General features: G+C 39.7%; 1 protein-coding gene across 2 annotated transcripts; it reads right to left on the reverse strand.

Moving 5' to 3' along the window:
* Positions 1-24,201: 24,201 nt before the first annotated feature.
* On the reverse strand, positions 24,202-98,723 carry KCNN2 (potassium calcium-activated channel subfamily N member 2). 2 transcript variants are annotated; one of them, XM_068423093.1, is made up of 10 exons: positions 98,702-98,723; positions 97,249-98,414; positions 96,873-96,968; positions 76,578-76,996; positions 59,402-59,440; positions 48,943-49,084; positions 33,331-33,441; positions 31,238-31,365; positions 26,881-26,950; positions 24,202-24,980 (listed from the first exon to the last, which is right to left on the reverse strand). In XM_068423093.1, the coding sequence occupies exons 1-10, from the start codon at positions 98,721-98,723 to the stop codon at positions 24,693-24,695; spliced, it is 2,481 nt and encodes an 826-aa protein (XP_068279194.1). In that variant the 3' UTR covers positions 24,202-24,692. The 2 variants fall into 2 exon arrangements, with proteins under 2 accessions (XP_068279194.1, XP_068279193.1); XM_068423092.1 differs by lacking the exon at positions 59,402-59,440.
* Positions 98,724-144,179: the final 45,456 nt, after the last annotated feature.

Below are 144,179 nucleotides of genomic sequence, written 5' to 3' on the forward strand. Positions count from 1 at the left end.
TTAGTGTTTTGGGTGCAAAGAGACAGATTTTTATTTAAAAAAAATCTTTGCAACTCTTCAATGTTATCTGTCCTAGAGCAGCAGTCATGCTGTTTTGTTCTATTTTCTTGAGTGCTTCCACATTCACAAAGGAGAGTGAAGTGGCCATTGTCAATGGTTTAACGGTAGTCACAAAACTGTTGATACTCTAGAAATCTTCCTCTAACTATCCAGCAAGTGGTCCTTAATTCTGGTTCTGTAGCTTTTGAGAGAAATGATGCTGAGTGCTGTAGCTGAAACAAAACTTCTGGGTTTTGGCTAGGATTCACACCATGACCAGAGGTAAAGGATCAAGATTTATGACTCACTCATGAGCTCCATTGTTTAGATGCTTTCCTTGTTGTTCATGAGGACACTACAGCTTACATCAGTGCAAGGTGGCTTACCCGTGTGGACACCGTGTTTGTTGAGTAACACCAGGACCAGCAGCCATGGTGCTCGGCAGGGGTAGCCGCTGAAGTCCCGCATCTGTGGAGAAATGCCATGCCTTCCTATGAAGGTGCAGTTCGGGACAGAGACACTGCTATCATCCAGACTAACCAAATCTAGTTGTATGCTTCATTTGTCCCTACCGCACTTCCAGTTTTGTTGGGCAGGCACGGCTGTACGTGGCACACACATTATTCCTGCAGAGTCTTGAACCTTGTCTTTTTTTGTGGCTGCAATAAGCCTAAACCAAAGCCCTTAGTTGCATCAGACTCTGATCAGCACTGTCAAGCAGCAAGGTAAGACTGCATAAGGCTGGCACCCTCTTTCTTTATTACTTCTTTGTGCTAAGGACAAACAGACCCTGTGTGTGTTTCCTACTCTAGTTGCACGCTGTGAAGGTATGTAAGGCTTACCTCTGCACAGGAACCCTCCACTGTTTAGCGGTCCTGGAAAAAAAAAGTCTAGTTTATACTAGAAGACAGTCCACAAAGGAACTTACTGCTGTCGTAGCCAGAAATGAATTATTACTCCAGTGTAATCATGGCCAGAAATATCATTGCCTAGACAAGTTTAGACTTAGGTAGTTATTTGTTTAGAAAGATAGAACAGCATTCAGTAATAATTGTATCTTTTAAAACTGCGATTTTAGCACCTTCTTAAGAAATGGAGTATCTCTGAGCTACGCTTCTCGAGGTGCAATTTCAGAAGTGCAGTGCTAAGATAAACCTGCTTTGGTTTTGCCCTCTTCCCTCCCTCCCCCTCACAAAGGTTGCACACCTGAAAGCACTCTATTACCTTTTCATTCATCATCGCACATAAGAAGCACAAAGGAAAAGGAAGACCTGTGCAAAGCTTTTGTTCCATGTCTCTTCTGGAGTAGACTGTTTAGGAACTCAAAATACACTGCTTTTCATCTTAAATGGGATCTCCCTAAAAGTAAAAGAAGTTTTTGGTTGAATTAATAAAATTTTGAAATAAATCTGTCTGGGATACCGTATTCTGTACTGGTGTCAGACGCTAAAGAGTGCAGTCTGAGTTTCTTTGGATGTATGCGATCCTGGTTGAGGCTGCCTTTGACATTAATGTATTAGGTGACAAAAGGCCACATGAGAAACAAGTGCAGTTGTTCCCTGTTGTGTTTGCCATCATTGGATCTTCATGTTAATTCTTGGTTGTAGCCAGCGTTGTATCTTGCTCTCCAGCTGCCAAGGTAATGCTTCACATTAGAAGAAGTAGAGGGCTGCTGCCTACAAGCGAGAGTGCAGTTAAGATTTATTTTGCAGTATGATACTTAAACATATTTTGAAATATGATGCTTAACATTCTTAATATGTACTTAATATGAACTTCGTATTTGCCTTCTAGCATTAACTTCTTTCAAGAAAAGCAGTTCTGCAGCAACTCAAGTACATTCGATTATACCATCTTGGCTTTCAAACACATGTTTGAGAGAGACTCTATTTCTCTGTCAGAGAATACAGTAATTAAGGCAGAACTATTTATTTTCATGTCCAATTTAATCTTGTTGGTAAGGCCTTGTTTTTTCTTTTAATTTTCTGTTACTCTCCTGTCAGCCATTTACCTCCAGGAATCATTGAAGAGACTGGAAGGACAGCTGATCTTTGTTCTTTCTGCAACTAATTTTGTTAGCAGACAACAGAAACCTTCCGTTTCAAGATATCTTGCAGGAGGACATCTGTCTTCTTTATGTGCTCTAGTGCTAAGCAACCCTTCCTCTTGCATTGCTGGTTGTCCTGGATTTGCTTTGGAGAAGAAAAAAATGCACTATCCTCCCTAGCCCTTCCTGTTTTCTTTACTAAATCTCTAATGAAATTTGAAAGACTCAGAAGAACTCATCAAGATGGATACAGGATATCAATTAAAATTCAACCTGTTTAAGAGAATGGGGACTTAGTGTCTGCAATGACAGCAGCAGATGATTCAAATACAGTTCAAATTCAGTTGTTTGGAGGGTGCAGCCAAAGAGGTGGTAGATGGCTGATCAAATTAGACTGCTTTTTTTGTTTACATTACAGGCAGCAGTTTCACTTATTCACAGAACAAATAACTGGTTTAAACAGACAGGATTTTCAAAATTTAGGAGGGTATGCTGTTGTTTAGGGATGCAAACTACCATCCAAGTGTTACAATATGTGAAGCATCAGGAAATTCGATAGAAGCTAATGCATTCTCCAAGCTCTAAAATTAAGCTGGTTATTTATGTACTGGCATATGGATTTACACACTATATGTGGACACTTTTAAGGCTGACTTGAAGAAATCAATATTTCTCCACAAACTTGCTCACCCAGAAATGTGTGACCATGTAACTGCGTACAAAGTCTAATACTAAGTTCTGCTAACAGCATCAAAACTTCGAAGTTTATTTACAGTGTTTGGAAAAATCAAGGTGTACCTTGTACTGCACCAACCATTTGGTTTATTTATTGACATCTGTTTTCTCTACAATTATTTTTCACATAGCATCATCCTGTCAATTTAATTTTTTTTCCATATGTGGCAAATAGAAGCTAGACAGATGTTCAGATTTAATGAACTGGGCTCCTTAGTGAAAACTCTTGAGGATAAAATGTCCTAAAAAGGAAACTTCATAACTGATGTGCCAAAGTAATATTTGCAAGATTTTTATTCCCACTAAAGAGCTAATGCTAACTGTTTTTTGGGAGAAGAATTTTGGTCTGGTTTAGTTCTTGCGTGCATGAATGCAATGTACATCCCATGCATCAGAGTAACACATGATTAGTGTCTTCAGAACTGTAGACCTACACTGTAAAGGAGTTGGTCTTGGACATGACTGCCAAGATGTCACAAAAAGTTGAGAATTGGTAGGAATACCTGTAAATTTTTGCAAATTTTGCATGTGTAGTGGAATTCATCCCAGAGATGAAGACACGTTTATTCGATGTAAGCATTTAGGAGGGCACTACTGTGGTGGTAGGCTTTCTTGCCCCATGAAAGCACAAGTTTGGGGTATTTGGTAAAGTGGAGATGAGGGAGGAGGGAATGAATATCAGCTTTGTTGTCAGGCTGAAGACAACTGCACAACTTATTTCCCTTTCACTGCCTAGCCTTCATGTCTTAAGATCTTTAGTGGGGGGGTGGGTTGAGGTGTCCTACCATGACAGTGAACATACAAACATTGTAAAATAGAATTGATAGCTAATATAACATTATATTGAGGAGAAATAAAAACATTAGTGGTAAATGTGGGCTGAGAGCAGAAGGTAGAATGCTTTATGTGTTCATTGACAAGTGTAGGTGTGCTTTAATATTTACATGCCTTGGTTGCTCTGGCCTGAAAAGTTGTGTTATGAGGTATTGCTGATGCTGTGGACACCAAATCCTAAGGAACTGACAATGTTTTCTGAGTAGTCCTGTAGTTCCTGCATGAACCATATGATAAGAATCTGTAGGCAAAAATTTCTTCTTTTCTTCTACACCTCCACCCCCTAGCTGTTTCTGAAAGGTGGCATGTGCATCATCACCACAGGTCAGCCAGGAGATTTAATTAACAACTACCTGTGTATAAAAGGAGCCTTGTGGAGACGCCCATTTTAGGATTCTCTGAAATTGTAGGTGAACCATATTTTGTGACTTGGACGGTGATTCCCAGTGTCACGGTTTAAAGCTGGGCTGGCTATTAAACCTGTGGCAGATGCTCTCTGTTACCCCCCCCCTCCCCAGAGGGAAAGGGAAAGGGAAAAGGGAGAGAGACTTACGGGTTGGAAAATTAAAACAGTTTTAATAAACTATAATAATGAAAAAGAGTATAATAATAATAATAGAAATAATCAAATATATACAAATACATATATAAAACCAAGATTGAGCTCCCCTGAAGTCAGCCACGTCACCACCGGCACTGCAGGGCAGGCTCCGGGAAGGCCCAGCCTGGGCCTAGCGATGGTCAAGAGCTGGATTCAGGGATGCACGGATCGGGATCGGGGGCAGCAGGAAAACAGACGGAGTCCTCCCTGGACACCGGCCATAGCAGAAAGAGAGCGAGACCCTCGTGATCCCCCTGCTTTATACTGAGAATGACGTGTATGGGATGGAATACCATACCCTCGTTGGTCAATTTTGGGTCACCTGCCCTGTCCGCTTCCCCCTGCAGCTGCGACCCCCCTTCGGCTCTTCACTCGTAAGCAGTGAGGAATTCAGCAGTGACCTTGGTTTCTCTCAAGAAAAAGTACAGCAAGAGCCTTTCTGCACAACATCCCTACCGGTGCCTCAGTGATAACTACAAACTTCGAGCGTTATCAGTCCTGGAAGCAGACACTGTCTGCAAACATGCAGTTAGTTTCAGAAAGTGCAGTTACTTAGAGGAGAGTTAGCTGAAAGTAAAAATCACTGAAAGGAAAATCGGCCTGGTTTAGGCCAAACCAGGACATTCCACCCCTTATTCCATACCATTCACGTCATACTCAGATCACCACTAACTTTTCATTTTAAAATATATACAGATAACATTAGTTTATGATTCATTTCTATACAGAAAAAAAAAGTTCATCAAGTTCATTTAGTTCAGGATTGTGGGTTTCCATCTGGCTAGGAGTCTCCCAGGGTAGGAGAGATGGTATGAGCTTTGTCACAGTTCGTGCCCACGGGTTGCAGGTTAAAGATGTCAGTCTCGAGCAGGTTACTGGACGCCACTTGCAGCTAGCTCCGGTCTCATCACCACTGCTTCAACCTGAAAGACACTTATGAACACTGTTAGTATTACGCAGCAATTAACAGCATGCAGTTCAGAATTAAGTATTCTCACCCAAGATCAGATCACCTTCAGGGACACATCGGACTCCACCATCCTGCAGCATCACCCACCAAGTGCACCCAGGTCCTTGAGCAAAAGCAATCCCATGAATGGGTTTACCTTTGCCCGTAGCAGGAAGAACCCAGACAGTTTTTCCCAACAGATTCCTTTCATGCACCACAGGGACTTTATCCCCTTCTACTGTATGTAAAAGGTCTGACTGAGCAGGGCCAGCTCGGTTGATAGATCCTCTGGTGTTAACTAGCCAGGTAGCTTGTGCCAAATGCTTATCCCAGTTTTTAAAGGTTCCACCCCCCATTGCTTTTAGGGTAGTTTTTAACAGCCCATTATACCGTTCAACTTTCCCAGATGCTGGTGCATGATAGGGGATGTGATATACCCATTCGATGCCATGCTCTTTGGCCCAGTTATCTATGAGACTGTTTTTGAAATGAGTACCATTGTCCGACTCAGTTCTCTCTGGTGTGCCATGTCGCCACAAGATTTGCTTTTCAAGGCCCAGAATAGTGTTCCGGGCAGTGGCATGGGGCACAGAGTATGTTTCCAGCCATCCGGTGGTCGCCTCCACCATGGTAAGCACATAACGTTTACCCTGGCGGGTTTGAGGGAGTGTGATGTAGTCAATTTGCCAGGCCTCCCCATATTTACCAATAACGGTGCTATAGCTAGCTACCTAGCTAGTTTTGGCAGAGATTAGTACCTCTGTGGACGTATACAAAGTGCTTTGACCTGGCTTCCTAAAGCAGTGAGGCATGCAGGATATGCAATCAATCAGTCCCTTCTTGCTTCTTGGAAGAGTTGGCTAATTTCAGAAAAATTTAATAATGGAGTAGCAGAGTAAAACCAAACATTTTTACAAAACTTTTAGGACCTTAGCAGGCTGTGGGAAGAGAGGATCTATTACTGTACTGCTGGTGGAAGGGCTGTGGCATGTCAGCATCCATGCAAGAGCTGGATCCTCAGACAGTGTCTGTTGGGCAACCAGTTTTGCGGTCCCTCCACTCATGGGCCTGCTTATCTATGAGTTTTTGTGGCTCACGGACAGGGTGTTGAGTGATGTGTTTAGAGAAAGGTGAAGAGGTTTTTTGTTGGTCCTGGTTTGTTTTTTTTTAAAGCAAATGATGATATGAGCCTGACTGGTCTGGCTACACCATCTTTCTTGCAACAGCAGACACATTTCGGTCATCTCTTCTAGACCAGCTAAAACCACCTCTCTGAAGTTTGGTAACAAGGTAATAGCTGTGCAGATTTAGCTACACAGGAGCAGAAAGGGTGCTGAGGTTCACAAGCATCCATGACAGCACTGGTTTGATTAAGCTGACATTCAGCAGTCCACTGTCTTCTGTCATATGATTGCAGCTGGTCATCTGAAAGACTCAAATATACTCAGGGACCACTTTCCCCCTCTTTCTGCTCTAACAGCTGTATTAAAATTTGCAAGTATTTGTAATGAAAGTTCAGAGATCATGAAAGGGTTTCCCAATATTATTCTTGTCCAGCTATCAACGCTGCTTTTAATTAGCATGGACTCCCTTGTTTCACTCTCCAGCTTCATTTGTTGCGAGAAGAATTTTTGGTTTCGTCTCTGTAGAAGGGAAGCTTGAAGCTTGTTTGGTCTCTGACGTCTCAGGGCGAAGCAACTGTGCAAGACTGTAAGGCCTGAAGTTCTTGGACAAGAGTTTCAAAGCAAAGAGAGAAATTGCACAAATTGACAGGAATTAAGGAACAGAAAGAAAATACCAAAGATTAAATATGCAGGTAAATTCATTTTAGAAAGACATTTTTAAATCTTTATTCTTTCAAATGGGTTGTCTACAATCTTAGCTTTTTATTTAGCTTGCTTTATTTTAGATAGACAGCAGTCTTCAAATGCTTATGGTATTTGGTACCCTTCCAAGCTAGTTGACATGGCCAAGGAAGTCGCAGTGGATTTCTAGGCAGACCTCAAACCCTGAAAACAACATAAAACTAAAAGTGAAAGGGAAACTCCATAAACAGCAGCACAAAAAACCAAAGTCTTAGTTAAAGGGTTTAGATTTTTTGCACTATCACTTGCTAGGGTCAAAAAGGTTCCCTTGGATGAAAGATATCTTGGGCCAAAGGTGCTATCTCAGTACAGGGTAAAGGTGGTACTAATAAAATTGATACACTGACATATTGGCCCTTTTTTTAAAAAAAAAAGGAAGAACAAAAATAAAAAAAAAAAAGTAAAAAAAAAGCAGGATCTGGCATAATGAAAGCTTTGGTCATGTGAGAGTTGCACATTTCCGTCTTTATCCTGTGTGACCCTGACTGCCAAAGTTAGGTGTCAAGGATTTGCAGGCAATGTATCTGAAAGGTTATGTCTTTTTGAAATATGATATGCAAATTCCACGCGCTTAGCAGGGAGCTGCCAAAAGCTTGCTGGTAGAAATATCCTCCTGTGCCGCAGCTAGCCTATGAGCTTAGGGGTTCAGTCTTGACTGAGATCTGCAAATTCTGTTGTTGTTTCATGTGGTGAAATTGGTGGATGAGTTTCCCCTATGCTTTTAGACATGTATAGACTTAGATGCCTTTGGGAGAGGGCAGGGATAGTCTCACTGTGTGCAGTAACACCCAAAGCACAAGACAACCCCAACCTTTGCTAACCAGAATAAACTTATTTTGCCCTATTGTCAATTTGGATCATCCAAAATACTAGTAATAAAGAAAATAAAACAGAGAAGGTAGAGCATACTTTCAGTGATGTGAGGATGGATTGTGTCTGATGATCACACCTATTCATTTTGGGAGCCTGTTGCTTTGGTATGCTGCTTTCTGTTCAGTGCTCTGGTAGATGTCCAATAGCTTGAAGCAGAGTGAATAAGGAAACCGTGAAGATGAACAGATTTGTGTAAACAAATAAGATTTTCTGCACCTCAAATAAAAGCCAGGGAAGTATTCTACTGTTACTGAAGTGAAGGAAAACAAATGAATAACGTACAAGCACATCCATTTAGTGAAAAAAACTGTACCTTAAGGGAAAAAAATACTCTAAGCTGTACTGAACTGTAAAAAGATGTATTATACAATTGAAAGGCTCTGGGCTTTTAAATAACAACAGAACTAACAGAGTAAAGTGATAACTTCTCTAAGGTGTGAGGAAAATAATGATGAGCATCTTTGTGCCTTGTGAGCTATGTTCCCATCTCCTCACTAACAAATTCTGCTGGTGTGAGTAGCACTGCCATTTACTTCCCTTCTCAGAAAAGGAGTTTAATGGGTGTCACAACTGATCTATAGCTAAGAGCAAATGAATTATAATGGCAAGTTTGTGCTATGGGTCTGACTTTATCTACAGATGCTAAGAGTCTATAAATCCTTGCCTTTCTAACTTAGTCTACCTAGAAGTAAATACTGCTCCATGCTGTGTCTGTTGACTAAACTGTGGCGTGGGAAGGGGCACACCCACTGCACAGGGAAGTTGGCCAAATGTGTTTTCAGGGAAATTATTTTTTTTCTTTGAGGGCAGATCTTTTAATGAAGAAGTGTTGTTCTCTTTCATGACTTACTTAGAAAAAGTGAGGGAGACCTGCTGAATTGCAAATGAGTATGGGGCTGAAATGTATCCAATGCAGATATAAGCTACCATTATTTGATTTGGGGGAAAATGTTAGTCTTATGTGTACTGCAAAGCAGGGATTAAGACAGCATCTCCAGGAACACCCCACTACTGTGCCCTTACCAGGTAGAACCACTTTGTTTACCATGAATACATTTGAAAGGCTTAATTTATTTTCTGTTTCATCTTTGTTCCCATACAGAACAAAAACAAGTGTTAAAAGCTGATGTAGTGCTGAAGTATTTACCCCTGTCCTCAAGACCTCTGTGGTTAGATGGCTTTGCAGTTCCTGGGGACTGGAGCAGCAAGGTGGCAGGGCCTCTGTGCTGTGCCCCAGTGCTGGGGAGCCACACAACAGCCACTGCTCTGGTTTGCTTTTCTTTGATGGCTGTTATTTGCTAGAAGCTGCAATAGCAGTGGACTTCCATTCTGTCCTCCTGCGGAACAAACATGCAGCAAAATACCTTCTCTCCTTTGGAAGATGTAACAGGTCATGAAGATCTAGTGTGCAAGTACGTAAAATTTTTACAGGTTTAAGAGAGTGCTAATGCTAGCTGAGAAGATGAGTTTACATAGTAATGGAGGTGTCTTAATCTTACAACAACAACAGGTGCTTTAGAAAGTTAAACATTAGATTAAAATTATTTATTCCTTTAAGTACTAATTCTTGACTGATTTATGTATCTGTGTGTGTATATATATGTGTGTATGTGTGTCTATAAATACATATATATAAAAATTGAAGTTTGGGTGCACCATTTTCCATTAATTTTTACTTATTTTCTCTCAATGGCTGCATTCTCTTTACTTATAATACGATAAAGCCCACAATTAACCACACTTACACAGGGTGCCAGCTATTTGATGTTCTAACATTCTCCTCCTGGCATTATCTGACTTTCTCAGAAGTTAGTAACAACTGGTTGAAAATCCACCAGGAGGATTTCTAGTTAGCAAGCGGGCAGTTGTTGCTAAAGTTAACCCTTTACAACTTGTGGAAACAAGAGAGTCCCTTTGAGAGAGGAGTGAAGGAGGAGTTCAGCTATAGAGCGCTGACAGTAGTTGTGTTGACTAAACTTCCAGCAGAGCTGAGAGTGGATGCTCTTGTTCATTAAGAACTGAACAGATTATTTCACAGAAACCAGTAAATATATTCAGAGTTGAAAGGCTGTAGCTGCTACAGGTAAAACAGCACTGGGTCTCAGCATCTGACCAAAAGGTGAGATGTAGTATTTACTCTTTCTGATCCTGTTAAACGACTAAGAGCTTTGCCTAAAGCCTGTTAAAATCTGTTTTAAAGGCGATCATTAATCTAGACTGACTTTGCTTCCAAAATACTTCTGTGGGGCTTTTTGTGGTTTTGATTTTCAATAATAACCTTTTTAATCTTTCAATAATTCTATGCCTTATCCATCCCCTGTTATTGGCATACTGGATATTTTTCCTCTGATTGATTGTCTTTGTTACAGAACTGATAGGAACTGGCTGAAGTTAGATGAATGTAAATTCATAGTCCAATGAATTTTGAACTTTCTTGGCTAGGAGGAAGAGTGAGGTGTTGAGTAACAAAAACATGACTCCAGATCAGTTGATGTGCCACTGGTACCCATGATAGACTTCTCTGTGTTTGTCACTACTTAAAGAAAATAGAAATGACAAGTGTGTGGAAGTCCAAAAGAAAGCAGGTCATCAACAGTGAAGCAGGAGCCATTTTTTGCATAAGGTTTGAAAGAAGCATCCATATTTTAAAATAAATCTTAAAACTCTGCATAGACTTTTCTCTTCAAATTACAGCACTCATCTCTTACCAGTAATTCAAGGAAGATTGAAATAATGCAAATCTGAAAGAAGGGAGAAGCATAACAGGACAACTTATCCCATGTACTTCTTTTAGAGTCTACTATAGTTGAAAATAGTGATGTTGCAGCAAATCCCCATGTGATTATCTTTAAGTGACCAGTTAACACCCAAACAGTTGTAATGCCTAATCAGCATGGGTTTAGGAAAGGCAGATCCTGCCTGACCAACCTGATCTCTTTTTATCCAGGTGACCCACCTAGTGGATGAGGGAAAGGCTGTGGATGTAGTATACTTGGACTTCAGCAAAGCCTTTGATATTATCTCCCACAGTATTCGCCTGGATAAATTGGCAGCCCACGGCTTGGACAGGTGCACTCTTCGCCGGGTTAAGAACTGGCTGGATGGCCGGGCCCAGGGAGTGGTGGTGAATGGTACTGCATCCAGTTTCCATCCGGTCACTAGTGGTGTCCCCCAGGGCTCAGTACTAGGCCCAGTCCTGTTTAATATCTTTATTGATGACCTGGATGAGGGTATCGAGGGCACCCTCAGTAAATTCGCAGATGACACTAAGTTGGGTGGGAGTGTTGATCTGCCTGAGGGTAGGAAGGCTCTGCAGAGGGATCTGGACAGGTTAGGTAGATGGGCCAAGACCAACAGTATGAAGTTCAACAAGGCCAGGTGCCGGGTCCTACACTTTGGACACAACAACCCCATACAGCACTACAGGATGAGGGAAGAGTGGTTGGAAAGCGGCCCGGTGGAAAAGGACCTGGGGGTATCAGTGGACAGGCAGCTGAACATGAGCCAGCAGTGTGCCCAGGTGGCCAAGAAGGCCAACAGCATGCTGGTTTGTCTCAGGAATAGTGTGGCCAGCAGGACTAGGGAATTAATTGTTCCCCTGTACTCGGCACTGGTGAGGCCACACCTCAAGTACTGTGTCTAGTTCTTCTTTCCCCTCACTTCAAGAAAGATGTTGAGGAGCTGGAGCGAGTCCAGAGGAGGGCAACAAAGCTGGTGAAGGGTCTGGAGGGTATGACCTATGAGGAGCGGCTGAGGGAGCTGGGGCTGTTCAGCCTGGAGAAAAGGAAGCTCAGAGGTGACCTTATTGCTCTCTACAACTACCTGAAAGGAGGTTGTAGTGGGGTGGGGGTCGGCCTCTTCTCCCGGGCAACTAGCAACAGGACTAGAGGACATAGCCGCAAGCTGCGCCAGGGGAGGTTCGGGTTAGACATTAGGAAAAATTTCTTCACAGAAAGGGTTATTAGGCATTGGAATGGGCTACCCAGAGAGGTGGTGGAGTCACCATCCCTGGAGGTGTTTAAGAAAAGACTGGATGTGGCACTTAGTGCCATGGTCTAGTTGACACAGTGGTGTTAGGTCAAAGGTTGGACTCAATGATCCTAGAGGTCTCTTCCAACCTAGTTGATTCTGTGATTCTGTATGTTACAAATTACCTCTGAAATTATTGAACCTCTTCTAAAAGAAATCACTTACAGCATTTTACATAACACTAAATTCTTGCAGTTTTAAGTGAAAAGTAAATGGCAATAACACTGCTGGTTTAGCTGTCCCCCTTCATTTTAATGTATAACCAAGTGCTCTTCTAGCAGTTTTGTTTGTCTGTCTACTACAAAAAATCCTATATTATGCCCCTATGTTATGCTCTGGGATTTTAGAGAGACTCCATTTAACTGAGGGCAAATGAGATTTTAAAAATAATTTTAATGATATTTTAGAACCAGGGCTCTCAAAAGAGTTTTGGTGCCACTCAACTAGTATTTTTCATACCTCCTCCCAAGACAATCAAACCATCTAGTGGAATACTCAGACCTGGATTTGGCATCCAAAGCATCTTGGAAAATAACAAGGAGAACTAACTCATCATAAAAAGATGACATAGTGGGCCAGCTAGGAAGGATGGTTAGAAGAAAAATGTCCAGATAGATACACAAAGATGAGTAGGTAAATTGGGGTTGGGGGAAAGGATTTAGGCATTTAACAAGAAGTACTTCTCCCTAATTGGGTGCGTCACTCCTCTTGGAGTTAAGCTTTTTCTTCTTACATTCGACTGCCTTTTAAATCACAGCTGAAGAGGAAACTATCTCCTAGTTCATCACTAACAGGACTACAGCTACTCAAATCCTTCTATGAGAAATCAGCACTAAAATGGTAGTTAATGCCCTTAACCTCTGAGTTAGCAACTCAGTTGTTGTAACTGTTCTATACATTTTCATGTTTAAACTATTTTAACCTTGATCAGACTAAGCTTTCCTATACCATCACTCAAATAGCATATGGTCTAACTTTAACCAGCTTGCTAGGTTTGGCCCATGTTGCATCAATATGTCACGGTTTAAAGCTGGGCCGGCTATTAAACCTGTGGCAGACGTTCTCTGTTAACCCTCCCCCCCCGCCCCGAAGGGAAAGGGAAAGGGAAAAGGGAGAGAGACTTATGGGTTGGAAAGTTAAAACAGTTTTAATAAACTATAATAATGAAAAAGAGTATAATAATAATATTGGAATAATCAAATATATACAAATATATACAAAACCGAGATCGAGCTCCCCCGATGTCGGCCACGTCACCACGGGCACTGCAGGGCAGGCTCCGGGAAGGCCCAGGCTGGGCCCAGTGATGGTCGAGAGCTGGATTCAGGGATGCTCGGTTCGGGATTGGGGGCAGCAGGAAAACGGACAGAGTCCTCCTTGGACACTGGCCAAAGGCTCAAGCCGCAGAAGCAGCCCGAAGCAGCAGCAGCACCCAAACACAGCAGAAGCAGCAAGGGAAAGGGAAGGCAGGAAGGCGAAAAGGGGCGAGACCCTCGTGATCCCCCCGCTTTATACTGAGAATGACGTGTATGGGATGGAATACCTTTGTTGGTCAATTTTGGGTCACCTGCCCTGTCTGCTCCTCCCTGCAGGTGCGACCCCCCTTCGGCTCTTCACTTGTAAGCAGTGAGGAATTTACCAGTGACCTTGGTTTCTTTAAGACTAAGTACAGCAAGAGCCTTTCTGCATAACATCCCTGCCAATGCCTCAGTGATAACTACAAACTTCGAGTGTTATCAGTCCTAGAAGCAGACACTGTCTGCAAAACATGCAGTTACTTTCAGAAAGTGCAGTTACTTAGAAGAGACTTAGCTGAAAGTAAAAATTACTGAAAGGAAAATTGGCCTGGTTTAGGCCAAACCAGGACACAATAGTATAGTAAAAAAAAACTTTAACATTGTCTTCCTGTTTGCTTATTGCAATATATGGAGCATAACATTCAATTATAAACACATCCTTTATTATTGAAGTCCGCACTCTTTATTAGAATTTTAAGCAGTCATCTCTGTGACCTTTTAAGCCAATCTGTTTTCCTAAAGCAACAAAATATACAGTATGGCACATTCTCTTCGCTGATTCATGTAAATAGCTGTATTTCTTTACTGTGGGAGTGTTTCATATAAAAGTTTCTAATTACAGTACTGAAATCCGGAGTTCAGGCATCAGCTTGTGTTAACATAATCTTCACTCAGTATCTAAGACTATAATGGAAAAGTGGCCAAAATAATCTGATGGGCCTGATTCTAAGACGGGACATGCCTGGTGCCTCTCAGGGCTGCAATAAAGCACAAACCAGCAGGCCAGCAGGCTGGCCAGGTACTGCCAGCTACAGTCAGGGAGCAGCATCGCGTGTCCAGGCACCATACAAACACCTGCCAGGCACAAGTTTCTGCTCCAATGATCTGCTGGCTGATGGGATATAAATGGGTAGTGTTCATTTGTAAGATATTACTGTGCTCAAATATAGTGCTTGGACAGGTAAACAGCAATCTAACTGGGTGTTGGCACAGATCAGTGTTTATTTTCCTCATAAAGCCAAAAGTATTGGTAACCTGTTGTGCTGGAGACGCTGTGTTTCTGAATGCCAACAAGGCAATGCAGCTGTCGGAAAGCAAAAGCACTGAACTTAGTAGGGCAACCTGTGAAACTGCCCATCTTCACTGCTGGCTCCCTATGGGATTAGTCTCCAAAGTGCAGAATCATTCCATTATTTCTGGAAAAAAAATATATTATTCGTTCATTCTTTCTGTTATAGAACTTTTAATGCAATTATCTTTTTGCCTCCTCTTTTAAACAGGCCTTTTCTTTTTTTTTTTTCCTTTCTTTCCCACAAAACCAGGGGGGTAACAGAAAAAGCCTAGGACTAACTTCACAAGAGGCATTTAACAGTGACATTAGTTCTCAAAGCGTTTCTGGCATTTGCATCACTGAGCTGCTCTCTGTCTGGTTTGCTTCCAAATCCAACCAGAAACAGCTTCATCTTTTTTAATATTACACTTGCACGTTGTTGCCTGATCTAGCAGTTCAAAACTGTCTCTGACTCCAAAGAGGAAGGAGCAAAGCACAAAGTTGCCAGGGCTTCCTCCCAGCTGATAAAACAAGAAAAAGGCTGTAGGGTAATATGTACTTAGTGCTTTCTATGGGGATGCGAGCCCTGCCTTCATGCTTTCTAGGGGAGCTCATCCTGTCACAGGGAGAATGAAGCTGATGGATGGGTAGTTGTTACAGCATGCACCTGGAGAGAAGCAGGAGAAGAAATCTGTGTGCCAGTTCTTGCTCTAATAAGTTCTTTATATTTGAGTCATCGAGTACCTACAGAAAATTAGACAGCTGAACCAAACCACCTTGCAGAAATGAAAAATCTTTTTTTCCTACAAGTGTCATTGCTACCCTGATTTGGGGTTAATTTAAATGTTTTTCCTCAAAAAAAAAGGAAAGGAAATGTCTTTTTTGGCAGAAGCACTGACCTAAATTAACAAAGTATACTTGCAGGTGTGTGTGATGTACGTCCATCCCTGAGGGGTTAGAAATCAAATCTCAAGGAAAGGAGTGGTATTTCCTATAGATGACTTTGTCCTCAGTGACTTCCCTTCCTTGGGAGGGTTATCTAGCAGAAATGCCAGGGCCTACAATAGAAATGAATTTATTTGCTATCAAGATTTTCTGACAGTCATCTTGCAAATTACTCTGAGCAATAATACACATGCAGCTTCAGGGAAGCTTCTGGCTGTTTAAGTGAATTAAAGAGAGCAGTGGGATAGGGCCACTTCATTCACAAGACCGAAATCACCACATGCTTTGCTGGGCTCCTTTGTGCAGTTGCCTTATACCTAGCCTTGGTGCTCAGCCTGTTTATCATGCACTCAGCTGAACTGAGCCAGAACTGCTCAAACAACTGTGAAACAACTTGTGAAGCAGTGTGAGGTGTGCTGTTCTGTAGCTCCTTGCAGGGCAAATAGTGTGAGTCAAGGCAGGTGGAACTTCATATCCTGAATCATGCATTCAAATGCCACCAGCTAGTATCTGGCCGTTTCATACACACGTAAGAGGTGTTCTCTCCACCAACTTAGAAGGTTACAAAAGGCATCTGACAATGTCTTTTTTACATCCACTAAGCACAGGTCAAAGTGGGGGGAGGGTGAAGACAGCTTTTAAAAAAAGGGAGAGACTTTGCCAATCTGCTTGTCATTTAGAAAAAGCTTAATGTATAAATGTCATGGAAACAAGCTGTTCCTACTGAATAAAACCAACACTGTTCGTCATATTTCTTCCTTCTTAATCTTTTTAATGCAGAGGAAAAAGAAGGAAAATGTTAAACAGTTAAAAGCAAATATTTTCTATGGCAGCAATCTAGTGTCTGTGGTGGTTTTTTTTTTTCTAGTCCTCTTTGAATGTTGTACGCCACAGCGAGCTGGCTGGGGAAGTAGATGTTCATGCAGGCGAAGTGTGGGCTACAGACAGATGCCCTCATGCTGCCAGCAGACACCAGACCATGTCTACATTGTCTGTAGAGACGGCCCATGTCTTCTCCATGGCAGATGTGGGCATGGCCTCCAAAGGACAGTTCAGACCTAATCCATTGACCGCTAATAGAGAGGCCGCAGGCTGTGCCAGCTGAGGATCAAACCGTCTCTCTGTCCTATTTCTACCTCTCTGAAATTTGTTACAAAACTTATTTGGAAAGCCTACCCGCTACTTGCCCATCTTTTCTGTTTCCCTTCTGATGAAAAGAATATCTGCAATTCTGGTAATGCACATATTTCATGCTGCTGTATTACAGCAATTGCTTTAAATTGAAAATAAATACAGCTGAATCACTAAATATGTTTTATAGGCTGGAGAAAACAGGATAGCAAGGCAACAAATATAACACTAAATATGGGAGTTCTGGAAAAGCAGTCCATTTCTTATGTACAATTTTAATGTTTCTTTTCATGCACTTGATAAATGAAATAAGTATGGCCTAATTTCCTACCACTGCACTTTCGATACCTGATTAGCTTCCTCTGTGTGTAGATTATAACTAAAACATCTGAAACAACAGAAACCCTTCCAGCTATTCCTGCATTATCTTCCAAAGTAGCATGGGAAATCATGGGAAAGCTGCTTCTCTGCAGACCTGATCAGGGATGATGTGCTGAGCAGCCAGTAAAAGGTGTTACAGCACCTGCTGATCAGGTGAATTCAATGGGCATAGACATTTTCTGGCATGTGTATAGAAATGGCCTGGCAGTGGTGCCACCTGAGCTGCATGAAGTCAATACGCTCCTCAGAGGGTCCTGAGCCCAGCAGCAGGAGGTGCTTTCAAAGCATGTTGAAGCCACAGATAACGCAACGCATTTGATTCTCCGTTATGAGCCAAACTGACTGAAAGTTCTGTTTCAAAAGAAGCTAGTGAAGCTAGGTGGCTTGCTAGCACATTTCAGACTTGGGACTGTCTTCTGAACTTGCATGCTCAGGAGTGAATCTGCAAGTCTTCTGTCTCACTGTCATGCACCTCAAGTGAGACTGAACTCTAGCCAATACAGGTATCAAAAAGGGCTGATGCCTCTCCTTGCACCATTTCCACCCCCTTCTCACTTTTTTGGAAGTAGACTTTAATGTTTAACCACTTAGAAGCTAAGCTCCTAAATCTCATTGCCCAACCAGAACACCTTCCTAAGGTTTATTCCCCTTGAATCTCGGTAACTGGCACTGGTGGAGTGCTGTCGGTTTTGATCTTGAAAGCAGGCAGCTGTCTGAAAGGGTCCTGCTGAGTGGCACAGCATTGCGCTGTGCTCGCAGTGGAGCAGCAGACCCCGTGCTTTCCTCACTGCAGTCGCACAGCCTGTCAAAACAAGTGAGGTCTTATGCTTGAGATGTGATAGGAAAAGCATTTTTCAGTTCTTGAGACCATTTGAGAAATACAAGAATGTAGTGATAGAATCATGTGGGAGGAAGAATGGATGGACTCATTGTGAGCCCCAGTTTGCACACTGCTGCCCTGCCAAGGGGGCCATGACCACCTTCAGGCTGGGTCTTGCTATCTCCTCTCTCCAGTTACATGCACTGGGCCAGTGGCCTCTCAAGTGCCCCAGGGCCACCTCACCTTTCAGATCAGTACTGGCGTCTCTGAACCAGGGACACTGAGAGAGGCAGACACGGGCCCCAGTGCTCAGCAGCTGCTGGAGGAAAACGCATAGAGCAAAGGGTTGAGGGTGGGCAGGAGCGATGGAGGGAGTGTGGGTGGCATGCACTGTTGAGAGACCTTTTAACCAAAGCACATATGCATGTGTGTGTGTGTGTGCTAAGTGATGTTTGCAAAAATAAAGTCTTGGGGCTCTGATCGTTACTGCAATGTTACCCAGTGCGCCACAAGTATTTGAAACTGGAGGTTAAGTTTAGGAGTGATTCTTAAGACAGATTTTTTTGTTCTCCTACACGCATGTCAGGTTCATGTGCTGCCCATTGGACACTTCTAACTTCTCCAGCAGTAATCTGGACTCAGTCACTTTGGAGAGGCAGAGCAGTGCCACACTTCATTTTGCACAGAGTTGTGCTACTCAGCACATTGTACAGGTTTATTTTTTTTAAAGGGCAATTCTGAGTGTGCAAAACTGCTCCTGAGGGTTATTTTTTTGTTTGATTTTTGCTTGAGACCACTTGAAGCCTCAGATCTTGCAATTTTTCTGGAGGCAAGGTGCCTGTCTTTTGAGACAATAGCTTAGCACAAGCTCTTTCAGGTTTTCTCCTCATTTCTATTACAGAGTTTGGAGCTCTTTGTTAAAAAAAATCTTGCTTTATTTCTGTGTGATGAACAGCCCTCATACTTCTGCAATAGTTTGACAACTTCTCCACATAAGGTGATGGATAGTATTAAACACAAACAGTGTGTCTCTATTGTTGATTGTCAGGAAATCTAATTGCACAGTCTCTTCCATTTCATTGATACCCATGACTTTCAGACCTGGAGTAAGGCTTCACTTAAACCTCTTCTTAGCTGGTCAGTTCACCTACTTGAATGTTTTAACTTCATTATTATTCCTGGTGCCACATGATGTTTGATCGTTTATCTGGACTGGAGATGCTCTTTCGCTCAGAGGCCTGCTTTGCTGAAACCACATAGCAGAACATGCAGCTCCTCTTTAGATGAAGATATTCGGAAATGTAGGTTTGGAAGGCAACAAAAGGTCAGAAAAGGCATAACTTTAAAGTAGAACCTCTAACTATAAGCTTGTTGCTTGCTTCATGTGTAACTGAAAACGTACTAGATTCTCCTAAATATTTAAAGATACTAATGGGTTTAAATGAATCTGAATGCAAGGGAAGTCAGCATAAAGCATTTTACTCTTCATTTCTCCATCTGATTTGGTTACTTGCCATGCTATATTGCAACAGGCTCATGTTTTGTGGCTTATGGTTTTTCTTGCACTGCAGCTGTGTTGCATATCTTCTATTATGCAGAAACACTTGCAGTCCTCTGCAGGAGACTCTTCTTCATATAAAAGCCTGAAAATTATTGACCTAATGGAGCTTCAACTGTATCACTGTAATAAAGTCTAATATAAAGCAGTATGGTCATGCTAATTCCAGCAACTGCCTCCATTTTAGCTTTCTCAGAGCAAGTCTACACACCCTAGCCCAGACTATGCTGCACCTGCTTCATCCATGTGCTGCTCTGCCCAGCTGCAAGCAATTCTTGGCAGTCAAGTGTCCGCATTAGGCTTGGTGCTATGCTACGCCACAAATCTTGACTAAGAATTGCATAAATTAACACAACTCTCCTCTCCTGTTCATTGCGATCATCTTGCGCACCAGGCTGTTCTTGAGAGACGGGGCTTACTTGCTCAGTGCTGTGCTAACTCCCTCTATAGCGAGTGAAACCTGTGGCTTCTGGAGTGAGCGAAACCCTGTGGTTTCTGGACCAGAGTTGATAGGTAGATGGTGAGGCACTCAGGCGGATCAGAGCCACACCTGTGCACACCTGACTGCAAAGTGTCTCCTAAGCATCTCTTTTTCTTTATTCTCTCACTCATGGAGAGGGCAAAGATCCTTACAGATACCCCTTACAAGGTCTGGAGGAAAAAGGCTAACAGAAACAGACATGACCACTCAGTCTTCTCTGCACTTGTGCTAACAGGTATAGGATCAGATTCATAAGCCCTGATTGACAGATGTAGGTTAATTTTATTATTATGCATACATAAAGTTCTGCATACATAAAGTTCTACATACATAGATGGTTGGCTCTGAATGTGTGTAAGCTCCACCTCAGGACTGTACTGATATGGCAGTGCTCTTTTTAGGCTACAGCTGGCTTGTATCTTGGTAGCCAGGAGTGCTGGTGGAGGAAATTTGTGACTGTTTCTACCTGAGGATGTAGATATTCTGATGTGGGGGTAGGTTTCTGAAGGTGAGACACATCAGTGTTAGCTCTTTCCCCCCTTCCCTTCTTTATTTGGCTGCTTCTCACCACTTAATTATTATTTTGAGAGGGATGGACTAAAAAGGCAAAAGGACTTTCCTTTAAAAAAAGAAACAATATGAGCAACAAAAAAATTTGGCAGATGGAGAGAACAGACTTACTGATCAGAAAATCTTTCTTTTGTAGATAAAACTTACTAAGAATTTTTCATAACTTTTAGTTAGGGGAAAAGATCTTTCAGACAATTTCCATTTGTGGTACTGTTATGGATAATACGTTTTATTCTGAATATTAGACATTCATATTTAAACCATTTATTCTTTTATGCTTAGATAAACTTCTAGTGTGCAGTGTATCAATTTGAATGTCCACGTAGGATCTGACATGGAAAGAGTCCTACAAACTGAGCAGCAGTAAAACAATATGCCTATCACCTATCTTTGACTTCTAATGACGACAGGGATTCAGACTCAGTCTGGGGAGCCACGATTTTTAAAAAGCTCACAAGGAAAGGTATGGTCTTCCAGAATGCATTCAGAGCTCCTAAGCTGGATGCTTAACTTTTACATAGTGAAGCTCTTTCCATATCAGCTCCACCTTCATGGAGCAGCAGGAGGTAAAGACAGGCTGTCGCACGCACAAGTCTGTCTGGGAAGATCTGCAGGCTTACAATAGATAATGACTTGCATAATTAAGAACTGCAGAGCATTTGCAAGTATATTATCTATGAATGTATTATTCTGATCCTGTAAAAACTTAAACATAACAAAAAATACTATTTAAATCAATGTACTTAGTTTTAAGCATGGTGAATAAGCCCATTTGTGTTCTTACATTTCAGTCCTTACAGGCAAGATATCTTTGCTAAGTATCATTAAAAATGCAGGTTATTAGCAACAAAATGCCAAAGTAACTGATAAATGCAATCAGTGTGTGGAATGCAGTGAAAAGGAGACATTCATCAGCAACTGAAAGCTGAATTTTCCTATCAATGAGACTAAAGCAAGAGGTGCATGAGGCTTTTCAACTGTAACACGGTAAATACGCCATATGCTCTGAGAAAGATTCCTTGTTGTTTGTAAATAATCTTTCAAAGAAAAATCTACATTCAACTACACAAGCAGTTTCAGAGATCTGTCATAATGATACTTTTTCCTTTTAGTGAGCTCATACACTGAAGATGGTGAAGGAGCTTAAGATTTGGAAATAAAAAATCAGTAATGGAATTTGTGGTACTACAAAACTCAAGCAAGGAAAGATTAAAAGGAGTTTTGTATCAGGAGTAAGAAAAACAAACCCATACTGCTTTGTGCTCTCCTGCTGCAAAAAGTTAGTAGGTTCAGGCTCCTGAGTCCTACTGTGTAAAATAAATTGAGAGGACAAAGATGACAGTTGCTGTTTCACATCAGAATAAACTAGCTCAATACTCATAGCCAGATCTTAATTCAAACTTAACTCTGATAGATTGGCAAGAATTTTCAATGTGGAGCTACACTTCTTTAAAAACCCAGCTATACAATCCAGAGGAGAAAAAAAAACATGTCTTACAAATATAAAAAAAGTTGTAAACAAGGAAAGGGCTAGTTCAAGCTGACAGGACAAAAAGGAATGTATTCAAGCCGCAGCAAGTTTATTTCACATTCAATGACAGGAAAAATATTCTAAACTAAACACAAAAAATGGGAGAATGGACAAACAAAAATCTTCAAGAAAGAATTCTGAAACTTGACTACTAAATTCCAATATTATTAATCACTACTTCTAATCCTGCCGACAGTGTAAAGTGAGTGGCCTCATGACCACTCAAAATCTCATCTATTTTAGGACTGGACTAGCATAGTATTAGCGCTATATAATATCCATAATTTCCTTTAGAAATGAACTTTATAAAAACAAAAGCAGAAATGCAAATAATGTGCATACTGCTTATTATTTCCAGTCACAAAATACCACAGTCTGTAAAGAAGGCACTCCAAAGGCATGCAATTGTCCTGCTCATCTAGAAGGAAAAAATACTTTCATCATCTTTTTCAAGGACATAAAAAGTGTTGCAGAAATTCTTGACCTTTTCATAAACAAGCAATGCCTCTGGATGTAATTTACATTCATCAGTTATATATTTTGTATCCCCAAAAAAGGCAGACCCTTTATTTCAAATAGGCCTGAAGTGTCTGCTGTTTTTCAGATTGTGCATCTAGTTTGTGCACTTCTGGGTGTTGAAGAGAACAGCTCTTCTTTCCCCTCACCTCAAGAAGACGTTGAGGTGCTGGAGCGAGTCCAGAGGAGGGCAACAAAGCTGGTGAAGGGTCTAGAGGGTATGTCCTATGAGGAGCGGCTGGGGGAACTGGGGTTGTTCAGCCTGGAGAAAAGGAGGCTCAGGGGAGACCTTATTGCTCTCTACAACTACCTGAAAGGAGGTTGTAGTGGGGTGGGGGTCAGCCTCTTCTCCCAGGCAGCTAGCAACAGGACTAGAGGACATAGCCGCAAGCTGCGCCAGGGGAGGTTCAGCTTAGACATTAGGAAAAATTTCTTCACAGAAAGGGTTATTAGGCATTGGAATGGGCTACCCAGAGAGGTGGTGGAGTCACCATCCCTGGAGGTGTTTAAGAAAAGACTGGATGTGGCACTTAGTGCCATGGTCTAGTTGACACAGTGGTGTTAGGTCAAAGTTTGGACTCGATGATCCTAGAGGTCTCTTCCAACCTAGTTGATTCTGTGATTCTGTCTTGTCCAGCACGCTTCTGCCCTGACTTTCTGCATTAATGTATTCCCTGCCTGTTGCTACTGACCAAAACTCACAACATCGCATGGAGCAATCAGCATTTCCTTCAACATGCATGTTGGTTACTTCTATGCAGATGCAATAATCCTCAGAAACAGACAGCCATACCTACTTGTTATACTTAGCTATAGTGTTGCTATTGTCTGTAAATTAGAAGGAGTGGATGGGACTAGTATATTTCATAAATAACAAGTACTATAAAATATTTCATAAAATCAAATAAGTTCCTGTTTATCATTAGGAATTGTGAATGCAAGTTGCACGTGCTGAGCACTTAAGCTTACCTAGGTTTGCTGATCTGGAATACAAACCAGGAGAAAAGTCAGACAGAACTTTTTCATAAATGTGTACACTATGCTGTGCGGGTTTTTTTTAAGAAAGCAGGAGACATTATTTGTGCATGAAAGTAAAGTACCACAGATACCCCACTGCTGCAACTCCAGTCTACAGCAGGTTATTTTAACAAGTTTTTGGAAATATTGCTAAAATTTTCTTGCTAAGCTTGACTGCAGAGCAGAAATCATGGGGATTACCCAAACATAATGTACACAGAACATTGTGTTGCCTTCACACAATTCTGGATACAACTCTGTGTCAGTCAGTCACTCCAGAAACTTGGAACACAAAAAAAGGGAGCAGAGAAAGTAGCAACCTAACACTTTCAAAACTCAAATAGCATTAATGGGAGACTTTCAGCTTGAAAGTGACGCTTCTGTCTGGACATACCTACCTGGCATATGAGACTCTGAATAAATGAACAGTGCTTTTTGCATGCCAGTAGCTTTACAAATAGTCAGTTTAAAAGATCTTTGCCATGGGCGTTGCATAAATAATTTTATATACATAAGTATATATGTATATATATTATCTATGTGTGTGTGTACAAATGCAAGTTAAACAAAAGCCCTAAGAAGATTTTAGAAACCCATAGCGTACTTCATAACTTATTTTCTAGGATAAACTACATTTTTAATTAATCACTTCAGAAATCAAACCTGTCAGTGACCTTTTAAAATGACTATACATATACAGCACACTGTTAGATGAAAATTGATTTTTTTTTCCCCCTCCACTGCAAGCAAAGTTTAGATAATTAGTTTTTATATTGAGAGATAATGATTAAGTTTCAATTTTGTTTCTTAAAAGTTTGTAATTAGGCCATTTGATTGTGAACTTTTTCTTAGTTGTTAAGTCCAAGTAACCAAGTAACTATGTGCAGAAATTAACCTTTTTATTATATTATATACTGCAGTAGTAAAGTTTTTTTGAAGTGCATGAATAAAAAGTTAGTGAATTTACAGGAGGAACGATCTAATATAGCAATAATAGGTGCATTCACTGTGCATCTGAGAGGAGGAGGGGGGAAAAAAGAAGAGTTTTCACTCATTTTGGCCTAAAACGTGTTCAGGTTTCCAGGATTCTGATATCAGAACCCAGATAACACTGGTTAGAACCATAGGGCTTTACAATAAAAGCTAAAATATTGACCATATGATGGCAAAAAGTCTTTATTTTGTGGTTAACTTATTCTCGTCTAGCTACTCTCTGATGAAGTTGGTGGTGCTGTGGAGGATGATCTCCTTCTCCTTGACAAAGATCGTGATCGTTCAGCACTATAGGCAACATGCTTATCATAATTTTGTATCTGAGCCTCGAGGAAATCCCTCTGTTGCTGGCTGATTGTCTGGCTAATCAGTCCAGGGAGAGCTTGAATGCTACCAATTAAAGTTTCCAGTTTAGTTTCCAGAGCAACAAGTCTCTTCTCAAAATCTTCGCTTCTTTCATTTAAGTCAGAAATCATGTCATACATGATGTTTTGAGTCTGAAAGTAGAAGGACGTTAACAAAGGTTTAGAGAGATCTTACAAATATTGTAACAAGCAGCACAACTCTACTAGGGTTTGTAAACCCTTTTGCACTTCACGAAAAAAAGGATATCAATATTATAACAATAGCTAGTCTTGTGAAATAGCTAGAAAAATCTTCCTTGTAGTTTCAGAATAAAATTTCTACTAAATTTGTTGAGCAGAAATGTAATACATTTTGAGTAGCACTTTAGATGACAAGGTCTAAATGAATTAGACAAAAAAACAGACCTTTTTTTGAAAGTGCAGGTGCTTAGAAATGCACCATGCTAAGCTCTGTGAACAGTCAGTTTTGTAAGCCACCAGGAGAACGAAAGCTCCAAAGCCATGCTCCATCCTTGACTCTTCCATATTTCCTCTGGTTTTAAATACCTTCATTCTTCTAAGTAGAACACAGATGATGTTCATTTGCTCCCTCCTTAAACTGACTAGGTTATCTTGAACCGGCTGTAGTAAGAGTAGTTGGGTGGATTGTTTTTGAAATGTAGGGCAAGGAGTAAAAACTCAGTTGTATACTTCTCTACTTCTGCGTTCCTCAATCTATCTGCCCTCTACAAAACAGTGTTTGGTAACAGCAAGTACATAGGGTATACTTTAAAATGCTATAGCAGTCAGTAAAAATGTAATCTGAAATGTGTTATTTCATAGATACCTGTAATTGGTTAAAAATAATGACTGAATTTCTTCTCCCTCTGATAGACTGAGACTTCAGATCAGACTTAAACTAGAGTCAAAACTGAATGTAACTCAGCAGACAAACTGGTTGAAGTTTATAAACCGTCCAAAGGGAATTAAAATTAATTGAATGACTGACTGCCTGAAGTGAAAAGCACTTCAGTATCAGATGACTGTCCATAACCCATTTCTCTGCCCCCTGTTTCAAGATGCAAGCATAACCCTTGAAAGCAAATTAGTCTACATTAAATAGTACCTGAAAAGTCCTTATCAGTTGCCAGAAGCATTAGACTGAAATATATTTTCAGCAACTGAAGTTGTCAAGGGGTTTTCTAAAGCAAAAGGGGAATCAACACTGAAGAGTTTAATCTTTGCTTTGATGCACTCTAAATTGAGGAGGGTTTTGAGGTACATTAAGAGGTGTACAAGAAACCCTTAAGAAATGGGTATTAATGCCTCTAATGTAGCCTCAAATTAAGATCAAACTATTAAATACTGAGGTCTAATGTGAAACCTGGAATGCTATCAGCCCTCTAACTCTCTAGTTATTATTTTATATTAATGAAAAATCCTGGCAACAACAGAAAAGCAGTTTGAACTGAATAGCCTCTTTCACCTCACCTCAAATGGGTTTAAAAAGATTAATAAATTCTTATGATCTATTGGCAAAGTAGGCAGCTATTATTAATTATAAAAACTTAAACAAATGCAGACCTAAATTTACTTGTCCAAAGTCACTGCTGCATAAAACAATAGGAATAGAAAACCAGAACCTCTAATCCCAGTCTGGGAGAGAGCCTGTGTACTGTGGTCCCTCATGGCACAGTCACTATCACCGGATGGGAAATCTCTTTACTACGCAGCACTACACTACTACAGCCCACTCACAGTTCAGCATTTACCATGATCACTGCAGTCACTTCAGGAGCTCCCAGAATCAGCCTCTGAATTGTGAAATCTTTCTCAAATGTACAAAAAAAAAGTAGTGCATTCAAACTTTGGACAGAGCCATAAAAAAGATGTTTCATTGAGTAGGTATTACCACAAAACAGACACAAATTTTCATTTTCTACAAATAACAAACTTGCTAGCAATATCTGCATGTATAATGCATAACATTTGCACTTACAAAATCTTCATTTCAAAAAGATGAATGTTAAAACAACAGTAATTGCCTACTAACCTTTGCCAGGTCCACCAAAGTGTTGGCTTGATCATTCAGTTTCCTTTGTTCCATTTTTACACTTCTTAATCTAAAAAGCGGAATTTTAAGTCAGATTTTTTTGTGTCTGTGGTCATATTAGGATTTCTAAAAAGCATGCACAAAACTTACAAGAGGAAATAACTGCATGGACAATGCCTTGAGTACTTTGTGTAAAGTCAGAATTGGTCATGTGCCTGCTACAATGAGAAGCATGCTTCTTCAACACCGCAAAAAACGAAAGAGCAAGGAAATGTGATGTCCTTGAGAATACCGTTTGCCATGGTCAAAGTTGAATTTAAAAAGGGAGATAACAGTTTATCCAGACTACATGAAAGAAAGCCAAAACATTCCTCAAAGCCTCAGTATCGTAACAAGTAGATATAGGAAGAAACATAGAACAACTGGTTTTTGTCATTACTGTTGTAGCAATCAAGAATCTTCCCATGCCTACATGACTAGATACAGGTATTAGCCCTGTTCTGTCGGAAATGGATTGGGTTAGCAGGTGTTTGAACCTGATGGAAATACAGTGATAAGTGAGTTTCTCATTACTTTAAACAGAACTTCCATCTGACCAGCAGCTAAATAACTAACATACTTGCCAATACATTTAATTTTCTTACATAATTTGTGAATCTAAATATGATTACATTTTAAACTTACATTAGACATTCCTTTTCAATTGCTATTTAAACCACAGCATTGAAAAACTGTGAAAGAAGCAGCAAGAGTATATTTTTCTCTTTGATGCCTACCTATCTGCATTATTATTAGTTATGCACATTCTTTGAAAGATATATACACGACCTTTCTGATGTGCTCCCTGAAACAAGGTCCATGTTTTTCAGATTTACTACTAGAGGAGTGGTTTGTAGATGCGATTTTCACAAACAAGCAATTTCTCCTTTAAGTATGAGTCATTGTTCAACACCTCCCAAAAGAGAATTATTTGGACTTTCAATGACTTTTCTGATGGCTGATCTAAGCAGGAAATAGCATTTTTCAAAAACAAAATATCAATTTCTAAACAATGTGTGATAAGACACCATGAAGTCTACTAGTATGTCAAGGGCCAGCCAAGCTAACCATTTGGTTAGCTGTTGAATGAAAATAAGTTTGGCAGCATTTTGTGACATGTGGGTTGCTAATGCATGCTCTGGCTGCTTCTCAGTGATAGTGTTACTTAGAAAGCTAGTTTAAAGAAGTCGTCTTGGAGATATTCCAAAATCAGGAAGTTTCTGTTCATACCTTTTTCCTTTCATATATAGGCTAACCGCCATGAGAAAATAGGTTGGGAAGAGTGAAATATCTTTTAAAACACATGGAAATAACTCTGTTAAAGTAGAAATCAATTGTTCACATAAAATTGATATTCCAGTGGCTCGTTACTGGAATATCACATGCTCTTCTTCCCCTGGAGGCTTCCTTCAGAGCACAACATAAATGCAGACTGTAGGAATGGTGCTTTCAGAGTCTATAAGCTAGAGCTATTCTCAAGCAAAAAATATGGAGGAGTCTCCAAGGCACAGAGTCATATCATTACAGTCTCAGAACAGAATAATTAATCAGAGGTAAGCATGTAATGATTTGACTGGAGACCCTAGTGTTTTGGTGAGCATCTCTCAAATGATTTGCAGAATATGTGTTTTCTGCTTTTCTTAAGACTCATTGATTCATCTGTTTGCCAGTTAGTATTTTAATTTTAAAATTCCAAGAAATCCATTGTTGTTGTTGCAATATAAGTACCAGCTGACACCAACATGATAGTTCTTCATGGCAACCAACCCAATATCTGTCACAGACTACAAAAATGTATCTCGAGGTAATGGCAAGTCTTTAGCTGCAGCAGCCGGATTTGAAGAAAACTGTCAGACTTTCGTTCTTAAATGCATTAGAAGAAAATAGGAAAGATCTTGATTTTATAACTTCACTTATCACAGCAAAAGATCATGATTCTGGATCGCGTTTCCATGGCAGCAATCAGACCACTGAAGTTCACAAATAAAGACTCTATTTTTTGCATGCAGACAGTGGTAAATTCTGCAAATTTAGAAAGGAACAGCTCATACAACTTACTTCCGAGCTCTATTTTCATTTTGTTGAAATAAAAAGACAAAACAAAAGAAAACAAACTGTAAAATATACTAAAACAACCAAAGGAGCACAGTGGGCTCGATTCAGCAGGTGAGAAGTCCTAGGGAGTTGCTAATTCTTTCAATCTAACTGACCGAGGTGGAGTCTAAAATCACTTGCATTCATGATGAAGGAACTTACAATAGCTTCAAACCTCCCCATTAACTATCATCTGTAGATTTTCTTATTCATACAATACATAAAATGCCTTTGAATAGTATCATTTAGAGCCATGATTTCACCTTCATCTTATTTAGTGTGCATGAGAATCAAAAAAGACCCAGATCAGCTGAAGGCAGTTTTAGAGCTGTGCCCATGATTTTGAGACTGTTATCATGATCTGCTCTGGTTACTTATATAAAACCGGCCCTGAAACTTCACTCCTTTTATTTCTGTCTCCAGTGAAATGGTTGGAAATGGAGGAGGACCAATAAAAGCCTAAGAATCCAGAAAGATGCAAAAGAGCCATATATGACCATGAGTCACTTGAGAAAAGTTCAAAGATGCAAAAGCAGAAAAAATAATTCACACCCATCTACTCTGCTACAGTTGGAAGAAAGCAAACTGCTAGAGCAATGTTTTCATCCATGGCACGTTCTTCAGAATATTGAGAAAATTATCTGTTTTCTTTTTTGCTTAAATACAAAAGTTTTGGGAATGGGATGCAAAGCGCTAAAGGACAGAGGGAGATGCATTATTAACATAACTACTCAAAGTCTGGCTGGCACAGCTAGGAAAAAAATACTGCTGCCACCTTCTTCACCCCACCTGATTAATGAACTTTTAAGGCAGGTGCAGGACAACACTTTTCATCCTGTGAAGCTCTTCTGGGCTTGAATGATAAATAAAGTGGCAGATCGAGCCTGCTGTGCTTTTTAGAGTCTTCTCTGAACATGTGTGTGCACACACACACAGACACACACACAGACAAACACACACACACACACACAGAGGATAAATACCAAAGTTAAAATGTTAAGGAATAACCTTTGCAATCTAGGATTCAAGTCCAGCAAAGGATGCACAGGATATGCCATACTCTATCCCAGAAGCCCTGCCACTCCTCTCCGCCTCCCCGTCCTTTAAGCTAAGCAGGATGACCAAACTGGGAAAATATACTTTTTATATGCACGTAAAAATGCTTCAACTTTTGTCATCTTTTTATTCCTTCAAATATTTCTGCAATAGCACAATAACAATTAATCCTGCAAGTTTGCTAAATATAATATAGTAAACAAGGCTTCTAGAATACTTAAGATTAGCTACCCATTGCTTTAAAACATTGCTATGAAACAGAAACAAAAGTCTCTTTTTTTCTCCCATGTAGTCCAAGGAAGAGTAACTGAACCATTGTGCAGTTCTGCTGGTTTTCATGTGCTTTATGACAAATATGGTTATGAATTTTAGATAAGTACTTATAGTCTGGCAATACCATAATTCAGCTTAATCCTACTACTGGTTACAGTTCTCAGGCTTGTCAACTCCTTAATATTTCAGTATAGGGGCAGAACTCATCTGAATCATGCCAGAGGTGCTTAAAGGTCACACAACTGTTGGCGTATGCTCCCATTTTCTAGAACGGATGTCAGGGGTCATAGCTGACATACCAAGATTTGATTTTATGCACTGAGAATAGATGGTGGAGAGAGGCAACTAATTGCTGTTGGGCTTTACAATAACGCTTGATGCATATTCTTTTCATTAAACACTACATACATACTCATAGGCTCTCTTCTATCACATCATTCTGATCTTAAATTATTAAAACATCTACTACAAATGAAACTTTTCCCATTTTCTTCTGTCTGTTGTAGCTTGTATCTTACTACCTGTAAGCAAACACATAACAACTAACGATAGTCTCAGTGGCAAAAGACAAAAAAAGTCTTATATAACTCAAGAAGCATGGGAAACTTATAAAAAAATATAAACAAGTTGGATTTCCCCCATATTGGACATACCCAGCCGGCAAATTTTTTTTTTCTAAACAAGTATACAGTGAAACCTTATCTTTGTCTTACTCTTAGAGAAGAATCAACCCCAAGAGCCACGTTCTATGAAGGCAGAGAAAGAGGCGGGGGGGTGGAGGGGGAAAGAAGGAAGGGGGCAGGACAGGACATGGGGACCAAAAGTGACTATGAAAGAGAAAGAAACTAAGAGAGAAAACACCTGGAGAGTAAAACCAAAGCAAAATAGTACTTACTGATGAATAGCTTGCAAGAATTTGCGTTGATGTTTCCTTACTTTCGCATGGTCTATCTTTTTAACCAGCTTTGTGTTTTTATAAATTAACCATGTTTCCCTGAGTACATTGGCCGCTGCATTTTTCACCTGTTTAATAAAAGAAAAAGACCAGGCTGACAAAAGTGGTATTACGTCATGTCTTCTCTTTTCTGGTATAAACTCTTTCTAAAGCACTTAAGATCCTGCCTAACTGTGGGAAGCGGGTGCATCAAGAAGCTGGAGCACTGAGGGCAGAAAGGAATAACTGGACCAAGGGGACTGCTGAGCAATTTCCGTGTTACTTATAAATGTGACAAGACAGAGCTGGGACCAGCTCTCTTTGCATCGGGGAATAATTTGTTCCTCTTTAAAGAGTTAGCACTGTTTGGTGTTTATGCAATATAAATACAGTGAGGGAATTCCAATGCATTATCTGTATGATAATTAACTAAATGTATTTAATAGGATAATAAAATTTCTCTCTTTCTTGTTCTATGGTTCTTTTCAATTCTTTTAGCAATTTAAGAGTCTTTTAAATTTCCAGAGCTGTTGAACACACTTTGTTTCTTTTTTTCTTTACATTTTTATTCTTGTTTCTTTTTTACCATTCTCCAAGGAGATGAAAAAATATATTGTCAATTAATGTGGCCAGTGTTCTATTTCATAAGTGCTTTGAATTTTTTTTTTTAAATTAGGCTTTCCAAAAAATGTTAAAGGTAAGAGTACCTACAGTTCCTTCTTAGGCCCTCCAAAATTTTCAAGAATGTTTTAAAACAACAAAGAATTCCAATGCAATGTCGATCAATGACAGAATGACTAGATTACTTGCAAAGGAAAACTGTCCTTATTATTCATCTCTATTTTCTCTCCCTCCAACTTTATATCATGCCAGTCACTACAGCGTCAGAGCTAAGTCAATGTCTCGGTAAAGGCATTGCAGGAGCAGTAGCTCTTCCTAGCAAGAGGTCACCACCTTGTACCTATAGAACTGTTGAAGAACCTTGGTTCTAACTTCAGTGGAAGCACAATCACATTTTAGACACCTCTTCACACTCTCTATCTAGTCCTCTCATTCCCACAAGGTACAGCTATCTCCAGGCTGTGAGGAAACCTCTCTATCATTTGCATAACCAATTTCTGACCTGATGTGCATCTCAGATTTGTTTGCTTGGTTTGCTTTTCATGTGCTCTGAGTTCCATGAGTTTGAAGCTACCAACTTGGACACACTATTAGACTGATATTTAGACTTACGTGAAGGATAGCTGAATAAAATAAACTTTAAAGGGCACAAATGAACACCTTCCTCTCTGTATTGGCTCTTCTCAATAACAGTCATTAAACAAGTTGAGAGGACTCTGTAGCTCCTACTCATTTTCTTGTTCCCTCAACACTGACCTGTTTTATTTCAATAAAGGGTTTCTATTGCCTTGTTTGCTGCATTCTTTCATTTTCCAAGATGTTACTGTAGTTTAAATTATATTTCATAAGGAAAATTTAAAAATATTTTTAATGAGTTCTAATGATTTCTAGAGGTTTTTTTTAAATACACTCTTCTAAAAATAGTTATCTACAACCATCTTTCAAAGCACTGCAGTACTGTGTGTCACTAAGTGAACCCTGCAGAGTACACAAAGCAATCACAAAGACTGTCTCACTCACAAACTATATGTCTTTGTTAAGAACGTCCTTCATAGCTTGAAATTCTTGTTTCTGTCAGTCATCTCACCTATTTTGGCTACAAAAAATTTATATATTCTTCCCATATGCTGCATGAAAGTTTTTTAGTTTAATATAATAGTCTTTAGTTTCACAGCATTTAACTGTTGGTTATAACAATTATCTTCCAGCTGCAAGGACACTCTATAGAATAATACTCAAATCCTCTAAATCTGCTGAGAGCTCACAGTTGCCCTCAATTCAAAGAAAAGCTCAAGGCATTCGATTCCTTCTCCTTTCAAAATCACGCCTGTGAAAAAGTTCAATAGGAGAAAGGCAGGAAAGTATTTAAAACAAATGCAGAAATAAATTAATACACATTTCCTTTTCAGTTGTGAATATAAAGTATGACTTACTCGTTTAGTTAGCTGGGTGTCCATCATGAAATTATGCACATGTTTTTCAGCTTTGGTAAGTTCTAACTTCCTTGCCACCACAGCTACCACCAGTGCAGTGCACCCAGCGCCCTGAAAACAATAAAACAAACCCCCAAGATGTTACTGCTGCATTTTGCAGTGTTTCCAGTGGAAGTTCCTCCTTTGCTGTAAAAGTATGTCAGGCATCAGGTGATTCATCCCTGGTAAATATCGCAAACACACTACAGCTATTTCAGTCCAGAGTAATAGGAAAAGTCAGTAATTACAGGCCGATAAACTGTCAAGGCATCAAAATAATTAGTGAGCAGCATCATGTAAAAGTTCAGCTTTTTTTCCTGGTTGAAAATTTGAACACATCCCACTTCTAGCGCATAAACAAAGGGCGTGATCAAAACAACTTTTGAAACCTAGAATATTACTACATTAATGCAGAATACCCTGCCCTTAACAATTGTCTCAAGGTTACAGCAATTGCTAAAGAGGAAATAAGATTAGATTAGTATTTAGTATACAAAAAAAAAAAACAGAGAAGTTTCTTAGGATTTTCTGTAGGGCCTAAAAATAATAATAAATTTAGTATTTAATCACTTTAGTATACTTCCCTGTTGTTCTCTGAGTCCTTCAACAATCTTTTCCTATAGTATTTCTGCTTATCTTATTACCATTTAAAATAGCACATATACACAAGAATATTTCTTCAAAACTTGGATGGAGAAAATATCAATTTTCTAATTTGTGCTGTGTACATGTATGCATACGCATGTATATACAGGGACATGCATATCCACAACAGGCCAAAGCCAGTAGGTGCCTATCCCTTTGAAATGCCAGTGCCTTTATCAGCATCATAAATTTAAATGGTTTTTTTGGAGGAGAAGAAAGGAAAGGAGGCTAAAATGTGCCAGGTCATGAGAAGCAGCATCTATTATAAATATCTAGAGGTATCATTTACTTTATGCTATTAATAAATTCTGCTGCCTTAGTCTTTTTTTACAAAAAAAAACCCAATCTTTACAGGTTCTTTTTAAAAGTACAAAAATCACATTAAATATACGAGGCTGTGTTTAAATTGCAGGTCCACCCCAATGTAGTTGTTATTGCACCTGAGTCAGTTACTCTCCAGTGGAAAGGAATCTCTTGTTCCACATTGAAGCTTACCACATTTTCATTTGCAGAGCTTTTTTCCACTCTTTCTGCCATGAATTTACTCTCTCTCGATTTCCTACCTCTATAACTGCCTTACTCTCTCCAGAAAATCCAGAAGAAATCTCTTGTCCTGGTTTGGCCTAAACCAGGCCGATTTTCCTTTCAGTGATTTTTACTTTCAGCTAAGTCTCCTCTAAGTAACTGCACTTTCTGAAACTAACTGCATGTTTTTGCAGACAGTGTCTGCTTCTAGGACTGATAACGCTCGAAGTTTGTAGTTATCACTGAGGCACCGGTAGGGATGTTGTGCAGAAAGGCTCTTGCTGTACTTATTCTTGAAAGAAACCAAGGTCACTGCTGAATTCCTCACTGCTTACGAGTGAAGAGCCGAAGGGGGGTCGCAGCTGCAGGGGGAAGCGGACAGGGCAGGTGACCCAAAATTGACCAACGAGGGTATGGTATTCCATCCCATACACGTCATTCTCAGTATAAAGCGGGGGGATCACGAGGGTCTCGCTCTTTTTCTGCTATGGCCGGTGTCCAGGGAGGACTCCGTCTGTTTTCCTGCTGCCCCCAATCCCGATCCGTGCATCCCTGAATCCAGCTCTCGACCATCGCTGGGCCCAGCCTGGGCCTTCCCGGAGCCTGCCCTGCAGTGCCGGTGGTGACGTGGCTGACTTCAGGGGAGCTCAATCTTGGTTTTATATATATATTTGTATATATTTGATTATTTCTATTATTGTTATTATACTTTTTTTTCATTATTATAGTTTATTAAAACTGTTTTAATTTTCCAACCCGTAAGTCTCTCTCCCTTTTCCCTTTCCCTTTCCCTCTGGGGGGAGGTGGGCGGATAACAGAGGGCATCTGCCGCAGGTTTAATAGCCAGCCCAGCTTTAAACCGTGACATCTCTGAATCTAGCTTCCAAAACACAAATTCCGTTAATAAACACATAGAGATTGTAAAATAAATTAACTCATTGGAAACCCTTATTCACTCAGTGTCCTCAAAAAAATGAATCTGCTCTCTCTGCTTACTTAGTAAGGCATCCAATGAATTCTGTGAAAGTCTCCAATTAATTAATTCTTCATTGCCCCGCTAAATTGTTCCAAGAAATCCATCTGCTCCCTCAGAAACACCTAATTATCTGCAATTAGTTCTCACCTATCAAAGCTGCTATCCCCAACAGCTCTCAATATTCCCTTGAATGAGTCCCTTGTAATTTTGCTGCATTTCCTGCTTCTCTCCTGTCCTTGATACTAAGCTTCCTAGCTTTGCTGTTCCCTCTCTGTTCTCCAGCCGTATGTCCATAGAAGTCCGTGAAAATTTACACGAAGTCTTGCTCTCCACGAGATGAGACAAAATGGGGCTCTAAGTTCTTTTGCTTCTCCAGATCCCACTAAGAGTTAAAAAGGAAGAAGACAGCCAATGCAGCTCAAGGCTGAGCACTTCAGACATGCATCAAGCCTTCTGAGAAGAGGACTAGGCAGTAGATGCTCTGCCATATGCCATATTCCCCAAAAAACAGACAGCTCTCCTCTGGTCTCCTTCCTGTGAAGGACAGCAGGAGGGAACTTCTAATATGCAGAAGACTTCTCTGTGGGCAAATAAATAAATAAATTACCCCATACACTGGCAAGAACATAAAGAGAAAAGCAGACATCTTTTGGTCCAGGATGTCAGGATAACCGAGGCCAGATGTTGATTTAATGACATAACTTGAGCCTGATTACAGCAAGAATGCTAAAACAGAATGAGATTATTAATACAGACACCACTGGCAAAGTGGCACAAAACAGCTGTTTATGCCAAGTTACGGGGGAAAGAAATACTAGATCCCCTCTCCCAGCGCCCCCCCCCCAAAAAAAGACTAGAAGAATGCTGACAGACAAAAGGAATTTGGTTTGAGTTTAAATTATTCCAGCCTTTGCAATTAACTCTCATGACTTTTCAGAGTGGCACAGCCGTTGTAAGGGCCAAACGCTGTTAAAACCAGTAGCTTTATATCTCACGTGAAAGACATTGCCTGCAGCAGCAGAACATTGTCACGGGCAAGCTATGACAACCACCTCTATGGAGTATGTGCGCTGCTATCTTCCTTATCTCCAGAATGGCTTACTGCAATGGCAAAGTGTTCTAGATTCAGGTTACCCCTTCAGGCTTTGTGGGATATGATGGGATCTCAGGATATCAAAATGAGCTCTTTTCTGCAAAAGAAGGAAGTATTATAGTATCTGCACGTTTATGTTTTACAGTACTTTGAAGGAACACAAATTATGCTCATTCTTTAAACAACTAACAGCTTACAGAAATAAGATTGAAATTCCACTTAAAGGCATGATGCTAATTAATATTTTATGTTACAGTGCTCTGCACTATTATATGGCTCCCCTGAAAATTATATGGCTCAGCATCCTTAAAAATACCAATAAAGTGAGAATTATTCCAAATTGCAGAAATGAAATAGAGCCAATACAGTTACTTTAAAATAGTAGCGTCATAAGCATCATGCTAACCATGTTTTTGAATATCCCAATTCACAGGAAAATCAGGAACATGAATTCATGCTCATATGCTCACATGCTTTTTTCTTATATCAATACTACATAATGCAGCAGCTACTTTTGTATTAAAATTACTTAGACAATTTTTTCAACTGCAAAAAGAGCTCTTTTGAGAATAAAATCCCAAAAAGTCTTATATTTGATTAATGCATTTTATAATTTTCAACATCATTCTTTTTACCCTGTTTTGAAGTAAATAATAAACCATATCACTGCTTCAAGCTCTTGCTTAACTTTCAGGGGAATTATATAACATACAAAGGAAATGAAAAAGGCAGGAATGTATATATTTTCAAGTATCAAGGCAATAATTAATTCTGTTTGGAATTTGCACTCCTCAGTCAGCCCCCTGTCTGCCTCTTGCATTACAGAGTTACTGTAGTGTATTTGGGCTTGGTAAGCAGCCTGCCTTTAAGGGCACTTAGGACTTCCAGTATGTCAAAATTTGAGGAAAAAGAGAATCAAAGAATGAATAATCATACTGTTCCCTCATCAGTCCACTGCAGCTTTAGCTAGAGAGATATATATCTGAAAGCCACCAACTTCTACCACATTGAACAGTCCATTCAAGGTGTGGCTAAACTAAAAGATGAAAAAGCAAGTGTCATATTTCAAAGAATTAAAAAGCATCAGTTTGTGCTAGTTAGTAAATGTTCATAACTATGTACATCAGAACTAAAAGGTCTGACTTAAGACTTTTTCACAAGAAAAGGAAAAAATGGCCAAAACCTCTAATTAATTCATGCTGACTATTCAAATTTTCAGTGATTTCAGGCAAATTAGAAAAACAGACAATGCAGCTTTCAGTTTCTCAAGATTGCAGAATTCTTTTTCTATGCAGAAAAGTTTTGTATGCGTTCACATGAAATGAAGCATTAAACAGTTATAAGCTGTGTTGACAATTTAGACATAGCTTTTAAACAACCTGGACACAAATTATTACAGCACATACAGTGTAAGCAACTTGGGTAAGCCAAAGTTAAAGTTTGACTGTATTGCTCATTTGCTCCATGTAATGGAAACAGGTAATAACAGAATTAAAAATCCATTAATTTGATTTCTTTCAAGTACTCTATGATCAAGGGTTTGCCAACAACCACCAGTTTTAAAAGCTGATCTACCTGAATTTTTCTGTTTCCCAGAAAGCATGTACAGGCTGAACAAACTTATCTGCTAAACCGGGAGAAGCCCTTACAGATCACAGATTTTAAAATGTGCTTCTCTAAAATGGCAAGACCAGGAATCTGCTGATGAGCTGAGCAATGCTTATTTTCTATTTGCAAGGATCTGAAGATGAAGCACATGAATCTCATCCTGAATGCACAGTATTTCTTGCTTGATATGAAATGGTGCATGTTAGTCTTTGGTAAAAGCAGCAAGTCTGAAAACAAACATGACATGTCCTCAGTCTTTCAGTTGGGTAAAGCAACAAACATTGGACTGCACAGTGGTGTCAGATCTCTGATGGTGGTGTAAAACTTGCATTTGTAAGCAGTACAATCTTGAAGCATAAGGTTTACAGCCATTTACACTGGACAGAACTCGCCTTGACTGTCCATCTCTTTACCTGCTCTCCTATATGAAAACATTTTGATGTAACTGCAAACAACTTCAGGACATTCTTCATCTTTTTAATTCTAAACATGCTGCTCCTGTTCAGGGCAAAGAACAATCCCTTAAGTTCAAATGCTCATGCAGGTAAAAGATAGTCCATTAAAGCCCTTCTTTGGTACCCTCTTTGATGTCTAGAATCCAAAGTAAGTTGCCCTGATAGAAATAAGTGTATGTGCACATTTGATTCACATATACACTTAGGTACTTGTTAAACACTAGTAGGCTAATTATTTTCTCAGTTACACAGCCTAAATGATGCCTGATGCTCCTTAGAAAAATGAATGGAGGAATGGACTAAGTTGAGGGAAAAAACAAAATGTCTACAGGTATTGGCTTTTTGACATCAAGCTCACGCTGTTTGAAAACAGCAAGAGAAGAAAGGGGTGAAATTCATTGTATTTTAAGCTATACTTTAAATTTAGCATCTGAAGAAAATGCTTAAACACACCCTTCAGAAGAAAATAACTATTACTTGGTATTACCTTTCAGTGTGATCTTAGGCGTCATAAACTGCAACTTTCCCTGTCTGTCCACACAGTCTCTCCTCTTGGCACTTAGCTCTCAATAATTGCAAGCTTCCTTCCATCTGCTTTAACAAAGCAAATTATCTCTTTCTTAGCCATATCAGAGATTGCTGTAATGGTTATTTTCTTTGCCTGTCATTTTTACTATGTTACTCTGCTCTGTGTCCATCTATTCCCTTCTCTATGGCATCACAGACAGAATGTTAGGGATTGGAAGGGACCTCAAAAGATCATCTAGTCCAATCCCCCTGCCGAAGCAGGGTTACCTAGATCGTATCACACAGGAACGCGTCCAGGCGGGTTTTGAATGTCTCCAGAGAAGGAGACTCCACAACCTCTCTGGGCAGCCTGTTCCAGTGTTCGGTTACCCTCACCGTAAAGACGTTTTTCCTCATATTTATGTGGAACCTCCTGTGTTCCAGCTTGCACCCATTGCCCCTTGTCCTGTCAATGGATGTCACTGAGAACAGCCTGGCTCCATCCTCATGACACTTGCCCTTTACATATTTATAAACATTAATGAGGTCACCCCTCAGTCTCCTCTAAGCTAGAGACCCAGCTCCCTCAGCCTCTCCTCATAAGCGAGATGTTCCACTCCCTTAATCATCTTCGTGGCTCTGCGCTGGACTCTCTCTAGCAGTTCCCTGTCCTTCTTGAACTGAGGGGCCCAGAACTGGACACAATATTCCAGATGTGGCCTCAGCAGGGCAGAGTAGAGGGGGAGGAGAACCTCTCTTGACCTGCTAACCACACCCCTTCTAATACACCCCAGGATGCCATTGGTCTTCTTGGCCACAAGGGCACATTGCTGGCTCATGGTCATCCTGCTGTCCACTAGGACCCCCAGGTCCCTTTCCCCTACGCTGCTCTCCAACAGGTCTGTCCCCAACTTGTACTCATATGTGGGGTTGTTCTTGCCCAGATGCAGGACTCTACACTTGCCCTTGTTATATTTCATTAAATTTCTCCCCACCCAGACAGAACATTTGCCCTCAGTTGCAATGTTTTATGACTCCAGGCTCTTCCATCTCATCAGTATGGAAGCAATGAATCTGAGCTCTAATAAGCCCTTTCAGATAAAATCCTTTGCATTATGTCTTGATTAGGAAAAGCTCCCTGGAAACACGTACAACTCTCATATGTAGTTTTCTTTCAAATTCCTCCCCTTCTTTTTTAGGATATTACTTACTATGAAGCCTAGCAAAACCAGTGAAAGTATTTAAGATTCTGGTGTGCCAAGATCACTTGTCTTGATCCTACATAATGCCTTGTTGTTTCCCACTCTCTTTGCTATATGGAGATGGTAAACTGTTGAGGAATTTGGACTATATATTTCTACTGTCTTTATACAGCACTGGTATCAAGAGGATCAAGGGTTAAAGTCCTGAAGTGCTACAGGAGTGTAAATAACAATAAATAAAGATGGTAGGTCTGTATTAACCAATTATACTGTACACAACATAATACTAGACCTGACTTTGCCTTTTTTCTCCTTCAGATCCTGCTGTGGTTTACTGAGATTATGTATCAATATACTTACTACATACTATACAAGCTAAGATGCCTTTAGCAGTCTAACCACAGTCCTTTGTCCTCTTCACTGATGCAGCCCACTCTGAGCTTTCTGCTCTTATCACCAGAACCAACAGACCAAAGCTGACTGACTTAAAAGTTACCAGAGAGAATTTTGCATTATGGTAAACCACAGCAGACACAGACATGGCAGCTAGAAGAAAAAAGCTGGTGTTGCCCAAAGTCTCCTTTTCTGGAGATATTCAAAATCCACCTGGACACGACCCTGTGCAACATGCTCTAGGTGAACCTGCTTTGGCAGGGGGTTGGACTAGACGATCTCCAGAGGTCCCTTCCAACCCCTGCCATTCTGTGATTCTGTGATTCTGCAACCGAAGTATCCAATGAGGGTGGGGCTATGAAGTTTGGATCAAGACCATGCCTATCTGACTGCTCACACATGCTGAGACTGAGGGTTCACACTGGTGCAATACACAGTGATTGCATAACTGCAGGGTTCAGCCTTCAATGAAGTCTAGCATTTGCATCTAACATTCTGTCAAAGGCCCAGCTTCAGTGATAACCAAAGAGACGTGCTTGCAGCTCTTCAACTAAAGGGTTATCTAAGGCAAAGAATGGTCAGCACTGGTTGATAAGCCGCACTGAAAACAGCATTTGGTCAGCAGAGAAACCCTCTACTCGTCTAAGTAAATGCCTCTGGCATTTCCACTTGGTTCTTTCTTTGGTAAGGTTCCAAAATACCTCTACAAGACAACAATTAATTGAGCCATTTCTGCAACTGCCTGGAGGTCATATATATGCCTGGAGGGTGCTATTGGGGAGAAAGGAAGCAACACTGTGTATCAGTGTCTCAGCTGAAACTCTCCTGGCAGCTTTGGTATACTGGACTGGAAGCGAAGTGCAGTCTTTAGTGCTGTAGTTGTCACAGAAATGTCCTGCTATACTTGCCTGTAGCTGAAAGAAGGCAGTTGCCACATTTCTTGCTCATTTCCCTTGGGATCCACTGGGGGAGAGAGAAGGCCCGCTTTGCAGACATACGATTCTGGTGTGAAATTTAGCTCTGCGCCAGAAAGGGCACAACATTCCTCCTGCTGCTCTGCATAAAATGAAAATCCTGTAAGAATTTAAAAGGTACTCTGTCCATCTGGCTCTCTGGAAGTTGGACTTACAGGATCACCAGGGAAGAGGGCTGGGGGGAGATGGAAATCTTACTTGAAGTAAAAAAAAACCTCACCAAAACAAGCAATGAAGAAGTTGAGGGAGGAATCCATCCACAAGACAGAGGCCAGGGAAATGGAGTTGTATAAATGTGGTTTTGCATTTGTCATTGTTTACTGGGAGAGATGTGTAACCTTGCAACACTGAAACAAAATAGGATGAGTAATAGTACAACAACTAAGCCATCTCAGCCAAAAAGGTGAACTAAAAAAGTTTTGCATTATTTATACTTTCATATATTCAATATTTGCCTGGCTACTACTGTCTTCAGCAGAATTTTTCTGCACCATAGGTACAAATTTATTGCAACATTTAAACTTCTAATCTGTACAACAGCTGATGAGCAGATTCCTTTACTTCTAATTAGTCTGTAAGGTTTTCAGCAATGTTGCAAAAATAAGAATTATAAAGAGTATTAAATGTCGTATACAAATATGAAATTGATTAAATACTGTCAGACACAGTAATGGGTAGTGGTAGTGGGAGTAAATGTCTTTCCCTGAGTAATTCTGGGTACTGGGAAAGGCTTCTGAGAGAGCACAGAAAATGATGATTAATAAAATGAACACAATCTCTCTTCTACAGGGGAACCTATAAATGATAATAGTGTTAACTCAGAGAAGGCCAAGAAGTGAATGCATTCTGGTGGCTGGGCTCCTGGGAAACCTTCAGTGGTCATACAGCTAAAAACCCCTGGAGATCAAGACAGCTTCCGCCGATGTGCAAAAACCTTTTTGCTGAGCAAGACGGTGAAATCTCTTCACTAAACAAGCAGGCTCAACAGCCTACAATGCTGATGGGAAACATTACACTTCAATACAACAGGTACCGATGATGTTCTTTACACTTGTGTTGTAAATACAAAAGTTGCATGAGAATACATGTAAAAATATATTAAAATTGCTGTATTAAATCTGACAATTGGAGGTAGAGCCTCTGCCATCCTCTCACATTTCAGATTACTGGCCTAAACACCACTGCTTCAGGGATCACCCTCTGGAGCTTCTCAACTCAATTTTGATAATTTATTTTTCTTTACTTCAGTTAGAAATTTCATCCCAACAAGCCACAGACATAAAATAATCTCAAACTATAATTGTTCCTTACAAAAGTTTCCATTTTGTTCTGGAACAACAATAATAAAGGAGCTGAAGAATTTCTCAGCAGCCCAACTTTTAATAGCTTCAATCCTAATAATTCAAGTATGATTAACTGTCTTCTCCGTATTACATTTTTGCTTGACACACTGTCCAGTTAAGTTGTATTATGTTAGAAGGAATAAACATAATCTGTTCTGAATCCTGACATCACTTATATTTATTATTGAACTCTCAGAACCAACTTAATTAAATTCTACCATATATCTGAGACATGGACCTGAGATGCTACTGATTTGCATGAAAAGCTTTTCATATTTTCCTGTACTCTCAGGGATGTAAAAACTGAGCTGTGTTCTAGATTTTTGAAATTCCTCTAGTAGGCTTCTCGTCCACAAAACTATTCACCACATTGCTCTGACTTTTTACCAACAGATACTAGAAATGATAAAAATATTACAGATTCTTGATCAATGTGCAAAATGTTCTAGATAAACCTTTAAATAGCAATACAATCTATTATTCTTTTACCATTATCACAGAAAATGGAGTTGCTTTGATCAGTTCAACCAGACCTATCTGCTCACAAAGCAGTGTATTAGTCTTAATCATACCTTTTCAGCTCTTCAAGTGTGATTCAAAATACACTTCTGTGCTTAATAAACAATTGTGTTTCTGCAACTTGTTACAGAATTGAACAATGTAAACAAAAGTTTTCATTTAAAATCCCATGTTTTAGTCATTGTTATGCAAAATAATTTATGACCTTTTTGGACATTATCCATAGAAAGTTCTATTAAATAATTTTCATATTTCATTGCTCAAATCCGTTTCCCTTCTTTTTCTCTTTTTCAGAAATCATCCCAGAAGATCTGCAGCCAATGTCAACTATGCAGTTAGAGTCTACTTTTTTTTCTCCTTTTCTTACAATCTAGTAAATACTAAATTTCAAAGATGTTACAGTTCAGATTTTGCTAATAGAAAAAAATAATATGGTTAAAAACTATACTACTCTAGGTGCCACGTTCCTCTTGTAGATAGTTCCCTGTACTTGTTGGTAAGATCAGTCTGAGTCTGAGATAAAACTGTATGCACAAACACCACAACTTAAGCCTAGATGAAGAGTCCCCTATTCTCAGAAACACCTCATCCTCGTCACTTTTTTCGTGATGCATAGGAAAGGAATCGTGACTCTTTTGAACTAAACGCAGACTTCCACAAGGACATTAAAAGCTACAGCGTGAGAAGCTTTATCATCAGGTCTGATTCATTTTTGATTCACAATTTAAAACTGATAAAAACTAGTATCCCTAAGGCCAGATTATATACATTGACTGCATTGCGACTACTATAATAAGAATTCTGCACTTACATGAGTGGTGTTCAAATCCTGTAGTTAAAAGATGTTCAAATTTTTCCAAAAGAAACATCTTTAAATGTAAATTTAAGAAAACTTTCCTAATTTACTTCGTTCTTTCATAGGCTTAACAATCTCTTTGGAGTTCATTTCAATAGCAGAAGCATTTATGCTGCATTTCCAGTATTAGTGAGGCAGACACTGAAAAAAAGGCTATTTCATTTAAAGCAATCTTCACACCCAAGCTATAGCCAACCACCTTGTGCATCTTGTGACAGGACAATTGCAACTCCTCCATTTTATTGTAGCAGCATAGGTTTGACCTACTAGTTCTGCATGTCTGCTTCTAACTGTTGGTGGTTGTCTCTGCAGGAAGATTCTGCATTTGCGTCATACAATAAATGCACTATCTCACCATATAATGCTGGATGTAAAAGGAAAGGGTCCTTCTCAAACCTTGCAACAGAACCTTGTATTTGGAGTTGCAAGAATGGATTGCCATAGTTTTATCTTGTGTAGGTACAAAAGCTTACAGAGATCTGTAAAAATTATCCATCTCACAGTCAATAATTATGAATCTTCCCATATATTTTCACACTTGCCCCCTCCTTTTACTTATACCAATTTCTACTTCCCTTCTTTAAATTTTTGCTAACTTCGTTATACTCCTCATAAAGCAAGGAAAATTTGGCAAACGACTTCAAGGCCCTAACTTCAAAAAGCCATTAAGGAGATGGAAGTGCTGCCTGTATAAGCAGTTCCTCTTAGCACCAGCACAAAGTGCTCCACCTATAGCTAAGCTCAGCCTGCTGACTAGGATACGAGAGGTCTGCTTGGGTGTGCATTGACAACCATGGATGGCATCTTCAGTGGGCAGACAAAACTCCGATGAGCTGCATGGCATGGTGAAGATGCCATAGGTCTCCACATCTCCTCTATATCCTATTCTGATAACAGTGACACCACTCACATTTGTATGCACCCATCACGCTCTTGCAGATCTACCTAATGTATACAGAGGGCAGAGGACACATTTGCTATCCGATTTATAGTCCACCTGGCCCATAGTCTACTACTGCTATCTAGTGAAATCTCATTGGAAAAACACCAACAGGTAATCGATTTGAGGTACCCAGTTCAGTTTCACGTGCCTGTCTGTAAAGCATCTCTGCCTTAACCCATGCCACCTACTGTGTATCATGCTGTGTCAGTATTTTCATTAAAATGTCACATATTTAAGTGCTTTGCAAGATCAAAAAGTAAATTGTTCAGTATAACTACCTATTTTTTCAGTATTTGCCTTCTTTGTTCACAGGCTGGGTTTTTTTTTTAAATTTTACTAATATATTAATCAGACTTCTTTGCTGGCTTACTCTTAATGATTCTCAAGGCTTTTTTCCTTATATAATAATCTGAATATGTGTAAAAATTTTCCTATTTTCCAGCAGTGTGCATTTGCAGAGTTTAAAAGATGCCACTTGAACCAGTGCCTCGAGATAGCAGTAGCTGCAGTTTCAATAGCCAGCACAACTTGATGCCATCAGCAGACTGCATAAAACCTACTTCCCAGGCTGAAGCACAATGCAGGGTTCAGCCTGAGCAGTCCAATTTCCATTGCACAGAAAGTACTTCCTGAGGCAGAAGTGGGAGGAGAACCAGGGCACCTGGGCTCTTCCTTCATTTCGGTCAAGACACTGAAGGAGCCCTCCGTGGGCCACCAGTTTTGCAGAGCCAATATTAACTCTTCAGTAGTCTGTGTAACTACTCTTGTATTCACAAGTATTTCTATTGATCCTCCTTTCCACCCTTTTTAACAGGGACCTTATCCAAAAGCAAAAACTCAGTGGTATTTGGTATTGATCACACTAATCCAACAACATATTTGCTACTTCAGATGCTAGGGAATTGCATTTTTCCTCTTAAAATCACACAGTTTGATTTTGTTACATTCACTCAACAATTATGCTGGTGTATCTTTTAATTACACCATCAACCACTCCTATTGAAATAAAAATCGGTAAGTCCGTTCTTTTAGGATCTTATCTTTTCCACAACAAACATTGATTAGTTACTGTACAAGTTTCAGAAGAGTAGCTGGTTTTAAAGAATTATATTCAAGACCTATAAGCTTTTTGGTATTGCAGGTTAGGGTGGAAAATAGCTCGTTATGTTCCCTGTTCATACTTTATATCTTTCAGATCCTTTATTAAAAAATAAAAAAGAAATAAAAGAGTAATTTCAACATCTGACTTTCTCCCATTGCTTCATATTTTTTTTCACAAAAATGACGTTTGGGAAGGCCATATTGCAGATGTCCTTAAAAACGTAATTAGGGGTCAGGCTTTCAGTACTGTTTTACCTGTCATCGCACTAGCTACCTGGCTTGCTTATTTTTGGTTGAGAATGCTTTCTGTCTCTGAGGTATTTATCCCAAAATCATTACCATGAGACTCTGATTGGAGCCTTCATGCTTCCAAAGCAGCTGCAGAATTTTTAATCATCAAAACCAATCAATCAAAGATATGAACGTGAGTATCATCCATACATTTCACAAATCTAATTTTCAACAGAATCTTGTTTCAGTTGTGAAAAAGAAATGCCATGTGTGGAAAGAGTACACGTTATTCAGTACTTTAGTTTTTCACCAAAGCAATGGAAGCAACTGCCACAGATAATTTTACATATGAATCTGAATGGTGCTGGCATAAGCAAAATGACAAATATATCTTATAATTTCAGCTGCTGTGTGGTTCATTCACAGGTGTATAGAATAACATTTGCAATAATATGGAGTCTGTATTTCTGATTTTATTTTTACCTTTTTTTCACTGTAATTAATCATAAGCCTACCCACAGCTATTCAAAATAACAGTCCAGATGCTGCTGTCATTTGCACTAGCATAAATGCAATAGCAGTGTGAAACCCATAGATGATTATTATCAATACTACTATTCTCATTGCACTTCTGCAGGGCTTTGAAGGTCCTAGATTTCTGTTCCTGTAAGTTTTTTCATAATGAAATGCCAAAAAGTGCTGAACAATTTGAGTGAACAAAATGATCTGATATCTGCATCTTCAAGTATTTGCTTCTTATTTCTAAACAGTGCACGGGAAGAAGGAAAGCTTTATAACAGGGTTCTGTCCCCACGCTACACATCCCTGTGGCAATATATACTGCTTGTCCTCCTTTTTTCCTAATGAACTTATGACCATGTTTTATTCTCTCTGGCATTAAAATCCAGCTCAGAAAGAGAGGCAAGGGCAAATACCCCAGAAGATGGCAGATTTGAGCTTAGCCAGAAACCTTTAAAAAAGCCTTCTGAGTCATTCCTCTTTTTTCAGCCTGTACTTTCCAACTAAATTGCAAACTCTGTATTTGAAGAGATATGCATTTGTGACCACCTGCAAAATATACTGGAAGTCTTTCTCAATAAAGGTCAATGATCTGAAACCCATCAGATGTTTAAAAAAAGAAAGGCATTTTGAAAAAATACTTAAACATTGCAAAAATGCATTGAACTATTTTACTCTTTGGACACAAAATATAGTCTTAAAAACAAAAATTTTACCAAAACGTCTGTTCAAAAGGGGCAACTATTTGATACCATTTGTTTTCAGCCGTAGTCCCAATATACCTGTTTTAACAGAAAGTAGATATTGGAGCTGCATTACTTATGATCAACAGCAAAAATTCAGAAACAAATATGTATCTTACTGCTATATACAGTATATATGATGCTCATTCTGCCCTTCTCGTTCACAGGGACGTTTACACAGGAGCTGATACAAATGAAAGCGTCAGAGTCCGGAGATTTTTACTTCTAATTTACTGTAGATATGCATAAATTTCCCAGACTTTATAATACATCATTTTACTCCTGCCTAACTTTGACCAAATGTTGCAATACAGAAAAATTAAAACCAGACATTAAGTACAGTTTATAAATATATACTGAATAAGCATGGACTAACAGTTGCTGAATCGTATCAATGGTAACAAGAACTCTTACAGTGAAAGTTGAACTACATAAATCCACCTAAAGCAATGGAATGCTATGGATAGTATGTTATTAGACTTCTAAGAAATAATGTAGAAAACTACGCTCAAGCAAAATGCTTTAGGAGATTAGCCACCATCATATTTCTTTGTTTGTGAGTAACTTAATTTTAAGAAACAAAAGTCAGAACTGTAGGTTCATTATTAGTACTGGTCCAACTACACATGTCCAAAGATAATTGAGATTATATGATACCTTAACATTTAATGAAAGACTCTGTTGAGATTTTGAAGCTGCGAATTATGTCAGGGTGGAATTTGTTTCTCTGTATTTCATAACACAGCTGCTAAATTTTATGTAAAGAGGAAGAAAGTCCTCCATTCCACTACCAGGAATGAAAGACCATGGGACTGGTGTGAGTAAGGATATATATTCTACAAGCCAGCAAATAAATATTTCTTCATGACTACCACAAATTTTGGGATTAATTGCAGCAAATTTAATCTCATACCCAATGAATAAATTCAGAAACTCTCACCATGATTCCAGTGAGTAAACAGACTCCTTTCCCACAGTATGTATTAGGTACCATGTCACCATATCCAATGGATAGAAAAGTTATTGAAATCAACCACATTGCTCCAAGGAAGTTGCTAGTAACATCCTGTTGATCGTGGTACCTGAAAAAAAAAAGAAAACAATTTCTTTATCATGAAAACTTTTGTTAAACTTTTGTGCTGTCAGAAAGAAATTGCATTAACTGGTCATACAACCATTCTTGTATTCTACAGTTAGTTCCTTTTTAAAAGCAGCTATAAGAAACTGAATAAAACAAATACAATTACATCAGCAGTAAATAAACAGAAAGTACAACAATAGCACTAGTAGTAGAGATACTCAGGATGGTTTATAATTCAGTATTCTGTTATTATTATTAAAATAGCAGAAACCTCTTGTTTTTTAATAGAATCTCTTTATTGGGGTACAAGTCCTGCTAATCCTCTGCAGCAGCATAAGACACCGGTCTACTATAATTGCTGCAGTCTGAGGCTAATATGAAAGTCAGAAAAGGATGTGTGGGCAAGCAGACAGCAGAGCACATCTCCATCTCCTTGGCCTAAATGCACATCCCTGATTGGAAATCTAATCATGAACTATCATGTAAATGCTGTCTTAGACAACCCAAGATCTTCCCTCTCCTTCAACATGTTCAAGATAAATAGAAAAGTAGGCCATTACATTTCTTGTCATCAAAAGATCTTTACCTTAAACATAGCAAAACCTCCCTTTTGTGTTAAGTCACCTATTAAGTGTAATTTCTTGATGGGCCATTTGTTGTCTTGGTTTTAACACTGTAGTGGAATATGTTCATTTTCTCCTTCAAAGAAAACAAGTTTAGATGAATAATCTTGTCTTCACACGACACGTATACATAATCACTGGGAAGCCATAAGAACACATTTTAGGGCTAAAACCTGTTGTCACCACTCACTCTGTGGGGGAAAAATGCCTAATAGCCTAATGTAGGTGGAATTTTGCTCCCCAGACAGAGTAGCTCTGCGACAGAGACTACCTGTGGCAGCCACAGCAGCCTCAAGGCTGCAATAACCTCTGCAGCTGCTGTGAAGCCTCAGGTTAGCTATCTATGCTGTTGGATCCTCAAGGGTATTATTTTAGCCAGTTCCTAAATCCGTGTCTCACAGTGGGTCACAGAGGTCACAGAGGGCCATGAGGGAATTAATTCACGAATCCTTAAGCAACCTGCTTTCCACAACTGAAATAATTGCTTCAGTTTTCTTCCTTTCTGGACTGCCGTCTCCATGACAGAGCAGGAATGCAGAGTGAGCACAGAGGCACTCTCAGGAAAATTCCCTATTCTCTCACTTGCAAGTTATTCACTATAAATATCTGCAAAATGCCTTCTTCAAAGTCCCACCTGTGCCCTGATGGTTACAACAACTTAAAAACTCTTTGACTGCCAGAAACTACAGCAATCACTCCAAACAAGTCTGTTCCACATTTTGCCTATACTCTTCTCTCTCCTGGTGTCAGTGTTGTCTTTCTCACATACTTCATACAACCCTTTGAAGGTTTTTTGTTCTGCACCTAGAACAATCCAGTTAACAGGCCACATTTGGAGCTCCTAAGGATGACAGCAACACAAATAATGACAACCACAACCGCAACAAGAGTAGTAAAAAAGAACAACAGCAAACTTGTGAAATATATGGATGCAGGGAGAGAGAAATATTCATCCCATCCAGAAGGCAAGAAGAAAGCCTATGCATCATGCAAGTCCCTACAGGGTATCATAAGTGATATGAACCATAGGCTTGGTTGAACTTCACAGAAGGGAGCTAAAGCCACAACACGTATTCTAAGGCCAGCAACTCAGTTAAATACCAATAAATGCTTACATAAATATTTAGAATACATTTCTTTAATGCTCCTCTTTGCGTTTTGAACCTTGACATTTCTGTACTTCAGATAGAAAACAGTTTGCTTATGAAGATGAAAATGCAATGCAATGCTTTTGATTTTTCCTACATGTTGTCCAAATAGTTACACCCTCAGAAAATTTCAGCCCTACATGGTGATAATTATAGCAATCTTGCTATGACTGGGAACAGAACATTCAAACATACAACTCAGTAAGTTCCTGAAGTAAACACCAATTTCACATAAAGAACATCAAAACCTCTCTCTTAAGCCTTGAACAATAAAGGGAAAAGATAATGGAGTCTTTATCCATTTATCCTCCTTCACCCATGCCAGAAAACACAGAAGCCAGTCTACACATAGATCATTTAACAAAGGTGACATAGGGTTAAATTTTACAAAGCACAACAGTAGTTTTTCAAGTTGCATTGGAGACATGGATCTTAATTAGTAAGGTCCCCTAGATGAAATATTCATTAAAGCCATCTGCATCCATATTTAGTAGCACACTTCAAGGACCTGTTCAAATGTTTTTATCTTGTTAGCTCAGACCTCTTGGATTTCCTACTCTGAATATTTCACCTGCTTGTAATTTTAAGGTTATAGTTCAGCAATCAAACGGTGCATACTTAATTTAAAAATCACCTTCAATACTTACGACCTTACTGTGACTACGAAACAAAGTATACTTCGTACCCTCTCTATGGGCTCAACTGCTCAAGCATGGCAATGCATGCAAATTACAACGCAATTTCATCTTTCCACAAAACCAAAAACCTCGTTTTCTCTCACTGTACACAGAAAGTTGAAGGAATGACTTCTCATGCTAAAATCTGTAAGTAAAATAGAGACAATCTAAAAGGAGGGTGTCACTGTCCTGATAATCCCATCATTTCTGTGCCAAATTTATAGAAAGGTGGATTGGTTTTGTCTTGTTTTTTTGCAGCCTCACTCATGATTTTTGAATCTCTGTGGTTAGTAATTCTGGTACCTGCCTACATCCTGCTGATTTTTATAAGATTACAGTTGTGCCGGCATACACTTCCAAGTGCTCTGCTATGTTATTAGGCACCACCATCACTTGGGATTCAAGCCTGAATGTGCAAAGTCAGGGGACTCTTTGGCTACCCTGCATCCACCATCAGTCAGCAAATTATTACATCTATATCAAAACAGGAAAAGCCATTTCTTAAAGAAGTAGGAATTGCAATGTCTTATTTGTACAGCCATGGGAATGCCTGAAAATGAGCACCGGAGGCATTTAAATTGTTTTGTTTTGAGGAGGGGAAAAGAATCTACTCATCGTGGTTTTGACTTGCTTTCAAAGTTACCACAGCCCTAAAGACTGAACTTATCAATTTATGCAGGGAACGGTAAAACGAACACAGCAGAAGTCAAACTTTCCCATGTTTTTCCATCAGTGCATCTCTAATGTGTTGCACTCAAGTCACCAGAAGGCCTGAGAAAAGTCATTCCCCTCACTATATTTTTCACTTCTCTATTGAGATTACCCCAAGCAGAGCCAATTGCAATGGACATTGTAGTGAGGAGAAAAGCCATCCACATGAAGAGATGGAGGAGAGCTGTCTCGCTCACTGTCAGTTGTCATCAGCCACTACAAACATCTCCTCCTTCCAGCTGGACTGTGAAAGACAGTTTGGATGTAACACACTCCAGAATTCAACTGCAGTTTTCCTAAACTATCTATTTACTCTGTATCTGAGAGCTCTGAAATCCGACAGGAAAGTACTGTACCATGAACAGCTTGGAAACCTAAAAGTTCAGGAAGTAAAGAAAAAGAAACAAAGATTTTCTTTCAGTGACAAGTTCCACACAAAGAAAAATCCAGTCATTACCAACTAAATTCCAAAATGTAAGCTTTTTGTCATTAATCTTCAGTTTGATGAAACTTTTTTTTTAAGAAGATTTTGATTTTTAAAGTTCTAATTACTACAAAAATATTTATTTAAATATTTAAAGCCCACTATTCTTGGTCAATAAAAACTTGCACTAGGAACACAGTGAGCCACTTGAAGATAAGAGCTAGTATTTAATTGTGTTAAAACTGCAGCTATAAACAGGTTGATTTTCTGGATCACATCCAGCCTCACATGGCAGCAGAATAAAGGGTCATTTAGAAAAGCTGGGCATTCCCCCGAGGTAGGAAAATCCTTGGCTGAAGTCACACAGGCATAAGTATTATTTATCACTTTTTCTCTCCTTCTCTAATAAGGAATATGCCAGCAGGCAGGCAGTGCTGCAGCTGGAACATGCTACTCACCAGGCAATCCTCATCCTGTGAAACACCACTATCCAGTTCTCACCAACCAGCATATGTAAGTCCTGTGACTACTCTAATTTAATGCAAAAATAGATGAACGATTAGATTTATGCAAAAATAGCATGGCTTGATTCCTCCTCATGCCAAATTGAGTGGGAGGTTTACCATTCATCTCAGGAAGACATAAATATATTTTCTCAGTTGACAGTACTGCAGTGGCTTGGGTTGTCAAAGCAATACTTCAGATTCTTTATCAAACAGCAGTCTTTTTCTTCTGGTTTCACAATTGGTATTGTGATTTTCAGCACTACTTTCCTTCAGAACTATGTTCACATTTGATGAAGTTTCCTTTAACTGGTAAATCATCCGCACACAGTTATCACACATTGACATATTGACATTTAAGACACATTCATCTTAACAAGTAATAAGAAATGAAGTATAACATTAAGCTTGACCACTGGCACATTAATTCACACTTAGCAGCTTCATTTCAGTTTATCTTGCCTCCATGGACAGCCTCTGATAACTCTGCCATCTTTGGTTTTGCATTCTTGAACAAGTCAAGGAAAGAACTAAAAAACTGTTGAAAAGATGACCCTTTCTGTAGGGAAGAAAACTGCCTGCTTTTACCACAATCATGAAGAAATTCCTGACCTGCACTACAACGGCAATGCAGGCTGAGTTTAGTCTTGTCAAACCTGGAAAACTTTTAGACTAATTACAGCTGGAACAGACTCAGCCCATTAAATCAGAAAGTTGTCAAGACTCTGCTGAGACACTGATTGATCTAACCAGCTATTAGAGCTCTCCCACAGTATCAGGCCATTCTGTTACTAAGTGCCTTTTTAGTCTTAGTTAGATGGTAGATACTGGCAGCTTTTTATCTGTTAATACAGTGACGATAATAGACAGGTCTTTTTATTCCTTCTCACTTCCTCCTGCTTAAAAGAAAGGGAAAAAAGAAAACCACAACGGCACTTGGAAGGAACAGCGGGGCTGAATCTCAGTCTAATGAAGTCAATGGAAGAAATTTTGCCTGCCTTGACGGGTTTAAGATCAAAAAGGCAGCTTGAAAAGCGCATGTCACTCCCTGTCTTTTTTCTAACATGTCCGTTGACATCCCCCAAGTATTTATGAACGGCAGCAAAAACGTTCTTGTCACAAAAAACAGTTCATGAAAGTGCAAAACATCATGGCAAATGTCTGGGTGTCATACAGACAGACCCACATCAGTAGGAGTTCTAACCCAACCAAAAATAACGTGTGCGAGTAAGCTGTCTGGATTGCTTCCACAGGGTCAAAATGTTCATGATTTTCTATTAAGCGTATTTGTGGACTATTTATGGGAAACTATTAAATCCAACAGAGAAATTTTAAGTATCATTATGTAAGTAGCATATGTTACCTAAGATGGATAGAAAAAATAATCTAAAAGAAAACAAGAGGACAGAGGAGAGAGATAAATCAACATAAAAATACACGGGTGAGATGGCATGTTTTAAGAAATTTTGTCATTATTCTTGAATATAAATTGCAGTTTAAACGTAAGTGTGAAGACATGAAACTATTTAAACCCCTAGCTGCTGTTAGATATCTACCTCTCAATGCCTAGGCAATGGGTAACTTACCAGTAGAGAAATAAGGACTAATTGCCATTTTTCCAAAGGGTACCAAACTTTTATTTGACCTCCACTGGTAAAGGCCTTGCCTCGTTTTCCTGGTGCTGTAAAAAGCTCACGTTCTGCTAAATCGGTATACCTGTCTGCAGCCATGGGGGATGGAAAGATTTTCCATCTTTCCAAGAGAAGTCATTCAGCTACAAGCATAATCTGAAGATATCAAAGTTGCTGAAGCTCCTTAAAAGTATTACCAGCCTTTTTTTTTTTTTTTTTAACCTGCATTCAACAAGTGTATAAGACTGTTAAGGACAATCTGTTAAATAACTTCTACAAGTACTGGGAAATTGGGAAACCTTTAAATTTGTGACAGACGGCAATCCACTAAGAGGAACAGCAGCAAAGGTAGGAGTGCTCCGTATCAGTGTACAAAAAAAGTACTGCTGTGAATAGAGTGATCACTACTGCTTCAGAAGGTCTTAGGCTATATCAAAACACTAATATGTCTTATGAAAGTTTTTAGAGAGTTTGTTCAAGGAGAATTTTTTCTTGCCTCGATTAAGAAACACACCCACCACCCCCCAAACCTCACCTTTGGGGCTTATCCCCCAGTATAATAATATTCTTACTCCCACTGTGTTCTTTTCAGTATTTCAATCTATTTTGTTCCTGCAGCGATATAACTGAAGTAAAATCTTATCTCCACTGAAGTCAACAGCAAAGTTCCCATTGATTTCAGTGGGACTAGGATTTCTATTCCATTTTTTTTTTTTTTTGCCAGAGTTTCTGCTGATCATCCCTTAAAATGGTTCCATTTAGTGTTCCCATGCTTATCTATCTCAGAATTCTTACTCTGCCTTTGTCTTCATCTCACATTTTGGATGCCAATAAAGCTTTGCTGTTATGAGTATCATTATGTATATCAAGAAACATCCTAATAAAATTGTTAAGCTAATTAAACTAAAAAGAAAATGTAAAAATTTATGCATCCCGTCTTCAACATTTAGAAGCATAATAAGGAAATGAAATGATTGTTTGGGGATTTAAACTTAGCTATAACATATATTTACTTCCAACATGCTTGTTGTGACTCAGTAGAATAATGAATAACATGAAAGATCTTGGAGAGCTGTAGTCAGAGTCTTAAACCAACCCTTAACTCCTACCAGCCTGAATGAGTTCTGCCTACAGCAGGGTTTTTTAAACATATATCCTAACTGCTTTGAAAAACAATCAGGTTCACTGTGTCTAAACATCACCCATTTTAATAAAATATGCAAAAGAGAAACAGAAAAGAAAGTAAGGTCAGTAGGAATACCTTTCTGGCTCTCAGAGATGAAAGCTGGGACTAACAGTAGCAGCTGTCATGAAGGTTACATGACTGATTCTTCCCATTTCAGAAAACTTATATTAATTATCCTTTGTGTAAAATTTTGCCCAGTGTTAAGTATTTGGACTAATACATTTTATTATATTCAGACAAACTTCTTTCGGATAGATCTAGCTTCCTTACACTATGGAGCAGGCTCAGGTATTCAGCTTCTCCCAGCTCTGCTGAAATTTATTTACATTTGATGGTATTCTGTCTCCAGCAAAAACAGTTTTCATGTTTCGCAGGGGTGCTTTCAGATTTTAAAAACCGAACTCTCTAGCCTTTCCCAACTCCTATATACATGCCCAGACTGTGCAGAAAAACTAAGCATGCTTTATATCGCTCAAATGTTAAGAGGCAAACTCAGACTCTAATGGTTATTGTTAGCTGCTGGATCAAGAGTAGCAATTGGCACTGAACAGTAAGGTCTGGAACAATCTTTATTCATGAACTTTGGCACGCGTATTACAATTTGCTCCATAATTCCATGATCATATGCTGTTTTTTAGTCTTCACAAAAACATACTAGTACCTTTTTCAGTGCAAAGTACAGCTCTGCTCCAGGGATGGACCACCATAGCACAAAATACTTTATTGTCATACAATTTTCTGCCTCATTTTTTGGAAATGAAAAATCACGTTTTAATTTTTCATAGCTCTCTGACAGACTCCCTGCATGAAGTTAACCACCTTTATTACAGCTTATCATTATTTTGGTGGTCTTCACCTTCTCACCTTTCAGCTCCGTACTTCACAGTTTCATTAGCCTCGATGCTCAAAGCTCCGACTAAAAACCAAGGAACTCAAAGTCCTCTATAACAAAACGTATGTTTAAAAATAAATATCTTAAATTAGACATCCAAAAGTTGCATAAGATCGAAATTCTTCACTTTGCCAAAAATAGCAGCATATCCCAAAGCAGCAAAATAGCCCTTTAAATGCCTCAGTATCCATACATGAAGCAACATGGATGGAAAAATTCTTAGGGCACAAGTAATCGATCAGGCTTCCCACAAGGCACAGGAAAAAGAGTTGCTGATACCCTCTTTTTACTTTAGCAGCTTAATGACAAGAGTAGTCACCATGGGGAGCAAACTTGCTTTAAGGCCATTCTCAAGCACAAAGCTGATTCACATCAACATCTTCATCTCACTGCCCTACCTGTTAGGATACACATTGTGAAAGTATCACAGAATACATTTTTGAAGCTATTTCAACTTTAAATTGAATTCAAAATGGAGAGAGCATGACTCTAATCTAGTGGAAAGAGATATTTCCTTAAAGGTTTAGGACAGGAGCTGAAGAAGGGAACATGTCCATTCCAATCCCTGACAAACCACTCTCTTGAGTAAACAGCATCTCTGCTTTCAAAGCAAAATTCAACAAGTAATCCAGAAAGTACTCAGACCACAAATGCATTGACTAATAGAAATAAAACCCAAAATATTCAAGGACTGCTCTCTCTGTAGTTCAGTATATCATCTCTATCAAATAAGGTTCAGTAAAAGAAGCCACTATAAACACAGTCAAAAGAATATATAATGAATTAATATAAAAGCACTAAACTGAAGTGACAAAACCAAACTGGAGTGAAAACTTTTATTTTTCAGCACTGCACTGTGTAATCTCATTTTAAAAGATATATATATGCATGTAAATTTCCTTTCTGCAGCCATATTTTATTTTACATAGTATAATCTTTGAAATTTGTCAATATAGTAAGAATGAACCTTATTTTTAAGGTTTCCTTTAATCTTCCAAAGTCTGTAAGAAAAACTTCAGAAATAGAAGTCTCAGAAATCAGAATGAATCATTATGCACTTAAATTTAAGCCCATCCTTTTTTTTCTGACATAAAATGGCAGAACTAGGTAAAAGTTAGCCTTTATTTTCTCCTGTATGTGGGAAAAGGGGGAAGAAAAGAGGAGGAGGGGAAAATATACAACAAAGATGATGCTGAATTCTCAGAGAAGACTTTCTGACAAACTGAGCACTCTGAAGGTATTTTTATCTCATGGAACTGATTTCATTTATCATCATGCAAATTACTATTTTTTAATATCTTGGTTTTCTATAGCAGAAGCTGATATATTGCCTTCCATAAAAAGGAATGAAGAAGCCATAAAGCCTGCTTTTTTTTCTTTGGTCCAAACTTCATGAGAATATCAACAATTTTACCAACCTACACATGTTCTCTAATGCAATGAACATTGGAAATGGATGACCAAAAAAAAAAAAAGCCCCCCCCAAAAAAAAGTCCAAGCCAATTCCATTTTCCTTACAAATGAAAACCAAAATACCCTACAGATTGATCAAAATATATGTTCTGGATAAACTGGAGAATAAAACTGTCTTATATAGCACAGCACCTTACAAGTAACCATTTTACAAAATCTAGGCAGAATTTTTATTAAACTAACTTTGGATCAGAGCAGAAGCCTGCAGTCAGTGGAAAAAATTTCACTGACTGCCTCAGATTTGAGACTAGGCTCACATCGTGTACCATGGACACTGCTGGAGCCATACACTTAACCTAAATCAAGATAAAGTATACTTATTCCTTGAATATATTTTAATTTCCTTTAAGAAAATAAAGGCTGTATTGAGTTTAGTCTCTGTAAGTCACATTGCTTGAAACTAGACAGATTTTACTGAGTATTTATAAAGACAATTTCAAACCCAAAGTTTGTGTACTTTTGAGAGTTAGCTGAAAGTTGTGCCAGATTTCACTAAGTTTGTTACTGATGTATTGGCACAGTTAGTATATTTAATGTTATGAAACATAAAGTATAAAAACATAACTACATATTGCTATATAGCAAATGAAACAAGGAAAGCACTTGTAACATAAATATTTTCCACTTATACTTTTATGTCTGAAACTTCAGCACGAGATTAAAATCTCCAAAAAAAAAAAAAAAAAGAGAGTCGTGCTCTCTCTTTTTTAATTGTGGTCTTTTCATCAAAACAATCAGAAGGCTAGGAAAATACTTCAGGGTGAATTTTCGTGATTAATCCAGAGACGTTCATTTACTAGGGATCGAGAAAGATTATCTACACAGAAGACAGATTTTTGTGTCTCTCTGGTGCCATATGCCTCTCAGCGGAGTGAGTGCATACATGGATGAACTACAGGACGGACATCTGTCACAAGTCTCTCAAGGCAAATGCAAGTTGAGAGAATACCATAGTTTCAGTCAGGCTATCAGAAATGTAATACAGCAGTATGTAGTGATGAACTCTGGTGATTTAATAAAGGAATATCATCCTCGTTTGCTTACACAGACCTCTGCAGTGCCAGATTTGAAGACAGCAGTGTTGCCCAGCTAAATGCACGCAAAAAGAAAATACTTAAGAGATCTTCACTGTAATATGTTCAAAAATGCCAGATGCAGTTACGGTTTTCTTTACTCTGTTTTAGGCCTTGGCATATTGTCATCAAATTCTGTAATACTGGGAGTGTGAGATTATATGAAGTCTGACTCTTCTACTTTCTTCCTTACTTTGGCATTAAAACGGAGATTAAAACCAGGCTTTTTGGTTTTGATAATTTTTCATTTTCAAATTTGCTTGTTGTTTGCTTTCAGAATAGAATAACTTGTGGAGGGATCATCCTCATTTTAATGACAAACATTTAGCAAAAAAGAAAAGAAGAAAAAAGAAGAAAAGATCTTGCAGTATTTTCTCTAAAGACCATGCACATGAGAGAGCTCTTTCTACTGCCAATTTCTTTTTACCAAGACCATTTTGTTGCCTGATATCTTGGCCTTCATTCAAGACTTTGACTTTTCATTTCTATTAATTTCAGTGAAGCACTGAAGAAAGGAATGAAATCCTATGCTCTGAGGGAATTCGAGCAGGTGACATTTTCAGCAAGAAAGAGCAGTTACTTTTTGTCACTCTGTGTTATACTGGAGGGGAGAAGTCCAGATGCAGCAGCAACTGAACTTACCTTTTGCAGTATCTATACTTATAGCATCTGTCTTGCAGTCTACATGTTGAACGTGTTGGAAAAATCCTTTAATAGAACAGAAATTATCTAATGCCTGTTGATTGCTCTATTGGTAATTCCTGTGCAAATCACACAGTAGATGCATGAGGTATCTCTGTGACTTTCACACTTAAACTCAACTCTTTGGCCATGATTCAGGCAGGCAACCACATAATCACGGGTCATGCTTAAGTAAGGATGTACAGGATGGGAACATGTGAATTTGGGCATGCTGTCTGTGACTACACTGGCTTGATATGAAAACTAGATTTAATTTCAACTGTTACTAATTATTCCTTTTACAGACTGTGGAATGGTTCATAAAGGCTGTCAACATAATTAGTATTAAATTGCAACAAAGAGTACGAGTAGAAAGATGAAATGTTAAACTCGAAATCTAATTTACAATGCTCTCTTGGCCCTAGAAACGAAATGAGTTCACTGATGGGACAAACACGGGGAAGTGTATATGCACAAGCAGGTCTAGTTCTAGCAAGAAGAATGCTGCCCTTAGGGAGCTACTAAGCCCGCTCCTTCACTTGCGTGGCAGAACTGGCCTTCTGTAAGACTTCACATAAAGGACAGAAACTGAATCCAATTGAAAAGAAAAAAAAAAAACACAGACATTTGTACAGGTCCAACTGTGACTGTAGAGCTCCAGCTTTTCTGGTATCTTAACTGTTTCAGCTGTCCTGCTTCATAAAAAGTATCTGAGATTATAATTTGAAAGCATCATAAAGGACAACAAAAAAAGACTTGGGTTTTTTTGGATTTTGCCCCTCATTTTAAATGCGTAATGACCACCAGCTTACAGGCCAAAGACACCTTACTCCATTAGCAAAGGTCCACGACATTAAAGAATAAACAAGTCAGAGATACTCAGCAGAAGATATTTGGTCCGGGAGAGGAAGAAGAGGACTAGGCACTGAATTGAAGATGTGTGTCTCATTCTAGTAGAGTTGGGACCACTTTATACCTAAGTTGTATGTCTCCAGCTACAAAACATTAATTATAAAAATTTATAAACAAGGTATATTTAACACAGACTGAAAATTTTTCCTATAACAGTTCAACTACATTTGAGTGTCACCTTCTATAGAACTTAAGAAAAGATGTGACTAAAAGTAAAATCATCTTTCATCTTTAAAAGAAAAAAATCTTGGGCTTGCAACTTTTGAGGTCAAGAAATTTACTCACAAATCCCCCAAAGGGGAAGAGGACAAAGACTTCCCACTATATAGATTAAAAATCCCTGGAAGATACATGAGATCTACAGTCTTACTTTTCCATGCCACCCAGCTTCAGTCAATTTCTTCTTTAGGTTCAGGAGTTGTGACTGAAGAGAAGTAGGTACAGAGCTGTAGTACAGTCAGACAGCCTTCTCCAGAGGATGGCCTGCATTTTCTGAGTATCTTTCCCCAAAGTGTGAGAAAACAAAATGTAAGCATACCTAATTAACAGCATTTCCTGCATTTTCACACCCCTGCCCTAGAGATTTCATCTCTACCTGTACAATAATTTCAAACAATATAAAAGCATTAGCACTGCGATCACAGTTTAATAGGACTTTTTGTTGACTAAGTTCAAATGACTTTTGTTATTCAATATAAGGACACCACACCAAACAATAACAGTAAATACAATTCTCTGCATGGAAGAGACACAAAGAGCTTAAGTGACTTTGCTCAAGGTCACAAGAGAACTGTAGGATGGTTTCTCTATTTCATCTCTATTTCATCTTCTAGATCATTAAATAATGGCATTTTCCACTAAAAATTTCCACTTTTTAATACTTTTGTAAATTTATAAATTATTTGTATACATTTACTATACTTTTGTTGGTACACTAAAACCTTCACTTCAATGTTCTATACTAGCAAGAACACTACTGCTGGTTACCTGAATAACAGCCGAGCATTAGGGTTCATCCTATTAAAACCATGCTAACATTATTTTAGTCTATATTTTTATTTTCTTTTGAAAGAAAGTGAAAATGAACTGATAGAAAGTGTAGTTCCTCGTGCAGATTGTTGCATCTCCAGCAGACATGAGAACATTAGGCCACGGCATCTGCTTCTTCACCGATTATCTGTGCTAGATCTCATTTTCCAAAAATCAAGAGAAATCATACTCCTTGCCACCAGAAATACAATCATTGAAGGACAACAGTGTCCTGCTGCGGTACTCTGATTGCGTCAGCAGGTCTTCTGCCTCCCAGCACACAAAGAACAAGTAAGGCAACCGATGTGATCTGCTTGCAAGGAGATTAAACTGTTTGCGCAAATACCACTCTACAAGCAGTATTATCAAGAATTATCATGCACAACTTATGTTAAATGCTGGCAGGCTTGAAAAAGGACGAAAATTAATGCTGCAAGTATTACTGAGAGCTGACAAGCATTTTTGGTGTTAAATTAACTAAATGTTCACATAATTTGCTTCTGAATATCTTGGAAGGAATCTACTGTGAAAGACTGCAATTTAACAGCAAAGTTTAAACAGTTGAGGTTACAATTTTAGAAGCTCATTAGTCTGAAGGTGTATGATGATTTTCTGAAAAGATGAATGATTAAAAACAAAGTCATAAGGAAAAGACATTTAGGCATGAATACTTGATCTGAAATCTCACTGTTCAATTTCAGGCAATGTTGCATCTCTATGATTTCAGATTGTGGGAAGCTTTTCAGGTTACATCTACTGCATTCTTTAAAGTATAAAATAACATAAGAGCTCACCTTTAACTCAAGGAATTAGAACATCAAGTACATTCTTTCTGAAACTCAGTGAAGAGATACATTTTTATTTATTAGAAGACTATTACTTAATGTAAATAATTTGCAAGGTTGTTTCCCACATATGCTATTGCATGCCCAGAACTATGCAGTCCCACCCCTGGACTGACAGTAAGGTCAGAAAGGAAAACATTCTGGACAATTCTCAGGTCAAGCCAATTAAACTACGCTTCTACACAACTGATGAATTTAGGTTATTCCGTAACAACAAAGAATGCAGTGGCTGAAGGAGACGGGACAAAGATTAACGTCATCCCTCTGTAACTACCAAAAGCAAGCCTGAAGCAGTGAATTGATGGTGCGCTTTCCAAAGAGCACCTGCACCATCTGTGAGGTAAACTCCACGTTCTCCTACCACCACCCCACTGCAAACCCAGCAGTTGGTGTGCAATGTTTTATAAACCCATGTTTAGGTTTCCCCCTCAGATGTACCATAGTCAAATACTGAGTTCAAAACAACCATCAACCCTTCTGACATGGCTATTAACCTAAATACCCGCCATGCTCTTCCATACTCTTCTCCAGAGCTGGACTGAGGGAGCAGCTTCTCTCTTTTAGATCTCATGTCCTATATCCATCCTATACCTACTAGAGAGATGGCAACAGTAGAAAACAAACCAAAAAAGGAAAATGCACTCAGCCAAAATCCTCCTCTCCCTTCAATCAACATCAAGCTGCAACAGGACTGAAATATTTTTTCTTGGTGTTACATCAAATTCTTATGTTTAACAGAGTCAGCTAGGCCAACAATGTCTTTTGACTCCCTATTGTTTCATTTAATTTCAAGAACATCCAGACAGCATGAGACAGCTAATATGCAGCAAACTAAGGGCAAAAAAGCATTACGAGCTTGTAGTTCTTTTTGCAAACAAAGACAAGGCACTTCAGCTAGGTTTTTTTTATATTATTATCTCTCGTGTTCGTGAAAAAGATCATAGACTTTAAAGATAACAATCGGGCACTGGTTTCAGTCTTATAAAAAATGACACTTCCATATCACAGAACTGTTAACTTCTAGATAGTTTAGTATCAGTTATTCAGTCAGTACCCATTCCTGAACGTAGAATTTCATGGCTCAAGCTGACTTATGAGAGCATGAGATCACCGGGTCACAGCTTGAACTTGCATAGGTTTTGACAGCTGACCCCCAAATTTTTAAAGATTTTCAGTCACATCTCTACTTAACTGTCTGCTGTACTGTGCAATGACCAGAAGCATATTACTTTGAAACAGTCCTGTAGATCTTTGTTGGTTTGCTATTGATCCTAAGAAAGAAATACCCAACCAAAGATACAAGGATGAAATAAAATGGAAGTTCAGCTACTCTGCTCAAGCAGCAAGATGCAAATGTCTAATTTTCTACAAATGTAGAACATGTTCCAAAATGGATATGCACAAGCTAGCAGTGCCTTAGGTCATGATCACTAAATTTTACTCTAACTAGAAGGAACTACACCTCCTCTGATTGAGAGGCACAGTTAGTAGCTCAAGAATTCAAGAGGTAAAACCCCAATGTGGAAAGGTATAAAGTCCTAAAGGAAAAAAACAGAAGGCCAGTCAGGTTGGTTGGTCTGGCTGGGGCCAGGGAGGATCATCCATCCATCAATGCCAGCAGCACGGCAAGAGGTGGCAACGCAAAGGTCTGTCCCTGGGAGCTGTGGAGGCCAGACCTTCACCACCTAGCTCACGCCTGCCTGGCCAGCAAAGGCTCTTCTGGTATCTTACTGGTGTAGTGAGTGTCCTAATGTTTAGTCTAGTAATTCACTAAACTGCAGCAAGCTTTCAGGTGCATTAGTAAGTAATAACTGCTTTGCACTTTCAAGCTGTGCATACCCTGGTTGCAAAGTCTCTTTGCACCTGCTGAAATGCCCCAATAATCTGCCCCAAAAGAGGGGTCACAGCATTATAGGCAAGGAAATTAAAGCATAGCTGTAGTAAGTGAAAACCCCTGGATTGCAGAGATGGCTCTGGAAAAGCTACTTTTTAGTATCCTAATCTTCTTATACAAAATCCTGATCTTTGAAAGAACATGCTCATTTGTTAAGCCCACACAACTCTCAGTTCCTATGTTTTTAAAACCTTTCTGCTTTGTACTCTAAAGTTGCCTACCACTGAAAATATTTTTAACGCGGCCTGTCCAATGAGACTAAACAAATGCTATGTAACGACATTTGTATCTACTCAAGTTTACAGTTATTATGAATACTCTTCAACACGATCATGGCCTGCTTTATTATGACATCTTAACAAAATAAGCACTGGTGAGCAATACATCATTGCACTCCAAAGACCGGGACACAATCTTGCAGTCCTGGTGTACCCACAATATGAATCCCATTCAGTTTATATTAAGTGACTCATTTGTTCACACTTCCAGGTGATAAGGATTATCACTACATTAACATTAATGTTAATAAAAATCTTCTGTCCTACAGTTACATCTTTAAACATTCTGTTATTTCTTGTTTATGAATTACAACGTTTTATTGTTTCAAAGACAGCATACACTGTTTTTTACTGCTATTTTCACCTTGTAAATAGTCTTTTTTGAATCAAAGTTGTTTGTAACTATTTAGTGAATTAATGGAATAAATAAATCTTTTAAAAACAACAAAAAAAACCAAAATAGATGTTTTATTCGTAGTTATTGCCAGACATCATTCTCCCTTTCTGTTTCTCTCTCCCACAAACGCGCACTGAGATGATAGATATTCCAAGGTGATGATAACATTGCTTTTCATGCATACTGATGCCAGTTAAAATGGTTGCAGATTTTTTTTTGCCATGCATCCCTATTACCCAGCATTGCAAAACCTATTTTCAGACCTGTACACAACTCTTTACAACTGTTACTTAAGTTTGTACCCAAGGCTTATCCCAACAACTCAGCATGATTTGCATGATCACACAGTCAGAATGCAATCATTTTAGCTCCATCATCAAAGGCCTTGAAGTCAATGCAAGTCCACTGGCTTCCACAGATTTTGCACCAGGTTCCAAACCAGGCTGTAGCCCCATGACAGTGACGCCATATATTACTGTTTCTGCCCTTAGCCTATTCAGGTAGCTGCTACTTTGGGACATTTGGAATGTTTTTTACCTTCATTGCACCTTCCCAGTGATCAGGGACTGGTCTCTTTTGCTGTCAAGCTTGGCATCAGAAGATACATTTAAGCACTGTGTCACAGATGCCATAAATAAAAGTATAGCACAGAGATCCCACTTTAGTGCCAGGCCATTCCAACTCAACCTGATGCATGTTTGCAGCACAGCGCTGTGCACGGTGCTTGCATGCACCTAACAGGAGTACAGTTGATTGACCTTACTAGACAGTGGATTTTAAGGTCCCACTGCCAGACTGACATGAACAGAACTTCCCCTCTGCAAGTGCAACTACAGAGCCCCTCACCTCAGCCTTCTCCACTTCGGGCAGTGAGCCTCTGCAGGGAAAACGAGCCAGCTAGCAGGCCGTTAACTCCTGCCTGGGCAGTGTTGTCAGCTCAAGCTGTCAGCATGGTCAGCACTGATCAAAACTGAAGTGTTCATCTTAAACTACTATACCAACACATGAAGGCATTCATCTTGATCTGAACACCACCAGTTTTCAGAAGTGTTTAGCTCCCTTTTTGCCTCTCTAGGAATTACTACATTTATTAGTACTACAATATTATAGATATATACATATATGTTATTCTCGGATACCATTGTGCTAAGCAGTGTGCAAACATGGAACAAAGACAGCCTCTGACCCAGAAGCTTGCAACTTAAATAATCCAATATACTTATCCAATTCACATTGCACTGATAGCTTCAGTTTTCCATCAACATACTTTAATTCATTGAACCACTCTTGTGGATACCCATCAGAATTTTGCCAATGGATTTTGTTCAATGCAGAAAAAGGCTTAAACAGAAATATAGGATATCACTCTGTTTTAGAGAAAAATAACTGCAAGTAGATTCATGCTCTATTTACTAATTCAGGAATGTTCTTGATTGATTGGCCTACAAGCTCTGAACTAGTATAACATCACTGTTTTTGGAAGCATGCGTGTAGGTGATAACACACACCAACACTTGCACAGTTAAAAGATTGAGAAAGAAAGTCACATATCATGGCCCTAACTCCAAATTCATTGTTAGTGAGCGCTGCGCGTCTGAGAACGCTGGGATCCCAGGAACACATACATGCCCCACTGATAATGATGGAGGAAAAGGAGAACAAACTTCTTTTAAAAAACAAATCATAATGCATTCCTTCTGATTCAGTTATCCAAATTCAAATGTTTAAAACATACTACAAATGTTAGAATGTAGGGTATTTTTATAAAAACATTTAAAATAAATCAGTATAAATAAAAGTGGAAAAAGGTGTCTGGATTTCAATCCAGAAATACCATTGAAGCTTTATAGAAATACTAGTATCAGGATACGAGAATTCCTGTGTTTTGGGACAAAATGGGGAACAGCCTTGTCACTTCAATGAATTTAGAAGGCAAAATGTCCTTCCCTCTATCACTTCGTCACTTTTCCTTTGACTAACAATCTTTTTCTTTTCTATAAAACCATTTAAAAAAGAAACACTAAGGGTGAGTTTCTTGGAACAGAAGGCACATGAACAGCTGCAACCTTGTGCCTGACTCCTCAGGAATTACACAGAATCACAGAATGTTAGGGATTGGAAGGGACCTCAAAAGATCATCTAGTCCAATCCCCCTGCCGAAGCAGGGTTACCTAGATCGTATCACACAGGAACGCGTCCAGGCGGGTTTTGAATGTCTCCAGAGAAGGAGACTCCACAACCTCTCTGGGCAGCCTGTTCCAGTGTTCAGTCACCCTCACCGTAAAGAAGTTTTTCCTCAAATTTATGTGGAACCTCCTGTGTTCCAGCTTGCACCCGTTGCCCCTTGTCCTGTCAAGGGATGTCACTGAGAAGAGCCTGGCTCCATCCTCTTGACACTTGCCCTTTACATATTTATAAACATTAATGAGGTCACCCCTCAGTCTCCTCTTCTCTAAGCTAAAGAGACCCAGCTCCCTCAGCCTCTCCTCATAAGGGAGATGTTCCACTCCCTTAATCATCTTCGTGGCTCTGCGCTGGACTCTCTCTAGCAGTTCCCTGTCCTTCTTGAACTGAGGGGCCCAGAACTGGACACAATACTCCAGATGCGGCCTCACCAGGGCAGAGTAGAGGGGGAGGAGAACCTCTCTCGACCTGCTGACCACACCCCTTCTAATACAGCCCAGGATGCCATTGGCCTTCTTGGCCACAAGGGCACACTGCTGGCTCATGGTCATCCTGTTGTCCACTAGGACCCCCAGGTCCCTTTCCCCTACGCTGGTCTCCAACAGCTCTGTCCCCAACTTGTACTGGTACATGGGGTTGTTCTTGCCCAGATGCAGGACTCTACACTTGCCCTTGTTATATTTCATTAAATTTCTCCCCGCCCAACTCTCCAGCCTGTCCAGGTCTCTCTGAATGGCTGCGCAGCCTTCCGGCACATCAGCCACTCCTCCCAGTTTTGTGTCATCAGCAAACTTGCTGACAGCGCACTCTAATCCCTCATCCAAGTCATTAATGAATATATTGAATAGAACTGGTCCCAGAACCGACCCTTGCGGAACTCCGCTAGACACAGGCCTCCAACTGGACTCTGTCCCATTGACCACCACTCTCTGGCTTCTTTCCTTCAGCCAGTTCACAATCCACCTCACTACCCGATCATCCAGACCACACTTCCTCAGTTTAGCTGCGAGGATGCTGTGGGAGACCGTGTTGCATGCGACCAGTGTGCCCATCTCACAGACTGACCCCGGGGGTGTCACGTCAAGGTAGGTTTTCCTGATCCCTGCTGTAGATATCACTCCAGTTTGGTAGCGCCTATTTCCTGCAGCATTAATTTCTTACAGTCAGCAATACAGACCAAGTCGTGCAGGCAGAGCCGTGCCCTTTTCCACTCCCACTAAGAGAAGGAAGCTGCCATTTCTAAACTCGACACTGATACAATATCTCAATAATATTCTGGAAGGGCTGGTGATGGGACCTTTCCACTCAGTGGGCACTGGTCTGCAGCATGACACAAAATTAGGGCTGTTTGTAATTGCTGTTAAACTTTGTTGCAGGTTTAAATATCATATGTTTCAATGGGGATTATGGGCTTCTATACACAACAACTGAGCTGTACTGAAGGGCACACTGTTGGGGATCCTCTGAATAAGCAGTTTTAATTTAAGGCTTTTTCAGATCTGCATAAAAAAACCAGTATCAAATTACCTGGCAAAAACTGAAGTAACCTGTAAATATGTAAAGCTATGGGACCTACTGGTAGTAAAGATTTGTCTGGTGAGCTTTACTCCCCATATATGTTAACTGTATGGGGATATAGCACAGCTATATCCCTAAGCAGAAGTTCTAAGCATAGGCTGGCCACTAGTCTCATGTCTCTGCAATACTTATTACCGATTTGCTGCATATCACTTACCCTCTCAAGAACAGCTGTAACAAAAACTACAGCTGATTTTGAACTTTTCAAGGTAAAAAACTACCCAAGCAAAAAAAAAATCTGAATGTATTAAGACAACAAATTAAAAGGGGGAGAAGCACTGAAAAGGAAAATAAAGAACATATAAAATATTTAAAAAGCACCTTCTGATGTTTCCCTCCATATAACCATTAATTTCTTTAAACTGTGCGATTCTCCTCATGCTAACTATCTCCTGTAATTGACCTTATAGACTTGAACTTTTAGGACTGAATTGTAAATTCCCAATAAAAGGAATTCTTTAATGTCTAAGGCCAGAGTTCAGTCAGCACATTGCCCATTTATTAGCACTGAAGTGACAACCATGATCCAAACTCCTCACTGTGGCCTGATATCCAGATCAAAAAGCAAAAGAAAACCATTACTAGAGCCTAAATCCCCATTTCAGAGTGCATTTTTCTAATATATTAAGCTACTGGAGCAACAAATTATATTTTTAAGTGATAAGAAATTGATTTATGCTTCAGTATGATCATATTTTCAAAGGACTGCTTTAAAGTATTATGGCAAATAGTTTTGACTCCTGTTGAAACAAAATATTCTGAATAGTTACACTTTTTAAGATTAAAATGGGGAGGAAAAAAATTAACTAACTACTGCATTTAAAAATACAAGGCACAGAGGATGTATCTTCGAATCCAGTAATGAAATAACGATTAAAAAAATTCCATAAATTGCTCTCATCTTATGAAAGAATTTGGAGTATATATAACCATTCTTGCTGAACAGAAGGATTGTTCCCTGAATTATGTTTTACAGATTCAAGATTAATGAAAAAAAAAAGGCATTTTGTCCTTGAAAGCAGGTAAGTACTCCTTTGTAGGTATTCTCATTCTCTTCAGACTTTTGCGTTTAGAGAAACAGTGTTCACTTTGCTCACCATTCTTAGGAGACCTTGTAACTACACACGAGCTTTTCCACTTCATGGTGTTCTCAGTCAACTGTTGTACATATAAAGCCCTTGTAAATAAAAGGGAATTTAACAAAGAAAAAAGTTTTCCTGCTCCAGTTAGACGACCCTGAAAAAGTTATAAGATCTTTTTTACATAAGTGAGGAGATATTTTTGTGCTTGTTTTTTAACTTTTTGTCTTTTGCACTCGCTTCCCCCAAGTTGGCCCTGATGTTTTTGGACTAAAGAAACACAGATCTACCTTGGCTTCATAAATATTTGTGAAGGGATGACTACATGCACGGAGTTACTGCACCAGTTATTATTACTTTCCATAGCTATAAGGCTAACTCCTCAAATAAACTGAAGAATATATTCTTACTTGTATTCCCAAAATTCTTTTGCTGAGAATACACAAACAGCATTGTTCCAAAGGGAAGGAAAATACATATTTAAAAGAATAGCAATCAAACTCTACATGCATTAGAATAGGTGCCTCTGCTTCCTTCATTAAATGTTCATAAAATGTTTTGTCTTCAAGCAGCTGAAGAACACATCATTTAGATATTAATGCTTCTGGATACACCTAGCAAACCAATTTTTTATTTGGATCAATTGTTCTTTTTTGGATCTGGGTTATGTATATCAGGCATTCACTGATGTGCTTCTGTGACAGGCTCCCTTGTTGCCCTCATTGTTTGATAAAACAATATGTCTGATCTCTATTGGTAATATTTGCAATGAAAATGCAACCAATTATATCTGGTTTTAGTTATGAGTGCTTTGAAATGTAAGTATTATAAAAGAGTAACCTAACATTACAGTTAATCTACACTCAGTCTGCAAAACCAGGAATTAAGTCTAGAAGGCAGAGAATCATTCATTCACAGCACAGATTCAGGTCAAGATGATGAGGGTCATCTTTGATCACTGTTGTATTGAATATTTAACAGTTAACTTTTGCCACCACTGGAGAAACCTGACTTCAGGTAGCACCTTTTAGTTTCAGTGAGTCAAGAGAAGGTAAAGAACTGTGATAAACAGCCAGAATTGTCCATACACAAACATTATTTGATCTGTTGACATTAATCAGACATATTAGCTAGAAAAAATAAAAACGATACATCATTGCTTCTGAGCTTTTGGGGCAAAAAATACGTTTAAAACTAAATACCCAAGCTTGTTTTGTTTGTTTGTTTTTTAAACTACTAGCAAGAATCTTCACACTGCACTGCAAAGACTGCTAAAGGAAATTGCCAGGGGAGTGTGGCCTTGGTATTATACGTCCAGTGTACAGGCCAACCAAAGAAGTCACACACACACTGCAAGGAAATTAGATAGCTAAGAAACATTTTTTCCTGGATGAATTACATCTTGGTGCATCCACCTGCTTGTATCAAATGAATCCTTAACATTTGCCTAGCAGTTGTCATGTATGAGCTGCTTACTGGAAGCTTTGTGATGGCATCGTATTTCCAAGAATTAAGACAGATATTTATCTACTTGTAGAAAACAAGAATGAGCAGAGAGCAGAAAAGGATTTCACCTTCACACACAGATGGATTTTTTTGTGTGTGTTTTTGTTTGCTTGTTTTGTTTTTGTTAAAGCAAGGAAAGAATACAGAGCAGAATCTGATGGGAGGAAGAAATGCTGACTAAACAAACCACTCAATCTGAACTGACTCCATTGCCAGAAGTTAGAGAGAGGTAAACAGAACCAAAAATGGTGCCAAAAATGTGCTCTCTGGGGAAGCAGAAAATCCACTTCTGTTCTCAGTTCTGCTGCTGTAAATCCACAGTAACTCCAGACATGTGAGATGAGCTGTTCTGGACGTACAACAGCATAACATGGGCACATGTGGCTCACGTTGCCCTGATACATGGGCATGTTATAGCCATGTGTGCATTCAGTAGGCAAGGTTCTTTCTTCCTTTGCACAGAAAAAATTAAAGATTTTTAAGACTTTAAGAGATTACCTTCTACATAAACTAGAAAAGCAGCACACTCCTCACAGAGACAGGTCTTCTCCAGAAGAGGAAAGCAAAGTCATCAGACTTTTCAATGACATAATGCAAGACATATTAACTTTTTTTTTTTTGAGAAACCAAATATCTCTATTTTAACTGCTCTAAACAACTGATGACCATGTACAGAGCTATTTCAGTAGCAAGATCAGTATGGGAGACTGCAAAAAGTAGCCTGCTTACAGGGCTCATAATTCATATACAAAAGTAACATATTCATAAGTATTCTAGATTATGTGCCTCAGAGATGCTATAAACACAAACAACTATTGAGTCAGACCTAATAAAAAATTTAGATTTTCATTATGAAGCCCATGTATGACAGACAGCAATATACTGATGCTGGTAATGAAAAGGGAGATATTAAAACCTATGTAATGTAATCTTGCCCTCAAAACAGACATAAAAACCTGAGCAATAAAAAAGCAAGAGTTTCTGGCATTGTCTACACAGCAACACTTCTGTGCCTTCCCAACATTTTCCTCCCAAACTCCCTCAGCCAGATTACTCTGCAGCCCTAGCAACTCATTTATACTCAGCTGGCTGTCCACCACCATTATCTGTAGCACATTCTGCCCTCATGGATGACCTTAAACTGCAATCCTGGAAAATACCTTGCTCACCAACCCAAAGTGTCACTTGCTATAATTAGCATTCTGGGAGCTAACAATACAGCCATCAAGGCACAGAGAAAGACACATGTCCTGTCTTAGTTCAGTGTCTATCAAGTGATCAGCAGGATGACCACTAAAGCAGTGAAGTCTTTATTCAGATGGTCAACTCGCCTGCCTCAACCCATAACTTGTTGCCACAGGGTTTTCCTTAGAGAGATGGATAATGATGCTCTTTCATGTTACCTCCCTCACTATGAAATGCAGTGCTTCCAAATCTCCCTTCCTATTCCCAGGACAGCCTGCAATGAGAAAAATCTGACTTTGAATAGAACAGTCTCAAAATCAGGGTGTCATTCAGTAGCAACAGCTTTTGCTGAGCACACACAGCTTCACAGTAAGGACACTGCCTGATGCGACTTCCCCCCCTCACCAAGGACGTGGAATAGCATGAGAATGTTTCACCTCCATTGCAAAATTTTAATATTTTAATCTATCAAATCTTATCACCATCATCTTGTTCTAATTTGGATGGCCAGCTAATTGATTTAATATACTGAAGAAATACTAAAACCACTAGTGCAAAGCTTTATGTAAAACTACTACATAATATAAATTAAAGAGCTTAGTGTTAGAGTGATGCTGAGAACCTTTTAACACCATCAAACTTCATTCATGTAAATCCCCCTTCATCAAAACAAAGCCACCAGACTGCTGCCTAATTCTTAACTTCTGCTAAATGCATCAAAATTCATTAGGGTTTCATACTGTCAAGGAGAATAGCAAATACTCCTTCTAATGATAACATTTCTTTTCAGGATCATTTTGTAGACATAAAATAGTTTATTCCAACAAATAAAGATTCCCTCTAGTTAAAACAGAAAAAAAAAAATCAACTTAAGAGCAGATGAAATAAATGTGTTTTATTTGTGTAAACCAAACGTTTAACTACTGAGCAAAACAAAGCCATTAAGATCTTGGGAGACATCTTCTGAGGACTATGACCTCTACACAGCAGAGAATGGATTCAGTGGCCCCATTTGTCCTTTCCCATGACAAATGGCTATTGTATCTGTCTCCAGCTATACAAAAAGGCATGTTTAGCTTCAGACGGCAGAGCGTTAAGAGCATTCCGATGTGTGGGGTTTTGGCGTTTTCTTCTGAGAGCTACTTTAAAAAATGGGCTACGGATCTACAGGTTTTTGGTAGACTACCTAGTAACCAGAATCCAGAGACAGTATCATCCATTTAACAAAATACCTACACGTTCCCTGAAGGGAAAATATGAGGCAAAACACGCAAAACTGGCTGTACAATTAGGATCAATGACATAAGTATCTAATATCCAAAGCCAAAATATATCTCTTTTAGTGTTATTGAAACATAAAATTAACAATTTTGCTAAATGTGAAGGAACATAATCTTGGACTGGACTCCACTGACAGAAGGTAATGATGCTAGAGATATATTAATCTAATACTTCTATATTTAACTTCCTTTTAGTTGTGTTTTGTTACAGTTTTAGAGGAGTCAGTGTCTATCCAGCTTACTGTCCAAACCATTACAGTCACTTCAAGGAGAGCAACTGCAAATTAAAATGTGGAAAATCCATTACTAGTTTAGCAGAGTTGAAGAAAATGCAACCTTGTTTGCAACCCTGAGTTCAGAGTGCCTGATCAAACAAATAAGCTGCTTCCCAGGATCACAGTGATGCAGAAGTGCCTCAATTTCTAAATAGAAATAAACAAATTCACAAAATCAAAAACTTTGTTATAGTGTTGTCTTCACGCTCCCTGAGTGGAAAATGGGTAAGGTAGTCATTGTTTCTTTTACTTTCAGTATTACTTATACACTATACATTCTTGTCCTGCCATCTTCATACTAACAAACAAATATGTTTTACAAACATGTATCAGACAGTAGTTAATATTTTTCAGTAATTTTCACTGAGAGGCACAAGTTTTATAAACTTATTTTGAATATCCAGCTATTAAAAAGTTAATAACACTATTTAATGCCACTTTTTAATAATAATAATAATGATACAGATTATAAACCAGTGATATGTAAAACAGTGACAACAATAGATGCTGAAGTTATTCAGAACCACTCCACAAGTGACAATTTGGGAAATGTCTGGGTAGACACTCAGGAATTCCTGAGCAGTAATTCTGGTGATAGAAAACTGGTGGGAACAGAAGTGAAGAATGTGAGACAAAGAGGAGAGGCTTTGCAGAAGTCAGTTAGATCTGAAATGAGAATATGCTTATCAAAATGCAACTATTATAGACTGAGTCGATATCTAGGGTGCTGCATCTATTCCCACGATGAGGAATATTTTCAAACTATAATATGTCACTGTTAACTTGGCATTTTCAGAACATTCTTAAATGATTAGTCTGGCCATAACATGAGGAAACAACATTGACACAAAGCATCTACTGTAACAAACTACATTCCACAATTATGGTAATTTTAACAACAAAAACTACAGCGTCAACATGATCTCTACACTCAGTTTATAAGATCAGCTATTTTTCTTTGTAACTAATTGAGAAGTAACGCAAGGAGTAACTTCCAAAAGTGACAGAACTATAACAGTTGGTGTGCAGTTTAACTGCTGATTTAAATCACCTAGCTGTCACAAATAACCCCTAATCTGCTTCTAAAATGGGCAGACATGGAAAGGAAGAGGAAAAACAAATTGGTCAACAACCAGCAGCAGAAATGCCTTAAATATGTTGAAGATCTCTCAGCTTACATAAGGAGAAATTAATTCCAGATCTAAGAGCTGTTCCAGGCATTAAATCTTTCATAGAGAAACATCCTAATTGTCTCCTTAGAGTTAACCTATCTCATATTCCTAAGCAATCCTATCCAATCAGAAGCTAATTTTTTTTTATTAAAGCTATGTTTGAGAAATTCAATTTCAAGCTGTCAGCACTGATAGCCATTTATTCTGCACCTACACTGAAGTCTGTGGGAGGCTGGAAAACCAGCTGAAATGAATGAAAGTCTGCGTCTCAAATGCACTTTTTCTGAATTTTAGACGAAGAAAAAAGAGTTATATTACTGTAATTGTTCTGCCTGTTCCCCTTTTTTTGATCTTGCCAACTCCCCAACAATATTTTGCTTTTTTTTTTACAGCACAATAAAACTCAAATTTAAAAAAAACCAAACATTTTCAATTGGAATTTTACATGGCTATTTTATCTACCTTATACTCAATAAATTTAACTTACAAACAAAATAAATGAAAGCTGATATCAATGCAGAATAACAACAACTGCTCTTAAAGACATTTTATGGTATCTGTCCACTGTGTTTCAGGAAACATACCTAAAGTTATATCAAAACACTGAAATAAAATCCCAATGTTACAGTAAACAGTGTGGCACAAACTTCTCTGCAGAAATCCTTCAGATTAAAAGGCAAAGCATTCCTGACAATATGTGACACAGAATACAACCCAACCAACACTCAAATTATCAAGGAGATGGAAGCTCCATTCCATTAAATATTTAGGTCCCCTGAATCCAAAACTGAAGAGGCAAAACAAGAGACAAAAATAGAAAGACAGACAGAAAGAACTAAACAAACAGAACAACCTTACCTTTCACAAGCTCGGACAGTCCATGCAGCAATTATCCATAATGAGATACTAAAAACCAACAGTACAGTTCCTGGACATATTGTCATTAGAGTCTTCATAACAAAACGGGTATTGAAGTTTATCTTATTTAATGCTCCAATGCTTCTAGATGAGGCATCAGTGAAAAGTTTGCTATGCAAAAGCATAACTCTGGCAATAAGATATAGTCTTAAGAACATTGGTATAGATAAAATAATATCCACATCAGCTGTTGTTGTGGATGGAGCGTAAGAAAAGGCGAGCCGGGCTGTCCATGTGAATGTATAGTTCCCAGGTATGGGATGTATAGCACACACCAGTATTTCCAAGCAGATAAAGAAAATACGCTCATAAGTCATGGCTATTCTCCAGTCATCTGCTCCATTGTCCACCATGAACAACTGAAATAATAAAATATATGGTTAACTTTAGTACATCATTAACAAACCTTGTTATAATTCTATTTTAAAATACCATAGTTTTCAGAGCTGCCAATGACCACTAAAAAGAAAATAAATATGCCATTTCAGAAAATGACATTACTAGATCACTAGGAAGTGAAACATAACTCTAGTTACAACAAAAAGAATATTTTCATGCACTATTTTTAAAACTGTACATGAAACTGAATCTTCACATATTATTTACTAAGAATTTGTCATATTTTCTTTAATTGTCATTTCTGATAAAACAAATCTCCAGATCAACTAAGACTTGTCTCTTCAAAATCAAATTGCTTACTCTAAGTTCATAAAATTGAGAAAAACTTAAGAAAGTGTTTTCAGAATGGATATCTAAATTACAAATTGAAAATACTTTCTAAGATGCAATGCTAAGCATGCCCTAGAGCGTATCTGTGCTTCAGCCAGGGTGATATTATACTTTCTGTAGAACTATCCAAACTACACGAGAAACTGCACAAAGACTCAAAAACATATCTCATGGTGAAAATCTGAAAAGCAAAGGCTGGCAAATATCAGAGTAGCCCAGGCAGTCAGGTGATGTCTTGGCAGCTGAAAAACAAATGCACATGTTGGTTCTTGCACAATCAAGGTCTTCAGTTTGCCACTCAGGAACAAAGGTACTGAAACATTTCACACTGTGTAGTAAATGATGTTCCTGATGTTTAACTAAATAAATACTTAAACAGTAGAGAGTAGCAGTATGCAACAAATTGCAAGTAGGCAACTTTTCTAAAAGGAACATAACCTGTAATGACAAAGAAGATACAATCTCAGTGACAGAGGAAGACCTCATCACTTCAACCATAGTCTGAACCTAAACAAGGCTGTTCAGTAAAGAGGTAAGAGGAAATAAAAACACTTTTGCAGGATTTTTAAAATTATTCAAAAAATAACACATGAGAAGGAAAAGTACACAAAGAATGGTCTCTTTAATGTAAGAGAAGTATTTTCAGCATGCTACACACCATATACACAGCCAAAAAAAACAATTACTCATCTGCACTGCTCTTTGCTCCTTTCCATCTTTCAAGAGTTTAAAAATACAAGCCTAATCTCTCTGTACATGTTTTTTAGAGATCGAAAACACACTCTACATCCTCCTCCCAATACATTCAGTTTGTTTTTCAGAGAATTGATCCAGTCTTTTGTTTAGAAAAGTGATAACCACAAATTAACTTTATTGTAGTTGAACTGATGCTAAAAGAAATAAAGAAGTTAACCACAGTAAGAAACAAAACAAAAAGAATCTCTGTATTTGTGGACCTGTTTTTCATCCCTTTACGTTATTTCCCTCCATCTTACTGCATTGGGTGTAGGTGGCAAGGTTTTGGTACTGGGTGCGGGGGCGCTGCAGGGGTGGTGTCTGCGAGAAGAGGTCAAGGTCTGCTCTGCAAGGGAGCCATTGCAGGACATAGCTGAGCACATCAGTGAAGCTGGTGGTGCTTCTGTGAAAGCATATTTAAGAAAGGGCAAAACACTGCCCAGGCAGTGAGGAGTGAGGGGAAAAAGTGTGAGAAACAACCCTGGAAATGCTAAGGTCAGAGAAGAAGAAGGAGGAGGAGGTGCTCCAGGCACTGAAACAGAGATTTCTCTGCAGCCCGTGGAGAGGACCATGGTGAAGGAGGTATTTCTCTGAAGCCTGTGGAGAGGACCACGCTGGAGCAAATACCTACGCTGCAGCCCATGGAGGACCCTGTGCCAGAGCAAGGTGGGTTTTTCCTGAAGCAACTGCCACCTGCAGAGAGCCCACACTGGAGCAGATTCTCCTTACAAGAACTAATGTCCATGGAAGACTCATGCTGGTGCAGGTTTAGTCTGAAGGGCTGCAGACCATGGAGAGGACCCACAGTGAAGCAGAAGAAAAGCGGGATGAGGAAGGAGCAGTAGAGAGGAACCATCATGGACAGAATCCCACTCCCCTGCGCCACTCATGGGAGACACACAGAGGAGCTGGGAATGAACGACAGATGTTGAGCTTGGGAAGAGGGGAGTGGAGCAAGGTGTTTTAGTTTTTGTCTTTGTTTCTCACCATCCTACTCTCAACTGGCAACAAATTAAACTAATTTTTCCCAAGTTGACCCGGTTTTGCCAGTGCCAGTAACTGGTAAGGGATCTCCCCATCTTTATCTCAACTCACGAACTTTTTCTTCTTATTTTCTCACTTGGTCCTGTTGAGGAGGAAGAGTGAGAGAGCGGCTGGATGGAGGTCTGGCAGCTGGCCAAGGTCAAGCCACCACAATTACGTATAGTTCTTACCTCCACTGCAATACAAAGAAATACAGTGTTGAATTAAGCTGAAGAAACACTCAGTGTATTCAATCTATGCAACATGAGCACTCACACTTTCTTTTACCTGTGGTCATTCTGCAAACTTCACACACTAGATACGCGAATTGATACTGGAAGGCCAATATATGCATGTATGTGTGTATGTATTACCAAAAGAGTGCTGGTTTGCATGTAGCAAATGTACTATCTGACAGTAACTTTCTTAGTTACTTTCAAAGTAGGCCAAACTTTCAAAGTACAGTAAAGCTCAACTGCATTTAATTCTTGTGATTAACCTGTAAATGCTGTCAGTCAGATCACAAAAGTGCTACGTCAGTTATGAGGAGGTCCAGGTATTTAAAACATCCATGAATAGTAATCAGCTTGACGGAAAAAGAGATAGGTAATATCAAATCTCTCAAATGCTGTGTGGGTTTCTGAAGAAAAGAATAAATTAACAACAGAATTAAATATTTCAATTCTCAGATACATATCAAATACATGTCAAAATGGCAGTGTTTCAAAATTTCTTTTAAAGTTTCAAAATCTGCTGAAAAAAGCAGTGGTCTTTTGTCCTCCCTTTTCACCTATCATCTTCAGAGATTTCAAAAAGAATTCTATATGCAGAAAGGCAATTCAAGAAAAATGATATCTTAAGTACTGATTCAGTTTAAAAGATGAGAATAGAAGAATGTTGAGTTAAACTAAGGCATTAAAATTTGATCTTCATTTTTCATAGAAGAAAATGTTATTTAATCACTGAGTTTTTTAAAAACTTTGAGATGTCACTATGGAATACATACTTGATAACATATTCACCTGTCAGCAGAAAAAATCCTAGCATGCTACAAAGAAAGAAGTTTCTCAGTAATGCTCACTGGAACAGGTTACATTTGCAGACACCAAAGATCCCTATCAACTTCCCTTGACCTCAGCTGTGCTAATTTCTTCTACAGAAAATAGTATTTTAAAGTGATAATATACTCAGCTGTTATATAACGAGATTTAGGAGATGAAAACATGGAAGGCAAAAAACACCAGAAGCCACAAAGCACCACAGATGCAGTACAAACATTTCTATTTCATAAAAATAATAACATTTCAAAATCATATACATGAGGAAGATTTCCTTACTATTCTGTGTCTCTAAATCCAAACTATGACAGATATCAAACACTCTGGAACAAATACAGGCCTCTAAAACAGGATGTGAATAACAATTAAATTGGGACATACTGAAATGACACAGAAATTAGTACAGGATTTCATGTACATTTTATATATTGCAATTACGCAACCTACTAAATGCAAGTTTCCCTTTTAATTTGGAGGATAGGGGTTATTTGTGCGTGCCTGCGTGCTTGGCTAAGTACATCTCCTATTCGGAAATAGGAGGAAGGTAAGGGAACGAGGAAGAGAAAGAACAGCTGAACAGCACATGTACAAATGGGTATATGTACTAATGGGTACATATACACCCCCTCAGCTGCTCTCAGTCAATTCTGTTATAATAACCATACATTAATTTAAAGATACTATTTCCCATTTGAACAGAGAACAATGCTAGCAATAAAAAGAGAACATAATAAAAGAGTGAGTAAACTCTTCATGTAGAATTGAGTCCTGTGCTCCACAGAGAAAGCCAAACTCCAGTCAAGGTCAAAGATGTTATGCCTGTTCATAGCTTTCAAATTTCTTATAATCATTCAGTGTTGAAATCTAATGCAACTACTTCATCAGTGTTCTGCAAGGTTCTTCAAATACAGAACTCTCATATACCTTTAGGAAGTGTGCACTCTATAAGAAAAATTTTAAAGTTATTTTCACCTAAAATTATGTAATGTATTGTCAGCATGTTGTATGTAAATGTAAGATATAAATCAGTCTTTAACTTCAAATAAACTTGATATTTGTAATGCCACACAGTAAAAACATAAATATCACATCACAGATATTTATATGGGTATGTGTATATTTACATAACACTTTGTTAAATTCATATTACACCACATGAGAAAAAGAAACATTCAAAGTAGACAGATTGCACACAATGACAACTTAGATCAGAGACTCTCTGAAGCTACTTAAAACAAAAGGAGAGAAGTTAATTTTGTAAACCATTAGTATATCAAAACAGATTCATAGCAGGCTATCAGAGGATGTTGGTGAATGCAAAGAACAATGAAACTAGCCATTTTCTAAAAATGCTTTTACAATCCAGATAAAAGAACAAATCTGAAAACTGTATCACTACCTTGCTGTAATACTGGGGAGATACATTAACACAGGAGTAAAAAGGAAGCAATAAACAGTGATAAACTACCATCCCTGGAAGCATTCCTTGCAGAAGGGGAATCAACTGTCCTCACAAATATAGTGTTGCAATTGTTTAATTTAAAAATCCGAATTTAAAATGGTTAAATACTGGAGTTACTTAAACCTTATAAAAGAACTGATGAGCCTATGATTTAGAGTAGCAAAATATAGCCTCTGGGGCTGCTGATTTACCAAAATTTTTGACCAGACATTTTTGTATAGTCTGTAGTCCCCAAAATATCATTTACACAACCAAAAAGACCGTTATGCTACTCAGAGAGGAAGAAAATATTGCTTTTGTCTCACTATTCCAAACAGCCAAGTTATTGTCCCACAGCACCCCATTAAGTGCAAATGATTTAAAACCATATGGTGGTGGGAGACAGACATCTCAAGCCTTTAACACAGTTCCCCTTAACTAACGGATGAAAAAGACCTTTTTCCACCATCAGAAGGCACATAATCAAATGGTCTGTAAGTTATCTAAATGCCTGTCCTTGACCTTGGAGAGCCTGCAGGAGCTCCTGAGGGCTGCTGTACTCTTCATCCTAAATACAATGCCACAGAGCAGAGATGTTAATGGGTTTAAGTTGTACTTAAAGTCATGAGGCATCAAACACCTTCTGCACGCAAAGCACAGAAGGCAAAAATGTTTTTCACAAAATTACTTGAGTGCTTGGCTATCTTGTATTTTCCAGAATGTTTGCCACATCCAGAGTAAAAACCAAACTTGCTAGTAGGTCACTAGAAACTGATCCACAAGGTCTTGTGGATATAGCTATCTACCGAATGAAATGTGCTTAGTTAATTCAAATGAGCATGCTAGACTGCACTATGGCTTATACACATATACGTGCATACACTGTCCCCCCCCGCCAGTTATAAAAATGCCAATTTAAACAGAGGATTGTTAAAGTCTGGTACTTAGCTTCAGCACAAAAATGATTATTTGCATAGTATATTTATTTAAATTTGGCATCTCGGTGCAAAATGAGTTTTTCATAGTTATTGATATTTTGCTATAAAAGCTGTGTACGTCAATGCACGTAAAGAAAACGTCATGTTAATACGTGCTGATGGCTAAGCAGGCTCAAAATACTTCTCTCAAAGACTTCATTTAAACCTTACCATCTCAGGAAGGGATGCATAAAAGGCTCAGATCATTTATGGTCTTTGTGAACCATATTTTCAGAAGTGCAGCATCAAAAAGTTCACATTAAAATACATCTGTATAATACATCTTAATTACTCTGACAGGCCACACATAACCACAACCATTTCAAAAAATAGGTATGTGATAAACAACGCTCTTATCAGGTTTGTCTGTCTTTTTTTTAACCTCTGTCCCTTAGATTGTTATAAAAAACCTACCCCAAATACTCTATGAGATTTTTTACAAAGAAAGGACATTTATGATCACATAAACTAACAGGGTTAAATTCTGCCTAAGCCCATAAAGTTAAATTCCACCTACCCATATTTCCCTCCTGTTTTAAATCACATACTGACAGTATTCTTTTTAGCTTTCTCTCTCCAAAGATATTCAGAGGCATTGCTCAACATTTTTAAATGGTACTGGCCAGACTTTCTGCTCTATCGTTCATCTCAAACAACTGTGAAATAACTTAAACACCCAACAGCCTACAATGCCAAAAGACCATTATAGCACTCAGCGATTGCAGGGCATACGTAATTTCTTTTCATACAGGTCTCTCCAGATATATGTATGTGCTCCAGGGACCCAAAGGAGGTGAGATGCTCCTAACAATGCCATTCTTTCTACCCAGTAACTTTCTACACAGGTAACAGTGTATGAATTTAAATCCAAGGACTACAAGGAAAAAAAAAAAAGGACATTTCAAGACATCAAGATTTCTTTCCCAATGCTATGGAGAAGAAGAACCCCCTGAAAAAAGCGTAATTATGCATTGAACTAAGAAATCATAACAAGCTTACAAATATATAACAAAACCAAAAGAATTAGATAATGAACTTATTATTATTAATAGAAAGGGCTGATTAAAAAAAAATTAATATCAAAACAAAAGATTTTTTCAGTTTCATTATTGAAAAGATATTTCACAAGACAATCTCCTAACTTAATTTAGTTTGGACACTTGCTGGAACAATCACAGCTGAGCTTCCTCAGATCTGTAATCAACAGGGAGTTATTTAGTCATACGAATTTTTACTACCTTTTGAACTAAATCAGAGGTCTAGAAATAAAAGTTCACCACTCAGGGTTACTATATTCATTTGAGATACTCAGTAGGCCTACCAGTAAGTGACTGAATTAAACTGACTGAATCAGAAGTTTCTACAAACTCAATGTCCATGACAGGTATTTCTTCACTTTAACAATATTCTTAATGTAACAGCTATTTCATTTTACCAGAGTTTCAGATTCCACCCTCTCCAGCTGCTTAAAACACAATAAGTTCTCTAAGTTACCACATGTAGAAGGCTTCCATCCAGCACCATCTCAAAAGCTCTTGTGACTGGGGTTGGCAGTCAAAAATGTTCTCCAAGCAGATACAGAAGGAGCATGACTTAATAAAGCTCCGAATATTGCTTACGTGCAAGAATAATAACAGAGAAGGAACAGTTGAGATAGGTATCCTGCATAAACATTCAAAATGGGAAAACAAGACCAGTTCACTAAAACATCATTAATCTTATTTTATACTATTTATTATTCTGTTACTTAAAAAGCAGAGAAGAAATAACAAAGAAAATAAAAAGAACATGTATGTTACTACATAACAGATATATTTACCGGAGAACACCCTGCATGAACCAGAGCAATCAGAATAGCAGCTTCATATAATTGACAGAGATGGAATGAAAAAGATACACCATTTTCAACCACAGCTTTTTTCCCCCAGGAACGTGAGCAGCCAGATCTTAGGAAACATTTCAGCACCCCACCTAACGTAATCTAACCTAACCACACCACAACTTGTTCAGAACTCAGCTTCCATCAGCCACCACTCCACACTACACCCTGCTTTCGCTGCCTGCTCTGGCTCACTCTCCCTGCTAAGACAGTGCACCTGGACATGACCTATGCCAGCTTTATTACATCTAAAAGGGAAAGCTGCAAAGAAATAGTGAATGGATTGCGTAGGTTCCCTTTGCACTTTCACAAATATAAAAAAAAAGACCACACTGAACAAATTACCACGCTAATAAAATCCCAAAACAAAAACAAAAAAATCTCTTAAAAGCCTTCTGGTCTTTTAGGTCTGCTATAACTATTACACTGATCTTGGCAGTATGGGGTTGGAAACACTGATTTCAAAGTTAGGGATGAATTTAGTTTTGCACTGAAGCAGCAGTTTCAAAACTTCATATATGAAGAACACAGCACATCTTCCCCCAAAATAACTGCTACTTTACAGAACTCATTTCTAGAATGCATTTTTTAAGAAACCTAGTGATCTGTGTTATGTTTTTCCCCATTTTGAGTACCTCAGAAAGAAAGTAACTCTGATTCCATAATCTTCTTGCAGAAGCAAAATTCACTGGGGAGAACTATCTACATTTCAATATTTTACCTTGTTAATTTTAAATTATTATTTTACAACTCTTCATTTAGGATTTGTTTTTCTTCATTCAGTACTAAAAATAATTTGTTCTACAGATCAGTGCACGAAGAAATGCCATCTCCCAAAACGGCTTCCATCTGCTGCTGTTCCCAATGCGAGAGAAGCCTCACCCTCTTCAGGGATGATCAGCTTCATTACTCCTAGGAAAACTGGAACCAATTTAAAGAAAGGATGTATTTTCTGAAGAAACTGGCAATATTTTTGCAAGTGAACAGGGGAAACAAGTTAAAGGAAGAAACACCGAATCTGAAGCTAGATAAAATGAGCTAACTCATTCATTCTGTGAAAGGAGTACACCAGTGACTCTAAACTTAGGAACTTGTTTTTAAGGAATGACTGGTACCAACACATCATATACACAAGAATCTGTCTTCTCAGGTCCTGCTTTAGTGTTTGCTTATGACATAAATATTTCAGGTATTTGGGAAAGTTTGTGTGTTTGTTTTTAAACTGAGTAGGTTTTTATTTAACTGACAATGGATGAATACACATCAGCACCACAGGATTTATAAAGTCCCTGTAGTGTTTTCACTGTTTCAGGAACACAGTTAAACTGGGAACTTCATTTAAGGATATGTTTAAAATAACTCCAAACACAGAAATGCAAAATCTAAGTATTTAAGCATTGTCCTAAAAGCATGACCACTTAAATAAGGGAAACTAAGAACTGGGGAGCAGAAGAAGCAGAGCAGACTCAGATGTACTTGCGTATTTAAATATCCTAATAAACATAGTCACACACTAATCCTAAGTGTATAGAGGCATTACTGTAAGAACTGCCTCTGTAATTCACCCTGGCAAGTAAAACTGGGAGGAAGCAGCAATAAGCAGCTATTTAGTTAGTACCCATTACTTCTGAAGGCCTAAAGTGGGTTTCTGGCTAAATCATATAGCAGGAAAAGCCTTCAAACTGCTTCAAAGATTAAATTAAAATATCTTTAAGAAGGGCAACGTTCAATAGCAGGTTAAATAAACATAGACATGAGTTTCTTTACAGGTATTTACCTGTATTTCTTTACAGGTAAAATACTGGTTTACTCAATCACTACTAATTACGACTGCAGCTGCTTCCTCAGAAAAAAAAAACAAACAAAAAAACTCCCCAAAAACCCAAATCCCAGCATATTCTGTCAAACACCTCTTAGCATACACAGTTCTTGTTGTTGCCCCATTAATTATTTGAATGTTACAGCTTCATCAAATCCATTTAGTTTAGAGCAGTCCCCCTTCCAACCCGGTATTCTATAACTCTATGATTGAAGATGCTCTGTCCTCAAACCTACTGGGTTTTTTAAGAAGTCTGCAAACCAAATACAATAAACAAGCATGACTGCTGCCAATGCCCTTATCTTCCATGGTTTAAACATAAAATTGCTATTCAAAATGTCTTAGAAAGCTTTATTTTCACAACCATTACGCTCAACAGGGCAGTCCATGGCAGCAAAAAGTCTTATGTCCAGCAGTTAGCAGAGGATGATACCAGCCACAACATACGTATGTGAAATGCAAGAATTATTAATTTCGGATGAGCTGACATCTCTGATCACAGGCTGGATATAAAAAACCTGTTCATCTTTTTTATTTTCCTTCCAAGTGCCAAATGGCAGAGTAAAATAATGGTCTTCCAGCTTACAGCCACACTGCTTAATTTCTCATCTGGCTCTGCTGCATCCCATTCTGTCGCCCGGAGTTAGACAAATGTCTATTCATATACGGCTGCACATAAAGATGGAGAACCAAACATTTTCCTGACAACCAATTCTGGAAAGCAGGCTGGCCATGGGTAGTCTTCTGTCAATTTTTTTTTTTAAACATTCTGCCATTAAACTGTCTTAAAACTATATGTAAGCTGAACTGGGAATACAACAGGCCCAGCACTGGTCTATCCTACTGCATAAAGATTTAATTATTCTAAACTATCATAGTGCAGAATGCAGTTATACATACAGATTGCAAGTTATTGGCTTTTACCATGAAGCCCAAACCTGAATGTGAACAAAAGGAGCAGGTGGGCTTAGTGTGAAGCCACTTTACCCATGACACTATTCAGATGAGGATCACATTCAGTAGTAGCTGTCACGGACTACTTTTCAGCTATACTGGAATTTGGATGGACGAGAATTTCTCCTCTGTCAGCCCATTTCTTATGCAGAGTCCAAGAACAACTCTTGGGCAGTATCCTACAAAGGAATCTACAATCAAAGGAACCCACTACAATCAGGGGATAGCAGCTGCACAGCAAAACTGAATTTTACAGCTACTGCAGAGAGCAGTTCCGTGGGCAAAGGAAAAGTGGGTAACGAGCATCCTTAGCTTATTCATAAATCAATGTCTGTTCAAGAGTTTCCAAGTCTTTTTGAAAAGATAATTTAATAACGACAAAGGTGTTAAGGATCAAATCCTTAGCATATAATGAGGGTGCTCTAAACTGAAAGGTTCTAAAGAGCCCATTAATTTAGATACTCACAAATACAGATTCTCCTCTGAAGTCAAAACACACCTCAAATGTGCATGACTGGTGTAAAAATGGTAACTAATGTTCTATTAGAAATGCAGTGAGAATACTTTTGACGAAAACTTCATTAAACCTAGGTGCTATCAGTGAATGCTCAGTGATCGTTATTGCCAGCTGTATTTATTATTTGTTTCAGGTAGGTAACAATTTATTCTGTGCTGCCTAGCCACACCTGAACATTCAGTCTTTCTACAGTTTCCCAGACCAAAATCAGAGTTCTATGCATGCAGACTTTATGGATGCAATGGTACAGACTGAATTAAAGCTACTACACAATTTTTATTTTTAATTAAAGACATGCCTCATTCCCTGGCTGCAACAGATCTTATTCTTAAAACCGTAACAGCCATCACAAAACAAGAAATACCATTCACCACCTGGGACGAATCTTTGTTTTGTTAAGAGACTGAAGATGAAGCATAATGAATTATTCTAGTGAAAGACATTACTGTCAGAGGTCAGGGGTAGGGCACTTGTGAATGTCTGCACACACCTGGAGTAACGCTATAGAAGTTGCAGTGCTATGAAAGCTCGAATAAACAATTGTAATAGGAATAAAATGCTTCATAAAGATTCCCAAAAGAATCTCATTAGGACATGTGGTGGAGCACTGCATCCATTTTACATTGCAGTGTTTGGGACATCCTCTAAAGCAGGTGGATAAATTCTTGAAAATTGTAGGCATAGCTGGATGGCAACAACAGTGTCTTATTTACATGACAAATGAGTGATCTGAGAATAAGACTACAAGACAGGCAAGCCTGAGCTTCAAATGCGGTTACTAAGCCTTCCCCAGATTACTTCCACAGCACTTGAACTCCTGGTCTCAGCATTCCCTTTTGTAACAACATCATTTAAGTGACAGAAAAAAATGTGAAGATTCATCCAGGTAATTCCCTTTCACAATGAAAACTACAATATAAATGCTTGTTATACATGCGTTTCCTTCTTTATAGGCTATCTTACACCTACCGATCAAACCACAGAACTGATGTATAACTGTTTATGGAAGACACACAGCTACACTCTAAAATATTACAAGCAACAATATTTATTGCAGACTACAGGTAGGAAAGCTTGGGAAGCTCTTTACCCACAGGTGACAATAAAATCTATGGATATGAGCCCATATATATTTATTTTTCAATTATGTTTTATTTCAAATATGCTCTTTTACAAGCAAAAACTCTTACTTTGCCTCTGTTATCTTCTTCTGAATACCAACACTCAGTATCAAGCTAGGTCCCTTCCCACACATGCATCCTCACCAGCAGCAGTGGTTTTGCAAGACAAATCATACTTAAAGTTATACCTGTACAGCCTTTTAACTCTCTATTTATGACCCTCATGGCTCCTGCAGTCTTCCGTCACTTTGTGGTATGCATTCAATTAAAATTCATTAAACAATTCTGTTGGTCAATCACATAACACAGAATCCAGCTCTTCCCTATTCATTAGGATAGCTCTACAGTATTAATATGCATAGTTTAGAATGTGCCACTTTGACAGAGCAGGTTTTTCTTTGAATAAATATGTTTCTTTACCAAAAAAAACAACGCAGAGCAAAATACTCTTAAAGAAACTCAGAGTATCAATTTTTAAAATATAAAGATATTTACGGCCTACCCTTTTGTTTTACTTTATATGGAATTCACGGGGGTATTTCCATCTGTCATGAAAAGGTTTAGTATTTACTCAAAAGGAATTTAATTCTGAAAGGTCTGTCAGTCCCCACCAAAATGAATGAGATAAGGAAACACCTTAGAAGATGCACACATCCATCTTCAGAACTGATCCCTCTTCACTCCTTCATGGAGTATCTAACATTCACACTCTTTTGGTTTTAAAATGTCAGTATAAAACTATGTTTATTAAAGACTGCTTTTACACAGATGAAGGAGCACAATTGCAGAGACTGTTCAAGAGGGAAAAGCTGAATGAATCACGAAGTCCAAATGTGTGATTCCCAGCAACTACATTAAAACAGTATTATATAAAATATTTAGATATATTAACTGAACGTTTTTGATTGCAAAGGCTTGGGTTCAGATACATCAGTTTAAAGTACAAAATGTTCTTGTTTTACCAATTCCTTTACACAAGAAATCTTTCTAAGCTGTAAAACAAATTCTCATTATAATCTCATCTGATCTTCTGACAGCCATAAGAAGACATTAATGTAGCTTTCACTAAAATAATGAGACAAAGTCAATTTACACAACTTCATTATAAATACACTGATATGTAGGTATTTCACATATCACATTTTTGAATGGAAGTTTTTCCATTCACATTTTTCAATGTAATATAGTTTACGTTATTAAAAAAAAAAGAAGCATGAAAAAAGTGGTATTAAATTCTAGGGGTTTTTTGTGTTGTCATGATGTGTAATTTTTCTCTTTTCCACAGAACAGAGCTGTGGAAACTTCCTCACAAAATTACTTGTTTTTCTGCATACTTTACAGTTTATTTTCAGTTAATAAAAGAAACTTTGTACAATGACCAATATATCCAGCTTACTTGAAAGCTAATTACAAAATCAGTTACAGCCTCTTCTCTTAGGGGTAATTTATGTCTTAAAAGGAGCTTCACAGGCTCAGAGCAGTAATTCATCCTCTAGTAAGGGAGTGTGACAACAATTTTCATGATCAAAATCAAGTGTGAAAACAGCCGATTCAAGTTGCATAGAAGCTTCCACACAGCTTTTTAATTCTCCCAAGTCCTAAGCAGCAGCGATTCCTGTTCTGATCTTTGCTCAAAACGGACCACAAATATGTCTCAAATCAAACCAAAGCCCAGAATACTACATTTAGTAGATCACATACAAACCAGAACCAGAATCACAAGAGCGTTAATCTACACTTGTCAGACTTGCCACACTTTCACTTAAATTCAGGCAAACCAGAGCTTCAGTCAAGTACCTGACAGAATTTTCTGATCTGAAGTCCCTGCAGCTGAAGGATCTGACATGTACAATACTTTCACATTAAGATGTGCATGCAGAATGCCTCTAAGATTGCAGACAACAGTGTCTCTGCTGATTTCAGCTAAGCCACAAAATTTATACAGATCCAGAATCTGATCTCTGGTTACAAATGTTTTCCTCCAACAGCGGCAAGAACATACCTTCTCACACTTCATTATGCACTACTATGTCTTGATAAACGTCCAACAGTCTCATTAAAAAAATTCTCAGAACAATGGCACATATGAATAGATAATCCTAGGTATAGCCAGGCCAAACATTCAATGTCCTGATCATCAGGTACAACCTCCTCCTTGGTGCTAATGGAGCCTGTTGGAAACAGAGGCATCCTCTACACATAACTTTAATGCAAAAGGCCTCAGATCCTTTTGGATGCTGATCAATGTTAAAAGATTTTCTAGCCTGTCTTCCATACCATATGCATTACAGTGCTGTGTTTCAGAGACACTGGGCACCTGTAACTTCTCCTCAGTCAACAGGTTCTACAGATATAATCTACCAAAAATGTACTGAATGGAACTAAAACTAAGTATTTTCACAAAAATACTCTAAAGTATTCATTTGATAGATATGGTGTTAATTTGACAGATATGGTGTCCTTGCATTCCTACATGATTTTCTGCTGTTCAATACACATATGGAATGTGTATTAAACTTGATTGGTAGAAGGGAATTTTCAAGTCTGTACATGAAGTTACTGTATCCTGGATCAAAACTGCTACACAATGAGTTTTGTTGTTGCCTTATCCAACGCCTATTAAAACAAATAGAAAAAAAAATCATTAATTCTCAACGGGCTTCAGATCAGGATAAAATTATCACTCCAAGTTTATTTCTTGATTTTCACCAGTTATTCAACAGACTGGCTCTCTGGGCTTTTAATCTAACTCATTTGTTTCTGCAGCAGTTTTACAGCCTGCGTGTGCAATCCCTGATGTTTCAATATACCTAAGCAAAGGCAAGCTAGACTCAGCATAGAGTCAACAGATTGCCAACAAGACAGGTAATGAGATGTACATGCGCCACTCCATTGAAGGCAAAACAATGATATAGATAAAAAAGAATAAATAATTTGGCCTGCAGAATACCCATTACTTCTTATGGCAAGAAACTGCAAGGGAGTTTAACTTTGTATTTGTTCATGAGTGCAAAATTTTTACTGCAGAACCTTCTACTGATGCCAATAAGATAATGAAACTCCCATAAACAGTGTTTATTACTATCATGCATTATGGAATTTATTTGCACAATAAACAGGTCAAGAGATTTATTTATTACTATTCTTTGTTGTTTCCTGGTACTGCCTGTCCGATTTCTTTAAGTTTTCAGGAATAAGGAAAAGAAGAAAAGATTCTTGATTCTTCAACAAGATATTTGGGCTCTCAGCTGTGATAACTTTCCATAAAGTTAATAAAGACTGAAACTGTTTCACTCCAAATCCATCAGTAGCACATTATTTTCCCACCACTTCAGAACCATCTAGCAATACATTTTAGAAGTGGTTAGAAATTTCAACTGACATACAAAAAAAATGAAGATTTCTATTCACTGCTACCAAATACCAACAACTTCCATGTTTCTGCATGAGTGAGAGCATCTGTATCAGGGAGAAGGAAAAGGGGTTCAGATTCTGCCCATGAGAGCATAGGTTAGCATTACTCAGGTTACTATTATGCAGGAGAGATAATAGAAGGGCAATGTTTATTTACAGAAGGGATACACTGAGCAGTCCAGCATCAAAGGAAAAGCATTCCAGTGGATATGTTCCTCCAATGAACAGCATCTCTCAAGAAATACCAAGCTATGGTGGAATGCCCAACAAAAGACATTAAGGACCTCCTACTGGCAACCTCAGAGAATTTTGATTTTAATCCTGTGCTCTAAAGTAATACAAGAAAGCACCAGTAAAACTTCAGGAGTGCATACTTAAAAAGCATTTTTATCTCCAGCAGCACTAGAGAGAGAGAGAGGTCTATTTTTCAATAAAAGTAGATAAACTGAAGCTTTACCATGAGAACTGCCACTCAAAACTTTCTTAAATTCCACTTTATTTATTGATCTAACAGCAAATTCCACTAGAGAAATGTGGAACGGAACAGTAAGTTGTCTGGGAACTACAACTTTAACCATGTTCCATGCTGCTGCTTTAATTATGTAAAATAGTGTTAAGTAACAAACTGTTTATGCATGAAGTGGATAATTTACACATCAAAAATTATGATGATAATTGGATTACACTATCTTCTTAGCTCTTCCCTCCTCCATCTCTTCAAACTCTCAGATGGATTAATAGTCAGAGAAATACCTGTTCTAGGCTGGGATAATGATGAGTTACATTTTTCCCATTGATCTTCCAAACACTGGGCACTTGCTCTGAAGAACTGAATCAACCGCCATACAAGCTTGGAGACAGAACAATGCATATGTCATTATCTCCCAAGTGTGATGTTTTAACAGTGTTATAGGCATGACAACAAATGACCAAAAAGAGAACACACAGATTTGGGGTTGTCACTATCTGCAACGCCAACATCGTTACTGTTGTTCGTTAGGGTTTTTTTTTTTTCTAGAAGGGGGAGGGATGCGAAGGAAACTTGCTTGTAATTTTTATCCTCTTTTCTAAAAATGATAATGTAAGCTATGAATTATCATTTAAACCCAGCTGATTTCATTTTACTTTTGTTACAGTCTTAACACTAACTCACATTTGTTAAATTTAATAAGAGTTCACACTCTATTCTTAAGAGTTACATGGAATAACTAATACCGTGCGACCACTGCAAACATATTTGATGAAAATGTTTTAACATTTCCAGTATTTAACAAGGCTATGCAGCATCCGTACAGTTATTGTTGTCTAAAAACTGCAGCTACACCCTTCTGGAGACTTTGGTCTGTCAGGTGCAGAGTTCTGGGCAAGTTCCAGGGAATTCAAAAACAAAGCCCTGCTGCTAATAGGTTTTGAATGAGAGGCTGCAAACATGCCCAGAGGGATGCCTGGGCTGCCGGACGGGCGGGGGAGCTCACCTGCCGCCGCCACTGCCGGTGCGGGGGCGGGTGCCGGTGCCGGGCCCCGCCGGGGCGCCCGGGGCCCCATGCACCGTGCGGAGCTGTCTGCGGTGCTGAAAACGCGGCGGCGCAAAACGCCCCCGCCCAACCTGTGAGAGGCTAAAGGTGCTCCAGCTCCTCCACCGCACGTCGACCACGGTCTAACTGGGGGAGAAGACAAAAAAGAAAACTCACTTGCCTCACGCCGATATATTACTCTCGGCTCTTAGGAAGAATCCCTATAAGTCTTCATAAACTTCCCTTCCAACTCAAAACGTTCAGCAGGTCTGGGACAGACAAACTCTAGAGTTTGGTTTAACCGACTGTTTTCAAAGGAAAACACACGGGCAAGGTCATTTCAGTGGAAAGACGAGAGTCACCTGCTATGCTGCTAGGCACTGCCCTGTAGACTTGCTTGCAGCATGGCTGTTCGGACTTCCTACCAATAAATCAAGGTCACAGCCAAAAGGAACAAAAAAGCTGATTTCCATTTGCCGGCATTTTAGGTCACTAGGAGTTTCTAAACATTAAATCTGCAACCAGTAATAATTATTAAACTGACAGCTTTTTATTTCCCAACATGTTTCGTCTCATGCTTTGTTTGTCTGCACGTTTAGGTTGGTTTGCTTCCACCAGAGTATGAAAGACACTACATCGCAAGCAGAATACATCGACCTCCTTCTGTTCTACAGAACAATTTTTCTTCTCTCAATGAATTCCTGTTTATTTACACTATAGCCACTGGTAAAGGCTACGTACGCTTCAGACAAGAATTAGAAAGGAATGTTCAAACTTGAACAGGATTGATAAATAGCGGGTGCAAACAGTCCTCCAGGACACGATTAACCATCCGTGGGCAGGATTCTACAGACGTGATACATTCTACTGCATGTAGTAGGATATTTGCTTGAACTAAAGGCACATGTGCCTTCAGAAAACAGTCAGCTTTAAAGATTATTTTAAAACCATTACATTATCAGGGTTACACAGTATTTTCTTTTGCCTGGAGAAGATTCCGTACATTCCTAAAACAAAGTATTTTAAAGGTACTTCTTGTTTTCAGATGTCAAGTGTAACAGAAATTCACGAGCATAGATGGACGTAATTTTTGCTCTACACGCTCTTTATCTTATTTTTTAAAAGTCAAGGCTGTATACAAAAACAGACTATGCCTAAATTAAAAAGCTGTCAGATATCTAATAGCTAAGGGTGGTACTATGCCCCTTCCTTCTAACAATCTCCTTGAAAAAGAGAACTTTCTTTTAATTTTCAAGAAGAGTGAAAGAGCCCCTTGAAGCTGCAGCTCACTCCAGACCCTGCCATGACTACTGCAGTTTTTGGTGTCTCTCAGACCAAAAAACATAGGGTATTGCTGTTTTATAGGCAGGTATACTTGTGTTCTGTACTGTCAGGCAGCACTGAAAACCACATTAACCTTGATTAAGTCACATGATTGCATAACTCCTTCCATGTAGTCGCACACATGAGGAAGTTCTTTAAAACAATCAATTTAAAAAAAAAAAAAACACAAACAAAACAGAATTACAACTTTAGGTTTTTAAGATTGTTTTTTTCTGATCCATAACACATTCCTAAGGGAATGAAAATTTGTAACTATATATCTGAAAAAAATCCCAACCAGATCTTGGGAGTAACTACTCAGTATAAGCTGATGCATACAGGGACCTACAACTACTTGGTTATCTTGCATAAAATTTTCCATTTAAAGCTTCTGGAAAATGCATAGAGTAATTCAAATGTTTACAGAGATTTTTTTTTCAGCTTTGCTCTTCATTGCTCAAGCACCACTTGTGGGAAGATATACCAGAGAAGGTGGCTCCCACATTGCAGCAGCGCCACTTATTTTTATACAGATAAAGAAACCCCTTCAACAGTACTCCAATAGTTTATAGAGGATGCTCTTTCACCAGAACACTTGTTTATTGAGTACAATATCATTAAACAGCATTCAATATCTTTGATATTAATGCAGAGAAACGGGGTTCTGAGCCAGGAATACAAGTTTTGCATGTGCAAGGACTGCACAACAGGATCCAATTTGGCAAAGAGTCTTCAGTAACATAATACTTCTCTAACATTACCCTAAGTAGAAGACTATGGTACCATTTCACACTGAAACTACAGCATTCATTTGCACAGAAGCAGGGTGCTATACAACTTTTAATTTTTCTTTTTTTTTTTACTGATTGGTACCAGTGGAAAAGTCTTCTTTGCCCTTGAAAGCTGTCATTTCAGCAGCTGTCATTTCAGCTTGTAGCTCAAGGTATCTCCAAATAATGTGAAAAAGCAAAAGCAATGATGTATCTATGAGTAAGGTGTTTTTCCCTTCAAAACTTTGAAATCTATCTGTTGTATGTCTCAGTTGAACTGAAATGCCAAATTTTAATTTCTTGCCCAAAAAAATTACAACTGAAATTAGAACTAAGCCCCTTGGACAGAACCTGTGACAGTATTTGTGAGGCTTATTCTACAGCTTCAATCCCTATGTTCCTCCTACCTTTAGCCCTGCCTTTCTTGACAATTTTCCTCTATCACATTCCTAGTGGCTGTGTGGCATTAAATAAAACAAGTCGAACATAAGTCTTCCCCCTCCTCTTAAACATTCTCCCAGAGTACGCTCGTATCTGAGACAGCGCAGTGAAGATTACATACCTTGCACAGTGAAGATGATTAACCTTGCCGTCAAGAGAAAATGCACAGCATGAAATTTAGTCATCGGGAAATAAAAGACCATTGCTGTACATCTGCTACAGAAGACGGCAGGCGTGTCACCAAGAAAGCGCGTTATAACCTCAGTGCTAAGCGATCCTATAGCATAACTGCAGGTTAACAGTCTCTAACAGGCAGAGCTTCCTGGCACTTATACGCCCACCGTGTTTCTCTCCACGGCTGAGGTCCATTCATCAACTCCGGCAGGCGCACAGAGATCACTTTGGCTTTCTGAACCAGCGGGAAGTGCCAAGTACTTACCACTACTGCGCCCTCAGACAAACCGCCTCACACCCCCAGCTACACCAGCAACGCTCACTGACCCACCCAAGGAAACGTTACCTGGATTTCCCTTGCGTGGTACACGATGATGAGCCCGAGCAGGATGATCGTGGAGAGGCTGATAAGGCATTTCAGAGCGAGGGAATACAGCGACTCCTACAAGAGAAAGGCACCGCCGTCCCTGAGAGACCCGCACGCAGGGGCCGCTCCCGCCCCACCGCCACCCCCGGCGCCGGGGAGGGCCGCCTCGCCTTACGGTGCCGGGGGCTGAGGGGGGCCGGCGGCACCCCGCTACAGGCCGGACGGGCGCCTCGGGCTGGGGGGACGAGCAGCCCCGCCGCGCTGGGCTCTCTGAGGGGCCGGGGCCGCCTCTCCGCGGGGTCGCGGGACGGGCGGACCGGCTGCCGGGCCGGGCCGGGCGTGTGGCGGCGGGTACCTTGGTGTAGGCGCCCCAGGAGAGCTCGGTCTCGATGACCATGACGACGATGCCGAACATGCCGAAGATGAGCGCGTAGTCGCTGAGGCGCTTGCGCTTCTCGAAGAGAGCCCGGCGGTGCCCCAGCTTGTAGCCGATGTTCTGGTTCTTCTTCTTGCTGGACTTGCTCCCGCCGTTGTTGGCGCCGCCGGGGCCGGGGCCGGGGCCGGGGCCGGGGCCGGGGCCGGCGGGGCCGGCGGGGCCGTAGAGAGCCAGGTTGTTGGAGTTGTTGTGCTCGGGCTTGGAGACCACGATCTCCGGGGCGGCGGGGGTGCCGGCAGCGGCGGCGGGGCTGGCGAGCGGCGGCTGGAGCGGCTGCGATTCGGAGTCCAGCTCGTGTAGGTTCCTGCGGGACGAACTCAGGTTGCTGAGCGGCCGCATGACACCGCCGTTGTACCTGCAGCTGCTCATGGCTATTTCGGTGAAGGGGTTGCTCTCCCGGCGCTGCTGCTGCTGCTGCTGGTGGTGGTGGTGGTGATGGTGGTGGTGGTGATGGGTGCTGCCGCTGCTGACACTGCTGCTGGGGCTGGCTGCCTGCTGCTGCTGCAGGCTATGGCACTGGTGGTACTGGGAGTACTGCTGAGGCTGCCTGGACGCGCCGGCATGGCTGGAGGGGGTGAGCTCGCTGACGTTCAGCTGGCTGCCCTGCCGGGAGGAGGCGGCGGAGGAGAGCGGCGAGGAGTGAGTCCGGAAGGCGCCCGAAAGGGGCGAGGAGGCGCGGAGCAGCAGGGGCAGGTTATCCCCCGCGGCTGCCACAGCAGCAGCCCCGTAGTAGGCGCAGTTGTTGCACTGGAGGCATGGGCTCTGCTGCTGCTGCTGGAGGAGGCTCTGCTTGTCCTGGCCGTGCTGCTGCTGCTGACAGTGCGGCGGCGGCGGCGGCGGCGGGCGCTGCTGCTGCTGCTGCTGCTGCTGCTCGGGGCCGAAGCCCGCGGGAAACTGCCGCGGCGCGTCCATGCCGGGGCCGTTAAAGCCGCAGGAGGACCGGGCGGTGGTGCACCCTGCGCAATGCGTTATGGTCGGCAGGGGAGAGTCCTGCTGCCGCCACGAAGGGCCCATCCCGGCTCCCGTAGAATCCAGCTGCCGCGTCCGATTGGTCGGGCGGACCAAAACAACGGGCATCACGTCACCTGAGGAGGGGGGGACCGGCCGCGGCGTGAGGCGGCGGGGGCGGCGCAGGGTCCCCCCGCCGCCCCGCCCTCCAGCGCGCGGGGATCCCGCCTCCCCCCCGCGCCGCGCCCGCAGGTAAGGGCTGCCCCTCGCCCCCCGCCCCCGCGCCCGCCCTGCCCGCCACGGGGAGCCCCGCGCCACGGAAACACGGGGTTCCCGGGGGCGAGGAGCCCGCTCGCTCCCGGGATCGCCCCCGCCAGGAAGGGGCCTGCGCAGCGAGGATTCCCCGCTCCCCGCCGCCGCTCACATCTGCGCCGTCTCCGGAACATGGGCTCCGCGCACCGGAGCTGTCCAGCGGCGTCTTTCGCCCGCCGCCGCCGCCCTGTAAAACATAGCGTCGCGCTGGCCCCCTTCCGCCGCCCCGGCGGGCCCGCGCCTCCCGCCACCCATGCCGCGGCCTCGGGCCGTGCCCGCCGCGGGCCGCCGGAGGGGACGGGCAGAGGCCGCGACCCCCGCGGGCTGCCGTGGGGCCGGATTGCGGGGGCCCTTCCCGGAACATGTCGGGCCTGTCACGACAATGGAGGGGGGCAACGACGGAGGACGTCTGTCGGCTGCTCCTTCCCTGAGCTGGAGAAGGGAACGCCGGCCGCCGGTGTGTGAGGCCACCGCCCGCGACACCGCCGGGGGTGGTTTAGGGGCTGGAGAGCTGCTCCGGCGGGTCGGCAGGAGCTTTACCGTGAAAAGGGATCGGTGTCACCGCGGAGCTGCGCTCCCCTCCGGCCCCGGTTTCCTGGCATGCAGTGCCAGTGCGGCCCTTATGTTAGTCGCCTCCTACCATTTTGCCTCATCCCTTTCCTTTTCCTCCCAAACTCGCACTGAATAATTCATTCCCGCAGCTCCTTTTGGCAGAGTAATGTCTGCAGCAGGTAAAGCCTCATCCTGCATTTATTTAAGGGAAGATTCTTTGAGGGAAAAATCGTGAAAACGGTAAGTGGTTTGCCCTGTTACAGCTGTGTCATTCGTGTCACCTAGGTGAGACTGTGAGAGGGTTTTTTTCTTTATTTTTTCCAGACCAGGCAGCACTGTCTTTGCAGCTTGAAAACTCAACTGCAAAATTTGATAGCGCAGAAGGATTATTTACGTCTTTAACTTCTCAGTAATGTTAAAGACAAAATTCGCTACACCTTTCTAGGATAAAAACCTGCATCCTTATAATTTCTATGTCTGTGTCTCACACGACATTCAATTTCCTTTGAAACTCTACACCCCTGAATGGCTTGCATTCTAGAAATATGAGTGAGGCACTGTCATTAACAAAGTTTTAAAATATACTCTGCTATAAAATTTAAATTCCTTAACTTCTAACCAAGGTGTAGCATTTAAAGCAAGACATATTGCACACACACAATCAAACAACCCTCACTAATGTAGTAAATATCATGGTTGTACAATATAGACAGATTATTTAGAGAGTGACTAAAACTTAAAAATCTGTGAGTATATTTACATAGCATAGGTTATTGTGGAAAAAGGACCCACAAATAGAGGAGTATGTGATATACAGCATCATAATGCCTTGTGATAATTCACAATTTGTTTAACAACCGAGTTTTGAATAAAAATACACACACATTCTTGCACGAATGATAAAGCACTTTCCAAATACATCACACTGTGTTTTTAATTACACTAAAGTGAATTTGGATGCTCTCCATTGCACTCAGTTCCCCTGAGCACCAAAGACCAAGAAAAAAGACACTTTTATTTTTAAGAATGAACAGGCTGTTTAACACAGCTTCAGATCTTCCATTGTTTCTTTGAAAAAACATGGTGCTATAACTCCATCTCACTGGTCCTATTTTGCCTGTATTTTCAAACACATGAATCGCATGGATCTTAGAAAATGAAAATCTTAGGGAACCTGGGCTTTTGTCACTCTCTAATAAAAGTCTTGCACAAGTGTGCTGTCAAAATATATGTTATGTGAACTAGTTAAAGATTTAGATAGGCCTAGGTTTTGTCTTTCCTTTTCTGTTCATGTCATGTCCTTAATGTTTGCTTAAAGACACTTGAAGTGTTCTCCTTAACAGAAGATAAAGTCCTCAGGACCTAGTTTACCATTAAAGGCTGTTTAAGAAATTCATAAAACTTCATGTTTTATTTAGAAGTCACTAAGGCTCTGTCCTGTAATTTCATGTACTCTGCTCATGCAAGTTTTTATTAGAATTGTGAAGAAAAAAATTATCTTTTTAAAGTCTGGGTAGACTAAAATACATGGTAGTTGTGTTCTATATGATTGCATTTATTTTTCTAATTCATATACAAAAGTTACAAGTCTTAATTTTAATACCTCTACTGCTGCTATCCTGTTTGTAGAAGTGGTAAGGAGAGTGCTGTTACTAGCTTTTAGATATTTCCTCTACTTGCTTGCTTGTTTCATTATGTGAATAAACAAATGGATATTCCTGTGTTTAACACAAGAGGTCGTACTCATCGCGCAGCATGTTATAAAACTGATCAGGTAGGGTTTTATTTCAGTTCCATTGTGCAACCTGGGATATCTCATCGTGGTTTCAAGGTCTAAAATAAGAATGGTTGAGAGTTTGCATTTTCACAGCTAAAAAGGTAAACCTTCCTTTCTATGACACTGATTAAGGAGCTGGAATAGAAAGATCCTATTTAGTCTAACATCTTCCCTTGTAAAATAATTTTAAACTTCACTTTTAAAAATGAGTGTATTTATTTGCAGAAATAAAATACATTCTTCGTGTGAACTGAATTGTTGTATTCTTTTGTATCACAAATAACTTATCACGGGCAGTTCAGAACTGCTAAATCATACTAAACTGGTAACAGTGAACCCTTATGAAACAAACATTATCTGGTTGGGATTGGGGGCTTTGTTTTCTTCCTGCCTTTTCATTATATACTGGCTGGAACTGCTCTTACTGATTGTCATAGGTCCTGCTGCTGCTTTGCCAAAGAGGCTGTTTTTACGTGTGTGTGTGTGTGTGTGTACACGCATGTGTGTGCACACCTTTGTGTAAAGTAGGAGGGAGACAATTACTGCAGATCTCATTTGATAATGATGATTATTAGAGATGTTTGGAAAACAGGTTTTCTTTTTTCTAAACCCAGTAATTGCAAGAACAAGATAAATACTGCTGAGCAAAACTGTGCCAACAGCAGGACAGGAAGCTCAACAGACACAGGAAAAATTTGATTCCTGAGAGGAAAAAACCTCTATGAAATATTTGAAGTGACAGCTAATGGCTCGTCATTTGAAAAGCTCACATAACATCCAATGGAGATGCAACACCTACAGACTACAATAAAAGGTATTAGAAAGCTATTTTGGCTGTTATCCTATTGCCCCTACTCATGTCAGTCTCCTGTTAAAATCACTGAGAATTCTGCACTCATAAAAATGTCAAAAAACCCCAGAAAGACAGCAACAAAAAGGAAACAAAAGGAACGAAAGAAAAAAAAAGCCTAGGAAATTTAATTCTGTACCAGTAGTTTGAACTCACAGCATGTTCTGCACAAGACCTAGGAGTTTCTGGAAAGCACTAAAGGAAACAGCCTTGTCCAGTTCAAAAAAAGCAAGCAGGTACACAGCTCAGTGTACACACAGAAGGATGCCATTCAGTGAAAGCAGAGTCATGTTAATAAAAACAGAGGTAACACCAACAGCAATAAGGTTACCACAAGATCATTCTGGGGTATCCATGCAGCAATAAAAAATGCTTTGTGAGACAACACCAAATGATTGCAGTACAGCTGCCAAGAAGATGGCATGGAAACTAATCATATGAGCCACATGTGTAAATTACCTTTTGCACACCATCTGGCAGGGCTTTTACCCACCAGATGTCTCTGACATTCACCCCAGCAGCTTCTGTTGTCGCATAGTTGTATGCCCTAACTGGAATCCCTCCCCTGCTGGACCTGTGCTTACTTCAAAGACCTTTTGACAATGTTCGACAATAGTGGGGGAAGGAGAAGAAATACCAAATAATGACTCTGTGCAGATAGTACAGCTACATATTAAAAGGAGGTATATCCAGCATATCACCAATGAAAATGCAGATTCACTCCAGTTCAAAACCTTCATCTATTATCTGGGACATGAAGGATACAAAAGATCAGGACTGGATCAACTGGATTGACAGCTCTAAAATGGCAATCAAAGTTTTCAAAAGCATTTTTTATTACTATGAAACAAGTTAAAAATACTGGATGGGGTCCACGAGACAGCTGGGAAAAGTATTTCTTCCCTTAATTCATTTTCCATCCTTTCTGGATATTTTTATAGTACTTGGAGATCACAAAACCCTAATGACTTCCTTTCTTGCTGCTACTTTTTTCTCATTGTCAAGGAATACTGCCACCTACAAGGAATTTCTTAGCCAGCTAATTGCATCAACACTAACACTGTTTTGCCCAGCTGATGCAGGTGCTCAGCAGGTGACTATTACATTATGTTTAATCTGACTACCTTTTATTCTTCTCAGGAATTGGTGCAGTTTTGTAACTGCATACTTTAACTCAGTACAATTACTGAAATTATAACATCATCCAGTATTTCTATTTCAGCCTATGCAGAAGCACAGATTTAATTCGAGTGGAGGGGGGTTATCAAGTGTGAGAGCTTACTTTTAGCTTTGCAGTATGCAGTATTTGAATAATTTTGACCCGTTGAGTCCAGTGAGGCAGTGTTTACATCTAAATATAAGATCATACCTTGCAAAGTTGGTAGTGTGCAAATTGAAGATGTTACCACCGCTTTTCCTCTCCATAAAACATATAATTTCTGATTCATGTAGCAATTGATTCTAAATAATTAAATTTCAGTTGCCGATGTTTGAAAAATAAATATTTTTTTCCATTGGTAATTTACCATCAGTGCTTCCATTTTACCATGAGAACATAGTTACTATAGATTTGCACAAGCATTGTTGTATTTGGAAAATTCATTCTAGGTTACTTAATAACATGATCCCTTATTAGGCTGTAAAATGGGAAAGATGGACTTTGCTTTTATCAGGTGACAAATATTTGGTGTGTATGATTGCTTTCAAATCTTAAATGCATTATAGGTTCTTCCAGTCAGTAGCCCTCCCTATTCAAAACATGTATAAAATGTAAGGTTTCTTCTTTGGTTGTGTTTACTGGGGACTTTTTTATTTGTTTGTGCAGTCCTGATACCCTGAAAGACTCTACAGCTTCGACAGCACATTCAAATCCCATGTCACGAAAGTCTGTTTGTTGCTGTCATCATCATAACTAAAGCCTTTTGGATACGTTCACAACACACACAGATGTCAATGTATGTTGTTGTCCTGTTAGCAGAAATCATATCTCTAACAAGTCTGGAAGATTTATACACTTGCAGAACAAATGGAAGCAGGGAAAAGATGAAAGCCAATGTCCTGTTTTATGTTACCTGCAGTCCCACTTTCTACTCAGTACACACTTAATTGTATTTGTGTGGTTGTTTTCCTAATTTATGTGATGGCTGACTCGAGAAACGAGTTTGTGAGAGAGGAATGGGGCAGTTGCTGAGGGAAGAGCATCTCGCTCCTTCCTTCCCAGCTAGGTCGGTTTGCAGCACCTTCTTTTCTCCACTCCCCTCCCCTTGACATTATCCCTACTTCTCACCCTTCCCTACTGCAGAGGAGACAGGACGCTTACTCTTATGGTACCTGACAGCATCTCTGGGTCGGGTGGTGGAAGACAGGGAAGAGTTCTGTGGCTCAGCTTTTGTCAAAGTAGGGAGTTATTCAAGCAATCTATGCTTCAAGCTGGCTCTGGATTGATAAGCTCAGCAGCTGAGCAACTATTTGAAGTGATATTCCAGAAAGTCCTGGGAAGTTTTATAAAATTTTCATTCTCTTAAGTATAATTCTTCTCACTTCTCTCCTTTATCCCTTCTATTTCCATACTACTCAACCAAAAATTGTGTTTTTGAGGAAAGAACTAGACAGTTTTAATTATCAAAACTGAGTTTAAGGAGAAAGGGCTTAAGACTTTTCACATAGCCCATAAAATCGCATTCCATTCTAAAAACATTTCTATAGAATTAAACTTCCTTCTTTCCAGCTGAGTAAAAGCCACCTCTGCAACCCAATATATCAGATTAATAGCGCTTGTATTAGCAAAGTGACATTTAAAAATGCCTATAACACTGTAGACTGCTTTAGAAAGTTAGGATAACCAGACTGTTTCTCGAAGGAAAAACTATAATATTTTTTTATGTCTATCTACAACTTCATACATTCAAAATATATTCTACATTAGAGTAGTCTGATGCAGAAATGGGAAATATATGCACAGTGTGGTTTCTTCACTCCTGGTCAGCATTTTAGATTCTTTATCTTTTTGGAAGATCAAAAACAAGTTTGAAATGGAAAAGATCTTCTAGCTTTAATTATGAAATCTCTGCTGGTACTATTATAAAGTATGTCCTAGAAGTTCCTTCTCAGACTAATTTTCCTAATATTAAAAATGTATCAGTGTTCAAACTGGTCTGAATAAAACTAGTTTTTCTGTCTTACAGAAGCCTATCCTCTGGAGAAGAAAGCCACCTGTAGGGCATGATAGGAATCCATTTTTCCCTTTGCAACGATTACTGCGGAACTAACAAGGCACGTAGGTAATAGATCTTCCTGTACCGTTTCAGGAAACAGCAACACAGATATCCGACAATGTTGAGAGCAACAAGTCATCAAATTGTCACATACTACTCAGTAATGCAATTTTTAAGGTCAGAATTCCATTATTCAGCCAGCTGTGTTCTCTGAAGAGCGGAGATGCAACATCCACCTGCACCTCAATGCATCTCATTTCTAGGCATCTGATCCCGACTGCAAAGCTCAGGCACATGGATTATAAGGGTTAGAAACCCAGTGTGCAGAGCCTGAGCTAGTCAGGAGTGTGAAATGAGGACAGGGATGCGACCTCAAGACCAACAGTTAATCAATGACTCTCCTATTCAGGAGGACCTCTCCTGATGGGGTAGGAGCCTGAGCATTTTATTTTAAACACCATCAGCCACTGTGTTGTCCTCTTAAATATAAGCTCGATTGGTCTGGGTGTTTCTTCTCCACGTAAACACAGTAGCGAAGAAAAAGTGATTTTCCTTTCTGCCAGCCTGGATGGGCTTATGTGCATACTCCCATCTCAGAGAGCAGGTCCTAAAAATCAAGCTTTATCGCAGCTTGGGGAAGGAACAACCAATCCCTCCCTGTACAGTCGCCTACCCATGAAACGTGAGATGATTCATTGGGTCAGAGAGAATGAGAATTCACAAGACACGTAGATCTAGCCAAAAACCGGTCACTCTCTTCAGAGTAGGAACAGGAATACCCCCCTAGGAGATGAAGAGAGACCCTTTCACAGACCCGTCTCCAAAAGTAGTGCGCAAATACCCACTGGACCCCTGCAACATTTATCACTGTCCCCTTTGGAGGAGCCACAGGAGCCGGCTGGCCATCTCCAGACTTTCTTATGTTCAGGCGCCTACAGCTGCTTCAGCTCAGTAACAGTGTCTGAATGCTCAAGGGAGCATGTAGCACTTTGAACCCCAGATCTTAAAACTACTTTCAGAATTGGCCTGAAGTCTTGAGGCTCAAGTGGTATTTGCTAGAAATTTCTAACAACTTCTAAGTGTTCATTCTGATGTTCAAGAATTGCTTATACTTTACAATACCTCAAACTGTGGTCACTGTTTGTCTTGTGTGTGAAATTCAGTATTTCATCTTTCCTGTTAAATATGTAGGAAAAGGAGGATTCACTACAAGCTAATGTCATTATATTCATTTGTCATTCAGTTAACATGCAGTTGTCAATTTGGATACGTTTTTGTCCTGCTGCCCCTCCCAAGCACATGCTATGTAACTGACAGGTCTGTCATTCCCAGAGGTGAAGCTGCTACGTGACTGCTAGTTTAAAGTGATTTTAAGTGTCTGCATGTGATCTTTACTAATCCTGGAAAGCCAGTTCAGCTTTGGCAATTTCTTTTTCAACTTCACGGCGGCAGCAGCGACAGCGGCGGCAGCAGCGGCAGCGACTGAGGTGAGTGCGGGGGCGAGATCGGGCTGTACCGGGCGGTTTTCATTCTCTGGGCCCCCCTGAGCAGCAGCCCCGAGCTGCTTCCCTCCCCACCCTGGACCCGGAAGTTCCCGGCAACGAATCAGGAGAGGGGGGGGCGTAGCACCACCCCCTGTTGATCGGGTGATAAAAAGCCTCCTGGAGGGCAGGGACTAGTCAGAGGGGAGAGGGGCAGTCAGCAGTGACTGGGTGTGTCTCACGGCAGGGGAGGCCATAGCCATCTGCAGCTCGTTGGGGAGGGCGCTGACTCCCTCCCAGTGCACAAGGCGAGGAAGGCACCAAGGAGCTGTGAACCAGCCAAGCTGTGAAGGCGTCAGGGAGCTGTGAACCAGGGGTGTCACCAACAGGTATTTCCCAGCTCAGTGAAAGAACAATGGTATCTACCCTGCGGAAGAAGACCAAAATGGATGTGGGAACCCAGACAGAGCTCCCACGGAAGGAGGCAATGGTGCAGGTTGCGGGCTGCAGGGAATGCTACAGCGTCTCTGTGGTGACAGGGGGCTGTGTGCGCTGTGAGCAAGTAGATGATCTGCTCGGCCGAGCAGCACAGCTGCAAAGCCAGGTTGAAAGGCTTCAAGCCGAAGTAGAAAGGCTTAGGAGCATTCGGGAGGCTGAAATGGAGACAGACTGGTGGAGCCAGGCTCTGCCCTCCCTGCAACAAAAATGGGAGCACCTGCCGGAGAGCTCCCAGGATCGAGGGACCCTTGTACTCTGCCCCTCTCAGGTGGAAAACAATAACCTAGAGGAAAGGAGTGAGTGGAGGCAAGTCTATGGCCGTGGCAAAAGGCGAGTGCCCTCCTTGCCTACCTTGCCTCCTCAGGTACCTCTGAGAAATAGATATGAAGCCCTAGTGGAATACAGCCGGTCCAATGGGGATGTGGTGGAGAGGCAACCTATATCAGAGGTCCCACCACAGTCAGAAAAACCTGACGGGCATATAGCTACCTCCTCCACAAGGAAGAAGAGAAGAGTCTTAGTGGTTGGAGACTCCTTCCTAAAGGGATCTGAGGGCCCAATATGCAGAGCTGACCCCCATCACAGGGAGGTCTGCAGTCTGCCTGGAGCCCGAATCAGGGATATCACCAGGCAACTCCCCAACCTGGTGAAGGCCACAGACTACTACCCCCTGCTGATCTTCCAGACAGGTGGGGAAGAAGCTGCATCCCATAGTCTGAGGGGGATAAAGAAAGACTACAAGGCCCTAGGACGGTTGGTGAAAGAGTCTGGGGCACAAGTTGTTTTCTCCTCCCTCCTTCCATTTTCAGGTGATGACGTGGGATGGAATAATAGGATTGTCTCTATAAATGCCTGGCTACGAGACTGGTGCTACAGGCAGGGCTTTGGGTTCTTTGGTAATGGCTGGTTTTATAAGACAACAGGCGTGACGGTAATACATGGGAAAGGTTTATGTCGCAGGGGCAAAAGGGTTCTGGGACAGGAATTAGCAGGGCTCATTCGGAGAGCTTTAAACTAGATTCGAAGGGGGATGGGGTAGTAGCTGGGCTTGCACCACTGGGGCAACGCTCTAGTGTTGAGGTAGACCAGGAGGCCTCCCATCCCCCTAGGGTGAAATCGGTGTGCTCAGCTCGCTCCCTGAAATGCCTGTACACCAATGCACGCAGCATGGGGAATAAACAGGAGGAGTTGGAAATCCGTGTTCGGTCGGGGGGCTATGATCTAGTGGCAATTAAAGAGACTTGGTGGGATGCCTCGCGTGACTGGAATGTGGTCATGGATGGCTATGTCCTGTTCAGGAAAGACAGGCCACTAGGAGAGGTGGTGGAGTTGCTCTTTATGTGAGTGAGCAGCTAGAATGTATTGAGTTCTGTCCAGGGGCGGATCAGGAGCGAGTTGAGAGTTTGTGGGTGCGAATTAAGGGGCAGGCTGGCAGGGGTGATACTGTTGTGGGTGTCTATTACAGGCCACGGGATCAGGATGAGGAGGGTGATGAGGCCTTCTACAGGCAGCTGAGAGCAGTCTCGCAATTACAGGGCCTGGTTGTCATGGGGGGTTTCATGATAACTTTCTGATGCAAATGGTGGGTGAGCTAACTAGGAGAGGAGCGCTGCTGGATCTTATCCTCACTAACAAGGAGGGTCTGGTTGAAGCGGTGAAGGTTGAGGGCAGCCTTGGTTGTAGTGACCATGAGATGGTAGAGTTCAGGATCTCATGTGGCAGGAACAGAATAGCTAGCAGAATCTCAACCCTAGACTTCAGGAGGGTCAACTTTGGCCTTTTCAAGCAATTGCTAGGGGAAATCCCATGGGACAGAGTACTAGAAGGTAAGGGGGCTCAAGATAGTTGGTTAGCATTCAAGGACTGCTTCTTCCGAGCTCAAGATCAGAGCATCCCAACAGGTAGGAAGTCAAGAAAGGGTACCAGGAGACCTGCATGGTTGAACAGGGAACTGCTGGGCAAACTCAAGTGGAAGAAGAGGGTGTACAGATCGTGGAAGGAGGGTCTGGCCACTTGGGAGGAATATAAGTCTGTTGTCAGAGGATGTAGGGAGGCAACTAGGAAAGCTAAGGCCTCCTTGGAATTAAACCTTACAAGGGAGGTCAAGGACAACAGAAAGGGCTTCTTCAAATACATTGCAGGTAAAGCCAACACTAGAGGCAATGTAGGCCCACTGATGAATGAGGTGGGGTTCCTGGAGACAGAGGATAAAAAGAAGGTGGAGTTACTGAACACCTTCTTTGCCTCTGTCTATACTGCTGGAGGCTGTACTGAGGAGCCCTGGACCCCTGAGGCCCCAGAAGAAGTCAGGATAGAGGAGGAATCTGTCTTGGTAGATGAGGGCTGGGTCAGGGACCAATTAAGCAATCTGGACGTCCATAAATCCATGGGCCCTGATGGGATGCACCCGCGGGTGCTGAGGGAGCTGGCAGAAGTCATTGCTAGGCCACTCTCCATCATCTTTGCAAAGTCGTGGGCAACAGGAGAGGTGCCTGAGGACTGGAGGAAAACGAATGTCACTCCAGTCTTCAAAAAGGGCAAGAAGGAGGACCCGGGTAACTATAGACTGGTCAGCCTCACCTCCATCCCTGGAAAGGTCATGGAACAACTTGTCCTTGGTGCTGTCTCTAGGCACATCAAGGATAGGGGGATCATTAGGGGCACTCAACATGGCTTCACCAAGGGGAAGTCATGCTTAACCAACTTGATAGCCTTTTATGAGGACATAACCTGGTGGATAGATGATGGTAAAACTGTGGACGTGGTCTATCTCGATTTCAGTAAAGCGTTTGACACTGTCTCCCACAGCATCCTCGCAGCTAAACTGAGGAAGTGTGGTCTGGATGATCGGGTAGTGAGGTGGATTGTGAACTGGCTGAAGGAAAGAAGCCAGAGAGTGGTGGTCAATGGGACAGAGTCCAGTTGGAGGCCTGTGTCCAGCGGAGTCCCTCAAGGGTCGGTACTGGGACCAGTTCTATTCAATATATTCATTAATGACTTGGATGAGGGATTAGAGTGCACTGTCAGCAAGTTCGCTGATGACACAAAACTGGGAGGAGTGGCTGATGCGCCGGAAGGCTGCGCAGCCATTCAGAGAGACCTGGACAGGCTGGAGAGTTGGGCGGGGAGAAATTTAATGAAATATAACAAGGGCAAGTGTAGAGTCCTGCATCTGGGCAAGAACAACCCCATGTACCAGTACAAGTTGGGGGCAGACCTGTTGGAGAGCAGCGTAGGGGAAAGGGACCTGGGGGTCCTAGTGGACAGCAGGACGACCATGAGCCAGCAGTGTGCCCTTGTGGCCAAGAAGACCAATGGCATCCTGGGGTGTATTAGAAGGGGTGTGGTTAGCAGGTCGAGAGAGGTTCTCCTCCCCCTCTACTCTGCCCTGGTGAGGCCACATCTGGAATATTGTGTCCAGTTCTGGGTCCCCCAGTTCAAGAAGGACAGGGAACTGCTAGAGAGAGTCCAGCGCAGAGCCACGAAGCTGATTAAGGGAGTGGAACATCTCCCTTATGAGGAGAAGCTAAGGGAGCTGGGTCTCTTTAGCTTAGAGAAGAGGAGACTGAGGGGCGACCTCATTAATGTTTATAAATATGTAAAGGGCAAGTGTCATGAGGATGGAGCCAGGCTCTTCTCAGTGACATCCCTTGACAGGACAAGGGGCAATGGGTGCAAGCTAGAACACAGGAGGTTCCACATAAATATGAGGAAAAACTTCTTTACGGTGAGGGTGACCAAACACTGGAACAGGCTGCCCAGAGAGGTTGTGGAGTCTCCTTCTCTGGAGACATTCAAAACCCGCCTGGACGCGTTCCTGTGTGATATGGTCTAGGCAATCCTGCTCCAGCAGGGGGATTGGACTAGATGATCTTTCGAGGTCCCTTCCAATCCCTAACATTCTGTGATTCTGTGATTCACCAAGCTTTTTTATGATTTATACTTTATGAGCATGTTTCACATAACTGAAGAAGGAAAAAAGACTTTATGCTTGACATAAAATAGCCACAATTTTATTAATGCCACAAATGTGGCATTAATAAAAAAACCCCACATTATAAAAGGTTTGGCTATGTTTATTCACAAAAACTGCCTAGACTATTTTGACTCTGATCTACCAGAAATTTACTCTTTAAACTCCTGAAGCAAACTTACCAAATCAGTATTTAATGGTAACTAAGAGGAAATACCACAGCTGTCCCTCTGAAATGTTCCTATCTTCTATACCTAGTGACCAGTTTTACAAAATTTAGAAGTTTGGTTCTACTTTGTTTTATTTTTTTGACTGCCATGAACATGGACAGGATATCTAATGTACTATGAAATGGCATGACTCTGCAGAAAGTACACTCCGGGTTGTATTTGCCTATTAAATTAGTCAGCGCTACCATGCAAACAAAAGCAATATCAACAAAAGTAGGTAAGATTGCAGAAGTATGTGCTGTGACAATTCCATAAAGGCTAGAAGTAGTTATGATGAGGAATAAAAATAACATACTGCTAAATAGATTTGCAATGCAAGTTAGAATGAGCTGTGTCCTTTTCACATATCTGGTTGAAACTGCACTTGCCCCAAAGCAGGATGATCATTTGGGACTTTTTTCCCCCCTGACAGATACAACATTTTCCACAAAAAAAAAAGGTGCCTGTTCCCAAGCTGTCATATGACAGAAGTAAATAATCTGAAATTTGTTGATAAAAATAAATCAATAAAGCCTATCTCTGCTTTCTCAAATAATCAGCTATTATTCAGTGATCCCAGTTCACACCCTTTTTGTGGTCCCTTCTGTGACTGAGGGGATTAGAACATAAGTTTTTGTATTTCTCCTTCTGTGGCTGTTACATTTAAGGTTAAACAAAAAAAGTCACAGAATACGGTCATGCCTTTGAAGACTGGCAGCTAAGACTTGAAGGTGAACACCATCATTTATGCTCCTGCACCAATGAATATCTATCTATCTATCTATCTATCTATCTATCTATCTATCTATCTATCTATCTATCCATCTATCTATCTATCTATCCAGTACAGAAAAATACCAAAAGGGTGGCACAAGAATGTTTCTGCGCAGAGCACCTTGTGCTGTCCTGTGGGGCTGGATCCCCCAGGCAAAGCCAGAAGGGGGTTTAAAGTTTGCAATGTCCTGGGTGACTTAGTCTAACAATAGGGCTGCTGAATAAGGGAGAGAATAATGCCACCTGCTATGAAATTACATGTTCATATATTTTCCTGTTATTGAAACAACTAAACCACTTGGGAGTGGGGTTTTTTTTTGTAATTAACATGTTGAGAGTTTCTGGTTTCATCAGGGATTAAAAAGAACTCCTAAATCTGGTTTGATGTGAACATAAACTTCCTAATTACCCTGCTGAAAAATAACATATTCACGGTTTTACTCCTTCTAACTTTGTTCAACTCTGTTTCAAGTGTAATGCTTTCATTTCTACAGGCAAGTATTTACACAGACCAAATGTGTGTGCCAACGAATGATTACCTATGTCTTTCTACAAAAGTGTCTCTTTGGAGATGTGAACATATATTTTGTAGACATAGTCTGAATGTTTGCTTTTGAAAACTGTCCTAGAAGACAGTGGAGAATGTAATTGCAGAATCTAGGTCAGGATGATAAATCTATAGCAAGTGAAATATAGGAAGCATTAATAAAAAGCCATACAATTATAGGTGTCATTTTCTAATAAAGTGTAATGGCTTACATTTGCAGAAAGGTGACTGCTGCATCGTAGGCCCAAACTCTGCCAATATGTTTGCATCTACACTTGTACCTGTGTAACTTCAGGGCTGCAAGCAGACTGGGAAGTTAGGTGCTAAAGCACTGGAAATGGATGCACAGTTCCCACGCTGGAGGGAAGAGTGGCGCTTCTGCCTATTATGAGGCAAAGTGTAAACTTGCATGAAAATGCCCTCTAGTGTGCTCATAAACAATTTATTTGTAAGTAAGTGGCTAAAAGCCATTCAAGTGGGTCAGTATTGCTTATTGGTCTCTGATCTGTAATATAAAAGTAACTCATAACAGCAGAGCTAGAAATGAAAATAAGACAGCAGTCACTATGAAGGAATACTGGAACTATAGAGAAGAACTATGTGAGGTGGAAAGAGTGGTAATGAGGGATAAAAAAAGTTGCAATTCCAAAATAGGTGTGACAGCAGATGTTAAAAAAAAAATCTGAGACATGGGGATTGAAAAGTGCAATTACAAGAATGAGAGGTGATGTTTTGGCCAGAAATGCAATATACGTACAAAAGAAATTGTCTAAATTTGATGTGTTACTAGCACTGAAATTCTTAAAAATGTAAGAATGTCAGTAATTAAATGCCAGTGATAAATTCTGGGAACAGATTTTATCCATGTAGAATACAAATATCTTTTTGGCCTGAGTCCTGAACAAAGAAAGTTGGCTTGCTCCTGTAAGATACATGCTCTTTTAAGAACTGTTCTACCAGTGAGAAGACCTTGTCATCTTTACAAACTTGATCTGGGTCCTCAGCATATGGAGGAGATGGCTGACATGTCCCTCCTCTCATGCTCAGCTTTAGAAGGCGGGTAAGGCCTGCAAGCACCAGGACTAGCGCTCTTTGTGATCTGTGGGGAGAAGGCAGTGCCCAGGCTCCATGTTTGGGTGAGTATGCTGTCCCTGACGGAAGCTAGAGATTCGGTAGGCATAGAGTGCCAAGGGCTTGGCAGTAGATACAGGGATAATCCATCCCCCTTGCTAGTGCTTACAAGGGCAGGAGAACAGGGGATGCATTCAGGCTGACTTTAAATGTCGTGGGTGATTGAAGCCTGGTGACCAGTGAGGAAAGATGGGTCTGTGTGGAGGGAAGGTCAAGCATAGCTCTGCTGCTGGTGGGAGCCCCTTTCCAGTGAATCTCCACCATGCAGCGGGCCATCAGGGCGGGCAGGCCTGTCTGGTCTCAGCTCTGCCCGGTAGTGGTTTTGGCAGTGATGGCTATGAGATAATAGGTTGGATCTCTCTTCCAAGGTCTCTTATTCAAAATGCTAGATATAAATCTAAATTGATACGCCGACTGCCTTCTAATCTCTCTGACCTTAAAGCTCAGACTTACCAAGACAGTAATTTGCAAAGGCTCACACTTTATAAAAAAAAAGAATCCTGTTATAAATTTTGAATATTCCCATTTCTAATATTTTATTTACTTGCTGCTAACTTTACTGGTAAGAGAGAGAAGACACAGGTGCTGTTCTGGTTTTCTATAACATGCATTTTATTTTTAGACCCATTTATTTAAAACAGTATTCTTATAACATTGTGGAGCACAGATATTTAGAAGACCACTCAAAAAATCTAAGAAGTGAGGAGGAGGGCAAGTAGTATGTTTTTTTCACAAGTGTTTTCTATGCCTGGCCAATGGAAATTATTCCTTTCTCAGCCCCCTTTAGCACTGAAGTGCCTTTCTTGAAAGGGGTGCAGCTCTTCAGAGAAGGCAGCTACCTCATTGCCTTCAAAGTTATTATTCTTGTTGTTCTTCATCCTATTACTTATGTACGTGTCTTTAGCTGTGGCTGCATGCTGAATCTGTTCACTGAGCTACCTGCAGTGACAGGTAATATTCCTAACTCAGGTGACTTTGTAATAGAGGGTTAAAAATTAATCATTTATTGCTACATTACAGCAGTAGTTTCCTAAGGTTCCCAACTTTATATCATTTATTGAAGCCAAGCTTATCTACAAAGTCCAAGCAAAGAACTCATAATTAGTAATGACCAGCCCACTCTAACATCCTTTATCCTGTTAAGGCATGTGCAAAGATTAACCCAGTTTACTTTTCAGGACACTTAGAAAAGTTCGTGTTTTTCTAAATGAACATGTAACAGAGCAGTGCAGTCAAGGGGACAGATTCATTTCTGCTTTTCCTGTGAAGAGTATGGCTCAGGCACCTAGCAAGTTATGTCAAACTCTTGGAGGCGGTGTGCCAGATCTTTTGGAACTTCTTAGCTGATGTATGTTGCCAAACTGCCAATTAGATCAGGTGCTTAGCAATTCTGAAAATTACGCCAATTACTATGATACTAACAGTTTTAGTACTCTTTCTTAATTCTAGCTTTTATTTTTCAATACTAAGCAGAAGGGTGGAAGTATTCCAGGCCAAAAGAAAATAGTGGCACAGTGCCAGTGCAAGCAAACACAGGTGATTTCCCTGGATGAAAGGACTTTTTTCTAAAACAATATAAACAAGACGATGTCTTTTGTAAGGTTATGGAAAAAATGGGTGCTGAATATGTACTTAGTGAACCATCTGAGAAGAAAGTATTAGGCTAATCAGTAGCTTTGATTTAGGACAGCTATTTTTCGTGGTGGCATTCATTCTCTTGTAGCATTAGAGAGTATTAAAAAAACATAGACATCATATTAAAAGTAGGTTATTGGAATTATGCTAATTCCGGGAGGAAGGAAATATATGAAAAGAGGCATTAAATACTGAAATCAGATGTACTGGAAAACTAGAAAGTACTTCCTCAGTAGCAATACAACAGTGAACACAAGTAAGACACGCTAGATGAGGAGAACTTTCAAGGAGAAGCACGAGAAATTTGTATCTGACATTTGAAGAACTGTGAACAATATTATTTATTGTAGCTGTAGCACTCTTGTATTTCTGTATAAAGAGACTGCAGAAATATCTTTATTGCATGAACATGTTCTTGTATATGTTCTTGATTTATATATAAATTAATGAAACAGGCAAGGAGATTCAAAGCAGCAGACTATCTCTACTTCTAACAAAAACCAAATGCTTAATTTAGGTTTATATAGTTGCCTGTCACAATATAGTTTCTTAGGAATCTCCAAAAATAGAATTACCTGATAACAAATTTGTGTAACTCTAGAAATTTCCTGTGCTAAACAGTTATCCCTTTACATCTATTTTACTAAAGAGAATCCCTCTAATTTTGACTAACTGAAGGAAAATGGAAGAATAAAGTCACTGATTAATTTTAAGATGCTTAACAATAGGCATTTAACTCTGAATAAATAGTTAATAATATTGAATAAACATGAATTGACTGCTAGCATTTTTTCCCCACAACTCCTGCATGTAGGAATAGTATTTATTGCAATACCATTTCTAGTCTGTCATGGATGTAAACATCCACTTTTTATAATAAACTAAGTAAAATTATTCTTCTTTGGTAAGGGGAATATCAGCATTTTTATAACTTCTGTTAAAAAATCCTTTTGCATTGTCTTCATTTTCTCTGAATACCTGCATTCCCTGAGAATCTTAAGAGTGAACTTTCTAGAAGGTAATTTTTGGCCACTAAATTGCCCATTTCCAGTCAGTTTTTTTCCAGTGATGCAGTTGAGCATTAAGTACATGACCAAACTGGGATGATGTGTCATAATCCTGATACTTGAGAAATGATAAAGGATCAGTGAAGCACGGAAGACCATTGGCAAAAGAAGAAACTATTAGAAGAGAATCCAGATTAGGAGCTCAAAAATAGCTCACAATCTTATCTTTGAAACTGTATTTTCTTAATTTTAGAAATTAATTTGAAAAGGTGCTCATGTAAGGCAGACATATTGTGTATCCTAGAACACCCTCTCTCATTTCAAGATTTGCCTGTTTTGAATAGCTGCTCAGTACCTTGCATATTGTAAGTTCCTGATTCCAGACAATTTCCTAGTAGATGTATTTCTTAATCATGGTTTACATTAATTCTGTCTCACCTGAATGTATCTTTACAATAATTGTGTAAAATGATGAACTCTATTACACTAGAACATAAACGATATAACTCTAAAGCATTTAACCAGTGAAACTCCTCACTGCTAAATACCCACTAAGCTCCACAGAGCACCACTTAACCTCTGTGACAAGAACTAGAGGTTCAAAAGCTGTGTGCCACATCAGCAGTAATAATAAATGCTGTATTTCTCAGCCCTATAGCAGTTCTTGGGTATCTAGTCACTAATATAATCCAGAACCTTTACTTGCCGATTACAACTTGAAACTTTACACAATACACTGGAAGAGTTAGTCATCTAACTGTGAAATTAAGAAGTAACACATGAACCTGATCTAGCCAGTAGACAACTGCCATCTGAGGGACGATGACACTTCATGAAAATAAGATGCTACCATACAGTACACAGGATAGACTCCCAGATCCAAACTGTTTCCTGGGGCACAGTATTCATTGCCGCTGCCTGCAAAATGGAGGGGAGGTGGAAAAAGGAAGAAGAGGATGCAGCAGTGCACATGCCCAAGATACAGAACAAATAGGATCGATATCTTCTTCTGCTTGATGAGCTTTAATGTGCATCTCTTAGCTCAATGCTTTAGCCACTAACCTAGAGGGTTTTCTGAAATGGGAGTCTTGATAGTATACACTTTAAGCACTCATTAGTACAGGGGCTGGAATCCAGGCTTCCAAGTCCCAAACGACTTCCTCAGCCATTAGTCTGTAGAGCTTTGGAATGGCTATTTAATTATTCTGTTCAACAGTAAGAGTAATTGAGAAAACCTTACCCTATATTCTGGCAATTAGAGAATCCGGATCAGAGTGATTTAAGGTTTTATCACACAGAAGAGATCTACAGCATGGTCTCTCACATGCTAGTGGACAGTCCTAGCCCCTAAGATTATTTAATAAGTCAATTTGTGGGAACAGGTAGCAGCACCTCTCTTTTGGAAAGGGCAGTGAGGGAAGGAGAGAAACTGTAGAGCAAGTTGAAAAATGCCTACTCGAGTTGGCCATGATGGTGAGAGAGGTAGAAGAAATACTCAAGATCAGTTTGTTCTGGGCAGCCATAGACATGAGCTGGGGGCTTAGCTGATCATTACAAGTAAGATTTATTTTAGTCCTCGGCATCCCCAAAACCAAGTGACTCAAGAATTTGACTAATAGAAGGGAAAGCATCTGTATAATCAAGTAGCAGATGTAATGGAGGCCTCAAAGCCTTGAGTCCTGATCTTACATCTTTCAACAAGTCCCCCATAAAGAAGAGATCCAGACGGACAATTTGAATAACTATCCCATATTGATTTCTCAGTAAAAAAAGATATGGGAAAAACAAATAAAGGGGGGAGTATCAGCCAGTACTTACCTATACATTTGGTGATTCAAGATGAAATACCAGAATTACTAACTGCAGAATATATAACCTCTTACTTAAGACTACATCAACACCAGACAGCTGCAAATGGCCAATATGGTGCCAGTGTTCCTGGGAAGGAAATTGACACTCCAGACCATAAACCCGATGTCAGGACTGCAAAACTGAGTAAGAACTATAATAAAAGATAGAAGTAATGCACACATGGAGTGATATGATTTTGGGAAAGAATCAAATTTTTTTTCTTCCCCTTCAGGAGGGCCCCTATCTAAAAATTCGGTGGATTTCCTTCAAGAAATCTACACAATTGTGTTAACAAGGGAGAACCATTTAATACACTTGGATTTTCGAAAGGCGGTTTAGTGGGACCCTGAAGTCAAGTTATCTTTGAAGTAATTAATCATTACTTTTTCCCCCCACTGTATAATTTTTCTTAAGCATTAAACTGTTACGTAGCAAGGCTACAGCACTAAAATTTGCTAAATAATTTTGTTTACTGAGGCAGAATATCAAGTCACTTCATCAAAACATTTCAAACCCATTAATTCTGTTTTTTTTCTCTCTGCATGTACACTTGAAGATTATATTTGTAAGAAGATGCATAGCAGCCCAGATAATCTTACTGCTTTTCCACCAAGGCCCTACTCTAAAGAAATAAAACAAGGGAAAATGGCAGCTGAATATGAACAAACTTTGCATTAAAATACAGCATACCTTTATTTTGCCTGCTGTGAGGGTGTGAGTCGTGTGGCAAGAATACCCCTGCTAAGATGGCTAGGTGACTAGTCAGTAGGCAACGAGAGAGACTCCTCCAGCAAACCATTCAGGGAAGTAAGTCCTGAAAAAGCTTTTTTGCTCTGATTTTAAAGGAAGAGTATTCATATGACTGAGTTAGCTGGATTATCAGAGCAATTAGATTTTACAGTGAAACATAAATAGCCTTTTATCAAAAGTGATAGTTTCATCAAGGACGATACACAGAAGGGTTTCTCCTCCTCTTTTGTACAGTGTATGTTTTTCTCCTTTTTCCTGCCACCCTGTGTGCCTGGAGCAGCAATAGCTTGGGTTTTATACATAACTATATGCAATCTCAAACTGTTTTAATTAAAAAAAACAAGCGGGGGGCGCATGGAATAGCATCCTTGAGTCACTTTTTAACTGACAACGGGTCAATACTTCTGATGCAATATTTTTCTTCACCTTCCCAAAAGGAATCTTAGCCTAACATTTGTTTGTCATGGGGAGAAAAAAGAAGTTTCAGATTTTAGGATTTTATTCCTTTTTCATTGCACTCTATCTCATTCAGTAAACTGGATTTGGGAAGCAGTTTTAGCTGATAATATTGATTTCAATTATATGAAGAGGGAAGATATAGAAGGATTATTGAAAGAGAAAGAGGAAAAGAGGAACAGTGTTGAGAAATGCTGTTCTTACCGAAAGAGAAGCACCGCTGTAGTGGAGATATTAAGTTAATGAATGATAAGCCAAATCCTCTTTGTATATTAATTTCTCCTTTGAATTCTCTGTCTTTCATCTAGTGGGAGTAGCATTAGCAATCTACACAAAAATAATCGATCATGCTTATCTTGTAACCTTGTAAATGAAAGAAAAATAAAGGAGAAATGAAGAAATTGAACTTCTACATTTGCAGCTGGACTATTTATATCCAATCTATAAATATATAGGACATTGTTTTGTACTCCTGCTGTTTTATTGTACTCCCGTTGTTTTATTGTACTCCCTCCCATGGCTAAGCCAAAGACAAAACAAGGATCTATTTTAGATTTCGTTACAGCTTTTGCAGCACTCAGTATTGCAAAAAAAGTCAGCTTTCTACTTCAAAACTGCTTCCCATAATATTTGTACTTCACAGATGAGTTACAAAGCTTTGATTTTAATTTGGGGGAGAGGAATTGAAAATTACTGAGGTGACAGAGAACTTCATAATCTTTCTAGATCTCTTCTTCAGAAATTGAGTTAAGAGCTGGATGACACAGTATGGGTTTTTTTATCCCATAATATGTATAACCACACCTTATGTTCATTTGCTTAATTCATCGGTCTGACTCCCGATAAGTGCTTTGCTAAAGAACCATATCTTTCTGTACCTTTTAAACCTTTTTTTGTTTTCAGAAATGACTTTAAAATTTGACTTGTCTTATTTCTTGATAGATACACTTGCCACTTTAAAAAGGCCTGGGCTTTAGAAGTGCTGAGAATCCAGTCTCAAGTATCAGGCCTTGCAAATGCATGAGGTTGGGCACCAAAAGCAGTGGTACCAATGTCATTGCAGGCTTGTGAAAGTCTTGGTCTTACTACCTGCCCTATGTAACTGCAGCTGATGCAAGGAGAAATATCGATCCCTGTATAAAATCCCTGTCAGAATTGTGTTTGAGCCTACTTTTTAGTCCTCTGTTTTCTGAAGTATGTAAGCCAAATTCCTCACCTCAGAATCAAATATTCAGTAGGATCAAATGCCTACAAGAGTAGGCATTTACTTACATTTATTCATTTACTTACAAGAGTAAATGAAAAGATATTAATTTCAATAGATGCTGGATCAAACCTCTATGTACAGTACTGTCAGCTACTCTACCCTCTGTATCTGTCACGTTTAGCACACTACACTGTGAAGCCACTCTGGTGTCACAGTGCTGAGCATTGCAAAAGCCTAACTTTCAGGTTATGGAACCCCACCTTAAGCACCTAGGCTCCCTGTGCAGAAGAAGGAAGGGTTTCCAAATAGGATCCACAAGAGATAGCTAACAGGTAAACACAAGTGTGAAAAATGTACTTTATATGTGGCCTGTTCCCCAAGTTAGTAAGCATCAGAGGTGAGCACCTCTGTCCACTTCGAATTCAGAGCCTAAAATCTCTCCTAAACACCCATCAGTATAAAAGCAAGCCAGAAACAGGAACAGTGTTTTCCCTCCTACATCATAATCCTGGGATTAGAAACTCATCTCCTACCTTTTGGAAACCCTCCCAGACTAATATTTTACTGTCTGTATCTCTCCTGCTGAAGTGTTGAATAAAGTCTTTGAGGAAGAAAAAGAAGGGAAAAAGAGCATGACTACAGCCTAAGGGCTCCCACATTCAGTAAGGCAGGGATTCCTGATGTCCAAGACTCTTATATCGGTGCTACACCAGTCCAGAGCATCACCTCCATCTCCTCTTCCAGCTGTGTTTTGAAGAACGCAATGTCTGTGGTTATATCTCATGAAAAATGCAGTCCTCTAGAATTTGCACAATGTGTGCTGTATGGAAGCCTACCAGACCACTGTCTCAAAGAAACTAATAAAGTAACATCTAATTTCTATGTCCAGGTCAGATTATGTGTTAACGTTCAGCAAAGATAAGACAATGTGCCTTGGTGTAGGAAACCTTTAGAGGCAGAAGCTAAGGTGATCGTGAATTAGGTCATGTGGATTAACGCTGAACAGACCCCTGAAGACCTCCCAGATGAAAGTTAGCCTTTGTGAATACTTATCATGTTTTGCTGGTTGCTTTCGGGTGGACAAGGAGAAGAGAGGATATAAAAAGCTCTCTCATCTTGTGTATCTATGTATTGACACAGCAGCAAAGCACAGCTGCAGTCTTGAGCTCCCTTGTGTTGCCATTTCTTGGCATGCCTACATTGCTCCAGTGATTCATATTCTGCCTACATTTCCCATGTGACTGATCCCTAATAAGAAAGAAAATATAAAATATCCATGGTTCATTTGAGGTCTCTTATTTGTGATTCATTAGCAAAAACTTTAGAGTTTTGTAAAAATGTATTTATTGAACTCAAGTGAGAAGGCTAACAGCAACAATGATTCCGTCTTAGTTGGTGTATACCCCCAGGGCTGAATTTTAAGTATTTATGTGTATTTAACTATATTCATCCTTCTTTCTGCTTTTTTTTCCTGATGAGAGTTGTAGATCTGTTAATGCAATAGGTACAAATTGAATAAGCAAAGTTGTTGAGAGCACATTACTTTGAGCTAGGAAGCATAAATTGCTTGTCCAGCCAGTTCAGGTTATATCCCGCAGCCTTGTTTCCTGCACTTATGGTCTCAAGGTGAGCAGTAGAAGGAAGCAAGCCCAAGTGTGTCTGACCCCATTAGTGTAAAAATGCCATAAGTCTCACTGCTCTCCAAGGCTTCTGTCTTAAATCAAGCATCCTCTTCCACTCGCTCAGAAAGGCAACTCCAGACCATGGAACCTCTCTTCTTTTGAAAAAAAAAAAAAGAACTGACAAGAATAGGCAAAAATTGCAGCTCGGAATGTTTTTTTTCAAGAACTTGGCATTCAATGCCTCCTCTGCTTAGTGTAGTTCTTATGAAGAGCCTACGTCACTCTGCTTCAGGCTGGGCTTGGGGACAGATGGCACCCTCAGGCCTTCCTCCTGATGCTAAGCCACAATTTCTAAAGAAAGCAAAATTCACCAGACCAGAATGAGTTAAGATTTCCTTGTTTTTTCTTTTCTAAGCAATTGCAGCAAATGCCTTTAAAATAATCAGTAAATGAAGAATACCAGCTCAAGTACACATATTACCAATTACTGAAATTGACTATACATATACCACATGTTATCAGCTGTAGAAATCACTCTTTTCCTGTGGGTAAAAGAATTGAACCTTATCATCATCGCCAAACTGATAAAGTGTGTTTCCTGTTTCCTTTTCTGTACAGTTATCATGACTTCTGCTGTGTAGTCACAGAGGTGCCACTACCACAGACAGATATGTGTGACTATAAATATGTGGAAGCCAAATAAAATGTTTAACTAATAAAGCTTTATGAACAGACAGAAGCATATAAAAAGTTGGAGCATCAGCTGGGTATTTCATTTGTGCAGTTCTTTACGAGAAACACTGGCAATACAGGTTAATAGAGCTGCATAACAGAGGCTAGAAATGCAGGCATCTACCATGTATGGAAGATGGTAGTGTAGCAGTTGTTACAGCAGAGACTTGCATGTCACTGAAGTGATTCAGCAAGAGAAATTTTGCTAGACATTGAGACAGACACAGATGAGGTGAAATTTGTCGTCTTCTGTATATATCTTCGAGCAAGGATAACTTTGTTATCTTTCTGTTTATATCTTCTACATTTTTCTGGCATGCCCTAGACAGGCTCAAAGGGAAGAATGACATTTATTCAGAATTATGCCTTCCTGTGCTTCCTTATCCTGTGATTTCTCGGCGTTCCTCTGCGCCGTCTCTTAGAGAAACACTGGCCCCAGTACACAGCCAGCACAAGAGATGTGTGCTGTGTGTGCCCTGACCGTGGACCTTCACCTGGTATTCACACAGAAATACTCCTTTCTTCTCAGCCGTGTTCCCCCTCAATTTGTGAAAACAGAAATGTTTTTACATCATGCTGTACGAGTGTTGTAATTTCCATTTTCCCTTTAGCTACATTAGCACAGCCAGGCATCTTTCTGTATGTGGGCCAGTCCTATGCTGCCTTCCAGTAACATCATGGTTTACAGTCTGTAAGCTGCAAAAGCAGTGCAGTTACATTTCTCACGTCTCAAGACTTGGGTGCAACATACAGTCTTAGCACATCAGAAAGCAGAGCTTGGCTACACCAGTGTGTGGACAGTCCACTCCCTCTTCTCCATCTACAGTAAACTCACTAGAGTAACAAAGTTATTGAAGGTCAGGAAGCCACTTTTCAGCCTGAAAAGATGCTGTTTCTTTTTTCATCACTATTTGCACATAATTAGATATGTTAGCGGGAATGTTATGGTTGAAATCCTGCTGTCACACCTATGTGATTAATCACATTATGAGCTAAACTTTGAGAAGGGCTAAACACTTGAAAGCATAATTCATTACATTTTGATGTGACCAGTATTCACAGTTCTCATTGATTTAAGCTATTGAGTTCAGTACCTTTCATGAATAAGGCTGGATTTGAACCTAAATGTTTGCCTCTCAAAATAAAATCAGTTGTAAACAGATTAAACTCAGTATCATTCAAGCTGTAGGCCCCAAGAAAGATAAATATTTAAAGATCTGATTTGTAATTGTGTTCTACCATTCCCCTAAACCATTGTGGAGTTCTAAAAATGAAATGCTTTTCCCCCAAGTTAGTTTTTGGCATGCTTCTAAAGTGAAAAGGAAACTAAAATGTTTTGGAATTTAATTCGATAACATAATCAAAAGAATAAATATTTCCAAATAGACAAACACAAGGCTCAACAACTGTCATTCAACATCAGGCTGTGCCTGATCAGAAGCAAAACGTAAAAACTTCTTCACGTAGCAAGCTCCCTTCTGCAAGCAGGTAGCATCATACCAAGCTTCCATAACATCCCTGAGCTGCTAAGTGCGTTTTTTACAATTAAAGATTTCATTTTTAAGAGGTAGCGTTCTGTTTTCTCAGATGTCTGCAGCTCCTGCATTTGTACAGCATGGGTCTCTGATTTCATTATATATTACTCTACCATCATGCACCCTGTCACCTTGTATTCAGCCATATAAGTCATTAAAGGCAAGCACACATGAAGCTAGGGAAATCTTCATATTATCTGTTGATAAATAAGTGACATAAGTATTAATGTAGCATGGAAGTATTAACATAACCGACAGTCGTCTTATATGACAGCATGGTAGCCTTCCTAGTAGGAAGATTCAAATCATTACACATGCACTGCCCTTTAATGATATTCTGAGAAATTTCTCAAGTAGGTGAACACTAAAACGGTATCTGATACAACATGTAGGTACTACACTTGATTTTTTTTCTTAAAAAATATTAAAAAAAAAACCAAAACACAACTGTTACACGTCAGTCACGCTTATCATAATACATCATACTGGAAAGCCCGCATCCAGACAGGACAACCCACTACACACTTGCCACTCTAAGGTTCTAGGTAATAGTCACATCTCCTGTCGCATGACTATAGAACTGGATTGGGGTTTGCTTTTAATATTGGGTCAGACTGAATGTTCATGTCTCCACGCACACATGCTTACCTTTCTTCCCAGCCCCTTTTAAACAAGATAACCCCAGCTGGCACTAGACTTGAAAGGGATTTGACACCTGAAGCTTGCTCTGACACTGTTAGACTTGCATTATTTTCTAGGATGGATCTGATGTAGTCCTTGAGCAATTTTGCATTCGCAAAACTATAAGCTAAAGAGACTACTACAATGCTTTTACTCACAAACATTTCTGCATCTTCTATGAAATTACCTCATTTAATACCTATTAAAGAACAGAAAAAGGTTCTCACTTCACACACGATTCATAAAGATGATTATTCAGTTTTAAGTATTTTGCAGTGGCTGCCAAATATTTTAGACATCAAGTAAGGGCCTGAACAGGTTCTGTTCATTGAGAAAGGTAGTGTTTTATGCAGATAGAGCAGTCTTTCCAGAGGTGATAACTCACAGCAGTCTTCTAAGAGATACAGTATATTAATTAAACTGAGCAAAAGACTGGAAAACAGACTGAGCCTCTAGCTCAAGTGCAGAACACAGTGGAAATATTTCAGTGAGCGGGAGTGTCAGTCAGCTGGGTTTAAGCAGTTCTTACTATATTGTGATTTGACTGAGGCCATAGATGGAAAAAGATTCAGGCCAAGGTCTAACCCTAAATATTTTTACTAGTACAATTATCTCATGCTGTTCTCACAAGTTGCATTCCTTGTGGCCACAGGTCAGACTAGAAGCATAGCAGCCTAGAGCTGGCCATAGTAGCAAGAAAGGCATCAGTCACTTTTGGGGTGAACTGCCCTGATGTCTTCCTAGCAGTCAAACAAGCCAAATGCATGGTAACTGACTGTCTGCTGGTGAAAACCCTAATATATTTATTGAAAAATTAATAATAAGATCATGTTATTCCATACATGATAAAAGAAATATTTTCATTTAAGTGCAACAAGAATTTGAAATATTTTTGTATTTGGGAAGAGTTGGTGAAAGAAGAAGAAAAAGGAGAAAAGGGCAGAAATATGCAACTTCTTATAAAAATCAGTATAAGGTTATCCACAATGAGTTTACTTATTTGCCAGTACTTGTGTTGTTAATCACAAGTATTTGAGTGCTCACATGTGTAGCCCAAATGTTTTCAGTACATGTGTTAGCATCGACAGAATAGGGGATGAGAGCTTACAAATTGCTTTACAAATCAAATCTCGGACTATTTTAATATTCAGATAGAATCCAGAACGCCTTTCTCTTAAGACCAAAGTTACTGAAGAAGTTAAACAAACTTAACACACCATTTGGGCAACAAAGAGACATTTGAAACAACAAAAAAAGCCATCTTCTTAAGATTATTCCAGAATATCCACTAAGTTAAAACAAAATGGCTTACTGTTTTGTTTGTTGATTACAAGAGGAAATAGCATAACAAATTCTACAATTCGCATATACTGAAATGTAAGAATTACCATTTTCCTTCTAAAAGAGAGATAAAAATTATGTTTCTCACTAAAAGAAGAAATCAGGGTTGACAACTACATGATTAAGAGAATACTCAGCTTTCAGAAATGCCATACCCAGAATGACAGTTTCTGCCTCTGCCCACCTTCTGTGCAACCCAGTCTTGCTGTCTAAGCCTCATGGAAATATTAAGATAACTGTCACGTAGTTTTTACATGCACTTGTTTAATGTGGTTGTGCAATGGGAAACACGGAAATAAGGTGTTAGGCATAACTACCTGTACCGTCTGGATTTAAAAAAATGCATTGGTGTATAACTCTTACTTGATGAAACCTGAAATTTGGTAGAGACAAAAGTCTGGTTTCTAAACTGCGTGTATTAAGTACTACTAAGCTTTTGTAGTATTAAGCTCTTGTACTGACAGGATAGTAATCACAGTAGGGCTAGATGGTACAAACCATGGCTGAGGCTGGAGACAGCTCTGACAGCAACAGAAAGTTATCATATGTAGGTAAAACAGAAAACAAAACCTGTTTACCCCCTCTATACTCCTTTCCCAGCACTTCTTTACCCTGACAGTCGCGAACAGAAACAGGTTTTACATCTCTTTTCAGTGTACCTCAAAGCACTTCTCTTTAAAACATGGCTCACAGCTCTCCCTTTCGGCCCGTTGTTCGTTCTGAAACGATGCGCAGAATTGTATGACACCTCAGCTCTGCAAAGAGAGATGGGGACACAAACTTGGGCCTGAGCCAAGGATGTGCAAGTGACTCCTGTAACTCCATGGAGGCTGCTTTAAACTGTCTTGGTTTCAAAACTTCAGTGTCAAAGCGCTTGAAACTCGTTGGTGGATTTGGAAGTAGAAAAATGACAGCAGATTAGATGGGAACTGAGGGAGTCCAGTGCAAACCAACAAGTTATTTATGTTGGCAGAGCATAAAATGTAGAACTACCAAGAAGATATGAAAGCAGAGACTCCACTAAGGTTTTACTATGGGATCAATCATTACTTAAGGATGAGTTGTACTCCTGAATAACCTCTTTTCATTCCCAAAATATTGTTTTTCATTAATAACCCAGTATATCTCTTTTTTCCAGCTCTCTCCTAGAGTATATATAATTGAATTTTATGTGGTAAGTCTCTGTAGGCTGTATTCATCAGGCTTATATAAAGCTAGCAGAGTGCCAAAGAACAATCTAGCCACCACTGGCTTTCTGTCACAGAAACTGGGATGAAATAGACCTCAAGATGTCATCCAGTCAATTCCCTTAGCCAATTCCCTTTTTGGCATTCCTCACACCAATTTGTCTAACCTAAAAGCCACAAGTGAGGGAAAATACATTGCCCTCCAGGACAATTCCCTCAAAGGCTAAAAAAGTCTTAGCAAGCTTTGTAGTAGACAAAAGGCAGTAGACGCAATACCTCTTTACTTTAGGGAGGATATTAACTGTCTCTCGTGACCTTTCCATAAGTGTAATGCAGAAATACAGTCCAGGTGGGAGCCGCTATGAAACAAATATAAAAGTGATTAGAAAAATCATATTCAGAGTAGTTCTTAATGTTTCACTATCAAACTGTAAAAACATGTCAAATGGGTTTTCACGTTAATGATCTGAATCCTTGAGTAGACTGTGCGCTTAAGGAGTTTGTGTGTGTAGGAAGTGGAAAAGATTGCACTCACTTTGGCAGATAGAGAGCATTTAAAATTATCTTGACAAGTCAAGGAAATAATCTATGCACAATATTATGTTTCTGTGGGAATAATCAACTACAGAAGTTCAGCTTGAAAAACATCTATGCAGCAACTTTGCAGGAAAGGAGCTGGGGATGGAATGACTCACAGACCAAAGAGGCTTTACCAACTCGTATTTTTGCAATATGGCATCATCTGAGATATTAACAGGACTATCAGTAGTCAAGACTGACTAAGGAATCCACGTGAGTAAAAGCCTTAGTAATGGGAATACTCTGCTCTAAGTACTGCAGTTTAAAAACTGTTCTGTTAGTGGAAAACTTCCAGAGGGAGACTAACAACAACTGGAAAAGTAAGGGGCAGGGTGGGTGGGGGAGTCAGAGATGACAGGGCTATTTATTTAGTCTAGGGACTACAATGCGAAGAGAAAAATAATAAATATGTCCCTGTGTCTCCTGAATGTAGGAGGAGAAGCAATAATCCTGAGTTGCATATAGATTAGATGCCTTTGATTGTGTGGATGGTTAAGGGCAAGAATGGATTATCTAGGAAAGATTATAGCATCTCCTAGAAAAAAAAAAACTTCTGTTAGGAAACTTTCAGGCAGAGTTCCTGAGGTTGGGAATGAACTAGATAATCTTAAAAGGTCCCTTCTAACCATATACTTTGTTATTCTGTCTATAAGAGCTGAGCATCCAGCTCCTGCTCTCAGCTGGTTTTAGAAAAGCTCATGACATATTCTTGGCCCAATGTATATAATAGCTCACCAGCTTAGATCATGAATTTCTTGCTGCAGACATCTTTTACACAATGCATGTCATTCTTACCACAGTCAATACTGCTGTCTCTCACTGACCTCTCCAGCACCACCACTGAAAGCTTGTGTTTCCTGACCTACCTTGTGTTTGTCTCCCTGACACATTACTGAAAGGCCGATTCCTTTTCCAAACCCATAGTTGTTTGGCTTTTAATCAAGATTTATTTTAAAGAACTTCCAGTAATACTCCAGCCATGGGTTTTTTCACCAGCAGCTCTGCGGTGGTGACACAATTTAAAGATCCATCTACTGGCACACAAAGACAGTTCTTCTTACTCAACATTTTGGGACTCTGGTGTTATGCCAATGCCATATGATGCAAACGTGAGCAACATTGTGTTCGTGTGCTTATTGGAGCACAATATGTGGTGCAGCACAATGCCATGTGTCAGCTTTTGTCTGCTGATGGCAATAACTCCTTGAGCCAAATGCAGCAATGTATCAGAACAATAGATTTCTTTTTTTTGCTGTTTCTAATTCAGAGTAACAAATGGTTTTTATTTATTTCAACTCTAGTTAGTTCTGTTAATAGAGTTGGACTGATGCCTACAGAAAACAAAGCTCTGTGTTCACCCTTTCTTCCCTGTTACTGCTGCAGAAAAACAGCTTTAAGACACAGATACTTTAAATATGGTGTAGGTAATCTATCTGATGAAAAAACACTTAAATTCTCCTCTCTCCCTGCTATCGTCACAGAATTATCTTCAATAACACTTGTTTTTCTTTTTTTCTCTGTAGGAAATTGCATAACATTGCTGAGAACAAGTTTTGGTCCTAATTTGCAAGAGTGATCCTTACTTTCGCTGAGGGAATGACAGTGTCCACTACTGGCAAACCTCTCAAATCTCAGGCTTGTCATCCTCTCTGATTTTCACAGCAAGACTAGATACAGAAATTTCTCTAGTTACTGCTGAATCTTCAACCTCACTCGTTCAGAAAAGCATTACAAAAGTAATGAAAACTAAATTTGGACGTCTGAAGTCAGCCTTCAGCATGGAGATGCCAGACAAGTCTGGAGACATAGCTATTATCAGATTACCTTAGAAGACTGACTGGAACATGATCTGACATGCACATCCCAAATTGTCTTTATTTTCCAAAGAGGAATGAAACTTAACAGATCACTAAATCAAGATGATGAGGTGGTACTAATGACACAACTGCCCCTTTATATCTCTAGCTCACTAGAAACTGCTACTCCCCAAAGCAGAGAACCTGGTTGCAGCAATCTGGCTACATATCTTCTTTATCCAGGACTGTGGTAAACCTTATATATGAAAAGCATACACATCAAAGAATGAATAAAAATGTAGAAATAGTTTGGTTATCATGTGACATGCCAAAATCTGTCTCAGCTTGTCCATGCAAGGCTCTAGTTTGCTTTCATTGCAGATTTTCAAAGAGAAAACTGTTACTCTAGGGGCACATCCCTCTCCAGGAGTTCTCTAAGACCACTGCATTCTTCTGAGGCAAGGCATAGCCCACAGACAAAGCAAGTGAGAAGCAGACAGAAAAATACTTCTCTTTGAGGCCCTTACGGATTGAATTTCTAGAGTTCACTTTTGCCACATGCAGAATTTTTCCTGTAGAAGTCCTGACCATAACCGTGGAAGGGGAAAAGAAAAAGGCATGTGCTATGCAATCTCCCTCAGGTAGTTTCTTCCGTACAAGCACAGAAGAAGAGACTAAAGCTCCCTGCAATCCACCAGACATTCCTGACCTGCAAATCCAGTTTGCTAGGGTATTGCTTAGGCGGCGATTGTTCTAGCAATTTCCTAATGCAGATTAGCACTCTGGGCAACGACTTATTCAGTAATTCAAAACCAAATCCCGAACATGCACTAGTGTTCCAGAACTCTTGTGACTCTCCTGTGAGCTGCATGATCTATGAACATGTTGGCACACAAAAGTGTGTGCTAATTCGTTACCACAACTTGATACACATCATTAAATTTTTACGTTGTCTGTGATCCAACAGTCACTGGCAGTATTACAGTGCATGGTAACTAGTTTAAGTTATCACATTATTATCGTTCTACGTATGTTTAAAATTTGCATAGTTGCAAAGCCTTAATTTTGTTCACAGTTGGGTCTTCTGTACACTGATGTCTCACTTGAGCAGTTTAAAGTAAGAATTGAAATCTCTCTGCCAAAACTTTTCTTCCATTCATTTTTGACACCCCTGAGTGACATTTTAGCTGCCTTGAAAATCCTTTCTCTTTGTAATGAGCAGGAGGCACTGTTGCTTTTGGATCATAATACCTCTCTTCCTCTTTTTTTTTTTTACCAAATTATCATTTCAGTCAGTAGAATAGTTTAATTAATTATTTGCCTGCATCAGTAAGCAACCAAAGTAGAGATTAAAATGCCAGTGTATCTTCATATCTGATGAAAGGAATTCCATATAAAAACAACTAGCAGTTGCATCTTTGCTGCATGAGAGCTAAGTTCTTGCTCTTTTACTACTCTTGTGGAAAAACCACCTCCATGCACAGGCCCTCTCGTCCCCGAAGTTGAAGGAACACTAAGAAAACTCTGTGGTCATTTTGCCCATGACAGGGAGTGTCTGTTGTGCTCTTGCCTTGAATCTATATGTTCTTTTAAGAAGACTGAGGCAGGTGGAGCTCCCTAGAGGGAGGGCAAAGGAGAGGGCTTTCTCCTTCTACTTGGCCCTTCTCAAGCCAAAGCACCATCTCAGGGAGGAAAGCAACAACAGCTTTTGGCTGGCAAGAGAGCAGTGGACAATGAGGCTTTTACAGACCCTTTTTACTTCTGTTCTGCCATAATTTATTGGTTTGTGTTTATTTCAAAAGAGTTGCATTTCTAGATTTTCCAGTGCAAAACAGGATTTTCTGATTTTAAAAGTATTTTGATCTTCTATTGGGAGTTAACTATAAGGAGAAGATCTGAGCAGATCCATCTCAGGGGTTGGACCAGGTTAGCCTTCCATCCAAATGCGTATAAAATAGTATATCTTCATTGCTGGAAATAGTCAGATGATACTTCCCATCGCTTTACAATTTATTATAAAATATGATCATACAGTGTCATGGTCACCAGGTGATCTAAGCATGGTGTATTGCAGGTACTTGAAACAGGGGCAGTGCATGCTGCAAAATGAAGAGAGTAACAGCAATGAATAAATGACGCACATAGAAAAAGAAACTGGAGCAGGAATAAGGTCAGGGGACAGGTTTTTATTTTTAGGGGCTATAGAAAAAGGATTTATTTAGGGACTCTGTATTTAGGGATTTTCCCTTTTACAGTTTTTAAAACAGGGAAGATCTCTTTTTGCGTCAAACACAAATAGAAATATCTGAATCTTATGAGCAAGGATCTGCTTATATATCATACCTATTTTTCTTCCAAATCTGGCCTGACAAACAACTGCACCTAATTCAAACAAGTTTAAAGAATGGAGAAGGAAACATAAGGGGAAAGATAATAGCATGACCAAAAATAACCAAACCCAGAATACCTCTCTACCAACAGGACAATGGAAGTGTTAATTTTAGTACCTATTGTTACATTAAAAACATGAGATAAATGTTTCTGTTTTATTAGGACAAGACTTGTGAAAATAGCCTAGTCATACTTCCACTAAGAAAAGTGGGAAATCTTGTATTGGACCATTTTGAGACTTAGTTCAAAACTTTAGTTTTGAATTAATTAATTCATATTACATTTCATACAACCTACATGTTCAGCAGAGCTAGCAGGAAATCAGCCTATTTTACTGACATTTCCAAATTAATGTCTGTCCCAAATCAGATCACAAAATGCTGATGTTTCCCACAGAGGCAAAAGTTACCACAAAAATTTCAGAGGGAAAAATACTCAAAATATGCAAATTGCTAAGGACTGCTAACACCTTCCTAGTCCAAGCAAAATAAATGGAAATTTTTTGTTTGTTTGCTTTTATTGCATATAGAAGGAAAAATAAGCTTGTAGACTTCAAAACAATTTACCAATTTATCAAAATCAATATCAGAATAACAGGTTGGAAACATCTTTCAGCCTTTCCTCATACACTTCTGTCAAAACAGGATGGGAACCAGAGACAGATGCTCACTGAAGCAACTGCTGCAATGTTTTGAGATGTTATTGCCCAGAGTGAGAGTTCTATTCCTAAGCCAGAGCCAGTGGGATGAATCATGCTCTTCCTCCTTCTCAGAGTGAGGTCAGCAACTTAGTTAGGTTAATATGGTTTTCTTTGTCCTAGAGGTAATGATGAACACTGGAAAGATCCTTTCCATCCATTTGTTTTAAGTTCTGGCAAACAGCAGCAAACAATCCTAGCAAAATCGCTTTTAATCCACTGGATTTCTGAAGTGAACATCTAAGTGAGGCTTGATAAATTTTTAACTGTTTTAATTCTACCATCTTAATCACAAAAACACAAGCACCTAGAGGAACTTTTAGCAGCATACTAATGAAACATGCTGCAGACTAATCCTTTTTCTTTTCCTTTTTCTCTCATGAGCTGTCTCTTTCTTCCCACAGACTGTTGTGAAGCCATGCACATGCACACAAGGTTGTGGGCTCCTTTTATCTTTGGTAACCCATCCAAAGCTTAACTCAACACGAATGCTGAAAGACGTTACATTAATAAGAAATGTGACTTAATGGACCAAACTTTCCAGCGTACAAACTCCTTTCTTTAGTGAACATAAAACAGTGGATTTGAGCTAGCCAAAGGTCTGGAATTGAGAATTAATTGAAAAAGTAATGGCAGTCCTTGCCAGCCTAAAGCTAATAAGCCATACAACCACCTTCTGTGCTTATTACACTCCCCCTTCCTGAAGAGAAAGAGGATGTTTAATGTTTGCTAGGGACACATGGCATTGAGCTGCACAGCTTGTATCCCATTATTTTGCCTTACTTTAAGCTAGGACCAGTAGCTTCATGCTACTGCCTCAAGCCAACATTACATAAAGGGAGAATCAGGGAGCAAAACCAACCTCCCAGCTGCTGCTCACCCCCTGTGTAGCAGAGAATGGGGACAAGGAGATTTAATCCCCCTTACTTGTGGTGTTTAGGTGATACAGCGGAACAGCAAACAAACATCCAGTGCCTGTAGAGCACTGGCATGGGGAGCACCCCTGGTTTATGGAGAATACACTGTATACAAGGAAACGAAATCTCAGATTAGAATTTGACACTAATGCTAAGATTTATTTATTTATTTTTACTGCTAAGTATCAGATATAATTGAACTGGTCATGAATAAAAATCCTGGCAGGACATGACAAAAAAAAAAATGGAAAAAAGCGAGTGATATTACTGGGTACACATACTGCAGTGGTAGAATGACTGACTGTGTACAGGCCCTGCAGACAAGGTATTTATTGATATTCTCCTAGAGCTGTGACCACCTGCTGAAACACTTTTGGGCAGTTGTTACAGCTAAATGTCCATTTGGAAGTGGAGGAACCTGACTGCTGTGACATTGTCATATCATAACTCTAAACTGTGGGCAAATTAAACTTAAATGGTGGCCACTGAATGCCGAGTTTGTTTAAAAATGGTGCTGTTGGAAATGGAGATACGCTGGCATTTCATTGCAGAAAGGGCATGAAAAAACACAGGTTATTCTTAATGATGAGAAAATACATTATATTTTGAAAAACTAGAGGAAAAAACTGGACTGGCCACATAATTGAACAAGTGAAATCTTTAAGATTAGTTTATGTTTTATTAACAGTCAGAATTAGATCGACGGAAGTAAATATACATGTAAAAAAAAAATCAAAAATGTCTATATGAAGTTATTGCAGCAATATTGGCAACAAAATCAACTAGCTAATCAAAGCCAAAAATTCCAAGTTATGCTGTCCTTCGAGCTTCTTTTGAAAGCCCAAATAAGAGAATTCTCAAACATTAGAGGGAAACTGCATGGCTTTTGAGACATTTTAAAAATATATCTATTCTCATGTAGTAGGCTAACATGCTTCATTTTTGGCATTTTAATTTTTTTATTAGAGTATTAATTCCAAGAGGGTCGTAATACACGAGAGTTAAGTGATTAAAAAAAATCCTTCTAGTAATCACTAGTCAATTAAGAATAATGGTAATATGTATATCCACTAGCTAGCAAAATTCTGCTGGATTTCATTTGATTTTTCCCTATAAATAAGAAAGAGTCCAAGCTGATTTGACAGGTGGCTTGATCTGATTAGAGACTGGGCCTAGGTTTGTTTAAAGTTGGCTCTAGATTTGTTTACAAATGTTTTTTTTTTGTGGAATTGGGAAGCAGTCTGCAGGTAAGAGCAAGAAGTGGGTCTGAAAAAGACCTGCACATCTCCAGCCAGGATAATAGTATACAGGAGATGTACATGTGAATTTTAGCAAGAAATACACACAAGCCTAGCCTATGCAAAAATGCCTGGTGTTTTGTTTGTTTGTTTGTTTGTTTTGTACAGGATGTTTTCATTAACTAGAGCTTTATTTCCAGAGTGGTAAAGATGTGGTGCAGCCCAAAGCCTGACACAACCTGCCAGGCAGCATATCAGCTACCACGAACACAAAGGTACCTGAGCACCCTGTGGAAAGAAGCGTTTTTCCAAGAGAATTGCAAGACAAGTTGCTGGATTTTTGTTTGTCTTTTAAAAGCCACCAAACCTAAGCAGCAAAACAGATGAGAGGAAAAGACAGAGTCAAAATTCACAGGTAGATCCCTTGCAGCCACAGTGGGAGCTGGAAGAAATGCTAAGAGAGCACAGGGTGTTACAACTTGACAGAGAGGGGAAAAAACTCAGAGTTATGATAAATGCTCATCATGCTGTGTGTGTTGCTAGCTATGAAGTCCTCCTATTGCTCATCATACTCGTTTTATCTTTTCCACAATTCAGAAAACTATATGTGTCCCAAAGAACTACATATATTTTCCCATATGTTCCTACATTATCAGCACAGCAGAGCCCCTAACTTGGGCTAAGATAATTTAGTGCAGCAGCAATAAAAAAAAAAAAAAATGCTGATATTCTGTATAGATCTTATAGGATGCTAAGTTTAAGGATTCTCAAGCAGTTAGTGTTACTATGGGAACTGATTTCTTGGTTAGTCACACATTGTATGTTTTTATCTCACTCTGCACTTACATGAAAACTGTTGGGTGATTTTGTTCCAGGGCTACCTGAATTGCATTGAAAGAAGTGTTTTCAGTTTATTAGAAATGAATCCACTGCAGTAAATAAAATATTTTTTTCTATAGTAACACATTAAATTAAACCAGGCTACCATATCTTCTGATGAAAGTTAGATGTTGTAATTCCAACAGCCTTAAGGAGTGACAGAGCAATTAAATTTCCAAATCATGACAGCCCCTGCAAGGCTGCAGAAATGGCAGTGCCTAGACTGGTGCCTAACTAGCCTGCCTGTGTGGAAGATTCCCAATGGCTGTTATTTCCTATAGAAAGGACAGAGTTTTTCTCTTATTACTGACAAAGAACTCTCACAATTTCCTTTCCGTAGTAAGATAAATTAAAATCACTTCAGAAATGACGTCAGACAACAGCAATGAAAATTCCTGTAGGTCCAGGATGAATTTTATGTCAGAACACATATGCATTCATGTGAAGAAGTTCTGGCATTTGTCTGCAACATGGAAAACAAAGATCCAGGCTCAAGAGTAGTTGGTAGAGACTGCACTTCAGCCAGGGTGAAATTTATGTCTTATGAGTTTCTTTTTCTCTCATAGGTTCTCCTCTCACGTTATCTACCCTATTGAGTTATGCCACACAACTGGGGTAGGAGCAGGGGGGTGTGATTAAAAGGCTTTGATTTCTCCCCAGCCCAAGTGCAGTTTTATGTACAAAATCATTTTTTTCTCCAGAGAGCTCAGAAACTAAATTGTCACACACTTCTGGAGAACCAAAAAATTGTTCACTTGGAACACTGTTTTATTTTTCTTTTATAACTAACTGTGTTAATTATTTGCAGATCCAAGGCAAAAAATGAGCCAGGACTCAGGCAGCATTTTTTAATTTTTACAATTCACTTAGAGATTGACAGTGTTCAATATTTTTGCAGAAGCCATCCTTTTCACCTCCACAAACATTTTCCCCTTACTCTCACAATTAGAAGAAATAAATATATGTATTATATATATATAATATATATAATATACATATTGCATATATATAATATATATAAAAATCAGTGTTTCAGATGCCCTGTATGAAAACCAAGATCAACACTTACAATGTTTACACTTCACATATGTCATAGATTTTAGGCATCCTAGAAGAAAACAATCGCTCTGGAAATTTTATTCACCTTTTATTGCTTTGAAATTATAATAAAACATAATACCTGTAACATCCTCCATATAAATTACCTTTTTTAACTACACCTGCAAGTCTCAAATCATCATCTGAGGTATACTGCAATAAAAGATGCTAGTAAAGGGTGGGACTCTGGCCCTTGGGAGGTATATATGCATAAGAAAAACATATTTGTTTTAACAGCACACCCTCTGAAGAGTGATAAATTGTTGTTACAGAAAAGAGTCTTGTGTCTCATTAGGCTACATCAGAAGTGACAAAATACAAGGTTCTTACAGAGCTAATGGTATAACAGCAGATCATCCACAGACTACACCTGCTAACTACTGGGAAACTGATAAGAAGATGATCCCTTGGAGTCTAATTCGACGGTAAAACCTACCAAACTAATGACAAGAAAACCCACAAAAAGATTACTGAATATCCAAATAATTGCTGATACACTGCAAAAGCAGGTGGGCAGAACTTATACTGGTCCCTTGATGATTATTAACTTCAATATCTAGTATAACCTGGTCTGAAGATTTACAGCTTGACAAAGGTTAGAGAACAAAACTTACCTTCCAGGGCTGAGAGCCTAAATCCTCATAATTTCTGCATACTCCTGCTTTCCTCTGTTACAATTCTGTCCATGGGATAAATAGTAGCTTTCAAGTATTTTGATTATTACAAACTTTCATTTTAAAAAGCCTAGAAAATAAACAAGTAAGGTTTTTTTCCAGATAACTGAAGAAATGCACCTACAAGAGGGCTTGAGGGGAGGGATGGAGATAAAGAACAGAATCAATTAAGCTCAGCAGTACTTGAACATGGAGTGTCAGGAGGGAAACAACAGGAAATCAGACTTTTACTTCAGTTTCTACTTTCTACTGTTTGTAACTTAAGAGTCATATGTGACAAAATCAGTTTGCTAGGGATCAAACACAATCCTATTTTAAGAATATAGGACCAGTACAAGTGCCTTGCCCTTAGTGAGAATAACAAATTGGTAGGACTGCAATTTTCTAATGTTCATGGGATAAAAATCCAGGGGGGGGGAGGGGATTGTATTTGCCACTAGACTCACAGTTCAGAGAGAACTGATTACGTCAAATACATACATGTTGATAATGTTGTGGCAGATCTTGATAACCACAGTGACAATTTCATTGAAGTATGTGACATGGAATTAGAGAGTGTTATTTTGCATTGAAGTTGTGGGCCATTAACACATTTGTGAAGGAAGGGAGTACTTCATAGTACCTGTCACATCATCATACCTCTTGCTATGAAAAAAACAATCATTTTCCATTAGCAAAGGGCAACACTGGTTCTTTATCCAATCCAAATCCCACTCCCACCGAAGCTGCCAGAAGAAGCAGAGGCACATTATTCTCATGCGGGTAAATTTCCAAAGATGTGCCTCTCAGTGAACATTATTTCCATTTAACATATGACCAGCTGCTTGAAGGTAGCAATTTTTCCATGTTTTGAGAAAGAAAAGCAAAATCACAAGTCACAGCAGTTTTGAGTCACACTTCTTCGGAAAAGAAATTGCCATTGGCTCATAGAAAGTTTTCCAACACAGCTGCTTTTCCTGGAGCTTTGACAGCAGAGCTGTGCCTCTGAATTGTAAACATAGCTGCTGCCTTGGCCATCAGATATTTAGTTGAAAACTGTAATCGCTTTTGAATAAAATAGGCTTGGACTGTAATACCCTCTGAGTTATTGAAAAAGATGCAGATACAATTGGAATCTGTTCTTTCCCAAATGCTCAGAAACCACAGCAACAGTAATTATTTTTCCTCAGATGCTTTTAAACTCACTCCAGCCATTGTTCAGTGATTTGCAGGCTCTGCAGAAAACCAGATGGTGTGCTTTGACCATTGTTTATTTTACAAGCCAATTTTATTCTACTGTTGTTTCATATCCTTTCTCCTGCTTGGTGCATCTGCTCATTTCTTCAGGTTATACTTGACTAATTCTCCTGGGCAAGGGTAATTTCTGTGTTATGCATGGACAGTGCCTAACACAGGGTGGCTCTGCCCCTCCTGCAGGTCTCTGGAGGCAGAAGTTGACACTAACCAATCTTTTGGTGCCATGTGCTATCTTGGGTCACTTGAGGTGTAACTTCAAGTTTTTCATCACTGTAATTTTCGCCCAATTCAGAGATCTGGCAGACAGAAAATCACACTTCACTTGGCAGATTTCAGGACAGAGAAGGTGTCTAAGAAGCAGAAGAAATAGTCTGAATGATGATCCACTCGGCCTTCCTCAGGGAAAAAAAATGTTAAAGGACGTGGGTAAAGCAAGGAAAACTGTTGACAGTCCTGTCAATGCTACAAGCATTAAGAAGTGATACTGAGGAACTGTATACGTGCTCTTCAGTATTTGATTCTCTGTAAGCCAACAGATAACAGAGGTCCACTAATCCCTCATCTCACTTGTTTTAGTGAAAATGCTATGACTTGCTCTGAAAGTAGGCTCAAATGACCACAGAACTCATCCCAGTTACCTAACTGGAGGCAACCCAAACCTTTGGCCACACGGATTATTTTGAAGTGGTCCGCCCACAGAAAACAAGGGGTGAGTACTAGGTAAAAACACCACAGTTCAGTTTCCAACTAGTAGAAACAAGTATATCTTTTCTGTTTAAAACAGTTTTTCTTAAGCAAATTATTCCTGAAAAAAACAAACCATGACTTTTTAAAATATCCCTGTTTTATTATTCAGCTCTCTTTTACTTTTCAACACCGTTTAAGAATCAGTACACAGACAAAGAGCAGGTGCTTCCTTTGATTAGTCTTAATGCAACTCGTTTACTTAAAAACAAACAAAGAAACAAATAAAAAACCCCAGCACATCAACTTTGATAAGCATTTGCACTATATTCTCCCACTGGAGAGCTCAGTCTGTAGGTCCTCGTTTTCTGCTGTACGGTCGGTGTATACAACTACATCACACCATCACGATCAATCGCTGTTGTAGGGATCAGCTGTCCCATTTGTACATTCTAAATAAATAAAAGGAGTTGTTATTTAAAATGTAAACTCTTTGTAAATTGCTGGATCAAATGAGCTGAAAGTATAAGTGGACTTGTCCTGTGTCTGCCTAAGTACTTTCTGTGGCATCACTACTCCATGAACAGATTATGAAGTACTTCAGTTCTCTGGCACTGCAGCTTGGAGATTGTCCCATCCACCCATCCAACCTGGCAGTGTGTTGTTATATTGCCACTTTAAGAGGAACCAAGGAACAAGTTCAGGAAGAAATGTGTATTGTGTTACGAAGTGGCATCACAACAGTCCGGTGGGTGAGAAATGATGGAAGCAGATAAAGCAGCAACAGCTGCCCTGGAAGCATCGAAGAAAAGGGTCACTGTTGTAAGCCAGAGCACATGTCTGCATGGGTCTCCTGCCCAATCAGAGCCAAGATTAGATGGTACTTTCTGACATAAGTGCACAAGCACCCACAGTGCCTCAGGGGAGGGGGAATGGAGGGAGATGCCAGGTGGCAAATCCAACCAAGAGAAACTGCTGCAAAAGCTGCCCAAGCTGTCACCAACCAACAGACAAACTCTGCTTGTGAGCTGTCTTTTCCCCACTTTTTGGGGGATTTGGGTGTCTAGACTGCTTATTGTTCAGCAACAGCATAACAAAGCCTCACTCTCAGTTGCTCAAAGACATGTCTAATAGCAATAAGAAGAGTAACAAAGAATTTATTGCTAAATAACTCCACCAGGTGAAGGCTAGCGAAGATTATACAGAGTAAGTCACTAACGCTACTTCAAGCATGAGAGGCTGAAATGACAGTAATCTAAACAGAAAGAATATCAACTACAGTACAAGCAGGAATACCAACGATTAGGATGAAATTTGAACACACCCTTTAGAAGGGCCTCAGAGACCTGTCCAAGCCCAATGGGTCTGTGTTTGTGCAGTCGCATACACAGCACTGCTATCACAACAGCTGTGCCAGAGATACTCTAGAGCAAACAGAGTTCCTGCTGCAGGCTGGGCATTGAAAGGAACGGCTTCAGCAGGAGTGAACAAGAACGGTTCCACCAGAGAGTATATTGTAACTTAGGAGGTAAAGCAACATGGCAGGAGACGTGGAGTGAAATCACTTCATGGGTAAAAGAAAGACTGTTCATGCTGAGCTGCTTGATGAGAGGAGCGAAGGCCACCAGTTTCTTTTCTGGTGGTTTTTAAAAAGACTGATGCAAGAAGCACCCAAAGGGGCTTAAGCAAAGGAGGGACCCACACTGTTGAACACTGTCTGCACAGAGGTTCAGTGGCTGAAGTATGCTAAAAGCCTCAGTGCCTGCAGGCTAAGAGGAAACTGAGCAGAGAGTTGAATATCTAAATTTTGGGCTTAGACACTTCTAAAGAAAGCTAAGCACATAAATCCTTTTTAAACATAGCCCTCCTTGTGAAAAAAAAAAGTGTCACTGTAGGATGTCATGAGGTTCTGTGGAGGTTTTAGGGTTTGCTTCTGATATGTGGTACAAAACTTAAGCCAGAGAAGATGCCACAGAGAAAAGCAGAACGCACTAGTGTAAAAAGTGTTAAATGAAATCTGCCCCACAATCAGAGATGACTGTAAAGACTGGATGTTGTTCGATGCATTATGTAACACATGTTGCAGCAAAATATTTGTTTGCTTCCAGGACATTTGCTTCCATGAAGAGTAATAAAAATAAAGTTATTTTTAAAAGAGATGAAGCTATGACTTTTAAGAATTATGCTGATTGAATTTTTGTCCATTTGACTTCTTGTGTATCAAAGTGCATTATTAAAAGTAGCACTGGGTCACTTTATCTTTTGTTTTTAAATAAATGTCCTTTAACTTTTTTCTGTGAAGGTTATAAGGGTGAGACAAGAGGAAGCTGAGAAATTAACACCAACTCTTTGAAATGGAAATTACCTAATAAAATATTATCAGTGATAACAGATGATTTGTAGACTGTGATAATGCACCATGGAAATGGTTTTTGTCATGTTGATGCACACAAGCCTCTGAAATAGATTTTTACTGCTATGGCATGTCCAAAAGATCTTGTCTTCCCTTACCTCTACACATGCTACAATTGGCAATTTACCTGGTATATTCACGAAAAATTAATGATTTTGAAAGAACATGTAGATGATGAAGTAGGCATGACTTCTGCAGTAAACAGAAAAAACTACTACTATTGTTCTCTGGACTTTGATTTGTAAAAATTTTAAGAAGTAAAACAAGGTTTCTGAAGTATCTATACATTTTTGGAGGTTCCAGATTATGCTTGGACTTTAAGGTTTCAGATACCTACAAATTAATCTCAAACTGCAGAGAAGTGGATTCAATGAGGGGAAGAATGAGGAGAGGGCTTGTAAGAAACTGTTTTCATTTCAGATCACTGTCAGACTTTGCAATCTTATCCCTTTTTATATTAAATGTTACCAGTGTGACCTGTTTTTGTTATTAAAGTGTCTTCCAATGATAGCAAGAGAAGAAATCCTGGCAACAAAAAGGCAATATTGATTTCTAGTTTATTGAACTCTTCATGTGTTTGGAATTGTATATGTATGCATTGCTCAGTCACGCGTGTTAGTGCTGTCTTTGGGATTATGCACTTTTTGCTGTTTGCCTGAACTAGTTTAATTTGTTCTTCCAATTACACCAGTGCACTTCTCTAATTGCGCTGCAGCAAAACCAAATCTGGGTGAGAACGAGCAGCAAGGTCAGGGCTCAGCACAGGCTGGAGGGGCGCTGGGAGCAGCAGGGGCTGCCCGGGGGTGCAGCTGGGCATTGCATTGCCACCCGGGGCCATCCCACCGCCCCAGCCAGGGTACTCAGGTGCTCTGCCGTGCCACATGCCCTCTGTGCAGCTGGCAGTCACCAACACCTTCTGTGTCTCACGGTGACTCTGACGGAGAGCACCAACTCCTTTGCAGCCATGTCAAGACACACGAGGTGTCCCTTTCTCTCATCCACATCATCTCTTGCAGCCTACTCCAGAGCTGTTTTATCTCCAAAATATATACACAGCAGGAAGAGGGGATCCTTCTAATAACATAAGGACCAAGTGTTAACAGAGTCATCCTCCTACCACTACTTCTGGGTTTGCACCCTTTATGTGCCTGGACAGTGGATACCAAGCTGAAGGTTTGCAATACTGGAAGTCAGCAAGCGTGGGCTTCACAGAGGCGCTGAAACTGACACTAGTTTTCACACTTACCACCTGCAGAAGTAGGGAGTGAAGAGCATACATATGATATACAGACCCCAGCTAGTTCATTTTTTCAGCTCTGAGTAATAGCAGAGAGAAAGAATTTGATTAAGGCATGCTGTAACAGCAATAAAAAAGGAGAGAAGGTCCCAGCAGGGTCAGCTGCACACCAGGCTCCCAGATGACAGTCCCTGACACTGCAAGGTGAAGCTCCCTCAGAGCTGGGTCCCAGTCTTACAGGGGGATGCTATGATGTGGGGAGGGGGTTAGTTGGAGTGATATGGGGGCTGTGGAGGGAAAGAAAGCAGGCAGAGAGGGAAGCAGCCCTTTCCCTTTATAGTAGAGCAGGTCTGGTCCACAAGAAGACACGTGGTTCTTAGTGACAGGGAATTGCACAGAAATAACCTTTTCACCAATTTCTACTGATCTGCTAAACAGCCACTCTAAAATCATATTGTTTCAAAACTCTACAACTAGGAAATTTCTCAGTGAAATCTGCCATGGTCTATATGCACAACAGTACAACGGAGACAGTGAACATTTATACCAGTCCCCTCCTACAAAATCCTTAGCTCTGTACCCTGTCTACTGTATTCTGTACTTCCAGTGCTAAACTCCCCAATGCGAATCTGTAGGAAGAAGCTGAAACAGATTCATTGTCATCCTAAAGTGAGAGAGCTCTGGTACACATCATGTGTGCACCCCAAGGTTTTTTTGATCAAAAGGAATGTGTAACCCAC

Source organism: Nyctibius grandis, chromosome Z (assembly GCF_013368605.1).
Source record: "Nyctibius grandis isolate bNycGra1 chromosome Z, bNycGra1.pri, whole genome shotgun sequence".
Classification (NCBI taxonomy): domain Eukaryota; kingdom Metazoa; phylum Chordata; class Aves; order Nyctibiiformes; family Nyctibiidae; genus Nyctibius; species Nyctibius grandis.

Coding starts and splice junctions, on each gene's coding strand:
- KCNN2 (XM_068423093.1), bottom strand. CDS start 98,723: ATGTTCCGGAGACGGCGCAGAT. Junction 31,366..33,330: donor ACACCCAGCTAACTAAACGA/GTAAGTCATACT, acceptor TTTATTAAACAG/GTGAAAAATGCAGCGGCCAA. Junction 24,981..26,880: donor CTTTGGTGGACCTGGCAAAG/GTTAGTAGGCAA, acceptor TTCTACTTTCAG/ACTCAAAACATCATGTATGA.